Source organism: Pituophis catenifer, unplaced genomic scaffold (assembly GCF_029215685.1).
Source record: "Pituophis catenifer annectens isolate HBS135680 unplaced genomic scaffold, rPitCat1.0.hap2 SCAF_1, whole genome shotgun sequence".
Classification (NCBI taxonomy): domain Eukaryota; kingdom Metazoa; phylum Chordata; class Lepidosauria; order Squamata; family Colubridae; genus Pituophis; species Pituophis catenifer.
In genome coordinates, this window is record NW_027256881.1 from 324,787,687 (window position 1) to 324,916,112 (window position 128,426).

General features: G+C 39.2%; 4 protein-coding genes across 6 annotated transcripts; 2 read left to right on the top strand and 2 right to left on the bottom strand.

The window, feature by feature from the left end:
* Positions 1-2,527: 2,527 nt before the first annotated feature.
* ERO1A (endoplasmic reticulum oxidoreductase 1 alpha) lies at positions 2,528-39,472 on the bottom strand. The gene is made up of 16 exons (XM_070931675.1): positions 39,353-39,472; positions 31,290-31,409; positions 28,857-28,940; positions 27,646-27,684; positions 27,132-27,214; positions 25,763-25,836; positions 24,042-24,162; positions 22,504-22,550; positions 21,073-21,090; positions 19,387-19,413; positions 19,163-19,255; positions 14,682-14,928; positions 9,730-9,799; positions 7,494-7,580; positions 6,304-6,437; positions 2,528-6,148 (listed from the first exon to the last, which is right to left on the bottom strand). Exons 1-16 carry the CDS (start codon positions 39,470-39,472, stop codon positions 6,088-6,090), a joined length of 1,425 nt encoding a protein of 474 aa, XP_070787776.1. The 3' UTR covers positions 2,528-6,087.
* Positions 39,473-47,744: 8,272 nt separating this feature from the next.
* PSMC6 (proteasome 26S subunit, ATPase 6) lies at positions 47,745-62,477 on the top strand. The gene is made up of 14 exons (XM_070942906.1): positions 47,745-47,871; positions 53,287-53,366; positions 54,033-54,072; positions 54,267-54,319; positions 55,567-55,634; positions 55,938-56,052; positions 56,394-56,481; positions 58,058-58,119; positions 58,202-58,325; positions 59,496-59,557; positions 60,140-60,260; positions 60,356-60,436; positions 60,996-61,067; positions 61,996-62,477. The coding sequence occupies exons 1-14, from the start codon at positions 47,787-47,789 to the stop codon at positions 62,112-62,114; spliced, it is 1,170 nt and encodes a 389-aa protein (XP_070799007.1). The 5' UTR covers positions 47,745-47,786; the 3' UTR covers positions 62,115-62,477.
* A 6,531-nt stretch (positions 62,478-69,008) lies between these two features.
* On the top strand, positions 69,009-100,071 carry STYX (serine/threonine/tyrosine interacting protein). 3 transcript variants are annotated; one of them, XM_070931678.1, is made up of 12 exons: positions 69,009-69,389; positions 74,046-74,142; positions 76,444-76,497; positions 80,467-80,564; positions 82,412-82,472; positions 84,333-84,369; positions 85,528-85,578; positions 85,824-85,863; positions 85,944-85,994; positions 86,549-86,621; positions 87,490-87,574; positions 99,664-100,071. In XM_070931678.1, the coding sequence occupies exons 2-12, from the start codon at positions 74,125-74,127 to the stop codon at positions 99,729-99,731; spliced, it is 636 nt and encodes a 211-aa protein (XP_070787779.1). In that variant the 5' UTR covers positions 69,009-69,389; positions 74,046-74,124; the 3' UTR covers positions 99,732-100,071. The 3 variants fall into 3 exon arrangements, with proteins under 3 accessions (XP_070787779.1, XP_070787777.1, XP_070787778.1); XM_070931676.1 differs by having other exon boundaries at positions 74,110-74,142; XM_070931677.1 differs by lacking the exon at positions 85,528-85,578 and having other exon boundaries at positions 74,110-74,142.
* Positions 100,072-102,799: 2,728 nt separating this feature from the next.
* GNPNAT1 (glucosamine-phosphate N-acetyltransferase 1) lies at positions 102,800-108,685 on the bottom strand. The gene is made up of 6 exons (XM_070931679.1): positions 108,573-108,685; positions 104,988-105,164; positions 104,451-104,513; positions 103,794-103,921; positions 103,651-103,712; positions 102,800-103,285 (listed from the first exon to the last, which is right to left on the bottom strand). The coding sequence occupies exons 2-6, from the start codon at positions 105,157-105,159 to the stop codon at positions 103,138-103,140; spliced, it is 573 nt and encodes a 190-aa protein (XP_070787780.1). The 5' UTR covers positions 105,160-105,164; positions 108,573-108,685; the 3' UTR covers positions 102,800-103,137.
* Positions 108,686-128,426: the final 19,741 nt, after the last annotated feature.

The following is a 128,426-nucleotide window of genomic DNA, read 5'->3' on the forward strand; positions in this document are numbered from 1 at the left end:
GGAAATATTTACTGAGCTTTTTGAAGATTCATAAGGCAAATTAAATTAAACACTTAAACTTTATTGGAACTGTACACTGGAAAGCGGATTTGAAAGATTTGAAGAAACTCAGTGGGCTAAGTTGGATTTGGGTTATCAACATCACGTGATAGATCATCTTACAAAGCAAAAGAAGAAAAGCGATGTGGGGGGGAGAAAAAGAATAAAAGATAAATAAGACTTTAAAATTTGGACAATTGGGAAGATGTAACTTAGAAATTACAAAGACTGAAAAGCACAAATTTATAGCATCTAAGGATTAGAAATTTAGGGGACTTGGAGTAATAACTTTGGGATTGACCAAATTTTATTAACAATTGATTTTTTTCTGGAGTTTTTAGATATTGGGATACTGGGATATTAGAGGTATATTAACTTGTTACAAAATGACCCAGCAGGAGACAATAAAGTTTTATGAAGAAATGTTAGAAATAGCGACAAAGAATTATAAGAGGTTGATGGGAATATTTAAAGATAAAGATGTGAAAGTAGAAGGCTGTCAACAAATGGTGGGGAAAGATGAATATAACACACAGAAGACAACTGAGAAATTAGAAGGAGTGGTGGAGGGGACAAAGCAAAATAAATTACAAAAATATAAAAATAAGTTAAAAGCAGATTAAAACACTGAAAGGACAGTAATAATACTAAAAATTCAATAGATAATCCCTTAAGAGCTTATAATAGAGGAAAAAAAGGAAGATCTTTCAAAAATAATGAAAGGGTTATGGATGGATATTCAAAAGATGCAGCAGGAGGAGATAAAGCAGGGGTGAAATCCAGCAGGTTCTGGAGAACTGGTAGCGGAAATTTTGAGTAGTTCGGAGAACCGGCAAATACCACCTCTGGCTGGCCCCCGAGTGGGGAGGGAATAGAGATTTTGCAGTATCCTTCCCTTGGAGTGGGGTGGGAATGGAGATTTTGCAGTATCCTTCCCCTGCCATGCCCACCAAGCCACGCCCACAGAACCGGTAGTAAAAAAAATTGGATTTCACCACTGAGATAAAGGGTAAGGCAAAGGGAACAATTAATCTGTGCAAAAATGTTAGAAAGACATATAGGATTCCAAGAAGGAAACATAAGAGAATCACCAAAAAAATCAGTAAATGTTGAAATTCTAAAAAGGCTGAGATGATGGAGGTATAATTTGCAATATAGTAATTATATTGAAAACCAATAAAAATAAGTGGAAACTTTAAATTGGGAAAATAGGACATATATAGATATATAATAGAATTTATTATAAACATAAATATATTAAGATTAGGAGTTGGAAGACTAAGACTAGGTATATCTAAAGGTATTATGATTAACAGGATGCAAAAATATATTGCAAAATATAGTTTTCAAAGACTATAAATTCAGGAGACTTAGAGATATAAACTTGGGACTGATTAAATCTTATTGACAACTGGTTTTATTGGTGTTTATAGAAAATTGAGATATTGAAAATGTGGTGGAACACTGAGTGATATTTATAATATTAAAATATTAGTGATTTAATGGGTTAATACGTATATTGTATAAAGAAATGTTATTGATGTTTACATATGCTTTTGGAGAAAGTGATAAAAAAATGACAAAGAGAATAGCATTAAAGATAATGAGGTGAATATAGAAGAACCCCAACAAACGGGAAAAATAAAGAAATAAGTATAAATTGGGAAAATAATATAATATAGATCGATACATAAAAGGGGTATATTACAATTATAATGAGCACATTAAGGTTAGAAGTTGGAAGACAAAAAATCTGTATAGGTAACTATTAGTACTGTGAGCACTGTGTGAAAAATATGTTAACCCAGTCATTACACTGTCCACAAAAAAAATTGGTTGTTAAAGGAAAACTGCAAATAAAACATATACCCCCCAAAAAATTTCTCTGTTCAACATTGTTTGTTGAAAGTGTATACTGTACTACTAGTCCTTTAAAGAAAGCCATCACCACAGTGAAATTTTCAACACCTTCAACAACCGTTCCTTCAAATTCCCCAAAGCTTCTTGGCCTCATTTTGGAAACATCAAAAGAAAGAGAAGTAAATAACAAATGTACTCAATTGTCATATCCAGGTTTCGTACTTACATGTACATTCCAGTACTGTCCACCTCAGCTCCCAACCCCCAAGGCTAGTTAGCAAAGTTTGCTGTCAGATGTAAATGCCTTATTCTCTAATGTGTAAATAGTATATGAACGGGGTATCAGGGGTTAATTTATTCTTCACTTCTTAATGTATTCATAATTCACCACTCCCATTCCTAGCTCCACCCATTGTATATATAAGGAGCTGTTTGCACCCTTTTCCCTGCTTCTATCTGTGAATATTCAGTGAATATAGAATGCCTAATGTAAATAAAAGGAGATATATTTAAACCTTTAACTCTTACTAAATTTATTGAGTCTGATCCTGAAAATATTGCAACATTTGCATTATTCTCTTACAAGTCCTCTCTATGGTGATTTAATCAAAAAAGAAGGAAACGGGGGTTTGGAAGTAGTAGTCTCAGTCTTTAATCTTATTTTGAAGTCTTTAATCTTCACAGTAAAGAGCAATTCAAGTACAGGACAAAATTATTTCTGTGCTTTCCTTGAAAATAGGACAGCAATCAAAGAAGCATCATTTTACTAAACAAATATGAAGAAATTAAACACATAGAGGCAGCTCCAAGTATTACATTCAGTGGTGAGGGCCAAAAAGCCTTTGCTTATTTTTATTTTATTTTATTTTACTTTAAGCTTGAAATGCCCAGTTCCCATGTCACCAGCTTGTGATCTCAAGGGCTGGCCTAAATTAAAGCTGCCCTTCCCCTTAGGCCAGGGATGCCAAACTCAAGGCCCCAGGGTCGGATCTGGCCTCCGGGGCTGCCCTGGAAACAGTGAAGGACCGGCCCGCGGTGCTTCTGCCAGTGAAAACAGGCTCCTGAGCTTCATTTTTGGCTACCATAGCCTTCTGCAACCCTCTGCCCGTGAAAACGGAGCTCGGGTGGGCCATCACAGGCGCCCCCGACATGAGTGACATCAAGCTGGCCACACCCATCCTGGCCACTCCCAGTGTGAGGTCAGACACAACCCTGATGTGGCCCTCAATGAAATCGAGTTTGACACCCCTGCCTCAGGCCAACTTACAATAGCATATGTCCTGTAGAGGTTTCAGAGCTAATGGAAGGATTATCGAAATACAAGACTTGCTTGATCTGAAGCATCCAGTTTCTGCTGAAGGACCCTCTTTTGTGCAACAGTAGGGAATTGGAAAGTCCTTGTGTGGGATCTTATAACTGTAGTTCCCTGAGTAGCTCTTATTTTCCAGGCAATTAAAAAAAAAAGAACACCTCCTCTAGGCTATTATAAACATAAGTTACAAATCTATCTGGCTCAGTGGCAGAAATTCCCTATGGTTTTATTACAACCCGCTCCCCCTCCAATGTTATGCAAATAAAGTTTATCTTGGCACAGGAAAAAAAAATTCCCAATGTGGGAGGGGAAATTCCCATGGATTCAATTCACAAAATTCCCCAAGCAGTACTTGTTGCTGAGAATTCTGGGAATACCATGCCCAAGTTGGGGAAGTCTGGCACAAAGCAACAAATATGGCAAATATGGACTGTTCTTTTCATGAAACTTTTTGGAAGAAGGGAAAGTGAAACTTCTCACACCAGGGTGTAAAATGTTGCAATCTAGTGTCAAAATTGCACCAAGCCCACTAAGAAACAAGATGAGAGGGTATCATAATACAGATATAAAATTATTTTCTTCACTCCTGGCATCTTCCTTGGTTTACTCTGGAAATGCTGTGTATTATGCTAAAAGGGAAAAATGAAGACGTAATTTTACCCCAAGTTCTGATGGATACTATTAAAATTTTCAAAAGGTTCATAACCTACAGCTCTGTAAAATGGAAAACAACAGCTATAAAATTCAAAACCTTGTGTTACGACTTCCGCTGTTAAAGATTTGTTTTAAGTATCTTGTTTTATGATCAGTAGATCCTTAATTGAACCTTCTAATCTTTCCTTTAATCACCAAAAGATTGTGTGGAGTAAGCACACTCAATGGAATGGACGACTAAAGAGAGTGAGGGGAAAAAAATAGGATCCTAGAACCGGTAGTAAAACTGGTGGGAGGCTCCGCCCACCGACCCCGACGTCATTAAAATGCTTGTGTGTGGCCCCGCTGCGAACCGGTAGTAAAGGTAAGTAGAACCCACCCCTGTTGCAAAGGTGCTTCTGAATTTGGGGGAAGAAGGGGAGGGACTCATGAATCATTTTTCTGCAACTCCTTAAACCAAATCTGAATTTTTCTGCAATCACCCAGGAGCTGCAGAGATAACCAGGCAGTCCCAGGAAAAGACAGATCTGTTTTAAATGGTTCTTGAAGTTCACCTGCAGCATAGTTCAGAACCATCTAGTGGGCACTAGATGAAAAATTATTGTACCAAAATCCCAGTAACGTAGTCTCAGTTCCATCATTCCCAGCCAACACAGCTAATGGCTATTTCAACTGGGAATGAAGACATATACAATGGGATCTCTGGAGAGTGTCTGGATAGAGACCAGTTGCTTTGGACTCAGAGCTTGGCTTTTATTTTTGAATAAAAAGGGCATCTCATACTGGAATGGGACAACTCACCATGGCCAGCTCACCATGGGACAAATCACCACAGCCAACTTGCCATAGGACAGGTGTGTCAAACTCGCATTGTCACAGCAGCGTCACATGATGTAGTGCGACTTTTTTCCCCTTCGCTAAACCGGGCATGGATGTGGCCAGTTCATGACGCATCTGGCCCGCGGGCTGCGAGTTTGACAGCCCTGCTATAGGACAACTCGCTGTAGGACAATTTAACAATTCAATTTAATTATTTAAAATAAAATTTTTAATTACTTTAATTTTTGCCATTTACATTTCATTTTGTCCCTCCTGTTGCATCCTTTCTTTAATGATTCTATTCCACTATTTCTTTCATATTAGTGTAACTCTTGTCCTGCAGCAAGTTGTCCTGCAGTGAGTTGGCTGTGGCAAATTGCCCCGCGGTCAGTTGGCTGTGACAAGTTGGCCATAGCAAGTTGGCCATGGCGAGTTGACTGTGGCAAGTTGGCCGCAGGAAATTGTCATAGACCCATCTCATACAACTCAATGATAAACAGGAGCTGACTGGAAGTATTAAGTCTGGAGTTCCACTTCCAACCAGCTTCAAAAGATGACATGCAAACCATGTGAGAGGAGAGAGCCATCTTGCTGGGAATGCTTTAATGTCAATTCCTGTATTGAACAGGCAAGTGGACCTGCCCCAAGTGGCTCTTGTAAGTCTGTCACTCAAGTGAATGGAATTTCACTCAAATATGTGAGACTAGGTTGATTTGGGCATTTTACACAAGATTATTTAAGGACACTGAAGCAGGGAGTAATTTTTGTTAAGAGACATTGTTATGTAAGATGAAGAGATTCTAATTGTGTGTCTAAATGAGGCATTTTATCATGCAGTTGCTTTGCAGGGAATCCAGATGATGTCATCAAGTCTCATTTGTAACCATGGTTTTTTCATCTAGCCTTTTCCTTCCACAAATAGAAAAATATATAGAATAGCTGCACTGTGCCTTTTCATTAGTAGCAGATAAGATCCTTCAGTCTGGAAGAAACTTATAAACAAGGGGTAAGGAACCTGAAGTCCTTCATATATTGGTAAAGTACAACTCCTAGTATCTCTTACTAATGGTCATGCTGATAAAGACTGCTGGGAGTTGTAGTTCAGCAATTATCAGGAAGGATACAATTCTCCCACCCTCATTGTATGTGTATTTTAAAAAAATAGAACGCATAAGGCCAATATCTGATATATATCCTGCTTTGGAAAAAGAGTCTTTCATGAATATTTCAGCTACCTCAGAGCCAAATATAAACTTGTAAGCTAGAGAATGTGACCAATTTTTATGATCATGTTGACTTAGCCTTTCTTGCCAAGAATGGGATCATGCTGGCACCACACCAGCAAGAATCACTCAGAGCCCAATCTGCATAAAACAAGGAAGTTGGTCTCCATCAGGGTCAATTCACTGAAGCGGACGTAAGAGCTCCTTGAAGTTTTCTAATTCCTTAACGCTTGTTGAAATCCTGCATCAGACAACGAAAAAAAGATTATTTGGATATAAGTGTAGCATGGCATCTCTATTTAGCTAATCTGGAAGAGACTGTGGAAGGGGGGAGAAACATAATTTGAGAATACGTGACACTGATTTCATCTTTCAAATAAAAAGTGTCAAACTCACCTCCCAAAAGCATTGAAGAGGGATACAATCTCTTGCCTTGTTAGATGAAATTCATGTGAAGGACCTTTTTCTGGTATATTTTCTATCAGTTTTTCAGAAAACAGGATCTTCAGCGCCGTTCCCAAGCCCTGAGTCTGTACACAGTGGGAACAAGATCTCAACTAAACATCACACCAGGAAGTCAGGTTGTAATCACTACCAGCATTTTTTTAAAGTAAAAACTGGGCAATTTAAATAAAGTATTAAATGAATGGGTAGTCCTCCAAACATCCTATCTGATCAAATATGCAAATATTACATTAGCTAAATCAATACAATTTTAACGTAAAAGTAAAAAAGAAAATAATACAAATACTGAATTAGCAAGATTTATTGCTGATCAAAATCCTCACAGCAAAAATGTTCTTACTTTTTTTGATGCACAATTGGGAATTTCTCTCCTAGGGTCAAGTTTGACATTCAGCAAATATAGTCAGATATATTTGTTGCAGTTGAAGACCAGTACAAAATAAAACTCAATAGTAAAATAAATGTTACTTATCAAAAAGAAGAAATTATAAAATTGATTGGACCTTCCAATTGGTGCATTTTGTGTATGACACAGCAGAATGTAACTACATTTAGGGCATCTGTCAATGTCCGTGTGTCTGTGTAATTTAAAAATAAGGAAGTTCTAGCTACAGTTCTTAAAAAAAACCCCATCATTGTCATTAACCTAATGAGACTCTAATTGGTGCAGAGTGGAGAAGGGAAAAGATATAAAGAGAGCCAATGTTATGTAGTAGTGAAGGTGCTGGCCTAGAAACCAGGAAAATATGAATTCTAGGCCTCCTTTAGATATGATATCCATCTGAGTGACCAGTCATTCTCTCTAAGGCCAATACATTTCATAGAGTTGTTGATGTGGACAAATTGGAGGCAGGAGAACTAAGCATGTTCATCATGTTGAACTATATATAAAAAGGGGAGGAGGATAAAAGTATAATAATATAAGACCTGGCAATGGCTAAGAGCAGGAAAGTTGAAGAAAGACAGATGGGCTAATTCTGGATACATAAACTCAAGCCTTGACAACAAATGCATACAAAGCCAGCACTGAGAAGATAGCAACAGAAGACAAATGTCACCACTGCAAAGAAGCTGAAGAAACAGGAAAGAAAAAAAAAGGGGGGGGGAGTGGAGTAACTTACTTGCAGCTTCCCCCAAAGGCGGCATTTCAGGCACTCTACACAATCCATGATCCTTGAAATGTTCTTAAAATGGAACCGAAATTCCTCCTGAGAAAGAATAAATGAACTAATGAATTAGTGATTTAAAAACTCACTCATTATTTTTGATTTGAATCTGCAGCATTTCTCCCATTCGATACCTTAGCTCATGGGTGTCAAATTTGATTTCATTGAGAGCCGCATCAGGGTTGTGTTTGACCTCAGGGAGCCGGGGGGCAGCATAGCTGGGATGGGTGTGGATATGGCATGACCAGGGTGGATATGGCCAGGTTGGCATCACTCATTGAGGCTCTATTTTCGGCCACGATGGCCTCCTGCAGCCCTCTGCCAGCGAAAATGGAGCCCAGGGGGGCATGTGTGGTCTCCCCGAGCTCCGTTTTTGCTGGGAGAAGCACCACGGGCTGGTCCTTCATTGTTTCCAGGGTGGTCCCGCGGGGCAGATCTAAGCACCACACAGGCCAGATCTGGCCCCCAGGCCTTGAGTTTTGACACCCCTGCCTTAGCTAGTTCAAATAGAAAAATCCAGAACCATGCTTCTGAGCTTTATTTATTAATTTATTATGTTATTGTTTTCCAGGATGCAACTCTGCAGCAAATGCAGGAAGATCAAGTGGAGGAATTCTTCCTTCCTTTATGCAACACTTAAAAGCATAAGAGCTTTTTAGGATTCAGGTAACTACCCTATCCCAGAGTCCTCTCTGCAATTCCTTAAAACCAAAGGAATCTTTTCATGGAAATATCACCAACCCTGGGGAAAGACACAATTGCCTTAAGCAGTTACATCTAGTCCTTGGGTTAGCAACTGTTTGAAGTACCAACAGACTACTTAGGGAGTGCTTACACCCCAGATTTGAAATGTTTATCGAAACTACACCCATAGCGAAACATTGGTTCGCTTAATAATTGCAGCGTTTGCTTGATGACACGGATTCACCCAATGACCACCACAGACAAGGTTGTAAATTCAGGTCAGTCACATGACCAACACATTTTCTAACCGTAGCAAGTTACATCCGTAAGGGGCAGGCTCCATTATAGTCATAATTCAAGAACTACCTAGATCCGTGATGGCGAACCTATGGCACATGTGCCACAAGGGGCATGCGGAGCCATATCGGTGGGCACGCGAGTGTTGCCCTAGCTCAGCGCTGGCCAGCTGATTTTCGGGCCTTCCGGACCCAACAAAAGTCGGGAAACAGGCTATTTCTGGCCTCCGGAGGGCCTCCACGGGGGTGGGGAAGGCCGTTTTCACCCTCCCCAGGCTCCTAGAAAGGCTCGAGCCAGGGGAGGGCGAAAAACGGGCCTTCCAGTCCCACCGGAAGTCAGCAAATGGGCCGTTTCTGGCCTCTGAGGGGATGGGGAAGGCTGTTTTTGCCCTCCCCAGGCTCCAAGAAAGCATCTGGAGCCTGAGGAGGGTGAAAAATGGGCCTACTGGGCCCACCGTGCCATCGCGTGCCAAAAGTGGGGGAAGCGCAGGGGTGTCGTGCGCACATGCTTGGGGGGGCGGGGCACACTGAATTATGGGTGTGGGCATGCGTGGGTGCGACCCCCCCTGTGCTCCCCCCGCTTTTGGCACTCGGCAAAAAGATTAGCCATCACTGACCTAGATATATAGGTGCTACATCTATTCCTCCTGTGCATTCATAGGTACATTTTTGCCTTTGAACCAAAGCATGGCACAGTCCTTTTTCTATAACTACCTTTCAGGGATAGGAAATCTATTCTTCTCCAGAAATGGCTGAATTCCAATTTCAGTAGTCCTAGTCAGCAAAATCAACAGTAAAGGATGCTGGGAGTTGTAGCACACTAATGCCTGGAATCTCAGTTTCCCAGGGTCTATCTATTCTAAAGGCTTGCCTGTTTCCAATCCATATTTTATTGGATCCTTCTAGAAATTATTGCAAGATTTGCCCTATTCCACATATTTTTGTAGAGTGAAAAGATGGTGAGCCAAAGAGAGTTTTCTTCTTCTCTCCCAGAAGCTAGTTATGAATATATTATTGTTTGATGCTATAATTTCTAATTAATTTCTGATCGGAATGTTTTATAGTATCTATATCAGCTTAACAAACTAGATTTAAAGTCTTCACTGCCACAAATGCAATCCTGTATCAAGAGTGTTTGCTTTTGGGCGCCACTGAACTTACAAACAAAAAGTGTAACAACAACACCTCAGCTGAAAGTGTCTTAATTTTACCTTTAACTTGGCAGCTTCTTTTTGGTTTCCAGCAAAAAGTGAATTTTCATCAAAGTGCAAAGGAAAAGATCTTGAAGAAGAGGAGAAACATTATTAATAATGAAGGTCTTTCATTGTAGAAGAGAATGAAAAAAAATTCTATTCATCAGCAATTTAAGTAGTTCTTTTAAGGGGTTTTTGTGTTGGTTTCTGCTGCAACTAGAATCTTTTAAGTTTCTAGTGTCATTTTGAGATGCATGTACTATTGTCATTTACCTTCAGGGCTACACCTTGTATTCCAAAAGTTTGCAATTCATTACAGTGAACCTTGTTGAAAGCCGATTGCCTTCAGCAATTGTACTGGAGATGACAATGATAAGTTAAATATACCTTTGATTCAATGCTACCCAAACTCCATTGAGACACTAATCAAGAGAGACTAGCATGTTTATCTTTTAGCCCTTAACTGCAGTTGGAATGAAGACAAGTTTAACTAGGATCAGAAATAGCATAAAAGCTATGTTTATTTAGAGGATAAAACAATATATTTTAAAAAGTTACAATCACCCACCCAAAACTGAGATCTTATACTGATATTAGGACTGCTAAATCTTGGCAACAAAAATCCAGACTATTAAATGCTAGCAATGAGTTTTACCAATGTCTGGTTGGCAAAAACATTGATTGCAAACAATGAGTTTGATTAACGACCACTACATTTGTTAATTACTACTGCAAAAAGGTAATAAAAATTGGGTTGACTCACTTAATGACCAGTATGACTTACTGGTCATTAAGCGATTCCAGGTTTAATTACGATCGTAATTCCAGGTTTAATTACAGTTTAATTCCAGGTTTAATTACGGCCATAAATTTAGAACTACCTATAGTGCACAACAGCCAAATGAAACAGAGGGGTTTCCTACGATGAAATGAAGAGCAGTAGATGAACCAGACTTTATGCTTGAACTGGCATAAATCAAAAACCAGTATTTTGATGCGCAGAAGGAAAAGGTGAGTGGAAGTTACCTCTCAGGTAAGCTGAGTACAAGCAAAGTATTGTGTGTTCCTGCACTTGAGTAATCCACTGTCATGGCTGGCATTCTGCTAGCCAAGCATCATAAACTGACAACCTGACATTACCAATGAGGAGTGGATTGGAATGTAGGGAGGAATTGGGAATGGGGGTGGGGAATGGAAACCAAGCCATGCCTGGCCAAGGCGTGAGAAACACCAGCCAGGCCAGGGTCACTCATCGAAATGCAGAGCTGGAAGGTTCGGGAAATGAAGGTCTATTACCCAACAATATACAAGCATCCAACTGGACATTAATTGATAACAGGGGAATGGCCAGGGAAAAGGGAAAGTTAATTTTATTGTCTGCGTGCAAAAATGTCAGATCCAGCTTCCCTACTTCTGTAACCACTTGAAGCTTTAGTAAAGTATACTCTTGGTAAAACAATGGGCCAGGAATCTTCTTTGGCTAGATGACAAAGTGGCATGGTTGACACCCAGACTCACATTAGGAGGAGCTGGTTGTGTGGGTCAGCCCTCAATATACTTGTAACTCATTGCTGTCATCTTGATTTCTATCCAGATCTGGTAACTGATATATTCTCTCAATTCTGTTTCTAATAATAGAGTACCTCTTGCTTAAACAGAGATACTATATATTATATTAATTGCTTGCTTGTGAACAATTAAAATGTTATTTAACAATAACATTAACATACAGTATGAACTACTGTAATATGCAAATTGCTTAGGTTAAAATGTATTTTAATAAAACTTCATTCTTTTTTTCAGAATTATAGTTCACTTTTGTTTAAAATTGACTCTTCTCTATGTGCTACCTTTTCTTTATCAGTTTGGCTCAGTGGTGAAATCCAAATTTTTTTTACTACCGGTTCTGTGGGCATGGCTTGGCAGGCGTGGTGTGGCTTGGTGGGCATGGCAGGGGAAGGATACTGCAAAATCTCCATTCCCACCCCACTCCAGGGGAAGGATCCTGCAAAATCTCCATTCCCACCCCATCTGGGGCCAGCCAGAGGTGGTATTTGCTGGTTCTCCAAACTACTCAAAATTTCTGCTACCGGTTCTCCAAACTGCTCAAAATTTCTGCTACCGGTTCTCCAGAACCTGTCAGAACCTGCTGGATTTCACCCCTGGTTTGGCTTCTTGCTTGCCTGCTCACATCTCTTTATCTTACTTTTCTGCCCCAGCTTCCTATGGAAGTGCCCAATTCTTAACTCTTTATTTTCATTTCTTTAAAGCAACGAGCTACCATTTCATTGCAAGACTAAGTGGATGCCATTGTACCAGCCAGGTATATCTAAATACACAACCCACTCTCACAAAATAGCTAGTTTGAGAGCCAGTTTGGTCTAGTGGTGAAGGCTAGAAAGCAGGAGACCATGAGTTCAAGTCCTGCCTTAGCCATGAAAACCAGCTGGATGACTTTGGGCCAGTCATTCTCTCTCAGCCCAATCCACCTCACACGGTTCTTGTTGTGGGGAAAGTAGGAGGAGGAAGATACGTTGGATATGTTCACCACCCTGAGCTATTTGCAAAAATAATAAAAGGTGGGATACATATAAACAAACAAGAGAGGTTTGGTGGTAAGAACTGAATTTTTCTCTAACTTACTTTCCCACATTCTATTAACCAAACTACCTTTTTCCTCCAGTCAGTTCTGATACCTGGAAGTTAAAGAGCTTGGAGCCATAGATCACTGTGAAGGATAGAATCATAATGCTGGAAGGGACTTCCACTAGAAGTCTTCTAGTGGTCTTCTATCCACCTCCTGCCCAAGAATCCCCAAACCATCTCAGACAAATAGCAATTCATCCTTTGTTTGAAAACCCCAAGTGATAGAACAATCATCATCCCACAAGGAAAGATGTTCCACTGCATAATAACTCTCATGGTTGGTTTGGATCTCTCCCTATCAAATATCCGTTGGTTCTTGCTCTACTCTCAGGCGCTATGGGAAATAAATCCACACGCTGCTACCGGTATTGGTTTTCCCCTTAACAAGATGACAGTGAGTCCAGCATTCTTCACCTGCATATAAACCAGGGGTGGGTTCTACTTACCTTTACTACCAGTTCGCAGCGGGGCCGCACATGTGCGCTCACTTCGCACAGAAGCGTTTTAGTGACGTCGGAGTCGGTGGCCAGAACCTCCCGCCGGTTTTACTACCGGTTCTATAGAACCGGTGCGAACCGGGGGCAACCCACTACTGATATAAACCTTAAAATCAGATATGCGCATTGTGAAATTTTAAAAGGATTTTGGTTGGTTTAAAGGTGGACGTGATTTAACTAAAATTAGCATAACTAGTCTCAGCTTGCTTATTCTATTGTTATTTATTTATTTATCTATTTGACTTCTACGCCTTCCATCCCGCCAAAGTGTCTCATTTAGTAAGATCTGTGGCTCATATGATGGATCCTATTTATAATAAAGAAAAAATGGGAAAAATAGGTCTAAAAAGGTGCAGAGAACTTACACTACTTAATAAGCAGTGCCCCATTTCGGTTTGAGCAAGGAAGCCTTTCCTGAGTGGGTTGCAGCTTGGAATGACGGATTCCTATGCCCAGTTTAGTTACAGAATCCGCCTGGAATGTTATTTGTTTGGCTCTCTCACACAGTGTACAATGAATGTATCATTGTGCATATTATCAAATAAATGGGCTACAAGCTTTATTTTAAATTCTTGCTTCGTCATATTTGGTGTAGAGGTGAAGGCATCAGGCTAGAAGCCAGGAAACTGTGAGTTCTAGTCCCACTGTAGATATGAAAACCAAGTTGATGACTTTGGGTCGATCACCAGAAGACTGTGAGTTCTAGTCCCACTTTAGGCATGAAAGCCAGCTGGGTAACCTTTGGCTAATCCCTGTCACTCAACCCAACTCTCCTCACAGGGTTGTTGTTGTGGGAGAAATAGGAGGAGGAAGGAGTATTAGATACATTAGCTGCCTTGAGTTATTTATCAAAATAATAAAGATGGGAAATAAATAAAATCTTTTCATCTTTCAGTGGTTAGGATGAAGAAAAGGCTGTAATTTTCAGATACTTTAAATATACACTCAAAACATGAATAGATTTATAATATTATTTAGCATTTTCCCAATATTGTTCTAACATTCAAAAATTATTTACAATGCTTTTTTAGTGACTTCCAATAATACCTTGAATTAAATCATTGAACTACATTACAATTTTGTTTGAATTGGTTACTTTACACCGGTAAAGTGCAGGGGTTGGTTCTAAATTTTTTTACTACCATTTGTGGGCGTGGCTTATTTTGTGGGCGTGGCTTGATGGTCATGTGACAATTCTTTAGGATTTAGCAGAGGTACTGGTCTACCAGGCTTTTAACTGCTTGCAGAGCTGTACGGGTCTACCCATTTATTTTTGCAGGCACTGGTCTACCCATTTATGTTTGCAGGCACTGGCCTACTCATGTATTTTTGCAGGCACTGGTCTACCCATTTATTTTTGCAGGCACTGGTCTACCACCAAACTGCCTTTTACCACTGATCAGCTGTAGGGCGGCCCTTTGAAGCCCCACAGCAAGAGTTTAAACAGTTTTTCCTTATAGCCCATCAGCTGGGACTCAGGAGGCAGCAATAGATTGGGGGTGGGGGCAAATAAAAGGTAAGAATAATGCGGGGGGCGGGGGGGCAGAACTGGTTTGGTGACATCATATCGTCACCGCTACCGGCTCGGCGGAACCGGGAGGAACCCACCACTGGTAAAGTGAATAAAAACCTGCTCTTTTTGCAGCACAATCATCCCATCAACCCAAGGACTTTGTCTATTTTTTTTATGTATTCAATTTATGCCCACCCAACATCCAACTCTGGGAGACTAACAATCCATTGAAAACAACCACCGACAAGCAAAACTGATTACAAACAGGACACCATACTTGGGGTGACCAAAGAAGCACACTGAAATGCACTTACTTAATTAAATGAAGAATTTCCAGGAGGTGGTTCTTGGTTTTTACATCTTGATCCTCGTCCCCTGTGAAAAGCTGGAAATCAGGGCGCTCAAAAAAGGGCAAGATTTTTGAGAGGGCCCGTAACTCAATTAGATAGATGAAATACAGGTTCTTCAGCCTCCTGGGTCCTTCGCCTTGTGTCAAGATCTCATCAAAACGCAGCTGGAACTCTGTAACATTGTGCCCCCATCTCTTCTCTGCCCACGTGTCTTACAAAAGAAAAGAAAAGGCTAAAGGTAATATTGAAGGTATGACTCAGGAATCATTCATGGTCATCTCATCCTAAGCAATTCCCCAGTACACAACCTGCAGACCCCTTAGCCTAGACTGTGATGCTGAAATTCAGCCAAGGGTAGAAGGGTCGAAATAGATATATCATGAGTTGTATTTATTACTATTATTCTGACTTGTAGAACAAATCAAAGCTATAGGAGGAAGAGGTTGCGCTTGCTAAGTGACATCATCACATCAGAACACCATTCTGTGGTCAAAATGTTTTTTGTTTAAAAAGTACCCACTCATCCCACAACTATCTGCTTTTTTTCTTTTTCTTATATACATAGATGGACAACTTCAATCATATTGTAAAAAAAAAAAAAAATCTAATGGGATTGATTGACTGACTGACTGACTGATCGACTCATTCACTCTTTCTTCGTATGGCCACTTACTTCTCAAGCAGATCTTAGGGAATATTATTCCAGAAGGCAGGAACTTATACAGACAAAGCACATTTCGTAAGTTCCATCAAATGGCATTGCTTAATGGATGAGATTTGAAGCATTGCCAACTTCTATATTTAGAAGGTCCCGTAAAAAAGGTTGTTCCTCCAAGTAAGACACCAGGCTAGAAACCAGGGGATTGTGAGTTCTAGTCAGATTTTAGGCATGAAAGCCAGCTGGGTGACTTTGGGCCAGTCCCTCTCTCTCAGCCCAACTCTCCTCATAGGGAGCCTGGATAGCTCAACAGACAGAGCTCTGTAATTTAACAACAGCTGTCTGTAATTAAAGTAAGATCGAATCTCGCCAGGCTCAAGGTTGACTCAGCCTTCCATCTTTTCTAAGGTAGGTGAAATGAGGACCCAGTTTGTGGGGGCAATAAGCTGACTTTGTATAAATATACAAAAGTATGAAGGCTATTGCTTAACGCCTTGTAAGCCGCCCTGAGTCTCCGGAGAAGGGCGGCATATAAATTAAAAAAAAAAAAAAAAACTCTCCTCATAGGGTTGTTGTGAGGAAATTAGGAGGAGGAAGGAGAATTGGATATGTTTGCTGCCTTGAGTTATTTATAAAAACAATAAAGGCAGGATAAAAAAAATCTAATCTAATCCAACCCTGTGTGTGTCATATTGTTTTTAGAAAGAATGACCTTTCTCCTTCTGGATATCTGTGGTTTTTACAGTATCTTTTTAGTAGTGATTTTATAACTGTGTATCGCCCAGAATAGCCATGGACTTGAGCACTCTAAATCAAATCAAATCAATCAAACCTATTTCTGGTTCATATATTTGCCACCTTTCAGTCACTGCAGGGAGTTTTTCTTCCCTTGTGGTATCTCCAAAAACATACTTTATTTGCTCCCATGTGTCTTAATTTCACTGATAAGGGTAAACAGAAGACTCAGCTACTCAGCTAGGGACCTCTTGATAGCATATGAAAAAGAAAACCATCCAGATCAGGGAAAACAACACATAAATAAAATATTAAAAAGCTTCTTTGCCAGTATGGCTGATCCAATTAAATTTTGATCCTGCTGAAAGGTGAAGCAAAATTCAAGGCATTCTATCATTCTATGATCTCATACTTCCTATTTTATGTGTGGTTTGGCTCTTTCTTCCTGCATTTTATTGCCTCAGAACTTTTTGTAAAACTTCTGTTTTCTGTTTTGCTCAGTCATTTGATTAAATCAGTACTGGGGGTGAAAAATCTATGAACAGTCATAATAAAACCTGACAAACTTTGTTTTCTTTCTGGCCCAGAAGCCATAGATCTAAATAAGCTTCACTTCCCTGCCTCAGATACTAGAGTCTTTCTACACACATACACAATTAAAAAGGTTTAACCAAATGTGTTATGTTCAATGCACGTAACACAGCTAATCTGGTTACCGAATGAACACACGTTTTGACTTCACATAATACTAAAATCATAAACGTAACAAATTGCTTGGGTTTGCACAACCAATGAAAGAAATCAAGATTAAAACTAACCAAACTGATGCTATTAAGCAACATCCTATATGCCTAAAAGGGAGGACCCACAGTTTACTGATAAATCATTTGTGCTTTCTGCTAACGGTTCAAATTCATTTCATACTTTTGAAAAATTTTATATTCTTTTCATGACAGCTCAGATGGTATAACTATTCAATTGTGGTTCACTGTGTTAATATATTGCATTACAGGTAGTCCTTGACTTATGACCACAATTGGAACCGGAATTTCAATCATAAGGAATTTCCATCACAAGCCGCTGAGGTTTTAAGTCAAGTTGCCATATGATTATACCCAATTTTACAACCACTTGTACAATAGTTGTAAAGTGACTCAGTGAAATTAAGTAAATCCAGCTTCCCCAATGGGATTTTTTTTGCCATTTTATATATTGGAATCATGCAAAAAAAAAAACAAAAAAAAAAAACACCAGAACTTTGCAGTTCCCAATCATGGGACCGCAGGACACTTACAACCCGTCGTAAATTTGAGTGGGTGGCCAAGCACCCAAATTGTGATCATGTGATCACAGAAGTGGTGCGATGGTTTGCAATGGTCATAAGTGCAAATACAGGTTATGTTTTTTCCCAATGCTGTTGTAACTTCAAGTAACTTCAAACGGTTGTTAAGCAAACAGTCCTAAGATGTCAGGTGGGAGGCTGTTCCAAAGGACTGGGCAGCCATTAAGAAGATGCTCCACCAAAGTCCCATTGACAGCATTTAAGGGAGAGGACTTGGAGTGCACCCACTGTATTTAACCTAATACAAGGGAGAGATACTTCCAGGAAAGGCAAACCCACAAGTAATTTGGCCCTATGCCACGTAGCAATACAGGTAGTCCTCGACCTATGACCACAATGGAGCCCAAAATTTCTGTTGTTAAGTGAGATGTCTGTTAAGCGAATGTTGCCCCATTTTATGATCTTTCTTGCCACAATTGTTAAGCGAAACACTGCAGTTGTTAAGTTACTAATCCAGTTGTTAAGTGAATCTGGCTTCCCCTTTTGACTTTGCTTGTCAGAAGGATGCAAAAGGAGATCCCAGGACACTGCAACCGTCGTAAGTATGAGTCAGTTGCCAAGTGTCTGAATTTTGATCACATGAGCATGGGGATGCTGCCAAGGTTGTAACTGTGAAAAACGGTCATAAGTCACATTTTTTCAGTGGCGTTGTAACTTTGAATGGTCACTAGATGAACTGTTGTAAGTTGAGGACTACTTGTACTCAAAAGGCCATGCTGTGTTTCAGAATCCTAAATAAATTGAGGTCAGATCACTTGATGGTTGCTGCTTGTCTCATACATCACGGTTGTATCCAACATCATCAACAGAATTCTTACTCCACATGAAGCAGCGATAGAAGAGACAAACGCATTTCAGTGATGGGATGCCCAAGCATGTACGTGTTGTGGCCGCCAGTGGCCTGCGTGGATTGTAGCTGATTCCGACAAGGAGGAGGCTGGTGTGGTGCTGCGCCAGCAGCCTGTGCAGCTGGCGCTCGAGCTGGACAGTGAGGAGGCTGGAGAAGATGTGGTGCCAGAGGCAGGGATTCAGCCAAGGCCTTCAGAACCTCCAGAAGCTCCTTTAAGTGAAGAGGACGAAGAGGAGGAGCCTCTTCTCAATGCATGGGCGCACAGAGCTGCCAAAAGGCAGGAGTGGTTCCTCAGGAGGAGGTCTCCTCGAGAGTAAGGCTTGGCCACTCCCTTAGCCTATTTAAGAAAGAACGCCGCTTGCAACAAGCTGTAGAGAACAACTTTAGTTCACTCTCTTTCATGTCTGCAAAACAGCTTCTGGGCTTCCTGCCAACTCTAGTAAGACTGTGATTACCTAATCGTAGAATTCTGATAGGCTGTTAAGACAGTGCATTAACAGCCTTTGAATGATAAAGATTAAGTTATTTTGAGTAAATAAGCTTTGTATAGAGTTTGTGTGTGCTGCATTCTTTGGGGTCCGTAGCTGGGGCAGAACAGTACTAGTACATCATGATCTTTTCACTTTCTTTCTATATTTGAGTCTTTTATACAGTTTTATTATGATTCAAGGTTCTGCAAGGAATCACAAAGGGATATTTTGGGTGTCAAAGGAAGTGAAGAGAGATCTTAAGAGTTCACGATTGCCACTGTGGCGATGAAGCAGAAGAAATGGCCATGTGATCCTACTCTTCCCCTTTCCCCTGTCTAGAGGTTGGAAAAAGCTGCTTTTGGGCATTAAGAAGAAAGGGAGACCACCAACCTTGCAAAAGGTATCTGGCACTGAGATGAATGTTGATGCTTGCATGAAGACCAGAAATAAGTTTGTAGAAAGCTCTCTTTTCCACACAGAGATCTGTAAGAAACATTGAGAGAAAACTATGGCAATTCGAAGGGTAGACATTTAATTCTGCGGTGTAATCAACATTGCATCTACAATGCAATCCACAGTGCATTAGTTAAAGTGGTCAAAAAATAATCAGTTACCTTGCAACCAGCTGTAAAACATATTCCCTGGAAAGAGAGAAAGAGCCATTACAAAGGTTTTCTCACAACAGAAATGTATCTATGATAGCTTCATTTATTGCATCTAATGCCAAGATTGACTACTAGAGTTATTTCAATTTTTCAAAAGCAGGGTCTCATCTCAACATTGCATCTCATGCAGTGGTGGGATCCTCCCAATTTAACAACTGGTTCAGTGATCGCGCATGCGCAGTTTGAAGAAATCTTCACTTCCGCGTTTCTTCGGAGGAGAAACACAGCTGAGGCATGGCAATCTGCTCTGCTGCGTGAATCAGCTGAGAAGATAAAGGTAGGAAAATAGCGCGGGCAGGCGGGTGGGCCCATCTGATCATCGGGGAGAACCGGTTTGCTCCCAGCTGATCATCAGAGCTACCGGTTCACCCGAACTGGTCCAAACTGGTAGAATCCCACCCCTGATCTCATGACCCTGAAGTAGGTACACCCATCTCCTCCTGCTGCACACATTAGTAAAATGTTCTTAATTCTTTCACTTTTTAGCTCCAACCCTATCAGCTAATACATTGGTACATGCTGGCAACATATTCGCAACTTGGGTGTCCTCCTGGACACATGGCTGTCTTTAGAAGAGCATATGACGGCCGTGGCCAGGGGGGCTTTTCATCAGGTCCACCTGATATGCCAGTTGCGCCCCTTTCTGGATCGGGACTCCTTGTGCACGGTCACTCATGCCCTCGTCACGTCATGCCTGGACTACTGCAATGCTCTCTACATGGGGCTCCCCTTGAGGAGCACCCGGAGGCTCCAGCTGGTGCAGAATGCGGCCGCGCGGGTGATTATGGGAGCGACGTGGCGCTCCCATGTAACACCTCTCCTGCGCGAGCTGCATTGGCTCCCGGTGGTCTTTCGGGTGCGCTTTAAGGTGTTGGTTCTCATCTTTAAATCGCTCCATGGCTTAGGGCCAGGATATTTGTGAGACCGCCTGCTGCTACCAATAACCTCCCACCGGCCAATATGCTCTCACAGAGAGGGCCTCCTCAGGGTGCCGTCGGTCAGGCAATGTCGGCTGGTGGCTTCCAGGGGGAGAGCCTTCTCTGTGGGGGCACCCGCCCTGTGGAACGAGCTGCCTCCTGGAATACGACTGATCCCGGACCTCCGGACCTTCCGTAAAGCCCTGAAGACGTTTTTATTCCACCAAGCTGGCCTAGCCTAAATGGTTCTTCATTGGGATTTTAAATTTTATGGACTTGGGGGGTTTAAATTAGGAAGCTAATGATTTAATTCTTTTTAATTATCTTAACTTTAGTATTTGTATGTTTTTTAATTTTGGCTGTTCACCGCCCTGAGTCCCCTCTGGGAGAAGGGCGGTATACAAATTAAATTAATAAAATAAATAAATAAATAAATATTCCTCCAACAGCAGAATAAAGGACTGTTAAGAAGAAGGATGAACTCAACTAGGTCCTTACCCAGCATAGTGTTTATGAACCTGGCACCTTCATAGCCAAGTCCTAACACATCTGGAGGACATTTAATATTGAAAGAGCGCATATGAAGTGTAAAGAAGGGAAGAAGACATGGCAGTCAGTGTGCATTTTGCAAAATACCGACATTTTTTCCCCCAAGGATCAAATAATTAACATCCATCAATGTATCTATCCTCTTGGTTATTGCTGGGAATGCACTCACCTTCATTTTCTCTTACTCCTGTAAAAGCAAATTAAAAATAGAAAAGGAAGAGATTACATTTCAATCAGATGAAATGCCTTAAATTATTTCTAGGCTACTTCTATGGGTATGAGCACTCTGATAAAATAGAAAATATTTGCTTCTGAATGTTCTGAGTTTCCTTTCCCATCAACCTCAGACAGTAAAGCCAATAGTAAAGGATTATGGGAGTTGCAGTCCAAACATCATTGCCTAACCCAATGTAATACAACTGGTACTAAAAAGATTAAGCTTGTGCATCAATCTCCATTCTACCCCAAGAACTACTACTTTGTTTTAAAATAATAATGATCTTATCTTGCTTTGCTGAATTTATTATGCTTCTTTTCCCCAGATTTACATGATTCGGAGTAAAACTGCTTTAGTTCAGTCATTGATCAGATTTACACAATTTAATCCAGATCTCTAGACTGATGGGGAGGGGCTTGCAGCTAATCAAAATACTTTAGCATTATTCCTATTCTGCAAAGAATCTTATTTGGCTACCCTTTGACTTCTTGCAGCATCAATAATACTCCTTGTAGTTTACATTTTTTTTAATCTATAAGGATTTTGTTTGTATCCTGCCTTTATTTTTTTTACAAATAATTCAAGGCAGAGAACATACCTAGTACCAGTAGTGAAATCCAATTTTTTTTACTACTGGTTCTGTGGGCATGGCTTTGTGGGCGTGATATGGCCTTGTAGGTGTGGTTTTGTAGACATGGCAGGGGAAGGATACTGCAAAATCTCCATTCCCACCCCACTCCAGGGGAAGGATACTATAAAATCCCCATTCCCTTCCCATTCCTGGGGGAAGGATATTGCAAAATCTCTATTCCCACCCCACTCTGAGGCTAGCCAGAGGTGATATTTGCCGGTTCTCCGAACTACTCAAAATTTCTGCTACCGGTTCTCCAAAACCTGTCAAAACCTGCTGGATTTCAACCCTGCCTAATACTCTTTCCTCCTCCTATTTTCCCCACAATAACAAAAACCCTGTGAAGTGGACTAGGCTGGGAGGATAACCGGCCCAAGGTCACCCAGCTAGCATTTTTGACTGTGGTGGAATCTGAACTCATGGTCTTCTGATTTCTAGCCTGATGCCTTAATCACTTGAGTGGGCAATATTTTAAGAACATATTGTTTCTATTTGCTTTCTTCCTATTTTTGACTCCATTCCATTCTTATTTGCCATTTTCTCCTCTTTTGATTGCCCTCCCATGTTTAGAGATTTTTTTTTACTAGGGTAGCAGCATGAAATGTGACATTAATACGCACTGAAAAATGTTAATCCAATTTGAATTTTGCTGTTCTTCTATTATCAATAACCCTAATAATTGCAAATACATGGAAACTCCGTCTACTAACAATATCAACTTTCTCTTAAAAATAATGGAAAGATAAGCTTACCTCTGCCAGAAGCCAGTGGATTTAAAGGCCTTTTTACTGAGCGAGGCCTATAAGATAAACATATTTTAATTATTTATAGTTAAAACCATGTACAAATAATATTGGTTAAAGGTATAACTAAAAGCAATTGACCACCATAGAACTGAATTATTTTCACTGCATTTTCACTTGTGGACTTCAACTCCCAGAATTCCTTAGCCAGCGCATGCTGGCTAAGGAATTCTGGGAGTTGAAGTCCACAAGTTGTAAAGTTGCCAAGATTGGAGACCCCTGAATTAGACCAATATTTAGAGAGAAGCATTTGAATTTACCATAGTTACTAATTTCAAACAGATGGAAAAAATTCTTCAAATATATCATCTTAATTGCTGAATGGACAAGTTTATGTGGGAAAGGCAAACTTTCAGACTTCTTTCAAGGATGCATTCTGATTTATCCTTTCTTTTAAAGTCTATTTATCCCAATCTGGCACCTTCTAGATATATTGGACTACTAATTCCATGCAATTGGCATTGCTGGGGATGATGGAAGCTACAGTGTAACAGCATTTCTGGATGGGGAAAACTTTAATCAACTCTCTAAAACCAGGGAAGACTCTATAAAAGATTTTCACATTGCTATAATTCTTTCAATATTTAACCAGTGACACGCAGATGATAAACACTGAATTAGGGCTGGGAAAATTTAGAGCTTTAGTCTTGTCTTAGAGATGGAATTTACCTTTAGGCAATTCACTCTCTCTTAGTCCTCGGAAGACAAATTACTTCTGATGTTGGCTAGAAAACTATATGGATTTATCCATTAATTGCCAAGATTCAAGATTGAAGCAGTGGCCAAAAAAAAAAAAAAGTTAATAAGTAAGATAACTTCAAGAAGTTGTGGGAACACAGGCTCCTCCTTTATATTATTCAAGTCAAACAGCCATGATTTCTCTAACATGCTCTCTTTTATTTATTAGGTATACTGGTAGGGAAAGCATAACTGTGATGTAATACTCTGTCTGTACTAGTAGTACAGGAAACAAAGGCTGAAAAAAACACTTTGCCAAAGGACACCAAAGGAATTTATGGGCAGAGCTGAGTTCTGTACTGAGGACACATCTGTGCATAGCTGAGATGCCCAAGATAAGCCACAGTATAGCCCTGTTCTTTTATTGAATGGTATGTTTTAGCTCAACAAGTTGGGAAAATACAGTCACTGTGTTTGCAGAGCATGGATCTGGTTGTGTGATGCCAGCCAACTCCAGATTTTTTAATAAGCCATTGTTAACTGAGTTAGCATAGCACGTGAGTCAGTCTCTGTGCATATTTAAAATGCTGTTAGTTTTTCACCCTTTTAAAGACATTTACAAACATCTTTTCCATGGACTGAGGCTGAAACTATGCTATTATCTTGCTGTTTTTGAGGTTACTTCAGCAACTAGGTTGAAAAGTAGGATATAAAGATGTTAAAAATATAAATAAAAGTACAATCATAGAATGAGTATCTTTTGGGGAAAAAAAATCTTAAAATTTTAAAGGCTGGCCAAATAAACATACTTAAAACAGTTTTCTTCATAAATACTGTTCCAAATCTTCCAGGCTTCAGGACCTTTGTAGCCAGTGTAACGTTCTGGATTCAGAAGCAAATCTACATACTCTGCTTCAGGAGAATGGATATCTGGAAAGGAAAAAGTACTGCATTTAAAAGAGAGATGAAGAGAATAAGAATGTATCTGAGGATGCATCTTGCCAATTGCTTTTGTAGTTTTTACCTCAGTGTTCCATTTTTTCCAACATGAAACAGATGAGGAAAACCCCCCACAACTTTCTCTGTTACGGACTCATGCTGTGCAAGGCACACTTCTCCTCATTTAATCAGGCAACAATCTGATAAAACTATCAAAAACTTCCATGATCTTTTGGAATCATTTCGTTCTACAAACATTGGAAGTGCTACAGGTAGTCCTTGATTTAGGACCACAATGGAGCATGTCCATTACAGTCATGTGTTATAGTGGTTGTTAAGCAAGGCAGCCACACAATCATCTGACTTAACAACCACAATCTTTGCAGTCATTAAGCAGAGCACAGAATGTCTCAAGGTATGGGGAGGCCCTGAGAGAACCACCATAGGACCAGGACCATACTATACCACCCCCCCCAGCTCACATGTGGCCTCCCAGGCCCCCCAAACCTGAGCTACCTGTGCTCCACTACCCACTTCCCACCCTTCTGGGCTTCCCACCACACTGGGTCCTACCGTCTCCCCTCCCCCCCCACATCATGACTCAGTCCATTTTTTCTGAAGATCCCCTTTGGGAAGAAGCAGCTGATCTGTCGTGAGGCTGTGTGGTGCTGGCCCAGAAGCGGGTACCATTTCGGATTTGAGAATTGCAGCTGCTCCCAACATTTTCCCTGTTATCTCTTTCGGCAATGAAATTGGTGTTAAAATTCCTTGTGTGGTTTTTATATAAACAGGGCAGACTTGCGATATCAAAATGGTGGGTATGACTAGGCAACTCTCTCCCCTTTCTAATATGCAATGCACTCAACCTACACATGTAAAAAAGAATGGCCTTGATCACCTGGTCATACCTGGCCTTTTGATGCCATTGAATGCTCTCTAAAGATGTCCCCTTGTGAATACATACAGCTATTCCCCAAACATCTAGATAATGCCCAGGGATATTTTCTGTTTTCATCATATAACCAAATAAATGGCGAGCACTATAATTTAGACCAGGGGTCCCCAAACTCCGAGCAATGGCCTACTACAGAGTTGCGGTTTGTTTGGAACCAGGCCATGTGAGTTAGTCAGCCCACACATGCACAGGTGGACTTGCACAAGCAGCAGGCCAGTTTCCCTCTCCCCACACACACACTGGGCCGCCAAGCCGTAAAGTTTGGGGACCTCTGATTTCGATCACAGCTTTCTCCTATGTTCTTTTATCTTCTCCTCCCACTCCAGGTAGTTTAGAGGGATTTAAATTTTACGTAAGAGTAAAAGAGTGACCATCAAGATAACAGATATGTGTCTGTATATCTCAAATACATATGCCAGTTTTCTTTATATCCTCCAGATGTTGTGGGCACTAGGGGTTTTTAAGAAGAGATGGGACAACCATTTGTCTGAAATGGTATAGCGTTTCTCTGCTTGAGCAGAAGGTTGGACTAGAAGATCTCCAAGATCCCTTCCAATTCTGTTATTTTGTTATCTTTGCAACCATCTTAGAAGCTTTAATAGAAACACAGGGAATGGAGACATTACACAACAGTACCATCAGCTTCACAAAAGTTTTCTGAAGAATCGTCATGCTGAGTCCATTGAATCATAGCCCGTGCAGTTTCTTCACTGCAAAATAAGCAAGAAAATGTTTGTGCATGAAAATGGTTCTACATAAATACAGAGACCTGGGTAAAATTACTGTGGGAGGTGTGAAAGTGTCACACGTAGTATCAGCATGCCCAAAAACATTGGTAGGCAACAGTTAAGAAGGCGGGCAGGAACCCTGAATTTGGCATTTCAACATGGGCTGAACATACAGTATAACTGAAACACCACTTGCACTAAAACAAAATAAAGTTATGGTTTTGATTTATGTCAATATGAACCCAACAACTGTGGTTTGTAAACCTCATTTTATAACTTAGTGTGATATGCAAACACAGCTTAGCAGTTCATACAATACACTTTAATTAAAGAAACTATGGCTAAACACATTGTGCTGCCTAAGCCACTTACTATACATATCTGACTCTGCCTTTCATCCTTCCGAAGTTGGTAAAATGAGGACCCAGATTTTTGGGGGCAATAGACGGACTCTGTAAACTGCTTAGAGAGGGCTGCAAAGCGCTCTCTAAGCCAGTGTTTCTCAACCTTGGAAGCTTAAAGATGGGTGGACTTCAACTCCCAGAATCTGGGGATTCTGGGAGTTAAAGTCCACCAATCTTCCAGCTACCAAGGTTGAGAAACACTGCTCTAAGCAGTAAAGTATATAAGTCTAACTGCTATTGCTGTAAGTCTAAGTGCTATTGCAACTGACTGAAATAAATAGCAATGGATGTTGCCAAACTAGAAAAACTTCCCCTTTTCTTTAAAGCTACTAACTGTACTCATGCCTGCAGAAGAGACAGAAAGCATGCTTCTTAAGATGAACTACTGAACCTGAATTTTTTTGCTTGTGGACAAAGTGAAACTCCCAACTGAAAGTGAAGAGTTTTACAAGTGAAATGATTTTTACATTTTTAAAAAGTCACCATTGGGTTATGCAGAGGAAAAGATATACAATTCTTCCATCACCCCTCTCTGACAAAGTGGGTCCAGGCAGACTACAGTAAAAAGTACAAGCTAAAGTGGTTAAGGTGCTGGCTTAGAAACCAGGAGACTGTGAGTTCTAGTCCCACATTAGGCATGAAAGCCAGCTGAGTGACTTTGGGCCAGCCACTCTCTCGGCCCAACTTGCCTCACAGAGTTGTTGTTGCAAGGAAAATAAGGGGAGGAAAAAGTATTAGTATGTTCACTGCCTTGAGTTACTCATAAAGATGGGATAAAAATCAAATAAATAAACTAACTTCTAGGGGAAGAAGAAAATGCATGCGACCAGCAAACACCCCGCCATCATGTTTATCCAGAAAAACAAATTATACCTCAAAGATTTGTCAACAGCCCCAAGGTTTTCTGCTTTTTCACAGCTTTCAGCCAAGGGAGTGGCAGCAGCTGCTTCTGAATACTGTAAAACAAGATGACAGGAGATGTGAAACTGATTCAAGCAGATTCACCTCTGTGAGTTAGCAACCAGCAATCCTCAGATCAATTCTTGCTTGTCTGCCATATGGACCACGGGCCACTCACCCTCTTTCCTTGTGATCGATTTTTTAAAATCCTCTTGTCTATCTCTATTCTAGCTAAACCATTCATCTAATAGTTACTAGACTTTTTTAGGGATGTATGTTTCTTGGGATCTTAAATGCACAATACCTATTTAAAGTTGGAATGACAGGCCTAGCCAAGTTGGTTGATGGTTATCATAATGACTCATAAATCAAGATGTCATTAGTTTAAGAAAAAAAAACAACAATGTTTCTCTCTTCAAATACACATAGAGAACAGGACAATTATCCTGGATCCAGTGAGTTCTGACTAGGCCTCTTTGTTACTTACCTTATTAGTCTCTGATCTAATTCCACAAGGAACCGCTTCCTGAAAACAAGAGATAATGAGGTCATGTTTGATGCGTTTATTTATTTGATATGCCAATGTAAAATAACAGTGCTTTATCTTTTGGGTCCACTACCAATTTTTTGCTGGAGAAGCAATTTGAATAGAAAGTATAAACTGTTAGGAAATGGTTATTGCCTAATTGGTTGGCCAGGAAATATATAAGCCAACATTGTATGTTTGTATTATGTGAATGCATTATGTAGTTTTAAGAACTGTGCTGAGTCATTCTGCATCCTGATTGCCTGAGCTCTATAGCCAATGTATTTAAGGAGAGCTAAATTATGGTTAGTGTGGACACTACACCATTTTTACCTGCTGCTACGCTGTAACTCTTTTTGATCTCTCTCTATGGTCAATTGATTGATCATGATTATTTATTTACTGCTTTCTGATATTTATTGAACTGTTTTTATATTGTTCCTGATTTTTCTACAAACTGGTAAGAAGATTTTATATCCCTGGATTGATCTTATATTGTGCTTTATATGGCTAAGACTTGGATTGTTAAAGGACTATGATTTTGATTTTCCCTAAAAGTAAAATACTATAAAACCCAGTTTGTCTGTATGTTTTTCACAATTACTCTCAAAATGTTTCTGTGCGTAAAACTCTTAACGGTACTCTGCTTTATAAACCACCACTTTGGGTTTAACTCAACAATATCCTTAACATAAACCAAGGATTGTCATATCTGATTTCATGATCACAGGGATCATATGAAGCCATGATTTATTTTAACTATGCTTTCTTAGACAATCCGTCATAACAGGTTTAATACTTTTTGTTAAAACTAGGCTTACAATCCAGAATCGGCAAGCTCATGGAACACTCTAAGTAAAAACCAGTGGCTTTTTGATGAGTCATGATCCTTTTTTTAAACTTTTAATTTTTATTACTGCTATCACAAAATAAGACATATTTAATTCTCCTTCAACTGAAATTATTTCCAAACCAGAAATTAACCAATAAAGCAAAGATCATCCAATAATCTATATTAGCAGAATAATATCAAAAGGGGAACTGGGATTTTGCCAAGGTTTGGCTTTTGTGTTTTCCATAAAGCAAGTCTTCTGCAGGCTAAATAGAATGTATTAAAATATATCAGGATTGGGAAAATAGAAAAGGACTTTATTTTGTTTCCTGGCACTTACAGATGGGCACGGATTAACAGCACAGTGTCTAATTCCACAGTGACTGCCATCGCTCCAGAAAGGACAAGGCTTCTTTAGGTTAACCTGGAAAAGAGGAGAAAAGAGTGAACACTGTGTTTAAATTATACACAAACCAAGGATGACATAAAAGTCTGGTCACTCATTGCTAATGCTTTCTTCTGTACCAGAGGTGTCAAACTCAAGGCCCGTAGGCCAGATCTGGCCTGCGAAGTGCTTAGATCTGGCCTGCGAGGCCGCCCTGGAAACAGCAAAGGACCGGCCTTCAGTGTCTCTGCCAGTGAAAACGGAGCTCGTGAGGGCATCCTGCAGCCCTCCCAGACTCTGTTTTTGGCTGCAACGGTCTCCTACAGCTCTCTGCCAGTGAAAACTGGCAGAGGTCTGTAGGAGGCCATTGCAGCTGAAAACAGAGCCCGGAGGAGACGCGCACGCTGCCCCAGCTGTGTTTTCGCTGGCAGAGAGCTGCAGGTTTGATGTCAAGCTGGCCACACCCACCCGGCCCCCCAGGTCAAACACAACCCTGATGCGGCCCTCAATGAAATCGAGTTTGACACCCCTGTTCTATACTGTCTTCTGTGATTCTAAATAATCAAAACACGACATATTTTAACCAAGGCTAAGTCATGAAACTGAAAAATGGGTTGAATTGTGTAGTAGTAGCTGTTGGAATTGAATGCAATTTATTTTTGGCAACCCATTAAAGCGTATTTTTAATTATTGCCTTCTCACCTCTATTATTTTGATGAATAACTCAAGGTGGCTAACATACCTAATAACTGCTTCCTCCTCCTATTTTCCCCATAACAACAAGAGAGGAGAGTTGGGCTTTGAGAGAGTGACTGGCCCAAAGTCACCCAGCTGGTTTTCATGACTAAGACAGGACTAGAATTACAATTAAAACTGGTCACTTATTGGTTTTCTGGTTTTTAACCTGGTGCCTTAAACCATTACTTTTCACCAAACTGTATATACCACATAAACAACTTTTTTTCTTCCTTGTGCATAAATTTTTTAAGAATTTGAAAAGTAATACTGAGACCTTTGTCTCAGATTTGATTCCTAAAAAAAGTAAACGTACCTACATACAGTATGTACAATAAGCATTCTCAAAAAACAAGCACTTTTGTAAAAAGTAGAAAATGCCGAACTATTTTATAGTTGGTTCTGAAGAGTTTGAAAAATAATCAGAAGTTAAATTACTGTAATCTAAATGAATGAAGGGGGAAAGAGAACATGGCAGCATGTTGTAACAATGTGAAATGTAAGAGATTTGGGATATCACGGATGTTTATGGAGTTATAGTAGCAGAATGAAAAATTATTTTTACAAATCAAAATGATGAAATGATTTGGAATGACATGATAGTGAGGGAATGTTGGAAGGAGTAATTCAGAGGTTTATTTCAGGGTAAGAGTCATACTTGAAAGAGTGTAGCTGAAATAAATGCTATACATGTTATGTTCATCCCCAAGGAAAAATATGATAAAACAAATAATAAACACTCTGACAACATTAAAAATGTAATAGAGGCAATTGTTTTATATGGAGAAATATTTTGTACATTTTTGGACCTAGAAAAAAACATATCATGTAAATAAAAATAAGCCTGGATTACAGACTGTTTTGTCTGAATGAGAAGTTGAAAATTAGTTGGCATATGTGGTATATCTACATACAGTAGAAGTAAAATGAGCATGAAAATATGTGGATATCTTAGAAATTAGTTCAACTCTGGGCAGGTAAGAAGAGAAGATTTGTGATTCCCTTGATAAAGTCAATAATAAATAGGTGCAGAATGACTGGGTAAAACTACAGAAGTGATCAGTACAAAATAAGTGAGGTGGATTCACCATTTAAAACAATGTTTTTCAAACATGGCAATTTTAAGATATATGGACTTCAATTCCCAGATTTTCTCAGCCAGAAAGATTTAGAAGGTTTTGGTTGGATGGAGCTGGTGAGATCCTCAAACAAGAGAGGTGATAAGTTTAAAGGAAGTAGCTTAGTAAGTGGGCATGGAAGTAGTAAAATGGTTATAGCAAGTAATAAGAGCCAAGGTGGTGCAGTGGTTACAATGCAGTACTGCAGGCTACTTCTGCTGACTGCCAGCTGACTGCAATTTGGCAGTTCAAATCTCACTGTGCTCAAGATTGACTCAGCCTTCTGTCCTTCCAAGGTGGGTAAAATGAGGACCTAGATTGTTGGGGACAATATGCTGACTCTGAAAACTGCTTAGCACTGTAAAGTGCCATTGCTATTGTAACCATAAAAAGTTTTACCTCTTTTTTCTTACTATTTGTTTTTACTTTCTTTGGCCTAGTGTTTCTTATTCCACTATGTAGGACATTGCTTTTCCTAAAAAGAGAATGTCACGATGAATAGGGGCATATATGCTTAAGAAAAGTAAACAGCTACCTTGTAATATCTGAAATAATCACTTTGCAGAAGTTCTTGCAACTGGGGGAAAAGGTTATAATTGTTGAAGGTATCAATAGTCTCAACATCACAAGTGCAGTCGTCTAAATGACCGGTGACCTAATGAGAAAAAAAAAAGGATTAGATATTTTTAAAAGACCAATATAATTCCTGTAACAATTTACTCAGCATTTAGAAAAAAAAAAAGAGAGAGAGAGAATTCTGAATACCCAAGATCCAAATAATCTCTATGCTTGAAAGAAAATTGTGGTCTCATAGTATCCAAGCGTGCTTGAAGCTAGAAGGGGAGATGAGGCATTCACTCCACCTTCTCCCATTGCCTCACATTTTTACACTTCCTTTTTGAGGGGAAAGGATATTTTGCTTAATTTAGTGTTACTCAAACCAGTAGTTATGGCTTTGCCCCATAGTACTATTAGGACTTGTTTCTGGTTTATGAATCCTAAATTTTGTTTTACATAAGCTAGCATTCTTACTGAATCAACTATACGGGACTTACTCAATGGTTTTGCTACTGAAAAGAGGAAAGTATGCAAACGTGCACCAGGTTCTGATTGGCCATTATGTCCAAATTGTCAGGTCCCAAACCAAGAATGACACCCTGGTGATTCTTCCAAGCTGAATTCTTTATTGTTCCACACCTATATAACCAGAATCTTGCCAACTTAAAGAACCCTACTGTCTACATCAGTGTAGGAGATGATCAGGCAGAAACCAAGGGAGGGGTCAAATGAATCGTCAGTTTAGAGTCTCTACACTCCAGTAAGAGTCCTAAATCCAGCCCCCTCCCCTTAATGTCCATTGAGTCTTACCTGGGGCCAATTCACCTTGACTGTTAGTAGTTCAGATTCTTGTGAACAAGTAGCATGAATAAACTTGTAGGACTTTTGAACTCTATCCTGGTTCCTTATTTCTTGCACCCGACAATCAAACTTAAGGTAAAGGATTCCCTTGCACATACGTGCTTAGTCGTTCCCGACTCCAGAGGGTGATGCTTATCTCTGTTTCTAAGCCGAAGAGCCAGGACTGCTCCGATGACAATTCCATGGTCATGTGGCCAGCATGATTAACGCCAAAGGTGCACGGAACACTGTTACCTTCCCACCAAGGTGGTCCCTATTTTTCTACTTGCATTTTTACATGCTTTCGAACTGCTAGGTTGGTAGAAACTGTTATGCGGCACTAGGGATTCGAACCGCCGAACTGCCAACCTTTCTGATCGACAAGCTCAGCATCTTAGCCACTGAGCCACTGAGTTCCCTGAACTTATACTATACGCTGCATCAATCAAACTAATGCTATATTAAACTATGAGGGAGGGGCTGTCATCACCCTCTTTCTCTCACACATGATATCTGGACTCATTTGTCTAAATTAAAATTTCACCAAATTCAGTAAAATTTTCTTTCATGTATACATATTACATGTTGGCCATATAATCACAGAAATGTCTTTGCTAGCTCAATGAGAGATGAGCATCAGCCCCTATAATCCACAATAACTAGCAGAGTAAATTTATTTATTTTATTTAATTTATTAGTCATATTTCTATGCCGCCCACTCTCCGAGGACTCTGGGCGGCTTACACCAAGGACAGTAAACTAAATAGCATATTGCCCCCAACAATCTGGGTCCTCATTTTATCCACCTCGGAAGGATGGAAGGCTGAGTCAACCTTGAGCCGGTGAGATTTGATCCGCTGATCTGCTGAACTAGCAGTCCCCTAAAGTAGCTGCAGTACTGCACTCTAACCACTGCGCCACTTCGGCTCAAATAAGTGTGAATCATTTAGTAACCATTCAAAATTATGATGGATCCCCCCCCCCCAAGGTCCCTATGTTCCAATTCTGAAGTTCCAATGGCTGCCCTCCTGGAGGTCATATGGCCACACATCAGGCGCTCAGCAACCAGCCCACAGTTATAGCTGTTTGCGGGTTGCCATGATCACATGACCTCATTTTGCCATTTTTGTCAAAAATTGGCATTTGCTAGTTTTAAGCAAAATAGCAGTGGTAGAAAGACATTCTTCCTAGGCTCACAGGTTGGAATTTGGACAGAATTGTTTAGCAGATGGGGTTTGTAACATACCCCCTCTGCCTGATTAGGTCAATGTAATTGGAACAAGACGGTTCCTCAGGTAACCTGGTCCCATCTCATGAAAGCAGGGGTGGTATTCGCTTACCTTCACTACCAGTTCACAAATGTGAGCATGTGCATGCTCGCTACGTTCATACATGCCTCTTCCATACATGCATGCCTCCTCCACACATGCACAGAGTCTTCTGCGCATGTGTAGAGGGTCAAAAACAGGACGTGATGACCTCCAGGCGGGTGGACGGAGCCAGATTTGCGCGATCCAGATAGAGCCAGCTAAATTTCACCACTGCATGAAAGGCTTTAAAGGCGATAACCAACACCATAAATTTGACCCAGAAGCAAACTGGCACCCAATGCTGCTCACACAACAGAAATGTTACATATGCACCCCAGGGGCAACCAGAACTACCCATGTAGCCACATTCTCCCCTAGCTGCAGCTTCTGGATATTTTTTAAGGGTAGCCCCATGTACAGCATACTGCGGTAGTCCATACTTGACATGACCAGGACATGAGTGGCTAAGGAAACAGCTTTCCAATAATATATTATATAATATATAATAACTTTATTGTCATTGTACGTGTATACTCAGTATACCCATACAACGAAATTCACTTAACACCCAAAGACCAGGTCCAACACACATAACAATCCCCAAACACACTCCCACCCACCGCAATTCCCCACCCCTAAGCCACCCAAACATCCACACAACAGATCAAGTAATCCTGTCTAACAGCTCACTGATGGTGGCCCTTTAGTTCATTGTTGAGTGCAATTATAGCTCTGGGATAAAAACTATTCAGAAAATGTGTGGTCTGAGTTTTAATTATTCTGTATCTTCTGCCAAAAGGCAACAGTCCCAAAAGATTGTAAGCAGGATGGGAAGTATCTCTGAGAATGTTATGCAACTTTCTCAAACAGCGAGATTCAAAGATGTCGTCCAGGGCTGGTAGCTGGAGAAAGAGCACAACTGGTACACAGCACAAAACTGAGGAAAGGGTCTCCTAACCACAATTACTACCTGCTCCTTGAGCAAAAATCCTGAGTCTAGGAGGACCCCCCCCCCAGATTACACACCAGGTTCATTTGGGGCAGTGCAAACCCATCCAATACCAAAACTGGTAAATCCCCCCACCCCATACAAAGGAATCCCCCACCCATTGCCACTCCATCATACCAGGATTCAATTGAAGTCTGTTGTTCTCCATCCAAACCTCCTCAATCAAAAACAGAATGACATCTCCAGTGTTGTTCAGAAGCCTCCTTAGCCATCCAAGATTACATTTATTTTTGTTTGAGACCATGCAGAAGTTGGAACAGTCGCTTCCCCCAAAGAAAAACATCTGTTCCCTATTTTTCTCATGGGCAGTAAAAACCATTCTACTTTTTTTTAAACAAACAACTTAAAAATGACAAGCAATAAAATTGTTACCTATTTCATTTTGCTGAAAGACAATCCTGTTTTATGTGCATTATTGATTCTTTTCATAACTTGGGTGTTTTTTTAAACAAAAATGACAGGGCTGAAATTAATTTAATTATCATCACCTGTGCCTTAAGGGAGGAAGAAAGGATCCATTCAGTAATCTATCATTTAAAACAAATGTATTCAAATTACTTGGTGATTCAGTAATTGTTTTAGCTGTGTGATTGCTTCAGAAGCCAAATGCGAGACAAACAGCTCAGAAAAGAGTAATTTCCGGGGAAGGGAGATTTATAGTGGCCTTACAAGGAAGTTGCAAAGAGAGAGAGGGAGGGAGGGAGAGAGAGTGGGAGAGAGAGAGAGAGAGAGATTACTACAAACTACCCGTTTGACTTCTGCCTAGTACAATTCAAGTTATTAGTCACATTTAAAAGCTTCACACTGAAGTGCTAACACAATTTGTTGACAAAATCCTACAGTTGGTAGCAATGTCTCACTTCCTTGTATGATCCAGAGAGAGTTGGTTTAGCTGGCAAGCTTTGTTAATGCATACAATTATTTTTAATCATTGTATGTTTATCAATGTATGTTTTCTACTAAAAAAAACTCACATCATCCAATGGAACCAGCCATTAAGAACTTCATAAAGGCCAGACAGAAATACACCTTAAGCACAATCATTATATATTGTGTGTATATTTTAGAATTCAATCCTACAAAATAGGGGAGAGCCTTTAACTCAAAAGATGCTCAAACCACACTAGACAGAATTATTCTTGTAGCAATAAACTCTTTCCTTGTTAAAGAATAGGGGGCAATATACCTATAGATGAAAGCACTGAATATAAAAATCACCGACAGTAAGAATTTGACTGAACTCATTTTCATTAAGTCATTAGGGATGTCTATTAATTTAGGAACGAATGTATCTTATCACTTCTTTTGAAATAAACATGTACCTCTTAAAATTCATTTATATTATACTCTGCCTGAAGCAATCAATACAGCAACATGGGCAAATGAAAGGGACTGCAAAACCAAAAAATGAGAGTATGCTGTTCTTGCAATGCTGATTTCAGGAAAGATCACTGAAGAAGGTTAGGAATAGAATAGAATAGAATAGAATAGAATAGAATAGAATAGAATAGAATAGAATAGAATAGAATAGAATAGAATAGAATAGAATAGAATAGAATAGAATAGAATAGAATAGAATAGAATAGAATAGAATAGAATACTTTATTGGCCAAGTGTGATTGGACACACAAGGAATTTGTCTTGGTGCATACGCTCTCGGTGTACATAAAAGAAAAGATACATTCATCAAGAATCATATGGTACAACACTTAATGATAGTCATAGGAAAACAGTCAATATAAATCTTAAGGATACCAGCAACAAGGTTACAGTCATACAGTCATAAGTGGGAGGGTGACAGGAACAATGAGAAGATTAATAGTAATGCAGACTTAGTAACTAGTTTGACAGTGTTGAGGGAATTGTTTAGCAGAGTGATGGCGTTCGGGGAAAAAACTGTTCTTGTGTCTAGTTGCAATCTTAATCCAGAGTGATGCTGGAGCAAGTTTCTGCTAGCTATGTCTTTAAAGCATCCTTTCTGGAACAATGCTCTCCACACGGCCTCATACTCCAACTCAACATACATCAGTTTGGAGATGTATGCAATGAGGTCTTGAACAAGCTCGGCTATCTTTGTACAACACAACGAACTATAATTTTCTTAACCATGGGTTACTTACTGAACATATCATAATTGGCTGACTTTACTATAATAGTAAACCATGAACAAGGCTATATTACAGCTTAGCCTACTGCAAGAATCCCAGTATATGAAAGAAACTACTGTAAATAGGGCCCTCAAAAAAAGTGATGTTCATTTTGTCATATCTTACCAAAAAAAAAGTTAATTCAGATCTCAATCATGTGTGTCACCTCAAATATACACACATCCCTATTAATAAAAATGAGGCCTAAATCTGAAGCAGCACACAAATCAGCAAAATTGGATTTATATCCCTTGACATGAGCAATGAAGGTTAGAATTAATGGTATTGGAATTTCTAGATATCTGGAGATCATCAGGTTACTTATTCTTACTGGGTTGCTTGGTGCTCTCTGAGCTCAGTGGTTTTCCTGCAGCCATTTCATTACCAAACTAGGCAACATCATCAGTGCTAGCAGATGAGAGCAGCTATATCAGGATGATTTTTAATATGTGGATGATGTTACCTTAGTTTGGTAATGAAACATCTGCAAGAAAACCAAATTCAGAGATCACCAAGGACCGCACAGCTCAATCCTGAGTTACAAACATTTTTTTTCTACTGGTACTTATTCTTAGCATAGGCATGGTAATTAGCAAAAAATAAAAATAGACCATCTTTAAGTAGTTCCAGAATACTTAGCACAACCTACCCAGAGATAACAGCAATGAGTCTTTGAGAAGCCACAAGAAAACTTGGAATCTTTTTTTTTGCCAAAGATATGAAGGCTGCATTTTCAATGCACTAAATTTAGAGGAAATAAGCTCTATTATTTTGTAGATTAAGAAAATAATTGTGAAAGTTAAAGGACCCTTTCAGATTGGTAGCAATTCAGAAATTTATTCTTGTATACTGCCATATTGTATAATGACTCCTCCAATTACACAACATAATACAGTGCAATGAATCATCCACACTAAATTTATGTTAAGTGAAACTGTCCATTGGAATAAATCATCATAATAAAACAACACATTAAAAACAGGCACCCATCCCACTCACAGACAGCATCTTCTAATCAATACCAAAAACTCTTTGGAAGAGCTCTTGTCTTTATCAAGCCTTGGTCTAGGTTTGATAAGTTAGTTTCAGATGAGAGATTGGTCCACACAACCAGGGGCCATATCACTAAAAACAATTTTTAGTTGTTTTGCTCTACATGTCTACTCAGAAGTTGTAATAAATCCAATGCGGTCTACTCCTATGCGAGTATGTAAAGTTCCAGATTCAGTATTTTGGGATTGAAATTCTCAGCCCTGGTTCAAATAATTCACTAAATTACAGCTTGCTAAATTCAGAGTTCCCTGGGTTAATACATGTTATGGTTTATATGCTTTATATATGTTAAGCCCGGGGTCACCAACATTTTAGACTAGTGAATTTCAAAAGCATGTTAAAATTCCACATCCAATGGCTACCACAGTGGATGTGTGACCAATCACAAAATCTCCATGTATCAGACAGCAAACAAAATACAGCTACAACTCTGTGTATACCCTAAGGGTATAATTAGAAATTCTACACAGAATGTTTGAAGTTGGTGCGTCTTTGCTTTACAACACAGTAGCCTCCCATTCATTATTATAAATTTCTCAAAAGATTAAAAACAAAAAAAAGCAAAGGGTCTGGTGGCTCAGCAGACTAAAAGCATTGTGATTAACACCAGCTGTCTGCAATTACTGTAAGTTCGAATCTCACCAGGCTCAAGGTTGACTCAGCCTTCCATCCTTTCTAAGGTGGGTAAAATGAGGACCCAGTTTGTGGGAGTAATAAGCTGACTTTGTATAAATATACAAAAGTATGAAGGCTATTGCTTAACACATTGTAAACCGCCCTGAGTCTCCGGAGAAGGGCAGCATATAAATCAAATTTAAAAACAATATTACCAAGACAGCCACGTATCCTAAGGAACAAACCAAGAATCTGGGTCCCTGTAGTTAAACCCAATCCAAACTGTAAAATTTCCAACAGTTTCCAACACATCTAGAAGGTACCAACCCGGGAAAGGATGCTGTACAAGAAGAGCCTGCTCTTTTATCCCTTTCAACCATTTGTTTAACACAGAAGAGAGCCAAGCTGTGAAATCCATAAAACTTTTTAAAGAATGTAGCCTCAACTAACACCAAGATACCGCCCATCATAATATAAACTCTCATGGTAGGTACAATACAGGTGCTGCAGCACGCTAGGAGAGCTCAATAAATCATCCCTTTTAACATCAAAGCCTCTTTCTCCCAATCCTTCCAGCCCTACCAAAGGCCACAATTTCTCTTCACGGAACCAGGTAGCCCGTGGGAACAAATTATCCAGAAAGGCAGCAGGATCCGGGCTCCCGTAGCGTTAATGGCCCTTCCACTTTTATAATCCCAGGTTTAATTACAGAGCAAGCCTGCGCCTTGGGGCTACCTAGCCAGGGTTAGAGCTCCGAGAAGCGTCCTGGCGCTAACAGTACCGCAACTCTTCCACCAAATCTCCTTCTCTTTTCAGACCGGGTGGGGGGGGGAGGACTCAAAGAAACACGGGCGCCCCCATTCCGACGTCTCCCCGAGCCCAAAGCTTGGATCCGAGCCCCGTGTGCTGTAGAGAGGCTTCCCCAGCAAAAGCCGGGAGCCACGCGGGAGAAGAGTGGCTCTCTTATATATTATATATATCTATCCCGGATCTGCCCCCACCGGGCTGAGCGAGCCCTAAGCGGGTGGGCGAAGGAGGCACCCGCTTACCTGCCGGCCCGGCTCACCTGACAAAAGCAGCGTTGCTCCGCCGACGGGGCTTCGGCGGAAGCGCCTCTGGAGAGCAGGGCGAGGAGGAGGAGGACCAGCAGCGTCCGGCACAGGCGACGAGAAGGCACCAGCGACATGTCGCCTCTGTCTGCCGCAGCTAAAGCGAGCCTGGGCTGGATGGAGCTCTTCAGCTCCGCCGGTCAGACACGCCTCCCGCCTTCCTCCTGCCGGAGCGTCATCTTTCCCATCGAGGGGACGTGCGCCGCGGCCCGCACACAACCCGAGGCGCGTCGCGCCTTTGCCCATCCTGCGCTGGGAGGGGCCCCGTTAGGGAGAGAGCCTCGTCTCTTGCTCGGCCTCGCCTTGCTGGGAACCTCCCTGTCCCGGGTCCGTCAGCCTCGTCCATCCTGCCTGCCTTCCTTCCTCAGGGCCTCCTCGAGGTACTGAGCTCACCGCGCCAGTCGGTCTCTGGGGGGGGGATCGGTTCGGACGTGCAGATCGGCTTGAAGAAAAGACTTTGACCCGCGGTGGCATCTCTTTTTCTACTCCGCCTTCGTTTCATTTTTTTTTTCTTTCACGCGGGGACTTGGCGGGCGGGGTTGGGACGGTCTTGTCCTCAGGGCAGACAGACGCCTTAGATGCCTGCAGAGATTGTCAGTCATCCTCAGTCATCCATGTCATCGTTGTGTCAAAGGTGCTTCAAAAAGCAGCCCGATTTGAAGAAAAGGCACACCTCAGATCTGTTTGGTTCCTGATTAAGGGGACTGCCTGCCTGCCTGCCTGCCTGGATTTATTTCCTTTTATAAAAGGAAAACTTCCCAGATTTTTCCAATTTGGTAACCTCAACCCTCCCAAATCTTAATCAGGTTAAGCAATAACATAAAATAAGATTTTCACTGGAAACAAACACTAAAATAAACAAACACGACAAGAGGGCTGAAGTAACTTATAAGACGCAGCAGCAATGAAAAATAATTAAAGGACAGATTACAAATAGATTCTAATAACCGCAATATATTCTCCACCTTAATAGAAACAGCTTCTGCAACAGAAGTTACAGGTGCTCTTTTATACTCTTTTTAAATATCTCCGCCCACCCTTGCCTCAAATTCTTATGTTAGTTATGGGCCTGCACAGAAATTACATCAAGGTGGGCGCTAGGTGAGTTACTTCGCAGAAGACATAGGAGAACTACCCACAGAAAGTCCTGAGATTTGGAGACTTTCAGATCATTTATTCTTATTTATGATTTTGCTTAAAGGCAGGAGATTCTCAGAGCTGAAGAAGCTTCTTGGATGAGAAGTGAAATGTGTTCAAAGAAAAACCAGAAAGTCCAGTTGCCTCTAGACATTTATCCTGCCTTTATTATTTTTATAAATAACTCAAAGCAGCGAACATATCTAATACGTCTTCCTCTTCCTGTTATCCCCACAACAACCACCTTGGGAGGTGAATTGGGCTGAGGGAGATTGACTGGCCTGAAGTCACCCAGCCACCATTTATAGCTAAAGTGGGATTAGAACTCACAATCTCCTGATTTCTAGCCTGGGGCCATAGCCGCTAGACCATAATTCCTTCATGCTGTTTTGTGTAGCACTTCTATGGGAAAGATCAGGTGGGGAAATAAAGATTGCTCTAGGGCTGTTAAGAATTTAATAAAGTTGTCAATGCAGGGATTTTGTTTTGTTTTGTTTTGTTAAAAGTCAAGCTGTCAGATAAATCCAGAATCAATTTTCTGGGATATGTTTAAGGATAGATCCCCCTATTTAAGGCACATGCAGTTTGGCCTGTGATCTAAGTTATGATGTCTAGGATCTGAACAGCAAACTCCGTATTTGTTGTGATGTCTAGGTGCTGGGTAAACACTGAGTGCGTGTCAGCTGTTACTGTATGTAGTATGGGTGGGGCATCATGCTGATGCATATGGATATAAATGATAAACAGGAGAACAGTATAATGTGACTTGGTTCCCTAGAGCAAACTGGTGTTAATACATGAGAAAATGTATGTAACCAAGAAATACCATCAGGTGGATGCACACTTGATTGTTAGCCACACCCTGAAGTACAATATTGCAATTTGTGAATCAGCATTGTTTTAGGTGGTAACGTAAGAAACTCCTCCATAATACTCATCTCCATAAAAGTTTTGGGAGCAAAAATAGAGGAAATACTTTAACACCATACAAATCACAGAGAAACTTAGTATTTTTGACTGCAGCAAATTCAAAATTCCGTCACTGACATATAGAAAATAACTGGAAGTTTAGGTGTGTCTGCATTGGGAACAAAAATTGATCCTAATATAAAATGTTTGGAAACTGACTAATCTTGAAGAAAAAAAATATAAAGTTATAGAGAACTATAAACATTAAAACCACAGAGGATGGTATAACAATTCAAGAGGACAGTACCTCAGTGGGAAAGAGAAATGGCTCTGCAGTTTGGTTCGAATTCAATCTGATTTTGAGTTGCATCTTGCTCAGGTATCTGTTAGATTTGGAAAAAGATACTGTTGCAGAAAAATAATGAATGAATTGAATTTCGAGATCAGAAAAAGCTTTTATTTATTTTGGCCAAAAGGTTCAGACATGCATTTTATTTACATTCTGAACAAAAGACCTTCTTGAAGACAAGTATCTTTATAGTAACAAAGCAGGAAATGTGAAATCTGCCTCTTTAGCTAGCCCCCTCCCTTATTCCTTAGGCAGGAAAGCTCCATGTGGGTTAGTTCTGCATTTTAACATAGTACCTCTGCGATTTGACTTTTTGAACTCTCCAACTGTAGAAAGTGTGTTAACTCTGCGGTTTAACTTTTTGAACCCAGCAACTGTCTTTTATAATAATTAGTCAAGGGGCCCTTCAGAGGTCATCTAGGCTGACCCTGTATTATTTCACTCTTCTATTCAATTTCACTTTACGTTCTGCCTTAATACCAATAAACTTGAGTGAATGAACATTATTGAGGTTTGAGAATCAAGTTATATCGAAAAGATCAAGGGAAGATTATAGGTTTTATTGAGCCAATTAATTCTGAAGGACAGGAAGAAAGCAAATTTGTCAAAATTATAGACGTTCTTCATATTTGCACATTCACTTACGGGCCAGTTTGGTGTAGTGGTTAAGGCGCCAGGCCATAAACCACCATCCTGCCTTAGCACAAAGCCAGCTTTGGGCCAGTTGCTAGCTTCCTATCTTAGGAAACAAGCAAACGACTTCTGAAATCTTGCCAAGAAAACTGCAGAAAACTAATCCAGGCAGTCAAGTGTCAACACTGACTCAAAGGCACAAAAATAATAATAATTAGATTGGGCCATTTTTTTGAGGACAGAAATGATCAGCCTATAGCTAAAAGCAGAATTTGTCTTCTGCCGTCAAGCGAAGGAAATAAGAAACTTAAGGCTGGCTTCTAATGAGTTTTATCCAATTCTGGGTACATTTTTTTTAAATGTTTGTTTTGACAGTAGTAATCCCATCCCAACCCACCTCCAATATGCTTCCTCCCCGAGGAAGGAGAAATTAATAGCAAGTGTACACAAATGCAAAATGCAAAAAAGATCAAAAATATATAAAGCAAAAATATCAAATAATCTATACAGAATAATGTAGGGATAGGCAACATGGTAGGAAAAGCTGGACTGCTGCAGCTTAGCAAAATGCCGAATTCTTACCTCACTCAGCATTGATATTACTTATCTACTCCGTTTAAGACTCTCTAGAGCAGGAGTCTGCAACCTTAAACACTCAAAGAGCCATTTGGACCTGTTTCCCACAGAAAAGAAAACACCGGGAGCCACAAAACTTGGGTCGGCGTGGCCAACACGATGTCACTCACTTCCACCAGTCACATGACACCCCCCCCAGACACGCCTACCCAGCTGGTCATTAGGGCAGAAAACCGGTTGCTAAAAAAAACCAGGAACCACAAAACCCTTTTGACATCTCTTTCTGCCTCCCACCCTCCCTCTCTGTATCTCTCTCTCCCTGTATCCCTGTATCGCTCTGTCTCTGCCCTGGCTGCTTCTCCATCCCCTGCCATCGCCCTTACCTTCTCAGTCCAGGTGAGGAGTGACTGGGAGGGAGGGTGAGTGGCGGGGCCAGCCAGTGGTGGGATCACCCGACGGAGCCACAGCAGAGGGCCCAAAGAGCCGCATGTGGCTCCGGAGCCAGTTTGCTGACACCCGGTCTAGAGATAGCCATCGCGCACATCTGGTAATAAATTTACTCGTTTAACCATGTATCTGGTACACAGTATTTTCTTTTATTCATCTCAAATCTTCACACTTCTAGTTTTAATGTGTGATGTTGAAATCCTTGAACAAGTGGTATGTGTTACCCTCAACAGTTTGCCTTCTAGTAAATGGACATTATGTAAGTAGGCCTCCATTTGCTCATACTACCACGCTAAGGGTCATATGGGGTCTTTATTACATCTCCAATGCCATCTATTCTCCTTTTTCTATGCCTTGTTTGATTTTTGTTATTTTATTTGTCTTGTCCTCCATAATGTTATTAGTTTAATCACATTTATGATGTCAGCTGCCTTACACACATGCTAGGGAGAAAGCAGAATGACTGGCTGTAAACATTTTAATAATTTTAATAATAGTGCTATTGGGTCATACCCAAAAGATTGCAGGGGTGTATACAGACCAATATCTACTGCTCTTGTGTAACATCCCCATCAAACTCCTAAGCTGAATGATTAGGGACACACCCCTATGAAGCTTCCTGTACTCTTGAATCATCTGTGTTTGGAATGCAATGGTGGTTTCAGAAATACTTCTTGGAGATCGACAAAAATACTGCTGTAGTAGCCACTAAACAAGTATTTGGCCTCTACCCAAACGCATATACTCTCATATTGCATTCAAATTTCCTGTAAAGAAGAATCAGTGGCATGTAAGACAACAGCAGACACTAATTGACCTTAGTGTCAATTTTAAACTTGATTTCTGAGTGTCAGTTTTAAACTAGATTTCCAAGTAACTACTTTGAATGAATGCCCAGGAGCTGCATTGACTTCGTCATTTATTTTAGATGGAAGAGGAAAATCTATGGTTACAATTTATTAGTAGCATTAGCATTTGGGGCACTTCCACATAACATTCTTTCTACCCCCTTCTTCTCCTAGTCCTTTAAACCTGAAAGTAGACTTGCTAAATTGTCTTGGTTTCTGCTGACCTCAGATGACACTCAGAATACCATAAGCCAATCAGTACTTTCCTTCCACTTTCTCAAAAAGAGGAGAAAGTAGAAAAACAAGGTAAGGGTAAGGTAAGTCATTAGGAGGTGAACCCAAACTGAGCTCAGTTCCTAATGACTTAATAAATTAATAACTTAATTCATGTAGTTGTTCTGGAAGTGTTAAAGCAGTAAATTGCTGTTGCCACTTTGTTTGTTTTTAATACTAGAGTGGGATTTCTCCCATCCAAATAAGTGGTCCCATTCAACTTAGCTTTTTCAAAATCAGATAGAAATGTGCTAAACAGCCTCTAATGCCTTGCTTGCTTAGCGGAGCTGTCAAATCAGCTGAAGCTCAGGAATGACTAGGATGAGTAAGAGAAAAGAAGAGTACGAATTCCCTCCAATGGTGAAACGGGCTGTCCACAAACTCTACAAATTTTTACCTATTAAATGGGAGGTATAGCAGGGGTGAAATGCTCCCAGTTCGGACCGGATCACCCAATCCGGTAGCAATGGAGGCGGGTGGTTCGGAGAACTGGTAGCAAAAATCCCTGCCCCCCCCGCCCAGCTGAGCCGCACAATCATGAGAAGCTTTTTTTTTTAATTTTATTTTTAAAAGCATTTTTTCTACAACCTCTTGGCCGAAAAAATGCTTTTAAAAGTAAAAAAAAAAAAAAAAGCCTCTGATGATTGTGCGGCTCAGCTGGGATCGTCAAAGGCTTTTAAAAGAAAAAAAAAACTTCTGCTGATCAGGCAACTCAGCTGGGATCGTCAGAGCCTTTTGAAAGCATTTTTTTTTACAACCTCTTTGCCGAAAAGGTTGTAGAAAAAATGGTTTTAAAAGTAAAAAAAAAAAAAATTGGCCATGCCCACTCAGTCACATTACACACACACACCCAAGCCCACAGAACTGGTAGTAACAAATTTTAGATTTCACCACTGAGGTATAGCATACAGCAAGTTTGAGTTGGGAGTACATTGGGTTAGCTGCAGAATTCTGTTAACTCAGAGGACGGAATTACCAATAAAGGAGAATATTTGCAGCTCAAGGTTGAAATGTTAACTAAGTTTGAGCAATGAAAAGTCTGCAAGAAAACAATGAAGCTCAAAGAGCACCAAGGATTGAGTTGCTTTTGAGAGGGTGCAGAATCCTTGTCTGGGGTCTGTTTAATCTTGTTGATGAAAAAGGCACTTTCTGTCACTCTGGATAATCTCCTTCTTGGGAGGAGAAGTAATTGGGAGAAGTAATTGGAATGTTCAAGTATATGAAGGCTGATGGGATGTATGTTATTTTAGCCCCTCTCAAGTCCTACTATGCTGCCTCATCATTCATCCATTCAATTATTTAATTTACAGTATATGCCATCCATGTCAACTCTGGACAGCTTGCAATGGTGTTCCTGGGAGGGATGAGTGAAGAACACCAGGTGTGCATACTAACAGTATATAATTCCAGCAGGACCACCCAAGGCATGAAGGTCATCCAAGCTAAAGCAAACAGCTGCTTATATTGGGGTGCAGCAATGTAGGAAGATGCGGAGGGGGAATGATTATTTTAGTGACAATGGCAAAGGCACTGAGTGGTACAGTGGCCTAGAGGTGTGAGAATCAAGAGGCTATGAGTTCGATCCTAGGTAGCGGCAGATATTTCTCTCTCTGGGCACAATGAGTAAATTATCTGCTACGAACTCTGCATTAGTAATAGGTAGAATATCCAGCCAGTAAACACTTAGCTCCACTCAGTTGCCCCGACTCCAACCCGCTGTAAGGGACTACGGGGTCATTAAAAGACCAAAAAAAAACAAAAACAAAACCATGGCAAAGGCATGCAGGTATAAAACCAAAATAAACCACTCCTGTATTTTACAAAGATCAGATCGATAGACAATGACGGACAATTCACAGAATCAATCAATCCTGAGTTCTCATTAGAGGCATATATAATCAGGCTATAAAATCACATTTTGGAAACTTTAATTCTAGCTAGTTTTCTTGAAGAATGTACTATGATGGAAAAACTGCAATGAAAGAAAAGACAAGAATAAATAGCAGCAAGGTAGATGGGCTCAAATGCATTAGCAATGGCTCCAACATTACATCATCTGAAAACCAGAACGGGAACAGAGGGCTAAGACACGGACATGATTAATCAACAATCAATGTTATTCTATAAAGTTATAATTAATTCAACACTCAGTTTGATGATTTGTTTTGGATCTTGAGTAACCTTGCATATTTTATTTTTTAAAAATGGTTTCAGCTTTATGTTGGATATGGCACTCAAAATGCAAGTGAGAACAAGTGCCATAACGGTTCCTTTGTGGGCAGAATTCAATTTACATATTGATTTTGTTCTGGAACAGAAGTTACTTTTGCCTTGTTGCAGTCGTCTGTATTATTTTGAATTATATGCTGATAATTTGGAACGTATGGGAAAATAAACATAAACAATATTCAGAGGGTTGGTTTTTTGTTTTTTTTTTGAAAAAGGAGATTGATAACAAAGCCATGCATTCTCCCATCAATAATACCATGGTGTATAACCGTCTGAATTTGCAAAAAACATTATACCCCAGGAATAACGAATGGAATGGAATGGAATGGAATGGAATGGAATGGAATAGAATAGAATAGAATAGAATAGAATAGAATAGAATAGAATAGAATAGAATAGAATAGAATAGAATAGAATAGAATAGAATAGAATAGAATTGAATTTTTTTTATTGGCCAAGTGTGATTGGACACACAAGGAATTTGTCTTGGTGCATAGGCTCGCTCTCCGTGTACATAAAAGATACATTCATCGAGAAGCGTAAGGTACAACACTTAATGATAGCCATAGGGTACAAATAAGCAATCAGGAAACAATATCAATATAAATGGTAAGGATACAATATAAATATCAATATAATATCAATATAAATCGTAAAGAATGGAGAATTATTTATACATATGGCCTACATCCATCACTCAGTTTCCTACATTTCCCCAAGTGATAATGAACCGTCTTAAATCTAAACCATTTATCGGTATCGCATTTTCACGAAGATTGGCGAATTCTGTTGATCACGCTCAAGGTGCATACGTGTCGTTTTTCCCTTTTCCGTGTCTAAGCGGTTCCCCTCCAGGTCAACAGGGGGCGCTCTGGCAGAAGCAGCAATCCCAGCACCCGGAAAGAGGAAGCAGCTTCTCCTGTTTGGGCCGTCATTCCCGGCGTCCTTTGCGCATTACCACCGGCATAGCTCGGCTTTCGTCTCATCATCATGGCGGAGCCGCGAGACAAGGCACTGCAGGACTATCGCAAGAAATTGCTGGAGCACAAGGAGATCGATGGGCGCCTCAAGGAGCGTGAGTGGCTGCTCGGTGACGGAGAAGGAAGCCTGGTCTCTGTGCGCCTCCCTGATTTCGTCTCTCTCTCTCGGGATCCCCAAAGAACCAGATTTCTTAATTATAACAATAATAATAATCTCACGTCAAAGAGGGTGGGGAAGAGGCGTTGGAGCGAAAAGTATATTTTTCCATATAATATTTTTTTTCCCCCACTCAGATCCTGTGCATGTTTCCTTAGGGAGATTTGCTCACTGCGGTCAGTGCAATTGACCCTCAGGTTGGGAGGGCACATTGGAATCGCTCTGTGAGTGAGATGGGCTGTTCCACATTTTGATAAAATAAATTATTTCATTTTAATCATGGCATTTCTATCCTGCCACTCCTTCCGATGCCCACATTAGAATATGTAGCCTTCTTTTTCTTCCATTTCTCTCCCAATAGTAACAATCCCGTGAAGTAGGTTAAGATGACGACTTTAAGGGACTGTCAGATTTTGTGAACTTTTATGGCTGAGAATGAAATCTAAATCCTATTTCAGCACAAAATTCACAAGGATGAGAAATATCGGTTGGGGTTTAGTGTAGTATGTTGTGTAATCATAATAGCTTGAAAATCATGGCTCATAGTTTTAATAGATTTGTGAATCCAGAGAATTGTGGTTTATTCAACAATCCATTATTAAACCCTGCATTTGTAATATATGCACCTACCTGAAACAGGTTTATTTAAAAAAAAACAAACAACAAAAAAACAAGGGTCTAATTTTGTTTCGTGAATCTTAAAGGAACATAAATGAAAGAATAAGAAATATAAAAAGGAAAGTAGAGGGATAACAGGTTTATGTGTGGAACAAAAACAAATTACCTTGTTCCTTTGACTTTCAATTTCTGCACACATTTCCTCCAGATTTACATGTAATATGCAATAGACTCAGACAACTGCTTTGAAAAATGCTACGGTAACAAAGATGACAAAAATAAGCAAAATACAGTACAAAAGGTAAATAAGAAATGAAATACTAAAGACAGTCAATGAGCTACAGTTTTATGAGCTAACAGAAACTAAACAGAATGAAAAATAGAAACCTCCCACCAAAATAAAAAAGCCAAATAAAATTTTAAAAACCAATGCCAGGTATCTAAAAATATGTGTTAACCATGTGGAAATGTGTGCTTGTTGTGCAGAAGAAAACAGACTGAGAGAAGGTGACTTGCAGCAGGTGCCAGTAGGCCTCCTTACCTACCTACAGCAACTCAGGCCCACATGCATATGTTATATAGAAGAAAGTTGAGATGTTGCAAAATTTGGAGAAAATGAGATAGTTGGGCTGAAACATATCATAGAAACATTAACAACTGCAGAATGTAAGAATTAGAAGGTACCATGGAGATCATTTTATCCTCCTTTGTCCTGTGTTGGAATCAAATATTATCCAATTATCCAATTTCTGTTTTCTGGAACAACTGAACAATTCTGCCTTTTTACATAATACTATAGTCCTTTAGATATTTGAAAACAACTATCAATTCTCTCCTTACTTTTCTCTTCCTCAGGTTAAATGTACATAGTATCTTTATTCCTTATTGGTTTTTTCTTTCAATTCCTTACTCATCTTGGTTATTGTCTTCTGAATACACTCCTTCCATTTCTAAAATGTAACGCCCAGAACTGGATACATTCTAGAGAAGAATAAATGCTATTCTTGATCTTGACAGTGTTCTGTACTTTTGTTGATGCAGCCAAAGATTACATTTGCTTTCTTTGCAGTTGTGTTATGCTGTTGGCCAATATCTGGGTTTGTAATCCACCAAGGTCCCTTTCACATGTCCACTATGGTCCTCCCATCCTATACTCATGCTTTGAGTTTTCTTATTTTTAACAGATAACTTTGATGTAGGATTTTACCTTTGCCTCTCTTAAAAATCATCTTGCTGGCTACTGTCCATTGTTCTTGTTTGTGAAGTTCTTCCTGAATCTTGATACTGTCATTTGAGGTGTTTGCTATTCCCCTATATTTGTGTTGTTAGCAAATGTGATGATCATTTCCTAATCTTCATCCAAATCATTTTTAACTATGTTGCACTGTACAGGACCTATGATATACCACTGAATACTTCCTTTTATTTTGACATGGAGCCATTCATATACCATTTTTGTCTGTCATTATTGAACCAGCCAAATGGTAGTATAGTCTTCTCTTTTTGTCATCTTTGCTAGAATTTCATGAGGGACTTTGTTGAACTATTTCAGAAATCGAATATACTATGTCCACTGCTTCCCTGTGGTCAACTACAGCTACTTGCTGTATCAAAAAAAAGATAATGTTGATTTGGTGTGATTTATTCTCAATAACTCCATGCTTGGTTTCTGTCAATCTTTCTGTCAAGGACTGGGGTACTTATGAGACCGCCTTCTGCCACCAATAGCCTCTCACCGCCCAGTACGCTCCCATAGAGAGGGGCTTCTCAGGGTGCCGTCAGCCAAACAGTGTTGACTGGCGGCCCCCAGGGGGAGAGCCTTTGCTGTGAGGGCACCCACCATCTGGAACGAGCTCCCCCCAGAGATACAGAGGATTCCGGATCTGCGCACTTTCCGCCGTGCCCTCAAAACATTCCTGTTTCAGCAGGCAGGGCCTGGCCTAACTTTCCCTTTATATTGCTTTTGATTTTGTTTTAAACTGGGATGTCTTGAATTATCTAGGACCAGAGTGTTTAGTATATTTTAATTGGTTTTTTTTTTTAACGTTTGTATTACATGTATTTTTATCGTTCGCTGTTCACCGCCCTGAGTCCCTCAGGAATAGGGCGGTATATAAATTTAATAAATAAATAAAATAAATAAATCAAGACATTCTTTTCTAAATGCTCACAAAGCAAATCCTTAATAATTTATTCCAGAATTTTGGCCACGTTGTCATATTTTTCCTATTATTACAAATGTTTTTATGTCATTTCAGTCACTCAACTATAAAAAGATTTATAACAAAGAATACAAAACTATACATAACAATACATAATTGTTAAAAAATGTAAAAGTGTGTGTGTGTGTAAAATTTTGCATTTTTAAAAAACAATTACATTAAAAATAATGTCCATTTCAAGGCCATTTGGCCAGTGCTGTCCAAAGACATTTCCACAGTCAAGTATGACACCACAATGTGCTGTTACCTTCCCACCCAAGTGGTAACTATTTATCTACTTGCATTGGCATGCTTCCAAACTGCTAGGTGGGCAGGAGCTGGGGCAAGGATGGAAGCCCAGCCAGTTGCGTAGTGCTCTGGTCTCGAACCTGGGCTGCCGGCTTTTCGGCTGACAAACCCAGCATCTTAACCGATGAGCCGCTGTACCACCCCACATAAATACTTACATACAAATAAATAATAAATGCTAATACAAATTCAGTTTAATCAATAACACCAAAGCAGCCAGAATCATCTCAACTCAGTCAAACTAGGTGGCTCAGTGTCTGAGACACTGAGCTTGTCGATCAGAAATGTCGGCAGTTCGGCGGTTCGAATCCCAGGTCTCCTGCGTGAGCAGGGGGTTGGACTAGATGACCTCCAAGATCCCTTCTAACTCTGTTACTGTTACAAATCTCATTTTTTACTCACTCACCAAGCATATTCATATTTTAAATTTCCTGAGTGCTAGGAATGATGATGCAGTTCTTATTTCTGATGGGACAATATTGCACCAGAGAGAAGCTCTGGCAGAGAAACCTGATCTCCATGTTTCCTCTTATCACACCACATTTAGGGTAGATTCTCCTCACAGGAAATGCACTCTAAAGGCATATTTTGGACAGGTAGATTGTCACCAACAACCTGAATTGCATCTGTTATTCCAGTAGCAGCTGACAGTCCAGAAGCACCCCTAGATTGTGCATCAGCTCTTTCTGGAGGAGCAGAATCCCATCATGAACTAAAATTGGTATTATTCGACCCCAGTCGGTTTTTAAATCTACAGCCACTCTGTCTTGCTAGGGGTGAGTTTCAACCTATTTTTCCCCATCCAGACCCTCATAGTATTCAGACACTGAAGCTAAAAAAGCTTTAAAAAGATAGGAGAGTACCCTTTTCTGACTCTTCGGCCCTCTGTCCATCCTCCATGATTTCTCAAAGATCACAGAAAGGAACTTCAGAAATGACATCTGTGAATTTCTTCAAGATTTTTGGAGACAATTGGCTTTTGAGACTTAAATTCAGTTATGGCATGCAGGTGGTCCCTAAATATCCCTTAACTGACCTTGGGTTACTCTTCTCTTCTTCGGTCAGTTATTTCCCTTAGGTTTTTATGAGGAGAAAACAAAGTAGAAGATGAGGAGTTCTGCCCTCTTCTTATTTTTTTTACCATTTTCTCTTACCAGTGGGCCCACTCCTTCACTGCAAAAAAGAGACCTTTTTGTTGCTTTCAACTTCTCCTGTGAATCTAAATTCCTTTCGGCTTTTTTGGTTTTTTTCCCCTCAGGTAATACCTACTTGCTAATATACCTTCTTGGTGATCTTCCATTTCCAGCAGTGGTTCTTTGGCTAGTAGATCCTTCCAAATAGGTTCCTAAGCTGCTTCCCATTTTTTCCTTCTCATTGAAGTGGTATCCAATTGCACTTTCAGTATTTTATTTTTGAGAAATTCTTAACTCTCTTGTCCCTTTGATCAGAGGAAAGTTTTCCATGAGATCTCACCCATGGAAGCTTGTTGAAATTAGAAGTTATTTGCTAATAATATTCTATTTATTAATTTCTATTTCTAATGTAATTCCTGAAGTCTACCATCTATATATGACTATCCCCTCAATGTTTATTCTGCAGTATGAATTTAAGATTCCAAGTTACTGCCTCCTTTTGGTTCCTACAGTTTTAACTCTTTAACAAACTCTTATACATTTATTAGAGTAAACATGGGAGAGCCAATTCCTTTGTCTCTTCTTCAGTTGTCTAGAAAATGTTAAACTTTTAATTTATTGATTATTACAATTTGTATGCTGCTGAACTCCCAATGTCTATGCAGCAGCAACCTGCTAAAAACATGAGCAGAATTTAATATATTGGCACAAAGATGAATTCTGCATAGGAAACACAGTAAATAAAAGGAATTTTATCCCTTCATTCTTGATTCTCCCATCCATAAGTATCTCCCAAGTATTCCTTTAAAATGGGTTTAAAACAAATGAATTTGAGAAAAATTCTACTTTCTGCTTCCTGATAAGGATAAGAGACTACCCTGAATGTACCACTTGTCTGTCTATTGTATACAATAGATATACAATAGGAAGAAACATAGGGAAGACACTTTTAATGTACTATACAATGGTCTACCATAAAATTTTGCATCTTAATTCCCCCCCCCCCAAGGATTGAAATGGAAGAACAGACAGTATCAGCTATTAGCATGTATTGTATGAATTTTACCTGAAAGCTGTATCCTTCTATCTTAGTAAGGGAACAACTGAAGGAACTTACCAAGCAGTATGAGAAATCAGAAAATGACCTCAAAGCTCTACAAAGTGTTGGACAGGTGAGCGCTCATGCAGTGAATAAACTGTTGTTTAATGCAGGGGTCCCTAACCCCTGGGCTGCGGCCCACTACCGGGCCATGGCCTATTCGGAACCGGGCTGTGTGAGTGGTATGCCTGTGTGCGTGTACATGTGCATGCAGCTCAACTTGCGCAAGTTGAGATGTGCGCTCATGTACACTGGCAGGCCACTCACATGACACAGTTCCCTCCTCCCCTAAGCTGGGCGGCTAAGAGGCAAAGGTTGGGGACCGCTGTAAGAAAGCAAATTTTCTGAGAATTGTGATTGGCTTTTTGTTGAGGAACAAATGTCAACATTGTGTGTTTTTAATGGATACCTCCCAGAGTTCATGGAGGATTCCTTGGCTTAGCTGTTCATGGGAGATCTGAAGTACTCATACATTCTCCAGAAATGTTATTGCCTTAAATCCAGCAACAAATGATATCCTGTTCCAACTAATACTTTGTTGCCTTTTCACAACACTGAGAGGTGCTGCTTGAGGCAGCTGTCTCATTCCCTTTGAATAGTAGTCCTAATTGTGTATGATGGTCACTAATGGCATCCTGACTTTATATCAAGGCCAAGTGATCTTATGCATTTCAGAAATTCAAACGGGCAGGCAGGGAGATTATAGTAACAGTGTATTTTTCCATTTCCTTTAAAATAGATTGTTGGTGAGGTTCTTAAACAATTAACAGAAGAGAAATGTAAGTACATGGGGATACCATTTTATTACTTTTCTTTTCTATCAAAATTAAAATAACTTTTGGATTTGAAGCATGAGTAGCATAATTATAATGGCACGTAAATTATTTTAAAATTTCTGGTTGGGGTTTTTATTTTGTTGTTCAAATCATGGTTGAATAACATGTGCTCACCTGCTTTTCTTTGCTACTCCTAGTCATTGTCAAAGCAACAAATGGACCAAGATATGTAGTTGGCTGTCGTCGTCAGGTGAGTATGAGTAGCAGCTTACTGAACATTTGTTCAGTGATTGAAGTTACAACAGTGCTCACAAAATAACTTTACAACCCATTTGATCTTCGTAGTGTCCTCAGTCACATGATCATCATTACAATCAGTCCTGTGCTTGAGCTATGTTTTTTCTTTTTCCCCTGGCAGAGCAGAGAGATTGAAGATAGGAATTGCAAGAAAGTAAACTTTATTGTTCTATACGTTGAAAACAATGCAGTCATGCTGGTAATCTGGTGCTAGGACCATAGGCATGTTATGCAAATAATACTCTCTTGAAATCTCTTTTTCTCCAATCTCTCTGCTCTATTGGGGAGGAGAAAATACAGAAAAAAACTAAACAATTTCTGTAGGACTCTCCTTTGTCTGACCTTTTCCCATAGCTGGCTGATCACATTGCTTTTGAAAAAGCAAACAGCTTGCTTTTCTTGGGAGGGCGAGGGAGGAGAAAGAAAGCAAATGATTTCTATAGTCAATTTCTCCTTTGCCTTACCCTTCCCCCCTACATCACTCAAAACAGACAGATTGGTGAGAGGGATTTCAAAAGAGAGTAAGCTGTTTGTGTATCACACCCATGGCTCCCAACTTTGGGCTGCTAGCATGATTATATTGCTTTCAATGTGTACAAGGTAGTAAGCAGGGGCTCCAGCATTCCAAGTAGTGTGGGAGTGGTTAGAAGGCAAACAAAAGCCAAAAGTGAAACTGACTAGTCCTATCTCTTTCCAGCTGAAAAACACAATTGTGGTAGCATGATTTCCCATTCAGTGACTGTTTTGCTTAGTGGTAGAGTTGCCGGTTCTAAATAGGGTTGTAAACTGAAGACTACCTAGATCTTGTTTATGAGTCGGTTTCTCAAAATAGAATTTAAAGTTGTAGCCACTAAATTCTGGCTTGGAGTCCTACTTAAGCAACTACCAATGCCTAATTTATTTTTGTAGGCATAGGCTGGATGTGTGAAAATTGTCCAGCCTATATCCACCTGCTGTGGAAAAAAAGTAATCATCTTTGTACGAGCAGCACATTTTCAACTTTGATTGTTGTTTGCTATTATTTGAACGGGATTTATTGTGCTTTTATTCATTATTATACATACTCCGTTGAATATATTTTTGGGTCCTCCCTCCCGGCCCCCAAAATAGTATAGTTAATACAAAGTGAATATTTCCTGGTTGAATATATCTTTGGCATAATGCTGCTGCAAATTTAATAATTGCCTTTTTTGCCTCCAGCTTGATAAAAGCAAATTAAAACCTGGGACGAGAGTTGCGTTGGATATGACCACTTTAACAATTATGAGGTAAAATATTGCCTTCATATGTTTAGATTGGAGGTGAGAGAAATCAAAAGGATGGAAAGCAACATCCCTTTCTTCATTATACAGGAAGGAAGGGGGAGGAGGAAATATGAGCCAAAGGCTTTGCTTAGGATTCTTCCTTTTTGTGCAAGTTTTATGCACCTTTTGGGAGACCATGATACAACTTAGTAACTTATTTGTCTTCATTGGGTGGGGAAAATATTATTTGGAAATTAGTTTTTTTAAAAAAAAATCACTGGTGCAGTATCATCTGATCGGATAACTGGAATTGCTTCACATATTTAGATATTTGCCAAGAGAAGTTGATCCACTTGTTTACAACATGTCTCACGAAGATCCTGGAGATGTATCTTATTCTGAGATTGGTGGACTGTCAGAACAAATCAGGGAACTAAGAGAGGTACATGTTTCTTTCTTATACCAGCCTGTATATTAGTTATGGCTAAGCTACTCATATCTTTGCAAGAGGAAAATATGTTTGATTCTGCGGAGTCAATTAGATGCCCATTGCAGAACATCAAGAAAATACATAAATGGAATTGCTTAGGTTTTAAAATTTAAAACTAGAAGCTTTAACTGCACTTCACAATGCAGTGAGTTTGTTTCAAAGAAATCTAAGTGTAAAAGACTACAGACTGTTTTTGAGAGTTTTAGAAGGAAGATTGTATAAATGACACAAAGTTTGTAATTTCTGGTGCACATTGAATTACTTGAGCACAAAACAGATTTTCCTCTTTGCAGGTTATAGAGTTACCCCTGACAAATCCAGAATTATTCCAACGCGTGGGGATTATACCTCCCAAAGGCTGCTTGCTGTATGGCCCACCAGGTAGGCTCACTTTAATAAGTTTGTATGGCTGTCTCTTATGCCTTAGCAAAGTGGTACATCATGTGGGATATTTATTTTCAGACCAGCTCAATTGCACATTCTTAGTTCATGCACAAATAGATGTTTTCTATGCTATCAAGTCCAAGTGTAAGTTTACAAGTTCTAAGAAGATCCTGGAAGATAAAAGACAGAATTAAGTTGATGTGTCTTCAGAATCTTTGGCATAAATGCTCAACTATCATCCCCTTCCCCCATACATACTATAAGCAATTTCACAAAGAAAGACACAATATAATTTCACAAAGAAAAATATACCATATTTTTCGGACTATAAGACGCTCCGGACTATAAGACGCACCAAGCTTTTGGGGAGGAAAAAAAATCTGCCTCTGCCTCCTAGCAGTTTGCCTCCTTGCAGCAAACAGCCTGGTTAGCTTCAGCACAGCCTGATTTAGCACGAGCAGCTAATTGGCAGTTGGATCAGCCTCCCGGAATACCAACAATCAGCTGTTCCAGGCTGCGGGGATCGCCGCCACCTATTGCCTCCGTGCATCCCGTTTTCAGCCTGTTCCAGGCAGCATTCAGTATTCCGGGAGGCTGATCCAACTGGCAATCAGCTGCTCCTGCTAAATCAGGCTGTGCTGAAGCTGACCAGGCTGTTTGCTGTAAGGAGGCAAATTGTTGGGAGGCAAAAGCCGAAGGGTGGGGGCTGGGGAGTGGACAGAGCTTTGGCAACGTTCGCTTTATAAGACGCACAGACATTTCCACCCACTTTTTTGGGGGGAGGGGAAGTGCGTTTTATAGTCTGGAAAATACGGTAATCTGATTTGGTTCAGAATATATCAAATGCAAACTCTGAGGGGTATTATTCTATCTGGAAACCACGTGGGCTGCTTATTTCAAGCATATGGCCTTACCCCTTATGTTCTGAATTAGGCTAAGAAAAATGAAGTAGACTTATGGCAGATGCCAGAAATAAAAAAGATTGAACTAGAGCTGATTGAATACTGAAGCTTTTTGTTGCAAGGATTTTATTTTGGATATTTGGGTATTTAGGATTGTTTCAGTCCTATACAGTTGTGTATTTTATTTAGAGCTTTTAAAATCTTTTTTGGAAAAATGGTTTTATTTTTAATTTCTTAGACAAGATTTAATATACTCCTGTCTCACGAGAAAGGGACATGGAAATGTACTTTTTGGTTAAAGGTCATCCCAGGTTGAGAGAACAGGATTTTCCAAATCTATCAAGATTTTTTTTTTCTTTATAAATTTAGGTTTTCTTGTCCCAGGCCCATATTTCATTTCAGTAAAAGTGCCATCCCCAGCACAAATTGCTGGCTTGTAAATTTTAATGGAGTTAAAGGGGAAAATAGTTAAAAACAAATTGGTTGAATAATTGTGGGTAATTAAAATGGTTTTATCCACTTTACGAGTTCAGCCCCAGTATGCCACCAAAGGCTGAAGCCAGGCCCTTGAAGGTCTGTGCACTGTACTGCTTCACCATGTAACCTCAACTATATGTCTGTAACGTTGATTCTTTATTTCTTGAACCATCTTTGGTACATTGTCACTTCAGGAACAGGGAAGACTCTCCTGGCTAGAGCTGTTGCCAGTCAGCTAGACTGCAATTTCCTAAAGGTAAAAATAATGGTTTATTTCTGAACTCTTAGCCCAAACCTTTTTGACTTTCAAGCACCACTTATTGATAATTTTTTCACAGGTTGTGTCTAGTTCCATTGTAGACAAATACATTGGGGAAAGCGCTCGGCTGATCAGAGAAATGTTCAACTATGCCAGGGACCATCAGCCCTGTATCATCTTCATGGATGAAATTGATGCTATTGGTAAGGATGCAGGCTGCTTAAAATCTGAAGAATGTTTTTTTTTTTAATTAGCTGCTCAAAGAATTGCTGTGTTCCTCCAATTTCAAGACTGAAAAGGGAAAGTGAATTTAGCAGGAGTTGAAAATGAAAAACGTCAACAATGTAACTACTCATCTCACTATACCAAAGATCTGTGACCCTTAAAGTCCAGTATGTTACTACAGTACAGTAGTATGTTACTACTACAATGGCTATCAGCAGCCATTCTGGAACATAACTTACTGGAATCCATTGTGATGGAAAAATAATAAAACTGCAAACACTTCTCCAAACTCTCCCACCACCTTTTTCTTTGTCTTTTCTTTCTGTCCTCCTCCTCCTCCCCTTTTATCTCCTGTTGCAAACACTTTCTCTCATCTCTCTTTGCTGTTCCTGCACTTGTACATGTTTCCTCTACTTGTACATGAAAAGAAAGTTCTCACCCATCCTCCAAAGGCTCATCTAATGATGGAGCCCGTAATAATAACCACGCATGGGCGCCTGGCTGTCTCAAAATTCCATTTGTCACAAAGGTGTGATTTTAGTTTTACAATGGAACAGCCTTTGTTCCCTGTCTAACATCTGCCTCACTTCCTCAAAAAAATCCTGCCTGTGAATCAAATCCCTTGGATTTCCCATCTCTGATCCACAAAGTATATAACAATCTTTCTATTGTTGCTCCGTGTCTATCCCTCTCTCTCTTTCTGTCTTGGAAAACTGGCACCCAATAAAGTTCGATCATTTCTCCTTAGCACTGAGCTTTATTCAGCAAAAATTTCATGATACTATTTATTTTATTTTTAACCTGCATTTATTATTTTTATAAATAGCTCAAGACAGCCAACATATTTAATTCTCCTTTCTCCTCCATTTGAGACAACAACTCTTGTGAGGTGGGTTGAGCTGAGACAGAGGTCCAAAGTCACCCATCAGGCTTTCATGCCAAAGGAGGGAGAGGAGTTGCAATTAAAACTGGTTTATTCTTTGGGCAAATACCTTTTAAATCTTAACGCCTATGTAAGTCAACTATCATCAGACATTTTTGGAAATACTGGATATTATTTGATATTTGGCTATATTCTAAATTAAAACCTTATGTCGAATGTTCTGCTTGGTGAGATACCAACTACTCTTCCATGCTCTTTTCTTTAGGTGGTCGCCGTTTTTCTGAGGGAACTTCAGCTGATAGAGAGATCCAGAGAACTTTAATGGAGGTAAAACTTACATATGTTAAGTCTGGTATCCTTCAAATACTAGTTTTAGGCAGGCAACCAAAAAGTGAAATATTGAGATTGGTTTGATTTTCTATACTGTATTGGGTGTGCTGTTACTTTTTATTTTGAATAAAATGGTGGCTTTATATTGTCCAGTTATATAAATGGAGAGATGATTAAGTAACTTTTTAAAATTACTATGTATCCAGGCTTTTCCTGTATCCAGGTATTTTACAAGAGAGAAACTTTTCTTTCACTTGGTAAATCAAAACTTCTTAAATTAAATCACCTTTATATAAAGTTCCTATTGACAACTGCTCTGGCCAGAGGAACAAGCTCATATTTTCATTTTTGCAAAAATTACAACTTCCATAAATGCTGTTTCTAACCAAGAATTAAAATTCTTGTGGATTCTAAGGTTGTGTCTTAATATCCCAAGTCCTGTGCTTCTGAAATGTGACAAATGCTGTCCAAAACAACAACTGTCAATACATTTTTCTTAATTGTCTTGTTGGAATCAACTTTGTGGTGGAAAAATACCAAAGTTCACTAAAGCCTATGCTTCCTTGCAATATTTTTCAGTTATTGAATCAGATGGATGGATTTGATACTTTACACAGAGTCAAAATGATAATGGCTACAAACAGACCAGATACTCTAGATCCAGCATTGTTGCGACCTGGAAGATTAGACAGGAAGATTCGTGAGTAAATTCAGTGTGCCAGCATGAACCTTTGGCTTTGTTTGGTATGCAAGCAAAATTGGTAATTGAAAAAAAAACACGCTTTTTTCACCTAGATATTGATTTGCCAAATGAACAAGCTAGGTTAGACATCCTGAAAATCCATGCTGGACCTATAACTAAACATGGAGAAATAGGTAAGTTCCCAAGACCACGTTCGCATCTTAAAGCATTGTTTTATACAGTTCCTGTTCAGTACATAAATATTTAATATAATTCATTGTAAAATTTTGGACTGTTTGGGGCAGAAATTGTCAGTCATACAATAGCTTTTTAAAGTATAGTCCTTTATTTTTTTCTGAAACACTTACATACTGTGTTTATTCATTTTATATAATTTCCTTTTCCTCCTGGAAGTTTAGAACAGCATAATCTATAAAGAGCAATTTAGAAATGCTCCATGGGTTGCCCCTGCTTCCAGAATTGTATTCATCTTACTTTTGGAAATAGTATAGTACACTTCCAAACAGCCTATTGTAAATATGATCTTGAAAGGGGAGTTTTGAAGAACCTTCAACTAGTTCAAAATAGTGTTCTCATATTATTGTATAGCTCTAAAATTGCAGTACTCCAGTCAGCATCAATTTGATTTGCTTGCTCACTCCACTGAAGCTTGATAGTGAAAAGATCCTGAGATTCTTTAGTATTTTTGGGTCACAGTTCTGATTAACCTAGCAATTTGATTCTCACTATTAGACTATGAAGCAATTGTGAAGCTTTCCGATGGATTTAATGGTGCTGATCTAAGAAATGTCTGTACTGAAGCAGGTAATGAATTCTTTCTATTTTCCTTAGTTCTTAGCTTAACATAGGGCACAAAAGAGTGTCTACTTGTGGCATACGATTTTCTCTTGTGTGGCTGCCAGTGCATCCACACCTGCACACCTGGTGGGTGAGGCTTTTTTGTATTTCTTTGGCTTGAGTGGTTTAAGGGCTAAAATAGATATTTAAAACTGCAGGTTCAACTCTTTCAAACTCTTGAAAGCCTCTCTCAAGGTGGGTTTGGTCCCACCACTGGTGGAATGAAGTCCTTAACTTGCCATGCCAAACCTGGTGTGAGAGCTAAATCAGGGATGTGTAATAATTTAAAATAAACCTTACAGTAGTATTCAACTTATGATCAATTGTTTAGTGACCAAAGTTCTGGCAGACCTCCCCAGGTCTGAAGATCCAATGGCTACCACCACCCCTGCAGTCATATGATCACAGTTTGGGTGCACAGCAACCAGTCCACATTTATGGCCATTTGCAGCATCCTGCAGTCACATGATCATAATACCTGATGATTTTGTCAGGAACCAGCATTTACTTCTAATTTCTGATAATAAAAAAAAAAAAAAACACCCATTACGGACAATGAGCTACTTAACAACTGCTGTGTTTGCTTAACAGCTGCACCGATTCATTTAAGAACTGCCGCATAAAAGGTTGTAAAATTTGGCATGTAGTAATGTAGTAGCCCGCTTACTGACTGGCACGACTTTACAGTTGTAATTCCTGGCTCAATTATGATCATAAGTTAAAGAGTGCCTGTATTTGACACAAATATTTTATGTGGAATGAGGAATGGTTTTATGCAGTTATTATAGCTCCATCTCCTGTGGTTCACAAAGGAAATCTTGCTTATTGTGCAGAGTCTGGGTTCAGGCCCTGCTGTTTCCAATAAATATATGTTTTTCACACTGTCTTTTTGCAGGCATGTTTGCTATTCGTGCTGATCATGACTTTGTAGTTCAGGAAGACTTCATGAAAGCAGTTAGGAAAGTTGCGGATTCCAAGAAGCTGGAGTCTAAATTGGATTACAAACCAATCTAAGTGCTATTACATGGTTAATGGCTGACAGTGACTGCTGCATGGGAAATGTGGGGGCTTCCTAGGTAAAATGAGAAACAGACTATTCCTTGATTGTGTTATTATTTCAAGTCTGTGTATTAATGATGGCAGTCAGCCATTTGTTAATATTAGGTAGGAGTCTGCTGCAACAAGTTTTGTGGCCCTCTGAAAACAAGATGGCTTTTCAACCCCCCATATGTGCAGTATATAAAATCTGCTTTCAGATAATGACTTTATCAAATGTACTATATTGATTTCATCTGGCAGATTTGAAGGTGGCATGCTTGTTTTATATCATTTATTATTTTCTCTTTGAAACAGTAAAATACACCTTGTTTAAATCAAGTTTGTTAATTGGTTCCTCAGCATCGTATAAATTAGAAGGGACATCATCTGATGTTGGACCATGACAAGTTTTTGGTATCTTAAGCAACCCTGCTTTTCATAGAACAGTGTTTTTAATTGAGAAGCTAAAAGCATTTAAAAATTAGAAGAAGTTATACTTTTTCTCAATTTATTTTTGATATATGCCAGCTTAAATCTTTCACACATTGGGATGAATAAATTTTAAAAATGTAGCATGTTTTCTGTTTAAATATCCTGGTTGACTTCTAGTTTTCTTTAAGGGCCATTCTAAGATGAAGTTAAGAAGTTGTGACATAGGCATAGGACACATTCCCAGCACATATCAGGATCTCTTAGCTTCACAACTACATTGTACACCCCCTCCCCACACACACACAAAATCAGCTTTGAGAATGCTCAAAATAATGAAAGCCAAAAAAATATATGTTTAATCTTGTGTTCATGGCAGAACTGCCTCCCTTAAATTTGGCTTTTTATAATACAAGTACATGGAAATACAGAATAGCCTACTATGGTTACACCTGTACCCTGATTGCTGCCTAGACCAAAGAAGCAAAGCAAAATATTTAATTAGAACTTCTGTATTCTGTCTTCCACATAATCATTACTTACTCCCTAAGCAAATCTCTCTCAGCAAACATACAAGAGCTAGTTCATAATCATTCAAAACGTAAATGAACACATCTACAAAACTGGTTTAAAGCATTTAAGAAACTAGAACCAAGCATATTGCACCGAATATAAAAATGGCCGCTAGCAATAAAATAGTTGGATTCTCCCAGAGTTACACCCAGGTTTATTGTAAGGGGTTAGGTTACAAAACATGTATGTACTTTAGCCCTCCTTTTGCCAGTGAGTAAATTAAGATAGGGCTCTCCTTATGCCTATTTTCTAGCAATCTTTTCATTTAGGTGTAGGTGGCTAGCCTTTGATGAGATACAAACAGAATGTCCATGTGTTCTTGTTCTGAACTATCTTGCAAACATCTATTCTCATTTCCAAAGTCAGGGGAATCTATAGTTCAAATAAGAAAGGGAATATTTCAGATATCTAGATATACCCACAAAATACTGCCAACCTGATCTTTCTTAGCATTTTCACCTGAAACTTAATGGAACGGCTCACAACATAATAAGACAGGAAGAAACTACACTGTTTAAGGTATTATATAAGTCCTACCCATTGTAATGTATGCAATGAGCCATACATCTAATCCTAACATATTATGAATTATTATGAAATAGTTGAGTCTGGGATTTCAAAGATCATACTTGAGGACATATTGCCTAAGAGCAAATCCATAATGTGTGTGTGTGTGTGTGTGTGTGTGTGTGTGTGTGTGTGTGTGTGTGTGTGTGTATGGCTTTTCTTAATTTGGTATCTTCATGAGGTTTTGAACTGCAACAGATGTGAAGGCTGAAAGAAGAGTTTGATATTTGTGCTACATCGTGGGTTAATTGTGTCTATTAGATAAACCGCAATTAGCCAGATTCATACCACATACTGAACCATAAACCATCGTTTATAAACTATAATAGCTGGGTTCATACTGCCTGTTATTTTGCAATACTTGGTAGGTATCTTTGGCCTAGCAAATTGTATGAACATATGGCAAAATAGGAAGATGCCTAGGAAGCATTTTTTGTACCATTTTCTTCGTTATTTATTCAAAGATCTGTAAAATGTTTATTCTGGACATTCCCGCTATTTTGACCATATAGGTCAGGGGTGTCAAACTTGATTTCATTGAGGACTGCATCAGGGTTGTGTTTGACCTTGTGGGCAGGATATGTGTCCAGGGTGGGCATGGCCAGCTGGACATCACTCTTGGGGGTGCCTGTGGAGGCCAGAGTGCTCTGCCAGTGAAAATAGGTTCCCAAGCTCAATTTTTAGCTGCAGTGGCCTCCTGCAACCCTCTGCCAGTGAAAACGGAGCCCAGGAGGGCCGCACGCAGCCCTCGCGAGCTCCGTTTTCACTGGCAGAGGCACCATGAGACAGTCCTTTGCAGCCCCATGGGCCAGATCTAAGAACCCCACAGGCTGGATCATTGAGTTTGACACTTCTGATATAGGTAGTCCTCAACTTAAAGCCATTTGCTCAGTAACCATTCAAAATTACAGCTGCACGAACAAAAGTGACTTGCAACTGATTCTCACACAACTGTCACGGCATCCCAACAGTTACATAATCAAAATTTGGATGCTTGGCAACTGGCATGTATTTATGATGGTTCCAGTGCCCCAGGCTGACGTGATCACCCTTCGCGACCTCAGCTGGTTTCTGAGAACCAAGTCAGTGGGGTAAGTTGGATTTGCTGTGATTCATTTAAATAACTGCAGTGATCCACTTACGAACTGTGTCAAAAAAGATTGTAAAATTAACAACCATCTTCCTTAGTAATGGAAATTCTGATTCCAGTTGTGATCCTAAGTCGACTACCTGTGTTCACTTTCTCCTTGATTGGGCAATGTGGTTCCTGAAATTTCCCTACATTTAATTTGCAGCCCCTGACTAAAGTTACCAGGCAAAGGAGGATATGGACAACTGGAAAGAAAGACACACTAACATCAAATTTCTTGTTATCTGTGACCAAAATTATAGCAAAAAAAATAATTAGGCCTATGGTATATGTATTCAAAATTATATTTTCCAGTTTCAGATAACTAGTTTTCCAATCACAATAGTTTTCCAATGAATCTTTAGTGCTAGCAATAATATAGGCTTGATAATGAAGTGCTTTTTAAATTTTACTCCAGAAAAGTATGATGAATCATGTGATCTACAGTCCACAATGATCATGGATTTGAAGGGGCTGTATTAAAGCTGATTGCTGGAATCGGCAAGTAAATTAACATGTAAATATAGGCCACTGAGTTTATCAATGGACAAAGGAATAAAGCAGCAGACAATTTAGAAGAGCACACTACACAAAAGATTGACTGCCTTAATGAAAATTCAAAAAGCCATTGATTTTAAACTAAGCTTGTCAAACGGAGAACAAGAGGACAGGCTGTCCTTTTGCTGGACATTGCTCCACCTAACAATACCTGTGAGATAATGGTCCTGCTTAATTTCACAAAGTTGGAACTGTGGCAAGAAATCTTTATATGTCAACTAAGAGTACAGCATTAATTCTGCTGGAAAGGGGAAATTGGGCTGAAGTTAAGACAATCAGTCTTTCCTAATACAGTATCCTACATATTCTGACTTTGTGGAAACTGAAGTCTAACAGTAACAGTTGGAAGAGACCTTGGAGGTCATCTAGTCCAACCCCCTGCTCACGCAGGAGACATACTAGGGATTCGAACTGCCGACCTTTCTGATTGACAAGCTCAGTGTCTTAGCCACTGAGCCACCAAGTCATCATAGAATGAATGTTTTCAGAATGTTAATACAGTCTTGGCACAAGATCTGGATTGTGGATTTCCTGTTTCATAGATCAATTTCCATCTTTTCGAACTAACTGAATGCAAGCTCTGTTTAAGAGAAAGAATCTCCTTGTATGATAATGTATAGTTGAAGGTTGATATAATTGTTCTTACATTAAAATGTCTACAGTATTTACTGTATTAAATAGTCAATCTCTGTAAGAAGCCAGTAGGTGCTAGAATATCTCTGAGCCTTGTCCAACTGATATGGAAGTGGTACTTGTAGATTCATTATTTGTTGGCCATATGAACAGGGTCTTGGATTACAGTACACTGAGCACTTAATAGAAATGGAAACCAATCATATCTCACATGCAAGCAAAGAAATTAAATTCAAATACAATATTAATGAATGTATTAAAAGACATTTATGTCTTTTAACATTTGTAGCCACTGTCCCAATGATTTTAATGTGAATGTTCTCCTATGGCAAGTTGTTGTGGGCCTTATTACTAGATGCAGGGAAGTAAACCTGGAGAGAAAATTCAGTACTATATATAGTTCCCACTTTCCTATTACATTACTGCAAAGCTACTGAAAACCACATTTTGTAGAATTTCAAAACTGACATGTGTCTGCTTTTGTCTGAGCAAAGGAAAGGGAATTACACTGATTCCTATCAAAGAAGATATTTATAAATGTATGGTCTTTATATTATGCCTGGTCTTTGGTTGGTCAAACCCAGAACTGATGGCTCTGTCTATAAGCTGCTTTCCAAAGGAGATTTGGAAGGTCTGTTTCCTATTCCCCAGCAGCTCTGCCCAAGTGCTCAAGAACAGTTTGGAGGAAGAGAAATACTTGAATCTTTTATAGAGAGTACACATAATCCTCCATTAATTCAGTGAGTTGAAAATACAACGGCGGTTACAACCAGTCAAAACTCCAGATGTCCCAACACCCCCATGACCACATAAACATGATCTGGGTACTTGGCAACCACTTCACATGACAGTTGCAGAATCCCATGGTTGCGTAATCATGATTTGCAATTTTCCTTGCCATATTCCCACAATCAAAATCAATGAATTTATTTATTATTTATTATTTATTTATTAAATTTATTTCTATACCGCCCTTCTCCCGAAGGACTCAGAGCGGTGTACAGCCTAATTAAAAACACAAAGAGAGACAAAATTAAAAATAATTAAAATTATTAAATAATAGGCCAATTTATAAAACCCCAAATTTAAAATCCCATTTAAAACCAATTTAAAATCTTTACATTGATAGCCCAGCCTGGCGGAACAACATGGTTTTGAGGGCACAGCGAAACACGGAAATCAGAGATTTTACGAACTTCTGGGGGCAGATCATTCCAAAGGGCAGGGGCTCCCACAGAGAAGGCCCTCCCCCTGGGTGTCGCCAGCCGACATAATTTGGCCGATGGCACCCTGAGGAGACCCTCTCTCTGGGAGCGAACTGGCCGGTGGGAGGCTACTGGTGGCAGAAGACAGTCTCAAAGGTATCTAGGTCCAATGCCATGGAGCGCTTTAAAGGTGGTAACCAACACCTTGAATCGCACCCGGAAGACCACTGGGAGCCACTGCAGCTCGTGCAGGAGGGGTGTCACGTGGGCACAACGAGTTGCGTCCATAACCACCCGCGCGGCTGCATTCTGGACCAGTTGGAGCCTCCGGGTGCTTTTCAAGGGGAGCCCCATGTAGAGAGCATTGCAGTAGTCCAGTCGGGAGGTGACAAGGGCGTGAGTGACTGTGCGGAAGGCGTCGCAGTCCAGAAAGGGCTGCAACTGACGGATCAGGCGAACCTGATAAAAAGCCCCCCTGGCCACGGCCTAGTGAATTTAATTTCTATGCATTTATTCTGGTAATGTCCGTGTACAAAGATGTTGTTTTAGTTGTTTGAAGACAGCCTGAGCTTTGAAAGTACGGTTGTACTGGCAGAAATCGATAAATCAGCCTAAACCATACAGATTACATTATCTTCTTTCACGTTTCCAACTTCAGTATTCCAGTCACAAGCAGCACAACTTGTTTACGTATTGTTGATTTCATATATCAACAGATTACACATCAGTGGTTAGAGCATAAACATGGATGTTTATATTTTCTACCAATGTGGTTTTCTTCATAAAAATACAGGCATGGTTTACCATAGCCCTTTTCCACATAGTATGAATTGAAAGTGATTGTACATTTTGCATCTTCCTATATCACTGCAGCACAATAGCAATAGCATTTATATACTTCAGCTTTTTTAAAAAAAATCAGAGTTGTTCATTGTTTCTCTCAAGTTGCCTTTGCTGGTTTTTAATACCATTTTTGACATACATTGAATGGATTGAAAAACTACATAAACTGATGCAGCTGATTTTACAGAGCATAGCAGAATTAAGATGGGCAATACCCGACATAGAAATGTTCTATGTTCATCTGTCCAAAGCAAAACAATAGGATTTTAGAACTAGAATTTGGAGTTGCATGTTAGGATATGGGAACTGTTATTTATGTGGCTAAATAAGATGCACAATGAAATTATGCAAATCTTTATTATAAACTAGATTTAGTAGAAAAATCAATGGCTCCTAACATAGGCAGAATAGAGGCGATTAAAAGCATCCTTATGGCCGTGTGGGCAAGGCAGGTTGAGTAAAGCCCAATGAGTTATAAAAAGGATCCCTTTTTTGTGCAGAATCAGGGTTTGGAAGAAAACCCTTTTCCAGAGGTGGCTGCTGTCGCGCGACAGCGAAGTAGCCTTCCCGCATCCGCGCACGAGGCAGCGACAGCCGCTCTCCTTCCATCACGCATGTGCGTCACCATGAGCAAAAGGAGGACAAGCGCGTCCTCTCACTTCTCCGACACGCCCCTTCCTCTCAACTCCCGTCACACACCCCTTCGGGACCTTGCCGCTCGGCCACGCCCACTCCCGCCTGTGACCCCAGCAGGGGCGGCTCCTCCTCCGTTCAACACCACACCCCATTCCTCTTACGGCTCGTTCCAAGGCCACGCCCCTCAGCTTCCCCACCCATCCCGACTGGCCTGGGCAGCAAGCGGCGGTTGGAGGAAGCCCGGGAGGGCAGCGCGAGAGGAGAGGAGAGGAGGGGGAAGGAGGAGGGGGGGGAAAGAAAGGCGTCGAGCGGAGCGCGCGTGCGACGGCGTCCGCGAGTGGAGCCAGGACTGACTGACCGACCGACCGCCTGCAAGCCTTTGGGGGGGAGGGGTAGCCTGCGAACAGCATGGCGGCTGGGCGCGAGCCCCCGCCGCCGCCTCCTCTTCCTCGTCATCATCTTCCTCGGTTCCCTGCCAGCCCCTTGGCCACCGCCGCTCGAGCGTCGAGGCCCACCGACCTCCTTCTCCCTCTGCCCCGCTGACTGACACAAGAGTGGAAAAAGAAGACATACACGGGGAAGGAAGGAAAGAAGCCTCGCCCTACCCGGCCCATCCCGGCCATGGAGCTCGCCAAGCCGGTTTTCCCCGCGCTGCCGCAGCCCAAAGAGGACTCCGAGGTGAGCGAGAAAGCCGTTCGCCCAGCCGGCGGCACCTTGGAGCTCAGCAGCCCTCATCCCCCGTTGTGAGGGGCGGGGGGGGTTACCTCGTGATCCCCTCCCCGACTGAAGACTGGGGAAGGCGCCTTCGCGCGCTCTCCCTATTTTTTTTGTTTCGTTTTGTTTTTTCTCTCCCGCGCCCGCCCGCAGCCCTATTTAAAACCCAAACGCGCACAGGTGTTCCACTTGCTAGGCAGGTGGTGGGAAGCGGAATCGCGTTGGGATTGATCGGCTGCGTTAAATAAACATTTCCTCGCGGGTCACAAGGTTGGTTTGGAGAGCCCGTCCTCCTTCCTTTTAAATATCCTGTTGCCTGCACGAGGAGGAGTGACGGGAAAGGGAACCTCGGTCAAGGGAAGGCGTCTGTTATTTCTGCATGGTTTGATTCCCCCCCCCCCAGCATGTTTCTCAACGCGACAGACTATATAGACTTAAGAGGTGGAGTGTCTTAATTTTAGCCTTTTGGCGTACATGAATAGAATCACATTGGTGCCCTGTAGTATCTTCCAGGAACCCGCACACCCATTTAATGACATGCACGCACACAGCACTACTACCATCTAGAGTTGTTCTGTGAGAAAACCCCTATTATTAGGGAATTTGTTTAAAGCAGTTTGGAGGAGGTTGTCATTATGCAGGTATCCCCCCCTCCCAGGCATCCCTTTTAATATCTTCTGACAATATAAAATGATCCAGTTGTGCCCCCAAATCTTATTTTAATCAATCGGTTGAAAATTGACACTACAGTTCCTTGCCACTTTTGAGATAGGAAACATGCCACAATTGCATTTATAGAAATCAAAAACGGAACTCGGTAGAAAGGACAACTTCTTGACACTGTTAAGACCTGTGACATAGCTCATTTTATTTTGTATTCTTGCACTGCATTCTACTATCCTTGCTTTTTTTAAAATGTGAAGTGTGTCTGCTACCATAGTCACTCAAAGGTTGCCCATTCTTGTGACATGCTTGAGTATTTTAACATTGCTCCTCACATTTCTATGCTTCTTTTTATATCTCTCTCTCTATTGAATTCTATCACAGCAGGGGGTAGCACAGTAGTCTGAATAATCTTGAAGAAGCTGTGAACTTTCTAATCACTTTAAATATTGTTAACTAATTATTATTATTATTATTATTATTATTATTATTATTATTATTATTATTATTATTAATTGAATTTCTATACCGCCCTTCTCCCGAAGGACTGAGGGCGGTGAACAGATTAAGATTAACTTAACTTTCAGACTCACGGAGCTGGAATAGCATAAACTGTTTTTGTCTTGCAGATAAGATTGGTGCACCTATTCATTTCCTTCCAAATTGTTTTTGAAATGCATAATTTTGTAACAGTTGTACAAAAAAAATTAAAACAATTGTACAAAAAAAAATAAAAAGATTATAGTGGCATAGATGATTACACAAACTTTAATTACCAGAACCATGGGGACTAAATCTTCATAAATTTACATTACATTGCATTACATTACATTACATTACATTAAAAATATAGCACAGAATATTGCAATCCGCTGATCAAAATTATAGTGTAAAAACCTGCATTGGTCCACAGGAAGGGGGGAAAAAATCCAAATGTAGATTGTTAATTCCTTTATTGGGACCAGCCAAAATTGTTTTCCAGACCATTTAATGGTGAAGAACTCAGAGCTTGCATGCTCTTTTCTACTATTTTGATTGGTCCTAATTATGATATTGTCCAACTGTGGATTTTGGGTAAATGTTATAATAGCCGAGAGGCATAGTTTTTAATTAAGTCAAATTTAACAAGAAGAAGGAAATGCAATGATTCCTTTTATTTGTATAAGCGTTATATAAGTGACATTAGAAGTATTATGTTTAAGAAATAGGATTTTATATATGGGGGGTTAAGAATTTTTTTTTTAGGGATGTTAGTTTAATGATTGGTTATGCAATTTAGATTATTGTTAAAGATCAATAGAAATACCTTGTGTTCTGCTCTGGGAAGTCGGGGAGGGGGAGGGGGGTTGGGGGGGGTTGTGGGGAAAATATGTTTGTTTTTAAAACTTTTTCAATAAAAAAAAAAAAAGAAGAAGGAAATGCAGTTGAACTCAGTAAAATTGGCAGAAATAGGCCTGACTGCTTTATCTCTCTATCTTTTGATGGAGCCTGTTTAAAAAAATTGTGATGAATATGGTTCTGGAAGATTTGGACCTAAATGGCAGTTGGTTAGAAGATAGAATGTGCATGGCAGTTTTACTTTTTTTTTTTATCAGCCAATTTTCTGTACCTTGGGATGACTGTTCATCTGATAGCTCCAATAGACTATCTACTCCAGATATTGAACTAGATATTTATGAAACAAGTCAGCAAGGGATTTTGGAACAGTAGAAGGTACTAACTTACCATTATTCTAATATTGGCAGTTCATACAATATATCTAATGTAAATCCATAATTAACATTTTCTGCATATTAAATGAAAGGCTAATATATATTTGCAATGGGAAATAGGATGTTTCAACACACACACCCAGTGAAACCTATATGAGATTAAACCTATATTTAATCTTACTATTTTAGTGAGTAATAATTTTTGAGAAGAGGCAACAAAGATTGAATTTTCCACTAAGTGCACTTTGTCCATTATTTAGATCTAATGTAGTTCCTCTGTTAAACTGCTAGCCTTTAAATTGAGGCGTAACATCTTAGCCAGTTTCAGATTATTATTGTGTTCTCACAAGAACACCATATTGTTATTAAAAGCAGATTTCTGTTTCTATTATTTTAATCAGTGATACTGTAAAATTAACTTTCAACGCCATGCTACAGCTGAATTCCAGATGTTCAAAACACTCTGGATGAAGTTTACTATTTCTGTTTCAAGCTCAAAATCCTGTACTTGCAGAATGGTCAGCATTGGAATACTGAGTAAGGTCAGAATTGTTGCAAACTGAAAATGGCCTTTTAAGTTTAGACCATTTCAGATTTGAAACATTTTGCATTAGGGAAAATGTCAGTGATTTGCTAGTTTTCAAATAGATGTTTGTTTCTATGGAATTGTGGAGATCTGTTTTAGAGACAACTAGTATCCATTAAGAGTTGGACAGCATCTCAGACCAATTCTCAGGATAATATGATAAATTAGTTGTGTTTTTGCAAGAATCGAGACATTGAGGATCCAAATTAAGGTTTTAGTCTATTGCTTTCTGATTAATGGGATTCTCTTTATGATAGTCTGTAGGAGAATATTTCCTATTTCTTTGTCTGAATTTCTCACTCTAGGAGGAAGGACATATATCATTTTGTTCATAATTCATATTCTAGCTTGCTCTTGCAAAATAATGGTTATAGTGGACATGGAAGTCTGCTTTTTCTGCTGCTTCTTTTTAATAATTGTATTTTATCAGCTTAGCTGTATATTTAAATGCCTTCTACTTGTGTCTGAAATAAATGCTGAGCAAGACTATGCTCTACGTTTTCATCTCTTGTTATTACTAAAACATATAATTTGCTCTTTGCTATCTTATATTAAGCATTTCAAAATATTTATATTGTAATAGTGCTCTCCGCTGTAATGACAGAGAATCTTAATATTTATTTATTAAATTTCTATACAGTTTTGTTCACTGAAAGTAATATCAGATGAACTATTATAGAGTAGTGTGCTATTTATTAGCACAAATATTCCAGCTAATCTGGTTTTTTTACTGCATTTGCAGTTTGGGGGGAATCAGTGCTCTTTTTCAATTGCTACCTGTTTAATATAGTATTTAATTTAACATAATGCTTAAATGCTATTCTGGTGTAGTATCTCTATATTGGCCTTGACTGAGCATGTATATGCTTTGATGTACAAAGTGAACTAATTCAAAATAAGGGAAAAGTTCCCATATGTCACTACCTTTTGTTTGTTTTATTTTAACATTCCTTATTTGCTAACTAAATAAATTGATTATTTAAGCTAGGGAGGCATAACTGGATGTAAATATTGCACATAAAATATGTGTGGCTTATTTGTAGCTTACTGTGTTGCATGTTGATGTTGAGACTTATAAAGTGAAGTTTGTTTAATTTGTTAATATGATTTTAGTCAGTTATGATAAATAAAGTGATACTTAATAATGATGGTTTAGCAGAAAATGTGCACTAGGCCTGTTACTAATAATATTTCACTCAAGGCCCTGACTTGCACAGAAAGTGATTAGATAGTGGGAGATGTGACTGATTATATTTAGGAAATTAAATTTTTGGAAATCTTTCAATTAATAACACACAGTGTTAATATTCTTTACATTGCATTTCCTCTTTAAAACATTTTCCAGGGTTATTTACACATTTCTTTTCTTCCCATAACCGTTCTGAACCACCGATATCTCATCAAGGTTTTTTGGCAAATTGGTAATGGTATATAATCATGTTGAAGTTCAGCTGGGATTCAGTGTCCAGATTGTATTTTGCTTCATGTACAAATGAAAAATCTCACTTTGGGTGAAATTAGGAATTTTTATGCCATTACAGTCCTCATAGATGTATAAAATATTTTCCAAGATAACTTTAGTAATGAAAAATTATAAGATCAAACCTATAGTTTTATTAGCTTGTTTAACTTGTCATTTTCATCTTGCATTTTTTCCAGAACCTCACTATTTTGACTGGTCTTATATTCAAATGAGAAAATGTGTTTTATTTCTTCCACTTAGGATTGGACATATCCAATGAGAAGAGAGATGCAGGTATGAAAGTTTTATTTACCAGGTATTTGGGCTGCTGCAGGGCTTTAGCAACTTCATGAACATGTATGCTGACATCTGACATTAGGCAATGAAGAAATTGATGTGGCAAATTCATTTCATGTTTCTTACATATTGCAAACCATAAATAAAGGGGTGGGGGAAAGCCCAGCAACATTTAAGGAAGGATGGTTCCTAAAAAGTAGCTTTTTTATTATTTACTTATTACCGTAGATTTGTAACCAAGAAGCTCAGGGTGGCAAAAGGATTACAGTATATTATCCTTTTGAAAGATACCCATTTGAAGGAGCTACAGACTCTAGACTCTAATCTGGCCTTTTCTTCTGAGATCTGCAGATAGTTGCTAAGATAGGCTATTCCAATAATCACTACTTCTGCCAGTCCTGAGCATTATACATTCTGTACACATTTCTGTCACTCTGTTCTCTGAATTCAGAGGACTGGAATACAGCTAGGTACTCAAGCCTTGTGGAGCAATGGATTATTAAGAACGAATTGTCACAAAATAGTTACCACAGCTATTTGCAAACTTTCTTAGAACAGAAGTGAGGCTATCATAAAAAGAAAAAACTTGTTCAAGAATTCTAGTCAAGACAAACAGGTGAGGTTTTAGTTAAAATCTTATGTCTATTTTTTGAACCCATACTTTGTTATTTCAATGCCCATTTCACAAAAGGCAAGTTGAATAAGATACCTAACTGCTACCAGAAACTAATGAAAAGCAGAGATAAAGGCTAAAGTCTAATTGATATACACATTCTGCATTTCCCATCATAGGCAAAATATCCATGTGTAATGTATACCATACATTCATACTGGAAAATAACCAGACAGATATATATGCACATACACAAAGAAGCACAAACGTCGTATCACATCAGAAAAAAAGAGAATCACTATATTCTGCTCATGCACATTTTTTAAAAAAATGAGCAAGTGTATTTAGCTTAGGCATTTAATCTTCATTTCATTCCTAGCCTCTCAGGAAATCTGTAGTCCTTTGGGGATGCTTTGTGCCCACTCTCTAAATTGGTATTTTTTAACCTTAGCAACTTGAATATGTATAGACTTCAATCGCCAGAATTTTCAATCCAGCACACAGCATAGAAATACAGAGAGTTGGGGTCCATATATCTTCAAACTGCCAAGGTTGAGAAATGCTGCACTAAATATAAATGTTCTTTTTTCTGGTTAGTTGGGCACAATTCTGGATAAAGCTCAGGGTTCTCTATTAACTTTTTTGAAATGAAATACATTTTTCTAGACTTGTAGCTTAAAAAAAGCTAAAGAACCTAGTGGACACTTAAGGAGATAAAAGCATTAAATTAAAGAACACGGAATATGCATTGTGTAGGTTGTTTTGCCTTTAACTGTTGCATGGTAAGCTGAAACTCATTTCTTACTAAAATGCCATGAAGAAAAGCTTGGCCTATTGATTTTTCCTTGTAGACAGGAGCATCACCAGAAATTGTTTTTGAGAAATGGTTCTACAAAACAGTATAGAAGTATATTCATCTTGGTTATAAATTACCAAGTTCAGAGGAAAATAGGGTGATATTGACATGAACAGGAAAAATAAAAGTGAAAATTGGACTTGGAGTAAACATAATGAAAATTGAGACTGAAAAATTCAGTTTTATATATACAGGGACAGTCTGGAATAATTTGAGAGATGTGTATATTTTTCTCCCTTCAAATCTTAAGGTTTCTTCTATGGATTACAGGATTAGTCCAGAATGAGTCTGAGGAGGAAAAGAAGCACAAAATATTATAGCACAAAAGCAAACAATTCTTGGCATTTTAGTCTGGGTTGCAATCATACTTATTCATGTTCCTTTCTTTTTCTTTTTCCAAGAAAAATGTACCAAGTAACTTCCCAGCAAAAAGAGCAAATTCATAAAATTTATAAAACAATTATTGTACTCTGCCTGAATTCATTAAGCTTGACCAAACATGAAGTTGTTATTTGAATTCTGGCATGGCTTTTGGGCACGGAGATCAAGAAGTTTCTCCTGTGGTATAACATGTAGTTAGGCTGTGAAATATTTTCTTTTAGCCCTGTGCTGATTTACAAGAAAATAAACCTGGCCTAAAATCACCTACTGGCTTGTGTTTTTCTCAAGTGTATCTGAATAGGGCCAGAAGTAATTTAAGACTAATCTTGATATTGCATTAATACAATTCTTATTACACATTGATGTTGTAACTTGTAAATTTTGTATGTATATTTGTTTTCTTCCACCCATCCACTTACCCACTGTTCGTTCTTCAATTTTTTTAAAGGAAATTTTGCCTGGCTTATTCTTAGGCCCATACTCTTCAGCTATGAAAAGCAAGGTAGGTTGCCTGTAACCTTTTTATGCTGAGTAGTTTATGTGTAAATTATCTAGATGCTTTCTTTAGGACACATTCCTTTCCTCCCTTCATTGTGGATTTTTGTCATGCATTGAAAATCTCTCTCTTTAAGAAGACGTTTTTGATTTTGTATAAATATACAATGCACCTTAATTGTTAGAAAATACATTTACCATGCTTTTCCTTATATCCTTTAAATATTGTTGCAGCATTTTGATTTTTTGCTGGGTATCTCTGATTTCTGCCTGGGGAAAGGGGTATAGGAAACATTTCAACAAAAATAAAAACATTATTGCAGCATTGATTGACCTTAGAGATATTTATACTTTCTGCAGATGCACTGTTTCATTATAGAACAGTCAGAAGACAAAATCCTTCTAAAGTTCATATACGTTATACGCTCTTCATGGTTTTTAGCTTATTAAATTTGTTTTGGGCAAAGAGCCTAATCAATTCAGCTCTTTTAGAGATGCTGAATATTTTCAGCTAGGATATATATTTGAGGGAGGGGGGAGAGAGGAAAGACACATATTCTATATTGCTTTGTTGTTGTTAGTTGCGAAGTCGTGTCCGACCTATCGCGACCCCATAGACAACATTCCTCCAGGCCTTCCTGTTCTCTACCATCTTCTGGAGTCCACTTAAACTCACGCCTACTGCTTCAGTGACTCCATCCAGCCACCTCATTCTCTGTCATCCCTTTCTTCTTTTGCCCTCAATCTTTCCCACCATTTCTCCAGTGAGTCCTTCCTTCTCATTAGGTGGCCAAAATATTTGAGTTTCATCTTCAGGATCTGGCCTTCTAAAGAGCAGTCAGGGTTGATCTCCTCTAGGACTGACTGGTTTGATCACCTTGCAGTCCAAGGGACTCGCAGGAGTCTTCTCCAGCACCATAGTTCAAAGGCCTATGCTCAGCCTTTTTTTTTTTTTTTAATTGAAAAAGTTTTATTAGAGAAAAAACAGTTTTCCCACAACCCTCCCACCCAACCCCCCCTCCCCGACTTCCCAGAGAAGAACACAAGGTATTTCAGTTAATTTTTAACAATAAACTAAATTGCTTAACTATCCATTAAACTAACACCCTCTAAAAAATAATTCTTAACCCCACCCCCCCATAGATAAAATCCTGCTTCTTGGATATAATACTTCTAAAATCACTCATGTAGCACTTATACAATTAAAGATTCATTCATAAACTATTTGATATTTTTTAGTCTGATACTTATTTTGAATATAATCAATCCATCTTCTCCAGTCCTGTATATATCTTTCTTGTGTATGATCCTTCAAATATGCTGAAATTTTAGCCGTTTCAGCTAAGTTAGTTACTTTCAGTATCCAAGCATCAATAGTAGGCTGCTCAGCCTTTCTTATGGTCCAACTTTCACAGCCATACATTGCAACTGGGAAAACCATACCTTGACTATACGCACTTTTGTTGGCAGGGTGATGTCTCTGCTTTTTAGTATGCTGTCTAGATCTGCCATACCTTTCCTCCCCAGGATCAAATGTCTTTTAATTTTTTGGCTGCAGTGATCTTGAAGCCCAGGAAAATAAAACCCGTCACTACCTCCATTTCCTCCCCATCTATTCGTCAGGAATTGAGAGGGCATGATCTTAGTTTTCTTAATGTTGAGTTTCAAGCCAACTTTTGCACTCTCCTTCTTCACCCGCATCAAGAGGCTCTTTAGTTCCTCTTCGCTTTCTGCCATTAGAGTGGTATCATCTGCATATCTGAGGTTGTTGATAATTCTCCCGGCAATCTTAACTCCAACTTTCGATTCATCTAGTCCCACCTTTCTCATGATGTGCTCTGCATATAAGTTAAATAAGCAGGGCGACAGTATACAGCCTTGCCGGACTCCTTTCCCAGTTTTGAACCAACCAGTGGTTCCGTGACCAGTTCTCACTGTTGCTTCTTGACCCGCATATAAGTTTCTCAAGAGACAAATAAGATGGTCTGGTACTCCCATCTCTTTAAGAACTTGCCACAGTTTGTTGTGATCCACACAATCAAAGGCTTTAGCATAGTCAGTGAAGCAGAAGTAGATGTTTTTCTGGAACTCTGTGGCTTTCTCCATGATCCAGCGTATGTTGGCAATTTGATCTCTAGTTCCTCTGCCTCTTTGAAATCCTGCCTGTACTTCTGGTAGTTCTCGATCCACATACTGCTGGAGCCTAGCTTATAGGATTTTAAACATAACCTTACTACCATTTGAAATGAGTGCAATAGTGCAATAGTTTGAACATTTTTTGGCATTGCCTTTCTTTGGAATTGGAATGTAAACTAGCTTTGCACTGTTCATTTAAGAATGCATTCTTATCTCTTCTAACTATTCTCTACTAACTATTCTCTAGAAATCTGCCTTCAACTGGGTGTATCTTTCTCCCTTGCCTTTTGCTTCCCTTCTTTCTTCAGCTATTTGCAAAGCTTCCTCAGACAACCATTTTGCTTTCTTGTCTTTCTTTTTCTTTGGAATGGTTTTAGTTGCTACCTCTTTTATAATGTTGCAAACCTCCGTCCATAGTTCTTCAGGCACTCTGTCTATCAGATCTAATTCCTTAAATCTATTTGCCACCTCTACTGTATATTCATCAGGGTTATGATTTAGTTCATACCTGAGTGGCCTAGTGCTTTTCCCTACTTTCTTCAATTTAAGTCTAAATTTTGCAATGTGAAGCTCATGATCTGAGCCACAGTCAGCTCCTGGTCTTGTTTTTACTGACTGTATAGAGCTTCTTCATCTTTGGCTGCAGAGCAGATAGTCAATCTGATTTCTGTGTTGACCGTCTGGTGATGTCCATGTGTAGAGTCATCTCTTGGGTTGTTGGAAAAGAGTGTTTGCTATGACCATCATATTCTCTTGACAGAATTCTATCAGGCTGTGCCCTGCTTCATTTTGTACTCCAAGGCCAAAATTGCTTGTTATACCAGTTATCTTTTGGCTTCCTACTTTAGCATTCCAATCCCCCATAATGATAAGGACATCATTTTTTTGGTGTTAATTCTATAAGATGCTGTAGGGCTTCATAGAACTGGTCAATTTCACCCTTTTCAGCACCAGTGATTGGGGCATAGACTTGGATTACTGTGATATTGAATGGTTTGCCTTGGATTCGAATTGAGATCATTCTATCATTTTGGGGATTGTAACCCAGTATTGCTTTTCTTACTCTTTTATTGATTATGAAGGCTACTCCATTTCTTTTGAGGGATTCTTGCCTGCAGTAGTATTACCTGATGGTCATCTGAATTAAATTCACCCATTCCTGTCCATTTTAGTTTGCTGATTCCTAAGATGTCGATGTTCAGTCGTTTCATCTTCTGTTTGACCACGTCCAGTTTGCCTTGATTCATGGATCTTACATTCCAGGTTCCTATGGAGAAAAAATCTTTACAGCATTGAACTTTCCTTTCACCATCAGATGCATCCACAGCTGAGCGTCCTTTTAGCTTTGGCCCAGTCGCTTCATTCTTTCTGGCGCTACTAGTACTAGCCCTAGCCCTTCCCCAGTCGCATATTGGACATCTTCCGACCTGAGGGGCTCATCTTCCGGTATCATATCTTTTTTTCCTTTTGGTACTGTCCATGGGGTTTTCATGGCAAAGATACTGGAGTGGGTTGCCGTTTCCTTCTCCAGTGGATCACATTTTGTCAGAGCTCTCTGCTGTGACCTGTCCATCTTGGGTGTCCCTGTACGGCATAGCTCATAGCTTCATTGACCTATGCAAGCCCCTTCACCACGACAAGGCAGTAATCCATGAAGGGGTCTATATTGCTATTTTAGTGTAATCATTTTATTATTTATTAAATTTGTTGGCCATCTCGTATATAACTATTAATTACTTAATTAACTATTAGCTACTAAAATGCAGTTCTATTGTTTTAAATTTTCTTTCTGGCTTGGTATCAGCCATACATTGAATTTGTTCATAATTTCGTTTTGTAGCTACCTACACTTCAGAAACATGGGATCACTCATGTAATATGCATAAGACAAAACATTGAAGCAAACTTTATTAAACCAAACTTCCAGCAGTTATTTAGGTAAGAAAATCTTAAATAAATTCTGCTTTGAAAACAATGATCATGAAGCGTCGTACAATATGTACTTTTTAGGATAGTATACGCTATATCATTTATACACTTTTATAAGTGTCTTTATAGTTCACAGTAACTGTTACATCTTTTTCCAATACAGTAACGTGTTAATAGATAAAAGTATTGGAAAGAGATGTGTAAGATTATCTGTTTTCTTCCTTACCTAAGGTGAGAATGATACAAAGAGGAAAAATTAGATAAAATCTTGAAACGTAGTATATATTGTGGTAATGTACTTCATGTTCTATCAAATATGTCAAAAATTTTGGTTTTTTACAGTAAACATTTTTAGTTCTCATAGCTCCAAAAAGGTATCCAGGTGACTTATTAGTCTTTATTCCAAATGTTCAGATGTTTCATATGAAGTGAGTAGGTCAGTCCTATTTATAGTATTATTTTATATCTCTAGGCCAGCAGCCCACAACCTTTGGGCACCAGGGACCGATTCTCTGGAGAGGTTTTTCTGTGAACCAGAGGGCATGGTTTCATGTGCTTCCTGCATCCGGCGGATGGGGCTTTGCTTGTTTGCGTGGCCTAGTTTCTGGCATGCCGCAGCTTGGTCTATGCGCCAGGGATTGGGGAACCCTGCTGTAGGGCTTCAGATTTTAGATGCAGTCATTGGAACAAATTTTGATGTCAGATTTATGAGTGAACTGAGGAATCTGTCCTTTCTTTATAACTTGATACATGGAATTTTGCTAACTTCCTAAATCAGTTGGGTTTCAGTTACTATTCAGTTGCTTAACTCAAATATTAGCTACAGATTTCTTAGCGGTTTAATAAGAAATTTCATTCAGTAACATATACTTTTCATTACAGATGATAAAATTAATGGTAATTCTTTTACTTCATAAAGAACATTCCGTAATGCTTTCTGTGTTTTTTGCAAATGTGAAGGTGGAAACTCCAACATTGCTAATAATTTTTCCTTCTGCTAGAGGCTTTGAACAATTTAAGCCACTAGTTTATAAACCATTAGCTGGACCAAATGTGCTACGCTACAAAGAGTCAAACATAAATACCTGATTTATAACAATGCAGACTATAGGTAGTCCTCGACTTACGACAGTTCATTTACTGACCATTCAAAGTTACCACAATACTGGAAAAAGTCACCGTTTTTCACATGACTGCTACAGCATCGTCATGGTCACATAATTAAATTTCAGATACTTGGCAACCGACATATTTACAACAGGGTCATGTGATCACTTTTTGTAATCTTCTGACAAGCAAAGTAAACAGGGGAAGCCAGATTCATTTAACAACCATGTTACTAATTTAACAACTGCAGTGATTCACTTAACAACTGTGGCAAGATAGGTCATAAAATGAGGCAAAAATCACTTAACCACTGTCTCACTTGGCAACAGAAAATTTTGGCTCAATTGTAGTCATAGGTTGAAGACTTCCTATATTTATCTTCTATTTCCGTGTTATTTATTGGCTAACACTAATTCCTCAAGATTTCAGGCAAACTTCTAGCAAAGACTATTTGGGGTTGGTAGGAATAAAACTTGGAGAGCTGTTTTGAAGTAATGTAGAATCAAAAAAATATTAATCCTCATTGCACTACGACTTCTCTTCTGAAATTCTCATTTAATTTTATTTTGCTCTACAGAAGTCTACGTCTACAATATTTAGCCGAGGAGAGGTCATCAGAATATACAGTGGCAGTGTAAAAAGTTTAAACTTTCTCAATGAGCTCCTTGATTTAATGTTTTATGACTGTTTAACACTCTAGAAAATGAATGGTCCTGACTATGTACTTAACACACTTATTTTAATTGTAGGTATTTGGTCTTGGATATTGCTGATAATCCCATTGAAAATATTATAAGGTTTTTCCCAATGGTAAGTGTCCATCATCATGAGTTAAATTATGTTTTGATTTAAAGCATATGAGTTAAAGCATATGTTTTAGAACTGAGGGGATAATGCTAAAAGAGTGAACAAGTATCGATAATTGAAATGATTCAGGTAAATAAACTTCATCTTTGATTAGAGTTGCAATGACTAACCATATTACTAACTATGAAACACTGTAATGCATTGACAAGCATGGCATATTGTGACTCATAAAACATTATTTTCTTGGTAAACATGAACTTTGTTTTCCATTCTGTGAGTTACATTAATAACTCGCAGAAAATGGAGAAAATGTTGCCTTTTCAATATCATTCCTTCATATAGAACCTTTTCATACCAATAAACGAAACATCAAATATACATGGCTGTTTTATCCAAATGTAAACATTTTGTTCTGTGATTTCAATTCTCTCCTTTTAAATTTTTGTTGGTTTATTTTGTTGAATAGCAAAAAGATTAAAGTAAAATTATTCACACGTACATTTTGCAAATATAGTGGAATTTGATTTTTTTTCAATCACATACAGCCTGTAATTGATATCATTCTCAGTGGTTATTTTACTGTGAAGAAACTGATTTAGAAATGTCCAGATTTTGAGTTCCCTGATATCATTGATGTTTATTGTCCACTTCTTATTTTCATATTGATTCTCCCTAGTAAATGATATTGTTCTGGAGCAAGCAGATCAGAATTTTTTAAAATGGAGGCAGGGGATTTTAATATGCATTAAGCATACTAGAAAATTAATCCACCCATTTTCCCTTAAATCCATGCTGAAAATTGGTAGGGAATCATACCAATGTTATTGAGCATTTTTCCTCTGAATTTTGCTCCTGGCATCATCCTGTAGTAGAGGATGATTCCAGAGGCCGTAGAAATTGCAGAATGCTGGCCTGTATTATAACATCATGAATAATAAAAGCAAACAATTAGCAGTACTCTTAACAAGTAACAATAAACATGCTTTAAAAAGCAGACAAAATTAGAGATGTTGGTCAACTTTTAAGTCCAATTATAACAATGCTGTTTTTTCAATCTTTGTGGTCTATATTGTATTTGCATGCATAACTGAGTTAATATGATAAAATTGGCACATATAACAAAAACTATCACAATCATAAATCTAAATTCCATTTGGAGGAGTTTGGAAGTGCCCACAGATTAAATTGGATTCTGTGCTGATATCTCTAAGCTGCATCTCCTTTTCACTCTCTGTAGCATTACATTTAAAATAGAATTTAAAAAACAGGTGTTTGCATGATCCAGTAATTTTATCAACATGATGCAATGCAAACTGCTCCTTTTATATATGCTGCATGCATTGTCACAGTGAAGTAATGTTGCATTCAATTTCCCTCAAGCCCCCATTAATTAAATGTGTTCAGTTTTTTTTCAATTTAAGTACATCTATGTAAAGTATGTTGATCTCATCTGGTTATTGCATTTCCAACAATTTTTAGAGAATGTAGGTAATTGGAGTTCCCTACAGACTTTATTGCATTCCGTAGTAAATATTTGTATGATTTTTTAAAAAAACTGAGAACTTTTTATGATAACTTAATTTATGTACTGTAGGTGAGTTTGATTATTATTGAAAATAATCATTTTAATATTTTGATAAAGCATTTGTTTTTTGTATTATGCCATTAAGAATCATCTTAAATAAAATATAAAGATAGGCAACTGCTAACATTACATTATTTTTGTAAATAATTACATTACGTTTTGTGAATAATATTATCTTTTTGTGCAGAAGTTACTTCAATATATTATAAAACTGATTGATTGTATCAATGTAAGCGTTTTTAATAAAGTGGAAAAGGAATGGTATTTTTTTTCTTTAGACTAAGGAGTTTATTGATGGGAGTTTACAAACTGGAGGTATGTATCTTAAATTATTTGCCTGAAAATTGGACAGATTTTAGCTTCCTTTAGCTTCACATATTTAATATGAATTAAATATATAGAGATACAAGGTATATGAGATAAGAATACTTTGTCATAGAATCGCCATTATTATTTATAGGCTTATATTATGTTTTCTCTTTTTACAACTTTGATAACTTTCTGATACCTAGAATAGTTCCCCCCCCCCATCAAGGACTTTAGGGAACAAATTGTTTCTTGCCATTATATAAGGGTGCATTAACTTTTACTGTCATGACGCCTTAGAGCAAAGATGGGCATTGCATGAACTGCACAGGGCCCTCCCCACCCACATATGCGCCCTGCCCATTTGTAGCCCCATGGTATTGTTGAATTTTAGTGACACAATGGATGCTTTGTGGTAACACAGCCTGTTCCCCCCTCCCCCTGCCCTTTATGTTTGTGCATGGATGTTTTCTTGGGTGGCAGATGTCTCCAATTTCTATCTTGACATTAGGTTAGACAGCACAATATTAGTCTTTCAAAGAAGGCATGTTTCTGTAAGGATAGGAATATGACCTAATGTTCTTATTTCCATTTTTAACCTGCCCTTCCCACAGTAAAATTGACAGCCGTGCCCTTTTTAGTAGTGTCACTGGATGCTCTCCTCCAGTTCTCTAGAAAGGCTGAGTTGTTTTCCTCAGTGATTTAATATTTGCCAATCTTTGCCTTAGAGGCTAATTTGAACAGATGACTACATGACACAATCCTGTAGCCTTCCATTACCAATCAAAGAGAATAACGTTTCTTAGCCTAGAAGTCTGCATCTAGCTTAAAATGTATGGTATTACTGCTGACATTTAGTTCATCTTGATTTGTGACTTGGATCAGGGTTTTTCAAGCTGTGTCCATGGAATCCTATAAGAATGTGATGGGGTTCCATGGGAGACTAAGGGTCATTGGAATGCAGCTGGGATGTCCATAGCAATTTTTCAAAAGCATAGTGAAATGAACCAATCTTGTTTTTCCTATGAAAAAAACTATGGCTGCAATTTTGCAGATCAAGAGTTTCTGGGTTTTTTTAATGAACAGATTCTGTCTGAAAAAAGTAACAGTAACAGTGCTTTCTGTATCCAAGCAGAGGCCATGTTTATGCTTCCCTTCTACTTGCAGCTACAGGGCAAGTGGCAGCTGGAAGCAAGTGTTCATTTTGTCACAAACGGGGTAAATAAACAACTTGCTACTATTTCACAAATAGATTTGCCAAGCAGATTTCCCACTTGCCATGCTAATCTTACTGAGGGATGGGGGTTGCAATTTCCAATAATTCTTTGATATTATGTTTAACCTTAGTAAACCCTCTTGTGAATCTTACAGATAAGTGGTACTGTGTACTGTAAAGTAAATAATATAATACAAGAGGAGGAAATGCTATATAGCCAGTGTAAAGTAACTTTCTTCATTCTCAGGAAAAGTTCTTGTGCATGGGAACGCAGGGATTTCTAGAAGGTAACAAAAATTCACATTTAAAAAAAACATTGATAAGGCATGACCAACATATCTTACCTTGTTTATTTGTCTGTTTTCAGTGCTGCCTTAGTTATTGCATATATTATGGAAACATTTGGTGTGAAGTACAGGTAAGAACATTTACTAAATAGCCTGTTGAATTTCAGGATAGGGGATTTGTAAAATAATTAGATGTTTTAACTATCTTTAAAGCAATTTCTTAGATTCTTCACAGAAATTATTCCCCTTTTTTAAATTCAAGTTTTGTGAACTTTGTTTAAACCATGTTTGTTTTAATACATTATACCACCAATATTGCTTTTAAATGTCACATACCAGATATAGCACAAAACAAAATGCTATTTATTTATATATGGCATTTTAAAGCAGCAGTAAATTTGCCCAAGATATGTCATTATATTATATATGTATTAGGAATTTCATATGCAATTTCTATATAAAGAATATTTTTGGAAGTTAAGTATGAAAGTCTGATACATGTTGGACACATTCCTTATTGCAAATATAGGCTTGGCTAACACTTGCACAGAGATTCTAATATATTCTAAGGTCCAACAGTGGAGATAAGAATAAACAGCAAATAAAACAATTAAAATTAAGGAAAATATTAAGTAAATCAGAAACCAAATGAAATGGACATGAATGGATAATTTCTTTTTTCTAGGGATGCATTTACATATGTGCAAGAAAGAAGGTTTTGTATTAATCCCAATGCTGGATTTGTTCATCAACTTCAGGTAAAAATATATGTGCTGGTTGATAATGTAGATTTTATTACTAATTCTGTAGGTAGTAATACCTAATTGTCTGAAATGTATTGATGTTCTGATTTGAAAGAAAGGTATTCATCTTTTTTGGATGTTGGTTATATTTTCCATTGTAGCGGGTTATTTTTATTCAAATATACTTAGTCATTGAAATTTTGGTTTTTTGAATGTGAATGTGAAATTTAAAATACTGAAATGTTTGAAAAAGTGAGTGGATAAGCTTAGCCAAATATGTAAACTGTATATTACTTAAATATTAAAATGAGTTTTATGATCGTTAATAGAATTTCTAAAATATATGGCAGAGGTAGTTAAGATTCTGGAGCAACCATCAATGAGCTGTCATCTTCAATGACTGCAGGTGTTCTTTAAAGAAACACCTTTAAAAGAATGAAAGTTGTGGTTTAAAGAAAACCACAGCTTTCATTCTTTTAATCCCATGTTCAAATACTGATTCAGATTCAGATAGCATATTGGTGATTGCTTGAGCTGTGTGTTATCTATGTATGTGCAATCAGCTTTTACTTGCCTACTTGTTCTTCTTTCACTGAAATATTCCAGTAAAGAGATACAGAAGGCCAAGTCTTCCTCCAGAGAAGAAGTTACAGTGATTTTTTTTTCTAAGTCTCGATTTAATTTAATCAAGTGGAAATAAATTGCTTATCTCCCTTCTCTCATCCAAATCTGTTTCTCAGTTTCCTGAAATATGTCAGTTTCCCTGAATTATAATATTTATATGCTCTTGTTGGTTTTTCCATTGGTTGCTTTTTGTCTTAAGGTCTTGACACAGAGTGATTCCTGCGAGTTTTGTATAATTCTTCAAGTCTTCTTGTTTTAGGAATATGAAGCCATCTATCTAGCAAAGTTAACTATCCAGATGATGTCACCTCGGCAGCTGGAGCGATCACTCTCAGTTACTACAGGTGAGATCTTAATACAGGTGTACAGCTATAGCTATAACTTTTCATATAGGCTGAATGTTCTTAGGATATTCACTGTTAATTTATGGGGGAATTACCTTCCAGAAACATAAAGGTGATGTGACAGTGATTAAACATAAAGGGCTTGTCATGAGTTCATAGTGGTAAGAGCACTGAAGCAAGCTTGCTTTTCTACTGTTGCTGCATCTGCAGATAGCCACCTAACAACATTGTTCAAAGTAATTGGGCCTATTGGGAAAACAAGCTGGATCAGTAGAAGTAGATTTAAGTCATCTGTACTGTTATCTCTACCATCTGTGAATTAGATTCCTACCTTACCTAGTTGCTGGAAGCACCCAAATTGGTATTTTTGAGGGAAGAGGGTGGTGCCTCCTTGATCAAGACAGCAGTGTGTTCCCTCCTCAATAAAACAATTCTTAATCTAGCTAGCCCTCAACTGTAACTGTCAACTTATCCCACATATTGCATTGTAAGCCACCAAGAGTAATTTTAGATAGAGATGGGCAGCATATAATAAAAAAAAATTAAAATAAAATAAATATTCCCTTTCTAGGGAGAGTGGTTGATGAATTAGTTTATCTGGACCTTTCTTACCCTGATTTTGGAATTGAGACTTAGAGATTCTCAAGTCATCCAGGTCATGGTTGTCCCAAAGGTGTTTTTTCAGGAGGCAACTGGACTTGTTTTTTCTTTGAAGACATTTTGCTTCTCATCCAAAAAGCTTCTTCAGTTCTGACAGGATAGTGGGGAATGGAAGGGTTTATACTCCTTGCAGACAGCTGGTCATTTGCATCCTTTTAGCTGGTCGTTGAAGCACTTGGAGGTTTATCTGTGCCCTTTGGAACTGAGTGTTGGACTGAAAGTACTGTGTTTCCCCAAAACTAGGACATGTCCCGAAAATAAGGCCAAGCCTGACTTTTGGGGTGGGCGTAAATATACGCCCTCCCCTGAAAATAAGCCCTCCAGCAAGCATGGACATTTTTGCCATGGATTGCAGCCACTTCTGCAGCAGGAAGCCAAGCGATGCGCCCAATGTGCCTTGTGGCTGTCACTGCGTTTTTGTATTTGTCAGCTGGGCTCCCATTCTAAGCTTTATGGTAGATGCAGAGCTTCTTATCTCAGAAGCCACTGCGCATGTCCACATTCCTTCTTCCACATTCTTTCACTTTCTTCTAACTTTCTTTGTTCGCCTGCTAAGAGGTACGGCAGGAACGCTGCCAAGATGTAATTAATTAGCTAGTAAGACTGTTTTTACTTCTTTATAATAAAATGTGTTTATTAGAATATATCTCGGGTTTATTTTCTTAAGTATACTTCAAGGGAAAAGCCTCGATCCATTCTCTAATCAAGGTGCAATTATCCAAAAGCAGAATGGGATTGCCACCCTGACAGTGGCGGCCTTCCGAAGGATACTGTAGCAGCAGCTATCCACAATTTTTTTACCCTTACTTCATCCCAACCATACTGGGCCACGTGGGTCAGGACAAAATAAGGGTTAACAAATTGTGGATAGCTGCTACTATGGTACCCTTCGGAAGGCCAGCGCGAGGCGTGGGTCTCCTGCTGCAGAGGTGACTGTGCCCGAGGAGCATTTTTGGGAGAGAAGGCAAAGGGGAAGCGATCCCTTGCAAACTCCCGCCCTGCTCCTGCCTCTCCGCTGGGTGACTCCCAGCAGCACCAGACGCCCAAAGTCCATGCCCGCCTGGCTCCCTTTTCCACAGTGCCCAGCTCTTTATTGAGGGGGGTGGGGGAGAAGCGAGATGCATGGAGCGAGACAGGGCTCGCTCTTCTTGCCGTCTCTTCTCCCCCTGTCGCCAGGCATGGGAGGGCTTCCTGTCCCTGCCCCAACTGGATAAAATTTGGGGATGATAAGTGGGGAGGGGTGGGGCTGGGGAGAGGTGAAATATGTCTTACCTGCCTTGTAGCTCTGTCGCATGTCTTGTCATTGCCTGCAGGCAAACACGTAGGGTAAAAGAAACCTCGCAAGTTCAAACTTCTTGAACACAGTGCAACACAGCAGAAGCCATGAGGTGGCCACACTTGCTGTCTCCTGCACCTCCAAAATAATAAGACACCCCCCCCCCCCCGAGATAATAAGGCCAAGCCCTTATTTCGGGTTTCAAAAAAATATAAGACAGGGTCTTATTTTCGGGGAAACACGGTATGTTGTTGGCTCTTGTTAGTGACCTTTGGCAGGATTGGGATGACTATGGCTCCTCTGATTCTGTTGGACTTTTCAGCGTCCTTTAATACCAATTGCCCATGGTATTTTGGGTTGGGAGTGGGAGTGGGTCTTTCTGCGTGGTCATTTCCAATAAGTGATGATGAGTGGGGAGAAACTAAGCCCCTTGTAGCTTCATTGAGACCCTGAAAGACTCTGTTGTGTCTGTTTAACATTTACATGAAGCAACTAGGAAAGGTCATATGCTCGAATAAGGTGAGCTATCTTAGGTATGCTGATGATCCTTCATTATATAGAGAGCCAATTTGGTGTAGTGATTAAGATGTTTGCCTACAAACTAGGAAATGAGTTCTAGTCCCAGTTTAGACATGAAAGCCAGCGGGATGATTTTGGGCCAGTTTCTATCTCTCATCCCAACCCATTTCATAGGGTTGTGAAAATGAGGAGGAAGGAGTATTATGTTTGCTGCCTTGAGTTATTTATAAAGTAATAAAGGTGGGATAAAAGAAGTCTAATAAATGAAAATGAAATAAATGAAGCTTATCTTCAGTCTGGGCCAGATGGTGATCAAATGCCTAGAGACTGTTATATGTGGATGAGAAGAAAAAAGCTTAGACTGAATTCTACTAAAACACATGGCAGCAGACTTTGAAGTAAATTCAGTCAACAGATCAACTATAAATAGGTTTGCATTTTCCCAAAGAAAGCTGGCCTGCCTGCAAGTTGGAGGTCTTTGCATGAAGCTGGTTGCTTCAAAGAAAAAATGGAAGCCACAGCCAAGTTGGGTCTTGCACAGTTACATATTATCTGCCAGTTTTAGTGTTTCCTGGATCAGGAAGCACTTGCCACCACATGCTGGATTATTGCAATGCATTTTGCAGGGGGCTGCCCTTGAAGACCATCCAAAAGCTTTAACAGATGCAACAAGCACAACCTGGGTAGTTATGGACACCTGGGGATTCACCTCTGTAACACTACTATAGGTAGTACTTACTTACCAATCTTCATTCAGCATACAAAGTTTAAAGGTGCTGAACAAGGATTACATGAGGCCATTCTGCATTATGTGATTCAAACTCTTGACAAACGCTCACATTTACAGTGATATGCTAACATGCTTGTGAAGAAGGCACAGAAGAGTCTGTACTTCCTGAGAATGCTCAGGAAGATAAATCTATCTCAGCATCTACTTCTGTCCTACTATCGCAGCACCATTGAGAGTGTCCTGACATACAGCATTCTTACATGGTATGGAAGCAGCTCTGTAGCGGACATAAAAGCTCTACAGAGAATTTTTTTTTTAATTAAAAAGTTTTAACAAGTATTACAGCAATTTTTCCCATCCCTCCTCCCCCTCCTTCCCTCCAACCCCCCACCCCCACCTCCCTGGACTTCCCAGAGCAAAAACAGGGTATAGCATAACAAACATAAGCTAAAATAAGCTAACTTTCTGTAGTCCCCAAACTCCCTCTTGCTCTTTAACTCCCCTTTCAACTAACAAAATATAATTCAAAAAGAAAATATTGGCTTCATTCATAAGCTATTTGAAACTTTTTAGTCCGATATTTGTTTTGAATATAGTCAATCCATCTTCTCCATTCCGATATATATTTTTCGTTTGAATGGTCCTTCAAATACGCTGAGATTTTAGTCATCTCTGCTAAGTTCACTACTTTTAGTGTCCATTCTTCAATAGTAGGCAAGTCTTCCTTCTTCCAATACTGTGCCACCATGAGTCTGGCTGCTGTTATTAAATTTAAAATCAACTTAGTCTCTATAACAGTACAATCTGTAATTATACCTAACAAAAAGAACTGTGGAGTAAATTTTATCATCTTTTTGAGAATATTTTGGATAATCCACCATATTTTTATCCAAAATGCCTTTTTTACATGTCCACCATATATGATAATACGTGGCATCATCACATTCGCATCTCCAACACTTAGGTTGCAAACTTGGATACATACAGGTTAGCTTTTTGGGATCTAGATGCCATCTATAAAACATTTTATAAAAATTTTCTCTTCGGTTTTGGGCTTGCATAAACTTTACATTTCTAACCCATATTTTTCCCCACTTTTCCATCATTATTGGTTCTTCAATATTTTGTGCCCACTTTATCATACAGTCCTTAACTAACTCAGTTTCTGAATCTATTTCTACCAATGCATTATACAATCTTTTTATATGCATTTGACTTTGATCTCTAATCTGTTTTACCAAGTTCTCTTCATTCTGCAAAATACCAATTTTCTGATCTTCTCTCCATCTAGCTTGCAACTGTACATATTGAAACCATGTTTGAATTATCCTTTCTTCTCTTAGTTGATTCAAAGATTTTAATTGTAGTATACCTCCTTCCTTATTAAGAAGCTCTTTATAAGTAATCATATCTTGTTTTTGCTCTACACTTATATTCTCTATCGCATGTCTGGGTATTGCCCACATTGGTAACTTATAGTTTAATTTATACTGATACTTTTTCTAGACACGCAATAAAGCATTCCTTAATATGTGACTTTTAAAAGCCTTATCCACTTTCTTATCATATAATAAATAAGCATGCCAACCGTAAACCAAATCATATCCCTCAATATTCAATATTCTTTCTTCTGTTAAGTTCATCCAGTCACTGATTGCTGACAGAGCAGCTGCCTCATACTATAGTTTTAGGTTGGGCATTTTGAGATCTCCTCTTTCACGTATATCCTGCATTATTTTTTGTTTTATTCTCGGTCTCTTCCCTGCCCAGACAAAATTATTAATACCCTTCTGCCATATCTTCAAATTCTCATCTTTTTAAAGTATTGGTATCACTTGAAAAAGAAACAAAAACCTAGGCAAAACATTCATTTTACTGTTGCTATTCTTCCTAACAAGGATAATTGTAATTTTTTCCAGTTTTCCATCTCTCTCTGTATTTTTTGCCACAACGGATCATAATTATGCTTAAATAATTTCGCATTTGATGTCATAATATAGACCCCTAAATATTTAACTTTTTTTACAATTTCAAATCCTGTTAGTCTTTCTAATTCATCTTTTTGATTTATAGTCATATTTTTAGTTATTATCGTTTTCCCTGCATTTATTTTAAATCCAGATACTTGTCCATATTGATTAATTATGTCCATTAAACCTACAACCGATTGTAATGGTTGAGTTAAAGTAACAACCAAGTCGTCTGCGAATGCTCGTAATCTGTAGTCATACTGCTTAATTTTAATTCCATTTATTTTGTCCGACCCACGTATCTTACTTAACAGAAATTCCAAGGTCAAGATAAACAATAATGGAGACAAAGGACATCCTTGTCTCGTTCCTTTTTCTATATTAAAGGTATCTGTTAAACTACCATTAATTACTATTTGCGCTGTTTGTTTCTGATATATTGCATTAATAGATTGTGTAAAATATTCTCCAAACTGCATCTTTTCTATTATTTTCAATAAGAATTGCCAGTTCAATCGATCAAATGCTTTCTCCGCATCAAGAAATATCAGCACCGCAGGGATTTGGTTGTTCTTCCCCAAATACTCCAATAGGTTAACAACTTGCCTTACATTACTCCTCATTTGTCTACCATTTATAAAACCAGTTTGATCATTATGAATCATTTGTTGCATGACTGTCATTAACCTATTTGCTAGTATTTTAGCAAAAATCTTGTAATCTGTATTTATAAGTGATATAGGCCTATAATATTTTGGCTGAGTGTGGTCTTGCTCCTCCTTTGGAATCAGAGAAATATAAGCTGTCCTCCAGGAGGGGGGTACAACTCCTCCCAATTGTATGTTGGTAAATAATTCTTTGAGTGGTCCCACCATTTCTGACTGCAAGTGTTTATAATAAGCAGCTGTCAAACCATCCGTCCCAGGAGCTTTACCCACTTTCAACTGCTTAATTGCAAACATAATCTCCTCGGAAGTTATTGGTTGATTTAGACCCTCCCTTTGCTCTTTTGTAATTGTAGGAATATTCTCTTTCTGTAAGTATCTATATCTATACTTTGAATTTTATCACTAGCATACAACCGCGCATAAAATTCTAAAAATGCTTTTTTAATCATATTTTGCTGATAAACCTCTTTACCTTTATATTCTACTTTCTCTATGGTCCGTGACTTTTGTTTTTTCCTTAACAAATATGCTAACCATCTCCCTGGTTTATTAGCATTGCAAAAAGTATTATGTTTAGCATATTGCAAATTAGTTGCGACCTGATCTGCCATTAACATATTAAATTGCCCTTGCAGTAAGTTAATTGCCTCTTTTATTTTCTTGTCTGCTGGGTTCAATATCAAAGCTTGTTCTTTTTTTTTAATTTCCTCTTCTAAGTCCTTCCTTTTTTTTTCCTGTTTACGTCTATGTTTATTATTCAAATATATCAAAATACCTCTCATATATGCTTTACTTGCATCCCAAACCATTTCCATAGATGTACCCTTATGCATATTTATAATGAAAAATTATCTCATAAATTTTTTACATTCTTTTACATTTTCCTCATATCTAAACAGATTTTCATTTAACCTCCAAGACCTCTTAGATCCCATTCCATACTCTAATTCCATCCAAACTGGACTATGATCCGTTAAAACTCTTGGGCAGATCTTCGTCTTCTTCACCCTAGAAAAAAGATCATTAGTAATTAATATAAAATCAATCCTAGAGAAAGATTGATGTCTATCAGAAAAAAAGGTAAAGTCTTTTTCTTCGGGGTTCCTCTCTCGCCAGATATCTCTCAACTCCATATCTTCCATCATTTCAAAAAACGATTTTGGCAATCTTGAACGCGTTGAGATATTCTGCAAGAGCCCCTTCTTATTTTTTTTAGTGTCCAAAACTCCATTCCAATCGCCCAGTAAGATACATGATTTATAATCCCATTGTAATAACTTGGAATGTAAAAGCTTATAAAATTTTTCCTGTTGTTGGTTCGGTGCATAGACTCCAATTAAAAGTATTTTTTCTCCTTTTATTAAAAGTTCAATTGCTATAAATCTTCCTTGATCATCTGCTTCAATTAATTTGGCAATTAAATCTTTTTTTTAGGTATATAACTATACCATTCTTCTTCTCAGGAGCAGATGCAACGAAATGTATACCTAACCTTGTATTTATTAAATATTTTCGATCTTTACTTCTAATATGAGTCTCTTGTAAACAAATTACATCATTTTTAAAGTGTTTCAAATAATGAAATATTTTTCTCCTCTTTTGTGGTGAATTTAGGCCATTAACATTCCAAGTCAAAAATCTAGTTGCCATTCTTGGCCCCCTGAAGCTTTTGGAACATCTGCTGGAAATCTCCATGCATTTTACTTTTTGGCCTTGCTCCTCCCACTGCTTCTGTTTTTGTAGTGTCTTGAATCATCTGAAGTTGCTGCACTCTTAATTCTTCTTGATGCTTGGCTGCCGCTCAGGTCTGTCTTTGATCCTTAGGTTCTTCTATCTCCAAGACTTGAACAGTAGTTGAAAGTTGTATTAATTCTTCTTGAGTAATCAAAGCTCCCTTTTGGGCCTGTGCCAACATTTCTTCCTTCTCCCCTTTTCCTGCCCCCTCTGCTTCCGTCTTCCTTCTGGCTTCTGGGGGCTGTGGGCATCCAGCCTTTAGTACATTGGTTTAATAATCTCTCGCCTTCCACACTGAGTTAAGACGATATCTTTCTCCTGAATAGCTCACCACTAGTCCAGCTGGAACTTCCCATCTGTACTGTATCTGACGGTTTCTCAGTCCTTCCACCAGAAAGGCATAATCCCTTCTGGTTCTCAACATTTTGGGGGGGATCTCTTTCAGTATTAAAACCTCCTGCCCCTGCACTTGAAGTTTATTTTTAAAAGTGACTTGTAGGATTTCATTGCGTATTCTCCTTGTTGTAAAATAGACTACAATGTCTCTTGGTAAATGTTTCTGTCTGGCAACCCATGAATTGACACAATAAATTTTGTCAATTTGCCATTCAAGATTTGCTTTTTGATCTCCCATTATCTGTGCAAATGCTTCTGAAAAGATCTCTCTCAAATTCTCTTGCTTATTTTCTTTGAGGCCTCTTATTCTCAAAGCAAATTCCATATCTCTATATTGTATCATTATCACCTCAGCCTCTGCTCTTTCCATCTTATCCTGGACCTCCACCATTTTATTTTCCAAGTTCTCATTAGACTGCTTAATTTCTTCCATTTTTTCATCTACTGCTTCAATATGGCCTGCCAGACCTTAAACTGCCATGATAATATCTTCTCTAATTTCTTGATTTCGCTTTTGAATAATCTCTTTAATTTGAACTATCTCCTCAGCAATATCTCGAATTTTATCCTCAAACACTGAAGTAATTTTTTTTTTCTGTAACAGAGGCTTGTGTTTTAAGGGCTTCCTGCAACATTTCAAGTGTTAATATTGTTGGTTCCGTTGGAACAGAGAGATTGCAATTTGGATGTTTGAGCTGGCGAGGTCCCAGCACTTTTGGGAACAATAGTCTTTACTTGTTTTGAAGCCATTTTTAGTTTCCAATTTGAATTTATTTAGCAGCCAGAACAACAAATCCACCAAATCCAAAAATTCCCAGTCTTTAAATAATATCAATCCTTTTTTTGAAAAATCACTGCTGTAGTCTTTTAGCCTTTAATCTTTTTTTTTTTTTTTTTTTAAGCAAAAATCTCTAATTTTGAACAGGGGCTACCAGCACTAAACGAAACTTTCCTCTTTAACTTTCGCTTTCATGCCCCATTAAAGCTCAATCGTCAGCTTGGTTTCACTTTTTCCCCTTAATGAGTCAGAAGGAAGTTATACACATTTGGAGTTAAAAGTTCAGTACTTGCAAATCTGATCTCTTCTGAGTTTGCTCAGCCTGCTTCCGAATGATGTTTATTCCAAGCATTGTTTGCAGGGGTGGTCGCGGCGTCTTCTTTCGCTCAAAGCAGAAATGTCCCGGATCCGGAGCTCTGTCGGGCTTCCAGGGAGCTCTCACCCTTCGAGTCCCAAAATTGTTCCTGGGGCTCCTTGGGGAGCTCTACCTACGCCCGTCTGCTCTCTTCCTCCCCTTTTCCCGGGGAGAAAGTTTTCAAGCCGCTAGACAGCTGATTTGTGCTGTTCTAGCGGCTTTACGAGATCGCGGGGCTGGCGCTCACAAAAGGAGCGTCTTCGGCGCCTGCGGTGCCACTGGAAGTCCCACTTCTACAGAGAATTATTAAAACTGCCCAGAATATCACCGGACTCCAGCTACCAGCCCTGGACGACATCTTTGAATCTCGCTGTTTGAGAAAGTTGCATAACATTCTCAGAGACTCTTCCCATCCTGCTTACCATCTTTTTAGACTGTTGCCTTCTGGCAGAAGATGCTGAACAATTAAAACTCGGACCACACGTTTTCTGAATAGTTTTTATCCCAGAACTATAATTGCACTCAACAATGAACTAAAGGGCCACCATCAGTGGGCTGTTGGACAGTATTACTTGGTCTGTTGTGTGGATGTTTGGGTGGCTTAGGGGTGGAGAATTGTGAGTGGGAGTGTGTTTGGGGATTGTTATGTGTGTCGGACCTGGTCTTTGGGTGTTAAGTGAATTTCGTTGTATAGATATACTGTGTATACAAGTACAATGACAATAACATTATTATTATTATTATTATTATTATTATTATTATTATTATTATTATTATTATTATTGATATGATTGTGATTTGTGACCTTCTCCACTGGCTTATCGCAAGCCAGGTAAATGGAGAAGCTGGCAGGGAAGGTTGTAAGTCACTCTCATAAGTCACTTCTGCTGCTTTTCCTCCCAAGGAGCTCCTGGGCAGCAGAGTGAGTGCAGGTCTCTGACAGGCAGATGACTGCCTACCTGGCTGTATTCATGCCAGTGTCTACCATTTGGCCTTCCTGTGTTCATGCCATCCACCCTCCAGGAGCACTTCCTGCACTCAAGGCATGCCACCCATTCCTGGCCTTCCTATACTTGCAATGCACTCTCCACCCAGCCTTCCTGTGCTTGCATCACAGCCTTCCCCACTCTCATGCCAGCATGTTTGTGAGCCACCTAAGGAATGGTTTATTATGACTGGGACTTGCAATTTCCAGCTGGCTTCCCCATTGACTTTGCTTGTTAGAGGCCAGCCAGAAGTTGCAAGTCACGTGAGGCCCTTAAAGATCCATGGTAGTCATTTAACAATAGCAACAGTGACTACTGGGACTGCCATTGCTAAGCAATGTGATCACATGGTATTACACTTACACTTACAATTGCATTGCATAGTGATGGAAATTCTGGTCCCAATTGCTGATATTATGAGGAAAACTGTACTTTGGAAGCCACAATGGCTGCCAGTTAGCTTCTGGATGCAGTTCAAATTGCTGGTTGTCACCTTAATAAATCTTCATGGCTTGGATATCACTAGGACTATCTTCTTAAGATTGACTCTGCCTTTCCCATAATACTGTGAACCATTCAGTGTCTTCAGAAATGGGGCAGCATGTGAATTCTAGTTATAACTGTTGCCACAGACATATTTAAAACAAAAAAGCAAAGAAAAAAATAAAGGAAAAAGTGGTTTATGATATGAATTAAGGTAACACTTCACTAAAGAGACTTTCTGATTGAGGTTCTGAGATGTCTGGGGGAGAGAAATGACTTTCAAAGAGGAGAGAGATGTACCTTATTTTTTGGAGTATATATTAGTTTTGGAAACTAATCAAGGAGAGAAGCAATTTAGAAATAAGGAGAAATTTCTTGACAGAACAATTAATAAGTGGAACAACTTGCCTGCAGAAGCTGTGGATGTTCCAACACTGGAAATTTTTAAGAAGATGTTATTATTATTATTATTTATTCAAATTTATATACCGCCCTACTCCCGGGGGATTCAGGGCGGTGAACAGCCAAGATAAAATACAGATAATACGAATATTAAAATTATTAAATATTTTGGCCGAAAACAAATTTAAAACACCCAATTTGTAAAACAGATTAAACGATTTAAAAATTTTAAAGGGAGTGTTAGGCCAGGCCAGCCTGCTGAGTTAAAAATGTTTTGAGAGCATGACGAAACGTGCGCAGATCCAGGATCCTCCGTATCTCCGGGGGGAGCTCGTTCCAGATGATAGGTGCCCCCACAGAGAAGGCTCTCCCCCTGGGGGCCGCCAGTCGACACTGTTTGGCCGACAGCACCCTGAGAAGCCCCTCTCTATGGGAGCGTACTGGTCGGTGAGAGGCTATTGGTAGCAGAAGGCGGTCTCGTAAATACCCCAGTCCGATGCCATGGAGCGCTCTAAAGGTGGTAACCAAAACATTGAAGCGTACCCGGAAGACCACCGGGAGCCAGTGCAGCTCACGCAGGAGGGGGGGGTCACATGGGAGCGCCACGCCGCTCCCATAACCACCCGCACGGCCACATTCTGGACCAGCTGAAGCCTCCGGGTGCTCCTCAAGGGGAGCCCCATGTAGAGAGCATTGCAGTAGTCCAGGCGGGAAGTAACGAGAGCATAAGTGACCTTATTTAATGAGTCCCGATCCAGAAAGGGACGCAACTGGCGAATCAGGCGGACTTGATAAATGTTGGATAAACATTTGTCTGAAGTGGTGTAGGGTTTCCTGCCTGGGCAGGAGGTTGGACTAGAAGACTTCGAAGGGCCCTTCCAACTTGTTATTCTATTCTATTCTATTCTATTCTATTCTATTCTATTCTATTCTATTCTATTCTATGTATGCTCAACATGGATATTTTTATATAAAATTGTTTCACATTTTAAGAATAAATTCTGAAGGAATTTTTAATGTGCCAGATAAAATAAAATACTTAAAATGTCTGATTCTTATCAAACTATTTTTTTTTCTTAGAAAACATCTTTCTTACTGCCTAATCTCTTGAATTTTACTGCCTGCTTCATAGGAAGTCTGAAACGAACACATGAAGAGGAGGAAGAAAGCAGTGTACAAGCAGCAGCTCAGAATGGTTGACAGCTGAAGATACCTGGACTTGATTGTTGGGAGTTTTATAGCAGCTTCTAATCTTGGCAAGATGAACAACCAGATATGAATTTAAAAACGGAAGATGATTCTAACTTCCTTATGCAAACCTGTTCCTTCAGTAGCATACAAGGCAACATTTTTAAGGTATTAGATTCCTTGATTGACTAGAAGGCACTGATTGTTTTATCGTTTTTTTTTTTTTTTTTTTTACACTTTATAGTTTTACCCTTACCCCAAAGTTTTGGACTTGCAAAGAGGTATTATTGCAATAATGCACTTTTCATACTTGAAATTTATTTGTATTGATAAAATTATTACTTAAGCAAAACATGTGTTGGGAGATTATTATTTATATCATTTTATGTAATTTATAAAAAGAGTAAAAAGAAAAAATACTTAAATTAACAATGGGTTGTATTTTCCATTTTCTAAATTTGGGCCTTCACGCAGAAGAAAATAGATTAAACTGCTATGATTATCTTGAAATAAAAATAGTAGGGATTATTATCACTGATATATTAAAATAGAAAATGAATATTTTCCTTCAAATAAAGAAAACATATTTTTGACTACACTTTGCTTCCAGACAAAAGGCAAGAGTAAGACAATTTTTCTAGTTGGAATTGACAAAATATTCAAGCAGGCAAATATCAATATATAATCATTGACCCTTCAAGCTAGACATAATCAGTTATCTATATCTTGTTTTCAGTATTTCATTCGGTTTTTCATCCCTAATATCTCAGGGTCATTATTCTTGTTGCTAGTGAAATAACCTTCAAAATTCGCTTGATGAATGCCAAACTGCAAAGATCTGAATCAAGTAATCAACAATATTTTTAGATACAATTGAAAGCAGTGAGCTTTTAGAAAAAACATCCGATGTCTGTTTACACTTTGATTCCATACAACTTTCAAGGAGATCAATGGAGCATATATCTATATCCATTCAGCCCAAACCGAAATCTTTAGATGTACTGTTTGAACTTTTAAAAAGGCTAGTATTGCTTTTCTTTTTCTGTCTGTTTAGCAAATGAGTTGCAGAAATTTGCAAGAATGCTTCCCATTTTCTTTCATTACCCAAAATCACTTATCAAAGTCTTACTAAATTTCAAGGACTGATTGTATGTACACCCTTTCCTTCAAGTGCTATTGTAATTTCAAACAGTCATTGAAAGAAAGGTTGTAACTTGTGTATTATAAAATGACAATGATTGACATTTATGTCATTTCAACAAATTACCATTGGCAATTTCAATTTTCATCATAAGAATATTTTGGGAGACTTTCATATATATTTTAGTACATGTGACAATCATGTGACAACAAAGACAATTTAAATGTCCTTGTTGTGATGAGCAATAGGTTCATGTGTTGATACCTAAAGAAAAACCAGCTTTCCCCAATTTGGGATAATATACCCAGGTTTCGAAAGCATTTTATTTTAATCAGAATTTGAAGCACTGAATATTCTGCTTAGGATGGGGATGGTTGATGGAACATGTGCTTATTCATCCAATAACAGCAGAATTTAGAAAAGCGTAGAATAGCTGTAAAAAAATACTTTGGAGAAAATCCTTGTATCTGACTAATTAAACAGCACTTGTAGACAGCCCAAAATAAATTGATATTCTTGGCAGGTGAAAATACACCCACACCCACACCAAATGTACCCTTTTCTCCTTTGATATGTGAAACTAAATCAGCAATTTTCATAAGACAATGAACTCATGTTTAGTTGTACAGTTCAATTTATGATTCTTCACAGACAATGCTGCTTCTACCCTGTTTCCCCCAAAATAAGACATCCCCTGATAATAAGCCCAATCGTGCTTTTGAGCACATGGCAATAAGGCCAAGCATTTATTTTGGGGTTCAAACAAATATAAGACAGGGTTTTATTTTCGGGGAAACACAGTAGTTTGAGAAGTAATATAATATTCCTTATCCAATATTCATTTAAAACAGATCGCTTTAAAAACATTTCCCAAATTATAAGATATAAAATATCAGAAGAGAACCAATACATCAAAATAATCACAAACCCCATTTATTTAGGTTTCACAATATTTTTTTTGTAAAATATTGAATAAATAATATTCAAATACCTTCAGAATTAGAGTACTTTAAAATATGAAATGGAATAACTATCTCTATTTTCTGTAGCTATCTGTGATTCAATTTTTGAAGCTAATCATTGTAGTAGACTTTACCACATAACCTCATTTATAATGCCCATTATAGTTATTTCCTTCAAAATTACAGGGAAATGGGGAGTTGTTCTTGTTACCATCCAATAATATGCAGGGGTACTAAAAGTTATTACTCTTCTGGCCTATCTGCATTCTTTTAGAAGTGCTCATTGTTCAACTAGAATTTTGCATTTTTAGAAGAGTTTTAGGCACATATGGATGCCTTGTACTTCAGAAACTGTCTTTAAAAACTCTTCTGTAGAAACAGCACCCACTTTAGACATAGCCCTGGTTACTTTTAAAGAATGGATAAGCCAACATGGTATGTGTATAATGAAACAAAGCGCTAAATTATTTCTTCTAAAACAAAAATGAAAGCATAATGAAAAGTTTTTGTAGGATCTACCGAGTACATTAGCAGACAATAAATATACTTAATGCAAATAAGATTTTAAGCACAAAATATCTGTGAAACTACGGTATATATTTTACAGAAAGTATATATTTAAAAATTGATAAATTTTGCATATCCAAGTTTTGCTTCAATTTGTGAAATGGTTCAAAACAGACTTCCCAATGTTTTGGGAAACAGTACTGACTGGAGATGGTAAGACCTTTGGTTGAACATATCTAAAGGGCACCAAGTTGGAAAAGGTGAAGATGAGGTATTTCAATGTATCAGCCCAAGCATAGAATGCCACTTGTAATAATTTCTCTCCATTGTGAGTGCAATAGAACCAATAAAACCAAGCTACACATCTATACTAGGGATTATCCATTTTGAAGTGCATTAAAGGTCAACATAAAAGATAAAACTTGCAAGTTTTTTCCTTGTGACAAAAAATTACAAAAACATTTCCAACATACTAGTTACTATTCAGCTGCCAACAAAAAGCAGCACATTACAGAAAAGTGTAGGGTAAGGAAACAAAACCCATCCAATTACTTTGGGCTAGAAAGCATCCTTACCTTGCAAAGATGGCTCATGTCCTAGCTATCAAAAACAATGTACTGGCTGAATAGGAAACTTCTTATAATAGGTTACCTTGGTAACAAGGAACCCTAAAATCAAAGTCTGCAGCATAGTAGTCTCATATCTATTCATTATTTATTTGCAGGGAATTTGCTTTCCGAAAAGAGAAGTCAGTAGTACAAGGTCCTCCACCAATAGTTGATTAAAAGAGATGACAGCAGGAAATTCTTTAATTGAAGAACCTTTGGTACATATAGTTTTCTTCAGATACTGAGTATCCAAACTTTGTATAAAAAGCTACATTTTTCGGCAGACACTCAAGAGTAATTTTGTAGCAATTTAGTCTCTTGCTTAGCAATGTAAGAGTTGACATCAATCTTTAAAAGAGACAATAAAAAGAAATAGATTAATTTTGAAGGACGTGAGGACAACAATTTGAGACTGCATCTAGTAAGGGGGCATGTCTATTTATACCCACTACTATTACTATCAAATGATAGCTACAATGACAGTGCTGGGCAAACTTTAGATGCCTGGAAACTTGCTTCCTCAAAAGGAAGCATCTGGCTAGAATGAAACTAGTTTTGAATTACCTGCAAAGTGCTACCTATATGTCAGGTGAATACCAGAAGTTTGGCATGTAGAATGTGTTTGCTCACAGAATTTTGTTAGCATTTAAGAGGCCTCTAGACATTCTTTAAAAGTTCCTAATTATAAGTAATCACAATTATGAATTACTTACAGTTTCCCAAGCTGTTTTCCTCTGCAATCTCCACTTACAACAACATCTTCTATTCTGCCCCTCTGAAAATAAATTAATACCATTTTAAAAGGTCAAGTTCCAGAATGTATCCAGAATGCGTACTTTTTCTTCAGTGTACATACCTTTGCGCATGAGTGAGTGAACTTATGTTCTATGACTAAGGTTGCAGTAGCTACAATCGCTCCTAGCTTAGTATCTTCCACAACTGTAACATAGTAGTCCCCAGAACTCCGCATGTGTTCGAAATTTTCTGTGGAAATGTAGGCAGGAATACGAATACTATTGGTAATGGATTCAATAGTTCCTCAGTATCAGGCTTTCTTGCAGCTCTGTCATGTTTGCTAGCTCAGGATGCACTGCACCTGAACTGGGACAAGCAGATGAATAGGATTGTGAGAGGATTCTATGGGAAAGGCAAGCATGTGCATTGACAGCATGGTCAAACTGGCAGACTGCCCACAAACTAATTACTTCAGTTGCTATCTAAGCCAGAGCTATGGAGCCTAGGAGCCAATTGATCCCTCACTCCCACAATCCGCCTGCAACACAGAGAATAAAAAAATGGGCAATTTTTTTAGGGGTGGTGGTGGTTCTGGGCAAAATAGGTGTTTTATCCTCTTCCAACCCACGATCAAAATACAGGAAACTTTAAGTGGTAATGTAAACTATTTTTCCAAACTTTTAAAAGGGGTATCTTAAGGAGTTAATCACTACAGCATTTCTGCCACTGAATTTGACTTTCCATTTTTCCAATAGCAAAAAATTAAAGAGATACTCACCAAGAAATTGCTGGGGGCTAACAATTCCAGTTTCAGTCAGTTGACCTAGAACTTTTAAAAAGCCTAAAAAAAAATGTTTTCATACTTTAGGATGCCCTTAGACAAAGCCATCAATAGAGTACAGAATGAAAATAAAACTCCACAAATAATATAATAGAACCAACACCATGACATTCTGTATAACAGTAATAAACAATAAACCCCACAAAAATATTTAAAGATGCAGAGAATAAAAATATTCAGATTCAGTTGTATCTTTTAAGCTGAATAGAGACCACAGGGTCATAAAAAGTTTTTTTTTTAATGCTACATATTCTCAGCTTCAAAAGATTACTGTTCTCCACTCGAAAGTCATCATCTGAATTGTTTCTGAATTTTATCTGGATTAAGAGAACAAATGCTTTGAAGCTTATTCCTTTTACTCTGCTAATAGAATTTAGCAATTCTAAGGTTTATGTCAATAAACTTGCAATTTCACACAATCATTCCTATTTAATTCAACCACAAAACATAGTTCAAAGTAAGTAAATACGTTACCTCTGTTGATGTCAGCACTGCAAAGAGGTCTTAGAACTAAACCCTCTCCTGGATCCTCAGGAGAAATAGCAGGAGAAAATGTTGCAGTATTTTGGGTCCAATCAAGTTCTTTAAGAAGGTGAGGATCATACATTGGTGTGCTCTCGAGTTTTTTTATTGCAGCAGGCATCATGGCAACTGAAATTGAATCAAGAACCATCGAAAGTGAAATACACCTTAATTCACACATTTGTCAATATTGTAAAATTGGAGAAGGGATTCTATCATTTAATTAATTTTTTATCACATTATCATTCACAATAACAATTCACAAATACTTTTCAACTCATCTACAGTATATCTCCACTGATCACTTTACCTTGTGCAAAATCTTTTCAAATTAGCATCCACTTTCTGGTTAAGAAACATGATATATGTACTAGAATACATAAAGGATCATTTGAATTAGTGTCTTATGTGCAGAGAAAAAATATAGACCTGGGGCTTCCCTTGTTTAAATTTTAGCTACCTAGCTCATTTTTGCCTTTAGTTAAAATTAAAATATTAAACTGATACATTCCACTCAATAATTGGGCAAGGATGGCTATGATGCAACAGAAAGTAAATATTAATGCAATATTTACTTATCATTTGTTGATATATTTGTTGAACTAAAGTATAACAGGATCTTAGGTTTAAACATTCCAAGCATTGTATAATTTATATATAAATATACATATACCTATGTATGTAATGTCTTCGGCTTTGTGCTTGTGCCCTTGCACAAGCATGAAGCCGAAGACACATGCGCGTGCAGCAAGGACTTTGCTGCAAATTATATTTACCATCTAGTCAGATACATTTATTTTCAGAAAAAAAGAATAAAACAGGTAGGGTAATATTAAACTGAGAGTCATTTTGATGTAGCGATTTAAGGTACTAGGCTAGAATCACAGAGATTTGAATTCTGATTTCTAGTCCTTTATTAGGCACAAAGCCAACTGGGTAAGTGGGGCCAGTCATTCATTCAGCTCCAGTAAGAAGGCAAGGGCAAACCACTTCCAAAAATCTTGCCAAGAAAGTTGCACTTACCAAGAGTCAAGAATGACTTGACGGCATTGGCAAAATACAGTTTTATTCTTTCCCCAGTTTGGAATAAGCCTCTTTGAACCAACTGGGATTTATTTCTACCCAAGACCACACCTTCATTCTTTCCAATGCAACAGGATGTTGAAAATATATTACATACAGTTGCAAGCAAAAGTATGTGAACCCCTTGGGATTACGTGGAGTTTTGCATGAATTGGTCATAAAATGTGCTCTGAACTTCATCTAAGTCACAACAATAGAAAAACACAGTCTGCTTAAAATAATACTACACAAACATTAGATGTTGCCATGGTTTAATTGAACATAACATGTAAACATTCACAGTGCAGGGAGAAAAAAGTATGTGAGCCTTTGGACTTAATAACTGGTTGACCCTCCTTTGGCAGCAATAACCTCCTGTAGTTGCAGATCCTGTACGTTTCCTGTAGTTGCAGATCAGACCTGCACAACGATCTGGAGTAATTTTGGACCACTCCTCTTCACAAAAGTGTTTCAGTGTAGCAATATTCTTGGGATGTCTGGTGTGAATCGCTCTCTTAAGGTCATGCCACAGCATTTCAATCGGGTTGAGGTCAGGATTCTGACTGGGCCACTCCAGAAGGCGTATTCTGTGCTGTTGAAGCCATTTTTTTGTTGAATTACTTGTATGCTCTGGGTCATTGGGGTTCACATACTTTTTCTTGCAACTGTAAGAGAAATCAGGACTATCCACCTCTGTAAACAATCCTAGTACAACATTTTTGTGGTAGGAGACACCATAGAAAGAAAAACTGAATTCAAGGAAGGTTCATGGGAGAAGAAATTAATAAAATAAAATCTCAATGTAGCCCCGTGGCATGCAATAGCTCAGCACAGTGCCATCTCCATTCAGAGGATGTGTGAAGTAGGTAAGATAACTATCAGTCCTTTGATCACCACAGAAAAAGCACAAATGGCTTGACATTCAGACAACCTTTCAAACTGAACTTGAAACATAACTAATTTATGCTTATTCTTAGCAACTCTTTAATTAAGCATCTTATGTACAATAAGGCGGGAGTGGTTGGGAGAGATACAATTCATCTAACCAATTACAGAATGAAGAGCAAACTCAAATGCAGTTCCAGAAAACTACAAGCAAGACAATATGGTCCATGAATGAACAGCTTCTCTTAATTACAGAATGCCACATGCAAAGACCAGGATTGAAAGACCACAAAAGCTATTTCTTTGCCTGTGTTTAATTACTGCATTTCCATGCAACTTTTGAAACCAAGTACTCTTTTAAGAGTGTCTTATGATGTGTCATGGCAGGAATAACTATTTATAGGATTTTTTTAAAAAAATCTCTATTTCGAAAGAAATTTTGAGGATATTTATCTAATTGATACGCCACCAATTTCATTCTGAGAAGCGACTCTGGGCAGTTTACCCAGCACAGGATAAAAGATAAAAGTCTTGTAACACTTTTATTACAGGACATGGAAGCATCTGTGCGGTCCTTGATGCTCTTTGAGTTTGGTTCCAACCAAGGAACCATTAAGACCACTCCCACCAATACTAGCAGGGCAAGCCACTAGTATATAAAAAAGAATAAACTCCACTCCCTACTAGCATTAATGGGGTTACCCATTTTGGTAATGAAAGAAAACAGCCAAGCTCAGAGAGTACCAAAGAACCCCACAGTTCAATCCTGAGTATAAATATTCTGTGCATCTGGTGTGCACAAGCAATGGAAAAGGTGGAGAAAGCAAACAAGGAAATGAACTGCTATAATTCTGCATTCTTATTTGTCAGTTACTTGAGAGTTAACTAATTATGTACAAACTGATTATAAACGACAGAAAAAACTGCTTTTCCTGAGCTCGCATTATGTGATCCATAGCATTACAGATAGACCAGAAGGTGGACATTTAGAAGTCTTGACTGCCCTTAGATTCTTAAACCTCTGTGAAAAGAAAGAGAGAGAAAGCAACAAGAGACCCTTGCCATTTTAGCTTTTAAGGATAATTTAAATATTGAATATAATTTAAATAACGTGCCAGGCTCACCCAGGATGCCTTCCAGGATCCCGAGTGGGGTGGGGTTTTTTCGGGCATCTTAAGCAACCCGGAGCGACCTCTCGGGTCCACCAAAGGCCCAAAGGTCCCCCGGGAGGTTAGAGACCCTCTTAGGACTCCTCCTCACCGAAGCTCCGCTCCGACCCCGCAGGAATCCCAGAGAAATCCGAACTGCGGCGTTTGCCTGGCCGCTCAGAGGAAACTTCCCCCCCCCGCCCCCACACACACAATCAGGAGGAACAATACGAGGCGCTAGCGAGGACAAGGTCAGATCCGAGGAAAGGAAGGCGCTCTTCACATGGTCAGAGGCGCTCTTGTTAACCGGCGAGCGCACCTTCCGTTGGGAAAGCAGATAACGGAGCTAGGAGCGTCGCGCGCGAGACTCTCCCTCTTTTCCCGCCTCACCATCTCCCCCACCCACCCACCGCACCACCGCGCGCGCACGTCAGTCACTCACCCCCTAACGGACTCCCTCGCTCGCGCTTCTCCTCCGTCGCGCGCACTCTCCCGCTCCCCCACGATACCGGCTTCCAGGCAAGCTCCGGCTAACCTCTCAGCGCGCAGGCGCAACTCAACCGACGTGGCAACTCCGGGAGGATTGTGCGAGGCTTCTCCTTTCAGACACAAGGGTGGTGAAAGCGACCAATCGAAAGCCTTCATCATTGCACCGCCTCACTTCGTTACCCTCGCGAGGTGGGAAAATGGTATATGCCCGTCCACCCGGGGGCGCGCATGCGTGGCATTGTTTTTTTTTTTTTTAACGCTTGGTACGTTGTTTCCCCGTTGGTTTTTAAAATCTTTTCCCCACCCCCATCCTGATCACTGTTTTGGAGAGTCTCGCATTTATTTTCCCATCATATAAAATGGTCTCGGGAAATACATGCCGTTTCGCCACAGTCATGCGGATTCTCGGCGGGTGTAGCATTTCCCCCCACCCCCCCATTCAGTCGTTTCCGAGCCTTGGAGACTGCCTGCAGTTTTCTTAACAAGGTTTTCCTTAGCCGCTTTAAATTATACCACTGTAAAATGGTGTTAATGATTTTAAGCCGAAATTAAGCCTATAAGGTTATTGGACTTCAACTCCCATAATTCCTGTTTAGCCTTGTCGTGGTTCACGCAGGCAAGGAATTCTGGGAGTTGTGGGCCTGGTCGGTGATGAAAAATTTCAATGACCACTAGATGGCAGCAAAGAGCCAGAGTTCGCTGTATTCCTTCCTTTTATTTGTAGCGGTTACTCGGATATTTGCACCCCAGATTTGATATGGTATGGTGTGATTATAGTAAGTGCATCTGCACAGTTCATGCTAGATTCATAGGATGTGCGCAATCAAGGAGAACTTTCCCCAATTTGGTGACATTCAGATATGTTGAAATATATAATACCCATTATTTTGGCAGTGGTTTGCTCTCCAAGCTTGTTTCAATTTAATTTCTGAACGTTTGGTTACCACACTAGGTAACATCATCAGATGGATTTTCTTGTCCTATTCTCAGTTTATAAATGTCTTGTGCTGCCAGGTTATTTTATTGGATTATTAAGCAAAAGCATAATTGCTTAATATTTAGATGGGGGACCATCTAGGAATCCCAGGTTGGAAATCCAGAGACTGAAAGGAAAGCAATAGCAAATCACTTCTGTAAGGTTGTCAAGATAATTGCAGTTGCAGTCTCATAGCATTTTTTTTTATTCAGACCTCAAAATCATCATAATGTATACTACTGATCATTATTGTTATTTATCTTCATGATTGCTGATAAATTAACTTGTCACAGCCCAGAGTTACATGTGAGATGGGTGTCCATATAAAATATTCAAATAAATAAAATGAATAAATCAAGCTGAAGCTGAGTTCCGCAGCATCTTTACCTTTTTATTATTTTAATCTGAAACTTAGGACAAGCATATAACCTACCTGTGAGCTACAGTTCCTTATCCCAGCTGGCATATAGAGGCATGAATAAATGCAAGTAACAGCTTAGTAGTTCCATGATGGACTTCTTCCTTACATCTGTAGGAAGAAATATCCTTCTGGATTCAGCTCCAAGTGGGGAAAAAAACACTGGAAACATGGAGACTGCTTGGAAAGATGGTTTAATGGTGGACAGGATCACATGGTTTGAGTTCCTGAACAGAAAAGGGCCGAGACGCAGTGAGTCCCCAGGTTTTATGCCCTCTCTGGCTTTGAACTTCCTGGGGCCCAGAAAGAGTATCCTGATTGGTTGTCAGACTCCCAGGGTGGGGGTCTTAGCTAGCCTTGCTGGCTGATGTAATCTTCCCAGGTGCCATGTGGTGAGTTTCTGTTGCTAGATGGGTCCTATTGTGTTGCAGATGATGGTCCATTGACAAAGATTGAGTTTCTGCCTCTGGCTCATTGACAAAGGGTGTGGGGGCAGGAAGGTGGGAGCTGCTTCGTCTTTAAAACATGCTTCTCCATTTCTCATCCAGGGAAACAAATTTCTGCCTTTTTAATATTTCCCATTTTTTTTCATTCTTCTAGGAAAGGGATGGGTGCTAACTTCCTACACATCCTTTCTGCGTCTTTCATCTTGTACTATTTCTTCATTCTCATGAGTCACCTATTACTATGGAAACATCCAAAATGATTCAACTTTTGATGTAGTCAATCCATCAGCGTAACCCAAATATTCATTTTTGGACTAGCCACACCCAAAAGAGCCCTGCTCTTTCTCCCACAGAGTTCAAATATTATTTGTAAACTCTATGGAAACAGTAAACTAGCCTTCCTTTGCTTTGATACTTTCCAGTTATAATGGACTACATTTCCTATCATTCTCAGCCTCCATAAATGTTTATTCCATACATTATCAAACAGGATCCTGTAAAGCAGGGGTCTCCAACCTTGGCAACTTTACGACTTGTGGACTTCAACTCCCAGAATTCCTCAGCCAGCGCGTGCTGGCTGAGGAATTCTGGGAGTTGAAGTCCACAAGTCGTAAAGTTGTCAAGATTGGGACCCCTGCTGTAAAGGATGAAACTCAGTAGAATCCAAGAATTGAAGGATACAAGATATTCCAAAGGGAAACACACCAGAGGCCAATGAAACAGGAGTGGCCTTAATTTCCTGACAACGAGAACGGTTAATAAATGGAATAGTTTGCCTCCAGAAGTTCTGGGAGTTCCATCAGGTCCTATCCTATCCTATCCTATCCTATCCTATCCTATCCTATCCTATCCTATCCTATCCTATCCTATCCTATCCTATCCTATCCTATTTTCTATTGTTGATTAATTTGAACATGAGGGCGCAATTGAGATTGTTTGGATAAGAATATAAGAAAGGGGAAAATATTGTGAGTGTGGGAAGGGAGAGGTTGCTATAGATTTATCAAACTAGGCAGGTCTCATGAACCATATTATAGAACATTTGTGGAGGCGAAACCTAGGGATGGGAATGGGAGGTTCAGACATTGTTAGGAAAAACCAAGATGGCAGGGTTTCCAAAATATCTCACTGATCTTGCTGATAGTTTCATTTTCTAGAAAGCTGAAGAATAAACAAGGGGATCTGCCAGATTCAAGTCTAACCAATAGGGAAGAGTTTGTTGAAGAAATAAAGACAGTTGCAACCTTGGGGGAAGTGATCGTATTATTATGGAGTTTAGAATATTACTGAAAGAGAAATTAGAGCATAGTCATATGCGCAAACTAGATTTCAAGACAGCCAATTTCAAGCTTAAAAGAAATTCTAGGAGGATCCCATGGATCGAAATCTATTTTGTGACATCAGATTTTTTAATGAAACTCACCCAATTTTGTAAGAGGGAAAAAGTAACACCCATACAATATATTTATCTTTTGCTATGGATACTGATTTCTGGACTGCAGATTCTGTGTGACATTTTTCCACAAATTAATGTCTCACAGATTTTTGGAGTTAAAATTTCCATCCGCCTCATTAAGTATGACCACCACATTGTGGGGATTAATAGAAATTATGATTTCAAAAGCTAGGGTAAGAAAGCCTACATTTTTGTTTCATGTTTTAATTCTCAAATACATTCCCTCCAATGGGAAATATTTGTAAGTGCCTTTAAAAATTCTCCATAGGAATCACATGTGCCACATAGATGGCATTTTCATCCATTTCCTGGAATAGCTGACATTTTAAAACATTTCCTTCTGTTTCAACGAACTTCTTAATAGGAAGATCTCCAGCCCTAATTCATCCCTGCTAAATTTTTCTTAAGGATAGAAGTTTTGCAGTAGGGGCTTTGTAAAAGGACTTTATCCAAAGAAATATAGGGTAGTCACAGAAACATACGTACTCCTTAATGATATCTAGTACACTGTTTCCCAAACTTGGCAATTTCCAACTGTGTGGACTTCAAATCCCAGAATTCCATAGCCAACATGGCCCTCATTGAGAATTCTGGAAATTGATTGACATACCTGGAAGTTGCTGTGGTTGGAAAACACAGGTTTGGTCTAAATCAGAAAAGCCATCACTGAAACACCTTGGTTATTTCTATAGAAAAATCTAATAGCTGGAAGAATACTGAGCATTTAGTCCTTAAGTTTTACACAATTATATTGCAAATGTCAAATAATGATCGAGTTCAAATATCATGCTAAACCTGGGATTGATTTTACACAATATGGTTTCTTTGGTTGTGATGTGAAGTCGGCCACCATGCTCTGTAAATACGGTAATTCAAAATGGAATTTGACTTCCTGAATTTTTCCCAAGACAAAATTCCCTTAGGAACAAATAAGCTTTCTGATCCTACTAGAATGGGATTGGGGAAGCAAAGGGGTGTGAGGAAACAGGAAATACCATGAGATTCCACAAGGGAGGAATTTGAGATAAACTTAATCTACACTGGCTTTATGGTCCAGGCATCTGTTGCTACATTTATCATTTCCTTGGGTATCAAGTATAACTGAATGGCAAAAACTATTTCTTCTTCTTTTATATCTTACATCACTTGAAGAAGCTAAAGGAAAACGGTCTGTTCCAATTCTACACTAATTGTTAATGATTTAATGTTCAGACAAGAATTTTGGTAGAAGATTCAGTAGCAGTTTCGTGAATCATACCTAACTTGCCACTATGGATCAGTCTTAGTTCAACAGGAAAAGTAGTGGGGAGATGAAGGAAAAGGTAATCTGGAAAGAAAGCATATTTGATCGACAGGTTGTCTGCCTATAACTCTGGGACAAGAAATATCATTAACTGACCACTGCGGTTTATGATCATGAATCCTGAGAACCAGCTAATTACTGCATTCAGATGGAGGATCATCCCTGGAAGGCTGCATTGTTCCTCTGAGGGGATGAGCCTTAAGTACCCCTTGTCCCACCATCCAGGATATATCCAGAATATGAGGTGCTATGATAGTGACATAAGCAGAAACATTCTAAAGTACAAAAATCCTGTTTAGATGGAGAAAGAATCTTGTGTTCCCAAAAAACAATTACATTGTGATTTTGAATGCTGGGGAAAATTTTACATTCCCAATTAGAAGTTTCCCAATTCCACACAATCAGTAACAACTGTTCAATTATTCCATTGTAAACAGATACCCGGAATGAAACACGAATGTAAGACCTCAAAAACAGCTCACTGGGATAATTTTATAACTCCTTATTACTCACTGCAGACTTGCTTCATTGTGGTTTGTGCAATGTGTTGCAAGTAGCTGGAGTCATATAATGCATTATAACAAAATAAAACGAATTGTGTTAAAGCTTAGGGGGTTGAATGAAGTTCCCATTTAAAAGCATTTAGGGACCAAAATTCATAAGTGAAATGTCTTTCATCCCAATTTGACTTTTTTATCTTGTCTACTCCAGTGTTTCTCTAGTTAAATTAGAAAAGTTTTATCATTGTATTTATGCAACTAAATGAGATGGTGCAGTTCATATTATAGTGATAATGGCCATCTGGCATTCTGCAGCGTTCTTCCCTGATCTGGTGTCCTCCAGGAGTGCTGGGATTATTGTTTCCAAAATTTGGGAATTCTGAAAGTTGGGAATCCTCATATATCTAGGAATGTTTCATAGATCGCTTCTGTCAAGAAAAATACACAATGCTTACTTTAGCCCAATTGTCAATAAATGCATAGCTAGCCTAAAAAACCAACTCTCTGAGACGCCTTCTAAATTTCTTAACAACACTAAATTAAGTTTACATAGTGGGATTTACTTTTAAGTAGATCCATTTAAAATAGCACACTGCATCAGGAATAACTAAATAGGTTGACTGTGCCAGTACTACTGCTTGTATCTCCAAGATAGTAGCAACAAGGCTTGCAAGGTAATCTCCAGATTACAGATCCTGCCTCACATAGAACATTATAAACATTTTTGGAGTACCATTGAGATTTGGCTGTGCTTGTGGCATGCAGGCCAAAATGTTCCAGATTTGATGATCCTTGTCCTTATCATTAGTAAAGAAAGGCTATATGTGGCGTGGATACAATTAAAGTGGTAAACTAGCTTACTTAAAGAAAAACTAATGATCATGTGTGATGTGCACCATATGACACCCAGTCTTACGACTCTAGTAGAAAGAAGTCAACCACTGGGGAACACAGTTTATACTGGCATACTTTTTGGCCAGCATAAAGACTGAAGGAATACAGTCATAAAAAACATTGAGTATCTTCTGTCCATGCCAGTCTTGAGCTTTGTCAGCAGATGTTTTTTCTGACTTTTTCATGCTCCGGAATCCAGATGTCTGCTTTCAAGAAAACAGAGGCCGGCAAAATCTCATCCTCTCTTGTCCATTCTCGGTATCCAGAAATTTCCTCATGAACCTCTCAAATCTTCTTTGGCCCCCAAAGTGGTTCTATCAAAGGATCTTACTTGGCCAGAATTTTTCCCCTTCTAATCCTAGGGGATTTTCTATAGGAAGCATACAACAGTCTGTTATAAACAACAGTCCCACCCCCATTTATTATCAACATCTCACATTCCAAGATATGCTATCTCTGAAAAGGAATGGAATGTTGACATTATTTCTGGTGCAATTCTTGTAAATGATAGTCATTCTGATTAAAAGCATGGACTGGAAAGGTCTACCAATACAGTTAAATGCTGAGGAATGGGTGGATTCCAGATCCAGCAACATCTGGAGGGCCACTGCTTCTCTTCCCCTGATTTAGAAAGTGGCATGTTTCCTGTAGATATGTTTCTTATTCTATCTCATGCCAAAGGCAATGAAGTAACTGAATTCTTGTTGAGATGAAAGAATTCTGCCATCTTCCCTTCCATCTGCTTAATAATTCTTGATCAGTTAATAGACCCACGTTCAGTGAACACTTGAAATACTGTATGTGCCTGATATTAATTTAAAGCTATTCTTTCTGGAACCCTATTCTGAAATGGTTATGATACAGTATTATGCTTACATGCTTAACATTTAGTTACCAGAGAAAGGGATGATCAGGAAATCATTATGTGAAAACAACTTCTGCATGCCTAAGAAAAAAAACATATTTGCATGGAGAATTGTTAAAAACACACACCAAATATTGACTAAATTAATTTCATATATTTTTATGTTTTAGATTATTAATTAATTAATTAAATTTCTATACCGCCCTTCTCCAAAAAGGACTCAGGGCGGTGCACAGATGGTAAGATGTTTCCTAGTGCCAATTTTGCTGCAATTTTCCTAGTGCCAATTTTGCTTCAACAGAATAGCAATATGGTAGCAATATGATGATTTCTTTGATAATATATATACCATGGAATCCAATTTATAATTACTCTGAGTTTATTAAAAGCCACTTTCTTGAAGTTCAAGATACAGGCTTAATTATGCAGTTTTTAGTTTTTCTTTTTAAAAAAAAGTCCTGCATCAACGTATGTTTCCTTTCCTCCAGTGTTCCTGCTTGTTCTACTCAACAAAGTCTTTCTTGAGGGCTCCTTGGTGTTCTCTGAGCTTGGTTGTTTTCTTGCAGACATTTCATTACCCAAATTAGGCAACATCATCAGATATTTGGATAATAAAATGCCTGAAAATGTCATAGAGCACCAAGAACCCCTCATATCAACCCTGAGCTACAAATATTCTCCTTTAAAATCTTTCGTACTGATTAGCATTGCCAAGAAGAGCTGATCTTCCTGTGATGTCCTCCATACTCTAAAGAAGAAAGTTATCAGCAAGGCATGTCAAGGAACCTACTTGACCAAAGCTATTTCCCAACAGTTGAGGATAACTGAAATCTCCCATCACTACAACTTCATACTTCTTTGAAATTTTGGCTGTGTGCTTTTTGGAAAACATTAATTACACCAGGGGTCCCCAAACTTGGCGACTTTAAGATTTGAGGAATTCTGGAAGTTGAAGTCCACAAGTCTTAAAGTTGCCAACCTTTGGAAACCCCTGGTGTACATCATCTTCATGAGGGGAAAAAACCCAGTAGTGATGAATTTATATTTTTTTCCCCATATTTATGGTTTACATTTTTTCTTCCCATATCTTTTAACTCAGATGCTCTGTACAAGTTTGCAGAATGCATTCCTTTCAGGGGTGATATGCTACTGGTTCGGACCGGTTTGACCGAACCAGTAGTGATGGCGGCGGGTGGTTCAGAGAACCGGTAGCGATGGCAGCGCAAGGCTCCGCCCATCCGCCCGGTCGTTGTTACTTCCTGGTTTTAACCAGGAAGTAACCTGTTTTTTACCTTCTGTGCATGCGGCGCATGCACTTCCGAGCCGGTAGAGAAGGTAAGTAGATTTTACCCCTGATTCCTTTGGATTTTTGAGAGGAATGGATGTTTTTAACACACAGCATCATACTTCTTCCCTTTGTATTTATTCCATTCTTTTTGAACAAGGAGTATCATTCAGTTGCTAAATTCCAGTCATGGGAGTGATCCCACCAAGTCTCTGTTGATGTTAAATCATACTTGCTCTTCTGCATGTAGAGATCAAGCTCATCTTTTCATGATTTCATTCACTATTGCATTAGAATGAACAGTCAGAACAGGGGAGCAAACATTTCCACAATCAGAGAAGGAAGTAGCTTTCTATCTCTATTCTGCCCTCTTGTGCTCATCTGGATCTTGGCAGCTCAGCTCTGTCGCACTACCCATTAGAATAGACATAGATAATGAAGACCATATTATTTGGGAATAAACTCATTTGCGTAGCAAAATCAATTTCTGAGCAGAAATTCAGAGAATTGCTTTGTGTGGTTAGGTCCCTGGCAATCCTCAGCAGTTTTCTTGTAACCATTTGCAGTTCAAAACCCCACCTATATTTTTGGTTCACAAGCATATGAATAATATTTGAAACAAGTACAAGGAAAAAAAATCGCAGCACTTATGCCTGGTAACTTCTAATTTCTGAGCCATTAACTTATACAAGGAATTGAAACGACCATGGGCATTTCCCTTGATTTTCTTGCTACACATGCTTCATTATGCTCCAACACGAAGTTTTTAAGAAGAGATTGGATAACTGTTTGTCTGAAATGATATAGGGCCGTGATGGCAAACCTATGGCCCTCTCTGTGGGCATGCACGCCGCTGCCCCAGCTCAGCCAGCTGGTCGTTGGGTTTCCAAGGCATGCCGGCCAGCTGGTCGTCAGGTTTCCAGTGCTCTGGCGCACACGCCTTCTAGTTTGGCACTCTGTCCCTAAAAGGCTCACCATCACTGTCCTAGGGAGATACACCTGGTGGAACCCAGAAGAAGGGCCCTCTCCGTGGTGGCACCCTCTCTCTGGAACATCATTCCCCCAGAGATTAGAATGGCCTCCACTCTAACACTCTTCTGGAGGGCGCTGAAGACCTGGTTCTGCCAGAGGGCCTGGGGAACCCAGAGCGGGATGGACCCCATTAAATGGCTCATGTGATGTGATAAATATCTTAAATAAATTTAAAAAAATTGACCTCCAGTTGTCCTCTGATAAAGATGAGCTGACCAAGATGTTTATTTTTGAGTTGAGGGTTATGAGGTCTTTGCCTTTCTCATTATCCAGGGTCTTTAAGTAGAGTCCCTCTCCCAGCAAAGGGTCAAATCTGCTTCCTGTGCAATGAAAACAGCCAATGAAAAGGAGAAATAGCAGAATACTCTGCATTGGCTAAATTTAGAAAAGGCAAATTCTGAGCTATTCTTTCAAAGAGTTATCTATGCAGAATTTTAAAAATGCAGGGATGTTGCAATATCTCCTTTACTCAGGACAGTGAAGAATTATTTCTTTTCAATTGCAGCATATTTTATTGTTTTTCAGTTCCGGACGTGGTTAAAGGAAAAGTAAAGGCTGCTTTAGTTTAGGAGATGCTGTGACAGGCAGACAGGCTCCAGCTGGATGCTTCCCATATTCTTTGCTGAAGAAGGAAGAGCCCTTTGGGATGTAGCATGATTAGTTCTAGACAAAGAGGTTCAGGAATTAAATGCTGAGCAGGGTTTCTGCCTCTTCCAAAAGACTCGGAGAACAACTGCATGTCCAGATTTGATTTCAGATACTTTATCCATATCTTCCGCATGGATTTGACAACAACCCCCATAATACTTGACAAATTTCTGGGCAAGCTGGCTGAGAGTTGCTGTCCAAAACATCTGGAGAACATTGAATTGTTGAGCACTTCAGTAGACGATGAAGAACAACCACTCATTCGACTCAGAAAAAATATGCTTTCTCCTTAAATTTCTTTCTTTCTTTTATATATTTTATTTATTTATTTATTTATTATATTTCTATACCGCCTTTCTCCCGTAGGACTCAAGGCGGTGTACAGTCAAGAAAAATATAGACACACAAACATCATAAAATTGCTAATTAAAATTATTACTTAGTTTGGTCAATTAAATAAAACCCAGAATTAGATAACATTTATAAAAAAAATCATTCACATGTTCATATGTTTAGCCCCGCCTGTTGAAACATCAGGGTCTTGAGGGCACGGCGGAAAGCACGGAGATCAGGGATATTCCGTATCTCCGGGGGCAGTTCATTCCAAAGGGTTGGAGCCCTCACAGAGAAGGCCCTCCCCCTGGGAGTCGCCAGTCGGCATAATTTGACTGACGGTACTCTGAGTAGTCCCTCCGTGTGAGAACGAACTGGTCGGTGGGAGGCTATTGGTGGCAAAAGACGGTCTTGTAGGTACCCAGGTCCTAAGCCATGGAGCGCTTTAAAGGTGATAACTAACACCTTGAATCGCACCCGGAAGACCACCGGGAGCCAGTGCAGCTCGCGTAGGAGAGGTGTTACATGGGCGTAACGAGCTGCGCCCATAATCACCCGCGCGGCTACGTTCTGGACCAGTTGGAGCCTCCGGGTGCTTTTCAAGGGGAGCCCCATGTAGAGAGCATTACAGTAGTCCATACGGGAGGTAACTAGGGCATGAGTGACCGTGCGCAAGGCGTCCCGATCCAGAAAGGGACGCAACTGGCGGATCAGGCGAACCTGATAAAAGGCACCCCTGGCCACGGCCGTCAAATGATCTTCTAAAGATAGCCGTGAATCCAGGAGGACACCCAAGTTGCGGGCCCTCTCTGTGGGGAGCAAGATCTCATCCCCTATTGTCAGTGATGGTACCAGCTGACTATACCGGGACGCCGGAAGCCACAGCCACTCGGTCTTGGAGGGGTTGAGTCTGAGCTTGTTTCTCCCCATCCAGATCCGCACGGCCTCCAGGCAACGGGACATCACAGCAAGGGCATCATTGGGGTGGTCTGGGGTGGAGATGTATAGCTGTGTGTCATCAGCATATTGATGAACACTCACCCCGAAACCACAGATGATCTCGCCTAGCGGTTTTACATAAATGTTGAACAGAAGGGGTGAGAGGACTGACCTTTGCGACACCCCACAAATAAGGTACCTCGAGGTCGACCTCTGCCCCCCTGCCAACACAAACTGCGAACGGTCAGAGAGGAAGGAGGAGAACCACCGAAGCACGGTGCCCCCTATTCCTAACCCCTCCAGCCGGTGCAGTAAGATACCATGGTCGATGGTATCAAAAGCCGCTGAGAGATCTAATAGGACCAGGATAGAGGAGCAACCTCTGTCCCGAGCCCTCCAGAGATCATCCACCAATGCGACCAATGCCATTTCCGTGCTGTATCATGACCTGAAGCCCGACTGGAACGGATCCAGATAGACAACTTCATCCAGGTATCGGGGTAGTTGTCGCGCCACCACACTCTCAACAACCTTTGCAACAAAGTGAAGATTGGAGACTGGACGATAATTTGATAATATAGCCGGGTCCAGGGAAGGCTTCTTGAGGAGGGGCTTCACAACCGCCTCTTTCAAGGCAGCGGGAAAGACACCCTCACTCAGAGAAGCATTTATAATCCCCTGGAGCCAGCCTCGTGTAACCTCCCGGGAGGCCAGTACCAACTAGGAGGGACACGGGTCCAATAAACATGTGGCAGCGTTAAGCTTGCCCAGAATCCTGTCCACGTCCTCAGGAGTCACAGAGTCAAACTCTTCCCAGATAACGCTCTCAAGACCTGCCCCTGTCTCTTCCCCTGGATCTACCCCTGGATCTCCCCTGTCTCCTCCCCTGGATCTACCCAATCGGAGTCCAGGCCTTCCCGAATTTTAGCCTGGTGATGCAAAGAAGTATTCTGATTTCCTTTTTAACCTGCTCTCATTTAAAGGAAGTTTTTGTATGTGGATTTTTTTTTTTCAGAGGAGAGGAGAATTTGGATGTAATTCACACGGGTGGGGTGGAGTATTCTTGCATGTCACCTATTGAGTTAGCAAATGGCCAAGAAATGGGTGTGAAAAACTTATTTTCCCACTGAGATAGCAATAGCACCTAGACTTATATACCGCTTCACAGTGCTTTCACAGCCCTCTCTAAGCGGTTTACAGAGTCAGCATGTTGCCCCCAACAATCTGGGTCCTCATTTTACCTACCTCGGAAGGATGGAAGGCTGAGTCAACCTTGAGTCTGGTGAGATTCGAACTGCCAAATTGCAGGCAGCCAGGAGTCAGCAGAAGTAACCTGCAGTACTGCATTCTTAACCACTGCGCCCCCGTGGTTAGATACCCCATGACTGGCCATCAGCAACCTCCCTGGCCTCCCCTGGCAAGGGAAGACCCCATGGGGAAAATTTCTCTCCTTGGATCTTTTCAGGTTGGGAAGTGGGCAGCCAAAAAAGCTCCAGAATGATGTCTATCTGAAGATGGCACTAGCAACAGTAACAGGTTGGCAGAAGCTGGGACAAGTAACGGGAGCTCACCCCGTTACTCAGCACTAGGGATTCGAACCGCTGAACTGCCAACCTTTTGATCGACAAGCTCAGCGTCTTAGCCTCTGAGCCACCGCGTCCCGTTGGCTAGCACAACCTTAAAACATGGAAAGAAAGCAGTAGTACAGAAGAGGATATTTGTAGCTCAGGGTAGAACTGTGGGATCCTTGGTGCTCTCTGAGCTTGGTGGTTTTTTTGTAGACATTTCATTACCAAACTAGGTAACAACATCAGTGCACTGATGATGCATATGTGTATTGATGATGTTACTAGTTTGGTAATGAAATGTCTACAAAACACCCACCAAGCTCAGAGAGCATCAAGGACTCCAATAGGAAACACAGTGTTAACAATAATAATAGTTAAAATATTGGAAAAACAGCTTGATAGTGAACAGCAAGCCAGTTTCTGTATGTATTAGAATTTTAGTAAGGAACACCTGATCCTGAAAGGGACACCTGCATGTAACTCCCTGGAGTTCCAAAGTATTGAAGTTGCAGTTTCTGGAGAATAGCATTTTGGGGAAGAGAACTCTTTTTACCCTCAACACATTTGGAGAGGATTGAGTTAAGAAAGGGGAAAAAAATAGTGAAAGGGTTGCTTTGCCATTACTAAATAGAGATTAGCTTTGCCTGCTCTCTTAAAATATGCCAATCTAGGCATTATTTGCTTGGTAAATTTAATACACATGGGGAGTATAGGAAAGCAGCCCCATCAAAAATAGCTATTTCCCCATCACCCCACCCACATTTGTGCAGGACCAGTGAGTCACTCTCATGAAGCTACTGGTCAAATTGGCCATAAAAGTCCCATGAGTCATCACACACACACACACACAAACCAGCTGGAGCTCATGTGGTTTTCATATGTGCTGTTTGAACTTTTTATAGTTTTAGATCACATGGCTTTATTATTCTGTTGCTCAGAATAACAGTTTGGTCTGTTTTTGCTTTTATCTTTTTAAAAAAAAAACAAAAAAACTTAAAAACAGAAGCAGTTCCATTTCCAAGAGAAGAGCATAATCATAGCAGATGCCAAAAGCAGGTAAGCCTTCCCATTAGCATTCATTATCTAAACTTGTGTCACATTATCTCAACAATTTGAGCGGTCTCACCTGTTCAGAAAAGAAAAATTGCTAAGAACTGGATTAAGGGAGAGCGGTTTTGAACCTTCTTCACCAAATAATGGTCTGGTTGGCCAGAAGTTACGCTACCTGTGGTCCAATACAGTCAGGGGTGGGCTTCAAAAATTTTAGCAAGGGGCTCTCTGCCCGGTTGCTGGGTGGGCATGACCATGGTGGGCATGGCCTAGTCGGCCTCCTGCACCGTGGTGGGGGGCATTTTTGCCCTCCCCGGGCTCTGGAGGCTTTCCTCAAACGTCTGGGAAGACGAAAACAGTCTCCCCAGGCTTCAGAGGCCCTCTGGAGGCCCCTACTTCCACACTTCCAGGTTGGCCTTCCCGAATTTCTGGTAGGCCCGTTTTTTGCCGCATCCAAAACAGGCCACGTGGGGATTCTTGGGACGGGCGGGGAGGGATGGGTGGGACCAGCCAGGAGTGGGATTTGGGGGTTCTCCAAACTGCACAGAATCTTAGCTAGTGGTTCTTCTGAACCCTTGCAAACCAGGAGTGGGTTCTACTTACCTTTACTACCGGTTCGCAACACATGCGCAGAAGCATTTTGATGACGTCGGGGTCGGTGCCTCCCGCCAGTTTTACTACCAGTTCTATAGAACCGGTGCGAACCAGGGACAACCCACCATTGCTACGAACCCCCAGCAGCCCACCCCTGAATACAGTAGTATATACCTGGTGGGCAATAGGCTAGAGAAATCTCTGGGAAAGTTTTTCCCACATCTGCATCACAGCCTCTCAGTTTAAAGCACCTTTCTTTGTTTCTGTTCTTAGTTAAACTTAAGAGGCACACTTTGTTCTTCTGTTGAAAGAAAAAGAAAGCAGGGATAACAAGTAAAATATATCTGAAATGCAAAAAGAGTCTTTTTGGCAGAGGTGAACATGTTTTTTCATCTTGATGGTATAATACTGAGTGGTGGGTGAGGACCACGTACATTTGTATGCAAATTTACCCACAATACCCCTCACCAACACCCTCCATGCTCAAACCCACCCACTCCCGCAACTGTTTACATTTTAATAGGGTAATCCTTATCTTCCTGCTTCCCACAAGCCACATAAAAGTGAGGAACATACACAACAAATCTAAGTGGCCAGAAATTTATCCCTCCTGAAAAAAAGGGGAGGGATAGACAGAACTGTGTGAGTTTCATACCTAAATCAAGTCTGGCCTTTAAAGAAGCAGAATAGAAAATGTATGCTTTTAAATTTTAATATTTGAGAAGACTCCTGAGAATATCATGGATAGCCATGAAAACAAATAAATGGATCACTGAATAAATCAACCAGAGTTCCCATTCAAGGCAGAAATGACGAAACACAGATCATTATATTTTGGGCAAATCATGAGAAGACCTACCTCTCTTGAGAAGTCTATAAGGCTGTGAAAATTGGTAGGAAGGAGAAGGGTGAACAAGCAGTAAGATGAAGCTTGGAGCATCCGTAGATCCACCCCAGTCTGAAAATTTCCTTAACACTGGTGGTGAGGGCACTGCCGGAAAGACAACCATTAATGTGTGTTTATGTTGCGTTGCATGCTTTCAAAATCCAGACGTTTCCAAAATGCCACTTTATGAAACTTTAGTGCAGTCTCTTGCTTCAAAGGAGGCTGAGTGATAGCATCACCCTTAAGCTATCCTAACTGTCACAGTGTGTACTTGTACAGCTTTTTATGATGTTTTTGTATCTATATTTTTCTTGACTGTACACCGCCTTGAGTCCTACGGGAGAAAGGCGGTATAGAAATATAATAAATAAATAAATAAATAAATAAATAAATAAATAAATAAATAAATAAATAAATAAATAAATAAATAAATAAATACAGCTTCCTCAAATCTCAAGTTCTTGCAAGACTTACTTATTACAGGTTTGCATCCCAGCTGGAACTTCTGAAAAGTCCCTGCTGGAGTGCAAAAGCTCAAACTCTGCTTCAGGGATAGGGAGCGGAAGGGAAAGGGAAGGAGGACCTAGCGGTGAATTTTCTCTGAATCTTCCCACAGTTGGTCTTCCTACTCTTTTCAGCAGATGGAAACAGATCATTTTCTCATGGGGTCCCTAGATGGCAGTAAAGAGTTACCGCCGGCCCTTCTAAGAATCTAAGGTAAATCTCAGCACAATGGGAGAAAAATAGACTATTGTGTTTTATATAGCAATAGCACTTAGACTTATATACTGCTTCACAATGCTTTTCAGCCTTCTCTAAGCGGTTTACTGAGTCAGTATATTGCCCCCAACAATCACCTAGATCAGGGATCTCCAACCATGGCAACTTTAAGCCTGGCAGAGTTTAACTCCCAGAATTCTCCAGCCAGCAAAAGCATTGGCATTGATATTCTCCTCCTTAAGCAAGTAGAAGCCACCTGTATATTAGAAGTCATAACTACACTACAAATTATGGCATCTGGTTGCAGATGCCATAATTTAAATTATTTGTTCTATATCTCTCACTGTTCATTTTCAGTAGTTGATGCTAGATTCTTTTTTTAAGAAAAGAGGAAAAAGGTTCTCCCATTCCAATTACTTGACATTTTGGGTGCTTCTTTATGGCTTTACCTGACTACTTATACCTCGAGAGCTATAGAAGGCTCCATTCTGGAATCACCAATCCCATACACAGAAAGCAGAAACATTTTGTGCACTATTTTTAAATAAAAGCTTTTCTCAAATCATGAATGGTTAGGAATCCTGCAGCATCAGTTGATCCACCCCATTGCAACTCCAATGTTCATTGATTAGGTTACTATACACCTTATGCTACATTATTTTCCTAATGGAAAGGCTGTGGTTAAATTGAACCAGTACAAAATTGAATTGCAGATGAATGCCTTCACACAGGTATTGGGCTACAATGGTTGCAGCAAAATGGAAGGGCACATACTTCATAAACTGAGGATCCCAGCTTATATGATACATTTACCCATGTTTTAACAATTATAATTTAATTATAATTCTGGATTCACATGACATACTGAACCACAAATTAACTCCATGAGCTGGGTAATACACACTAAGCTAAATGAATTTGGCTAATTAATGTTCATTGTAATGGACAAAATCAGCTACTTTTATTAGCAAGAATTTTCCACCTGATAATCAGTGTAGAATAGACATCCAATTCTGTCATTGTTTATCTGAACCATGGTTTATGATGAGAATAATGAAATTTCTTTGGTTTGTATCAGGGGTGGGTTCTACTAACCTTTACTACCGGTTTGCAACGGGATCATACGCGCACGCTCGCTTCGCTTGCGCGCCTTGCTTCTGCACATGTGCAAATCGCCGATGATGACATCCAGGGCGGTGGGCGGGGCCTCCCTCCAGTTTTCCTACTGGTTCTTGTGAACCGGTCCGAACCGGGAGCAACCCACCACTGGTTTGCATGTATACTGAGTCAAAAAAGTAGTCAAACACATTTTGGCCTGATGTGTTATGTGAATCTGTATGTTCTTAACATCTGGCTCTGTATTTGATCCTATCACAGTTGTTGTCTCTTCAACCTCTGCCCAGTTTTTTAAATAGTGATCACAGTGAGGCACACAATCCTGCTTTGATTAGCTGCGTCACTTAATTACTCAACTAGCCATTTCATTGGAAACTGCTGAGTTGATAGCCTACACAAAGATCAAGGCAATGCACCCGCACAACATAGAAAAGAAGGTGGTTGAAACAGCTGAAGTCAATGCTGGGAATTAGATGCAAGAAGGAAAACAGGTCAGCCAAAGGCCATGGGAAGGAGGACAGCGTTTTTAAGAAATAATAATCTTGGTTCCAGTGGACAGTAAAGAATGCATGAAAACGATTACCTCATCTCCTACTCCAAACACACATATATTTGCTTTTAGAAAACTAAGATTTATTTATTCTACCAAACATTCAAGGTGTGCTCCACAGCTCCTCCTATCCCTTACTCTTTAACGTAAGCTAGTCCAACAATAGGTTAACAAGGGACACAATATTTAGAAAGCTGTTGGACATCCTTAACTTTGGTGCTAATTTTGAGGATTAGAAGAACAGAAGGAAAGTTTTTGTTTAACAGGTCAAATGCCTATTTGGTTGCACATCCTGTTTCCCACAGTGGTCAACTAGATGCTTCTGGAAGTTAACAAGCAGGATGTGAATACAACTCTACATCCTCCGGCTTATGTCCTCCTGTGACTGGAATTCAGATAAATACTGGCTATATTCATGATCGGCTTAATCATGATTTATTACTAACTAGATTTCAGCTTTTAAAGAAAGCAGATGTCATGCTGCACAGAAAGCAAGAAAGCATAATTGGTGCCCTTAATATTAAAACAGTTCTTCATAGGACTGGCTGACTTGATTTAGCTTTCCTTTCATATATAGCACGGGTGTCAAACTCATGATGTCACATTGTCTTCATATCACGTATCGCAACTCCCCCCCTTCGCTAAACCGGGGTGGGCGTGGCTGGCACGTGACGCATCTGGCCCACGAGTTTAACACCCCTGATGTACAGGAATTCCCATGAAAACAATTGTTGGAGGTGGCTACCATTTTCATGCAATAGCCTCAAAAGAAGAATGGATGGATATGCTTTCATGAAACTTTACCTCAAACATGGTGCTTTCACATAGAGAATTCTAGAACATCTGAACGCAACCTTTGTTTTTCATGTTGATCCCCCTCTTACTGGTTATCTTGTCACATCATTTTAGAACAGTGCTTCTCAAGCTGAGCAACATTAAACATTAACAGTCTTTCCCCACTTCCAAATCCAATTCTGGGAGTTGAAGAGCACACAATTTGAAGTTGCCGAGACTGAAAAACACTGTTTTAGAATTCTTTTCATCATACCTAAGCACTGAAGGTGAACTTCACTTTTGTGTGTTTTGTCATTCACGATCATCTGAGCAATCATTATATGCTAAGAGTCAAAAAAAGCACTGACAGCAGCTTCCAGCAGTCCCATTACTCACACAATTCTGTATGAAGGAGATATACCTTACTCTTTTCAACTCCCTCCCCATAAATACATTCTGACGTTTAATGATTTTAAAACAATCAATTAGGCTGAAATCGATAATTATGCTTCTCCTTACAGAACTTTTGCAAGAATATAATGAAGGATGATACAACTATCCCCCAGCCCCAAGATAAAGTTTCATATAATTTTTCAGCTATTGTTATACTATACTTAATAAGAGTCAGATCTTGTTTGTTTGGTAATCTACATACCATGTCACAGAGGAAAAAAACATCATTAAGTAATTATCCTTCCAGCAGAATTGATCTCTATAACATAGCTCTTTGATTTCATTACTCTTGCAAATCAAGACTGCAGAGACAATGTTTAGCCCTAAACATTTATAGTCTGGTTTGCAGAACAGGTCAACTTATCTCCCAAATATAATTACCATTGACTTTGGAACATTTATGACTGACTAAATCTAGGAAATCTTATTATGGCCAAAAGGTTATGATTTTAATAAGAGGAAATGCAGCAGAAGCTTTTTTTTTTTTGTGTGAAATGAATGCATGAAAGTGTGTCTCTTTGTATATTTACTAGTTATTTATTCCTGGATGTTGTCTGGAATGCAAAACCTGATTGATCTGCCGGAAAGAGGTTGCAGTTTCCAGAATGTGTTTTTCCTTCTTCAGGATTATATCCAAGGAAAAGAAGGGTCTTGAATCCGTTTGAATTTGGTTTGGGATGAATGGGAAGGAGAACAAGTTTGCGTTTTGTCAAGGTTGATGTGACTTCCTTTTTGAAAGTGATGATGGAATATATTTAATTTTAAACATATTAAAGAATGGACTTCCTCACAAATGGTAAGCATTTCTTTCCTGAATCCAGACTGAATGCTGGATTATGAATGCTGAGTATTCATAATGAACAAATGGTAATCCTGATTATCATTACCTGGTCAAATTGTTCCCCAGTGTCTCTCTGCTCCCAGTTTACCTGTCTGAATATGTGAATGTGCCTCATAGTCTAACCCTCCCACTACTTATGAAATTCCAGAGGCTTCTAGAT

Bases quoted from the DNA above. Each gene is read 5' to 3' on its own strand.
- PSMC6 (XM_070942906.1), top strand. From the start codon at position 47,787: ATGGCGGAGCCGCGAGACAAGGCACTGCAGGACTATCGCAAGAAATTG. The intron at 54,320-55,566 runs GTGAGTATGAGT...TTTTGCCTCCAG, and splicing joins TAGTTGGCTGTCGTCGTCAG to CTTGATAAAAGCAAATTAAA. The intron at 56,053-56,393 runs GTACATGTTTCT...TCCTCTTTGCAG, and splicing joins AAATCAGGGAACTAAGAGAG to GTTATAGAGTTACCCCTGAC.
- ERO1A (XM_070931675.1), bottom strand. From the start codon at position 39,472: ATGTCGCTGGTGCCTTCTCGTCGCCTGTGCCGGACGCTGCTGGTCCTC. The intron at 25,837-27,131 runs GTATAATTTGTT...CTTATTTTGCAG, and splicing joins GCTGTTGACAAATCTTTGAG to TGAAGAAACTGCACGGGCTA. The intron at 6,438-7,493 runs GTAAGTTACTCC...CACTGTGTACAG, and splicing joins GCCTTTGGGGGAAGCTGCAA to ACTCAGGGCTTGGGAACGGC.
- GNPNAT1 (XM_070931679.1), bottom strand. From the start codon at position 105,159: ATGATGCCTGCTGCAATAAAAAAACTCGAGAGCACACCAATGTATGAT. The intron at 104,514-104,987 runs GTAACGTATTTA...ATTTTTTTTTAG, and splicing joins CAGTGCTGACATCAACAGAG to GCTTTTTAAAAGTTCTAGGT. The intron at 103,286-103,650 runs GTAAGTAATTCA...TCTCTTTTAAAG, and splicing joins GGAAAACAGCTTGGGAAACT to ATTGATGTCAACTCTTACAT.
- STYX (XM_070931676.1), top strand. From the start codon at position 69,333: ATGGAGCTCGCCAAGCCGGTTTTCCCCGCGCTGCCGCAGCCCAAAGAG. The intron at 74,143-76,443 runs GTATGAAAGTTT...ATTTTTTTAAAG, and splicing joins CAATGAGAAGAGAGATGCAG to GAAATTTTGCCTGGCTTATT. The intron at 85,995-86,548 runs GTAAGAACATTT...TCTTTTTTCTAG, and splicing joins ACATTTGGTGTGAAGTACAG to GGATGCATTTACATATGTGC.